Here is a 144179-nt window from a genome sequence, read left to right as displayed (position 1 = left end):
CAACGTGTAAATATATTTACCAATTGATTCGGTAGGACTGTAGCATCCTCCATTTCAACAATCTTCATCTTCTCACGTTTATTGGCGATCTTTTCTATCCATTCTTTTTTTATTGCCAACATCCACAACAACAAATAATTTTTGTCTTTTCCATTTATGAAAACATCTACATACACTTTCATTCCACGAACAATTGAATTTTCAACACTCATAATTACATCTACTACACTTTTAGCAACATCTACCTCTAAGGCAACTTTTGCTTCATTCTTTTCAATTACTCCTTCATTTTTAGCTCTTATTACACTTATTTCCTTATCTGCATTATTTTCTTTCATGCCTTGTAAGAGACATATCCTTGCTGCATACACACTATCTACTTCCTCTTTTCTATTATCTGCAATAAAATTCCTTTCCAATGCATCCATTCTTCATGCAATCATGTTCAATTTTTCACAACAATTCCTTTTCTCCACTTCATCACAAAACTCATCCCAAGCAAAAACTCTTAAGTGTCTTCTTATACTAATGCCCATCCTTCTCATTGTTGTAATCCTTTTCTCTTACTCGCCAATCTTACCTCATGCTTCTTCTCTCCTCTATCGTATGTCTTGGCATAGGCTAACTCATATTAAATATTTGGACTACACACTTGGAACCATTGGTTCTTATGCAAAATTATGGAAAAGAAATACTCTCTCACTCCCACAAAAACTCAAATTACAATACAAATACAATAAACAACTTTTTATTTCTAAATTTATTTATTCAAATACAAAACCCTCTTATAATTATTGGCCTTGAAATGACCACCTTCTCAAATCTACTTTAAGGAAAATACACTTTGCTTCTTCCCTTACACACTCCTCTCCATCCTTACGCTCCAACTCTACTTCACACACTATTCCCTATAGCCCATGAGCTCTCCCATGATCAATTTTCACAAACTCTCAATAGTTTCACTACACAACCCCACATACACACATTTTTTTATGTCACCCCACCATAATACTAGTTGATTCCCTTAAGGCCTTCTTATATAGCATGTTTACACTTTGTTGATACCTCTTCTTGACCATCAACTGTCACCATCCATGTTCTACAATAATTTAAGGTTTTCCTTCTTTTCTTCATGTCCCCTTATCTTCTTTCCACAACTTTGAGGCTTCTTGGCATTTTCCTTAATGTTGGCTTCACGTGGAAATCTTTCTTCTACACTTCTTTTTCCTCCCATAAACCTCTTTCTTTCCTGACTATTTTCTAATTGTTCATAACCAATTCCTTTTAACTTATCATTAATCTTTAATCACTCATATCCTCATGTTGAAGGCAACTATATTAATTTATCCAACTTTTTGCTCATGTGGTGATAGGATCTCTAAGTTTTTGACTTAGTAAAACAAAATTGTAAACAAAACATAACATTGAACAAATTCGACAATAAAAAATAAAATATTGACTGATGCTCCTACATCAAAAACATTCTTGCATTTGCCATTATTGCCATTTACTCCTACTCTCATATTCTCCATGCATACTCATTGTCCTTATTATTTGATGAGTAATTTCCTTCAAATCAAGAGAATTACATAGTACAACAAAATAGAATCTTTTCTATAATGATTAGAAATATATTATAATTAGATTTATATACTTCGATGTTGATTATGGATATATTATTCTCAAACATCTAGAGTTGGTTAATGTGTTGACTTTTCTTACAGTAATTTAATAACTATTATGTTATGTGTAAATTGAAGTTTAAATAATCTTTTATTGCCTTATTGAGGCATGATGTGTACTAATAGTTATTGATTCCAAAACTAATGTATATGGAATAAGGATGATTTCAAACTCAAAAAGGAGGTTTCACTAATCTAGCGAAACATTGGAATTACAAAACCCTTCAAAGGTCAACCTACCAAGTGACATAGGAGCATTCCAATTGCACTACAAAGGGCAGAAAAGAGGTAGATATTTCATGGAATGAAAGTACCATCTTTGATGAGTTGTAAACATTGGGATCCATTAAACTATTCATTCCAACCCTTAACATTGAGTATATTCCACATACTAACTCACTTCCTTCACTAATGCCTACTAGGTCTCCTAGACCAAAATTAGACTTTGGCATACAAAAAAATGGCAATGAACACATGGTGAGACCTTTATCAGACACTTATCATGGATTATGATGATATATGATACTCCCACATAAGACTTCTGTAGAATTTTAGGGCCAAAGGTATGACTGTCCCAATTTTAAGCCTCTAATTAGGTCACTTTTACAAGTGAGGTGTCTCAAAACCACACACACTTGCACAAATCCACTTTGTAAGGAATGGAAATATGAAAAATGAACTGATTTCATAGGTTTTAGCATCTCCTTGGCTTTTTTTGTCACCAAACTTTAAAATCTTTACCATACCTATGCTCCACGACCTAACACATGGTTATGTTAGGCATTCAATGCCTCAAAAGTGCATCAAAAATTGAACCCTACAAAAATGGACAAAAACCCATCTGGAGGACTCCCTTATCTACTATTCCCCAAGATTTGGCCTTCTGGTTCCAAGGGAATGGCAAGTTATTCACATTTTTCAGTCCAAACCCTTACAACTAAGGTTTCAAAACAAATTTAAGAAAAAGCCCACCAAATGCACAAATCTCAGTGAAATCTCACAACATTGGTCTTAAATGAAATTTAATTCATGAATATTTATAATAAACTCTATCTCACATCTTAATTCATCCATACAAGAAAGTTATGAATGCTACAACAAGACTATTACTAGAAAATTTTGGAAATGACAGTCATTAAAATGACCATAACTCCCTCAAATATTAACCAAATTTGATGCCACAAAATTAAAAAGAAATTTATTTCAATGAAAATTCATTTCCAATAATTTTAAGACCACCATTAATCTGTACAATCATGTGGGAAGAAAAAGTGAAAGAAAAAAATCAATTCAGATTACATGAAATTATGATGCTTTTTGATTGTTTTCTTCTTCAATATTCATCAAATCCTCCCAACCAACCTTGGGTGGCATGTAAAAAGAGTTTTTATACCCATATAAGTGTGTAACAACCACCAAAAACTAAAAAATGACTTTTCCAACCATGTTTCAAAAAGTTGCTCCAAAGTTGTCATGGCAACAATGGCATGAGTTTACAAATTTTATATTTTATAATATATAGACCCCAACCTTTCCAAATTGGGTTCCAATACATAAAAATAGCCTAAAATGTCCTTATTTACATTAGATAACATAAAACAAACAAAAATCTCAAACTTTGATCCTTTAGACCAAACCTAGGTCCCTAGGGTGCTCCAAAGAAACTCAAGTCCCTTGAGTAAGGACATGCAATTTTTTTTTTTTTTATCTTCTTATCTAATATCCAAATGATTATTTCACCTAGTGTACCCTTCCAATGAACAAGGTAATAAAAATATGCATCATCTCTTGAACTTGCACCAACATTCTACTTCATCTTCACTCTTGGTATGCTCATTCTCTTGCTTAGGTATATGGACTTGCCAAAGGGATATTTCTGCCTCTTCCAACCTGCTTCTCTTAATACATACACTGGGACAAATATAATAATAACTTCATTGATAAAATCAATTTAATTAGTATCAATTCCATACATGAAATCTTTGTTTTGTTTCTCAAATCAACTTGATGCCTCCTGTCACATGACACCGTCTGATGGACTTATCTGAATTCTTTTATTGGAAATATTATCATCAACCTTATCCCCAACATTCCTTTCTATAGGTTCACTACCAACCTCTCTTTTCTCCATAGGACATAGCATTGTCTCATCCATACTTTCATCATATTTCTCCAACTCACTTGGAGTCTTCTCAAACACTCTACCTTTGGCCTTCTCTTGGAATTTCTCTATCAACATCACATATTTTGTTACTAAGGGACACAAAACTACCCTGACCATGATCTCAACTTTCTTTACAAGCCCATCTTGCCTTCCCATAGGCAACTCACTCTTTCTTTATCCTCTTTCTCGTCTACATTGCTTCATTCTGCAACAATGTTCTCTTGGCATCTTCAATCCTTAAAGTGGATACAACCTCTATCTCCTCTTCATCCTCTACTTTCACAAATTCTTTCTTACCACACATAAGCAGCCTTGCTGCTTCACTTTGTGCTTTTTCAATTTCCATCAATGGCATCAATGTAGAAAAAACCCCATCATTCTCAATTTGATATGTATTTTATCTTCCATCATACAAGGCATACCTTTCATATTTCCATGGTATTCTTAACAACAAATGACATGCACTCATAGGTACTACATCACATAGAAGCCTATCTCTATAGCCACCAATCTAAAACTCGACAAAACTTGCTCCTTAACCAAAAGAGAATGTTCACCATTCAACCAAGAAACATATTAAGGACTCGCATGAGGTAACCTTTCCAAATCTAATTTGACAACCATCTCTTGTGATACCATATTATCCAAACTATGAGAATCTAACATTACATTACATACCTTGCCATTACAATTGCATCTGGTTCTGAAAATTACCTTCCTTTGCAACATCTCCTTCTCTTTTGTCATGTTATTCTTTCAACTTCCAACATCGTATGCAAACTTTAGTCTATCTCCTCCAATAGATCTACTCCCTAAGATTTGATATCACTTTGATGTAGAAGGAATAATGATGATTTCAAACTCAGAAAGGAGGTTTCACAAATCTAGTAAAACATTAGAATTACAAAATCCTTCAATGGTCAACCTACTGGATGACATAGGAGCATTCCCATTGCACTAAAAAGGGAAGAAAAAGGCTAGAAAAGGGGAATATATTTCATGGTGTGAAACTACTATCTTTTACAAGTTCTAAATAGTAGGAACCATTAAACTATTCATTCCAACTCTTAACATTGAGTATTTTCCACATACTAGCTCACTTCCTTCACTAATGACTACTAGGTCTCCTAGATCAAAATTAGACTTTGGCATACAAAAAATTGGTCATGAACACATGATGAGACCTTTATCAGACACTCATCATAAATTATGATGATAGATAAGAGTCCCACATAAGGTTTCTTTAGAATTTTAGGGCCAAATTTATGTCTATCTCAGTTTTAGGCCTCCAATTAGGCCACTTTTACAAGGGAGGTGTCTCAAAAACCAAACACTTGCATAACTCCAATTTGGAAGGAAAATATTGGCATATCACAAATGAACTGATTTCACAAGTTTTAGCATCTCCTTGGCTTGTTTGGGCACAAAAATTTAAAATTTTCACCATACATATGCTCCACAACCTAACACATGGGGATGATAGGCATTCAATGCCTAAAAATGCATCAAAACTTGAACCCTATAAAAATGGACAAAAATCCATCTGGAGGACTCCCTTATCTACCATTCCCCAATATTTGGCCTTCTGGTTCCAAGGGAGTTGCTAGTTATTCACATTTTTCAGTCCAAACCCTTACAACTAGGGTTTCAAAATAGATTTCGGAAAAATTCCCACCAAATGCACAAATCCTGGTGAATCTCACAAAATTAGTCTTGAATAAAAGGTGATTCACAAGGATTTCTAATTAACTATGTCTCACATCTTAATTCATCTATGAATATTGCAACGGGACTATTACTAGAAAAATCTAGAAATGATAGTCATTAAAATGACCATAACCCCCTCATATATTAACCGAATTTGATGCCACTAAATCAAAAAATAAAGGTAATTCAATTCAAAATCATGTCCAATCAGTTTCAGGCCACTATTAATCCTTAGAAGCATGTGGGAAACAAAAGAGCAGAAAAAAACCAATTTAGATTGCAAGAAATTGGGTTGCTTTATTGATTGTTTTCTTCTTCAGACTTCCTCAAATCCTGCAAACTAACCTTGGGTGGAATATACCAAGAGTATTTATACCCATCTAAGTGGTTTACAACCACCAAAAACCAAAAGCTAACTTTTCCAACCATGTTTCAAAAAGTTGCTCCAAAGTTGCAAAGTTGTCATGTCAACAATGGCAACATTTTATAATATATAGACCCCAAACTTTCCAAATTGGGTCCCAACACATAAAAAAGGCCTCAAATGGCCTTATATACATGAGATAACACTAAAAAAACAAAAATCTAAAATTTTGACCCTTTAGACCAAACCTAGGTCCCAAGGGTGCTCTTGCACCGAAAACTTAATAGGAATTCATGTAACGCAATTGAGAAATAATTACTCTATAGGGTTATCCTCATATATGAGTGCTTGGTTGGTTTTTCACTATTATACTATATAGTAGTTAAATATATAAATAATCATACTTGTGTGATAGATAAGATTGTTTAAACAGTATTGTACACATGTTATCACATTCTAAAACTAAATAGGACTCTATGTTATAAACTATGTGGTATCGTCATTGGAGTACCAAAAATTACATGATATCCTTCATAATTGAATATAAGAGTTTTGAGATACTCACATCAAATTAGGATTAGTGCTAATAGGAGGTCATTATGAAACCTGGATGTCCTTATTGGAGGTTCATCAATATTTTTTTAGTTGAGATGAATTCTTGCTGAAATTTGGTTATGGGAATCTCAAAGGATGTTCCTTGAGAAATATTTTCAGGAGAAATATGGGTTACTTTAATCTATTTGGAAGTATGTAGATAGGGAATCCTAGGACAAAGCATGCCAATGTGATGTCAAGTCCATAGGGGGATTGTCCAGGGGAGGCATAATTACAAGCATTAGAGTTGTTCCTAAGTGGTTTGACCTTCCCTCTTCAGTAGGCTTTAGATGAGGCCCATATATATTATTGAGTTATGGAAGATTTAAAAAATATAATAAATTATTTAATACATAATTTTCTTTTGAATAATGTGTTAGGTCCCGGAGACAACTAAGAGGGGGGGGGGGTGAATCAGTTGTCAAATGAATTTAAAGCAAGAACAACTTAACCAACTTAATGCTTAATATCGATAAACTAGTTAAGTAAGCCAGTAGATAGTTCTAACAGTTAATTGCTATACCGGTAAGGATTAGTGCATGAAACATAAACACAAAGTCATCCACAACACATAACACCAATATTTGTATGTGGAAACCCTGTAAGGGGAAAAACCACGGTGGGAAACCTTACCCACAAGCAGATGATACTATTGCAAATAGTAAGTATACATAAATGGGGTCTGCACATGCAAAAAGGCCAACAACCTAGAGCTCACTGCTCAATCACAAAATGGGAGTGACACTGACTACAGTTGGATGGTTAAATATGATAAGGATGTACTGCACAAAATAGCATCTTCATATGCTAGATTCAGTACCAGTGTAATGCTGATATGCTTTCACAAAAACCTAGCTTCACCTTCAAATGATGTCTTCGTGTATATCTCTGCTTAATCTAGCATATACCTTCACACAATCCTTTTTCGCATTCCACACTTGATCTTACAAATAAGATCTTACATTTATACCATAACCTAAGACCAATTTTAGTAGGTCAGCTCTACAAGATATTACAATAAAAATATTTTACAAACAATATAATATCTGATGTAATAACCAATTGAACATGTCGACTTAATGCATTTACAACAATAATTAATCATCTCCATAGCGTGCCATGTTGATCTGGAAAAGATAAACCTGCCGGTGTAATCGTAGACCTATTTGCCGGTAACAACAAATATGCAACTATGAATATAGCAATGATAAAACTCCAGGACAAGATGTCCAGACAATGTCTTCAACATTACCAAGTGTTTTCCATATCATTCCAAGTGCCGGTGATCATTATATCTTGCCGGTGTACCATATACCAGTAACTATGCAACAGTTACTTGCTTGCCAGTGAATGTTGCTAGATCTCCAAAGTGCTAGTCTTTTAGTAGGTGTTGACATCAATGACAAACCATACCAACATACCAACATAATGAGCTCAATTATTTGAATGGGTTGAATACCTTATAGTTGGTTTAAGCTTATATATCAAGTAGAGTCCATCTTGTGTTTGATCCAAGTGATTTTTATGTGCTTGTGATATTTAATCCTAGATCTATAGGAATCTCCATTTAGACTCTTAAATTAGTATATTGTGTTATAGTTATCTTAATCTACTATGAATACTATTATACTTGAAGAGACCCACAAGTCTGAAAAATAAACATGTTATGCATTAAAAAATAGTCACTAGGTTGTGTTGATAATCAATATTTGGTAAAGTGCAAGGGATTAGTAGACATTCACTTAATTCATAGAGGTGAAGTTGCCAAGGGCTACCCTAGATATGATACAATAATAGGTAAGAGGGAATCATTAGATGGTGCCAATGGTGCATGCCTAGAGCTACTATTATGTCTTTTAGATTAGATAGCATTGACATAGTTTATAGAGGTGAAGTATTTATAGGGGTTATCTTAAGATTTGTTATGGTAATAGTTGGGCAAGTAGTTACTTAACAATATAGGTAATGATTATTGAAACCAACCATTATTTTAGGAGGATTCATTTAAAACCATATATAGTATGGTTTGTTGAGACCAAAATCTTCCGAGATTATGAAGAAGATACTTGATAATATGACTAAGGTCATCATGTGGTACATTTTGGAAACTACTTGTTTCTAGGTGGACAAACTTGCCACTAGTCACCTATAGGCAAATGAAATTAGAATCCATTAGTATTTATTGGTTCACTACTTGTTGAAATATTTAGGATTGAGGATGAAATTACATTGTAGTATGGGATGCACTAAATCCTCTTCCTAATTATGAAGTGGTATACTTGGATATGTTAGGTTGTGGATGGACCCTCAGTGTAGTATGAGATAAATATAATCCTCTTCTTAGTTTTTGTTAGTGCAAACGATAAGTAAAAATAATTTGACCAACAATTTGGTGAACAATGCACCAACATTTATTTTTTATTTGAGATGCACTATGAAAAGGAGATGGTTAATCATTATGGATGAGCCAATCACTACTATATTGATAATGCCTATGAGCTATTCACTATTATCTTTCTTATTCTTGTAGGAGAAAATAAATAATGTCTTTGTGATGTTTATATAGCCAATCAATATGTATTTGTGGTGTTTCTTGGAGCTACTTACTATGTATGTGATGTATGTTGGAGTTAGTCAGCTTGGATACCTTCGATGTGTACAACATAGTCCCTTGTATATATATGATGCATCCTTAATATAACCCCTATGTGTGTAACTTGTAATATGACCCATGTTAATAAGAGTGTTAATGCAATAACCTGATAAACATAAATTGCAAACATGAAATCATATGTGAATGTTGAATACTTGTAGTCTACCACTCCTTGTAATTGGATCTACAGTTTAATGATGTAGCATGTGGATTTATTGCTTCATAAAAAATTAACCTTATGAATGATAGAAGAAGTTCTTTTTATATGGATCACAACGTTATTTTAATGTTTAGGGCAAAATAAAGTGGTAATAAACAAAAATCAAGACTAGATTATAAATTGTGAAAGCCAATACTAGAAAAGGCAACAATTACAGAAAAAATGGTAGAACGTGTGTTGGGTGCCTAGGTCTCACCAAAATAGAAGGCTCAAGAAGGAAACCTAAGTGTTGGGGTTTGTGATGCTAGATCTGGTTCTAATTTAAGTATTTGATGATAATTAAATTTTAAGATTAGTAATAAAGATTTAATTTAGAATAGGGTCCAAAGACATAAAACTAAAAAGAAACGTACTAAAATATATCTCAAATTAAATGTAAAATTGTAGAGGAATACAATTTACTACATTATAATATGAAATGTTTCTAAAATGTTTTAATAGCACTAATTCTTCTTATTTTTTATGGTTTTCCACATATTCAAAATGACTAAACAAATATAATCAAAATGACTAAACAAATATAACTAATAATAATTGACCTCACTAAAATTAAACCTTAAAATAGACCATTATCTTATGAATAATATTTTCCCAAACATATAACTCGCAAAATGGTCCTCCATTTTAACCACATATTTTTGTTTCAGATAACACCAATGAATTCTTGCTTATCTTTACATAGAAACAAAGGTTTTATACATATGAGGAGTAGGAAAAACGGGCCTCAATATGAATAATATTATCTGAAACCTATGACTCACACAATGTTTCTTTATATAAGCCACATATTCTTGTGACCCCAGATTTCTATATATTAATTATCGTCCTTCAAGAAGTTTTAATGGTTGTTAATGAGCATATGGGGATAATGCTTCAAAGTGTTTGTTGATAATATATTAATAGTAGACATTTTTGGCAGCTATGTTGTCTTTCATTCTAGAATGTATCGTGAATCCTGAAAGTATTCCCTTCGTTCTTCTGTGGTCCATTTAGCATTTAATTCCTTCATTACCATTAATATTTTGTTTAAACGTACAATTAATGTTCATACATGCGTTAAATTTATCCATTACCATCAAATCCGGAGTTAAATTGATTTCAATCCGGACTAAAATTAAGTGGTTTGAAATGAACTTGGTATAAATCTGGCTAAAGTTCCTCACATTCGAGCTGGATCAAACATCGTTTGTGGGGTCCACTAGTAACTATATTCCAGTGAAATTCGGGTCCAGTCTCATTTCGAATTGAATGAAATTTGGTCGACTGTGTACAGATTGTCGTTTTTATCGGCACCTTGAGCAGCGTGTTATTTAAGTAGGTGAATGAGTTCGAGATTCAGCAAGTGTGGTGTTATATTTGGTTCTCAAGATGAGAATGGAGAGATCGGTGCTGAGCATTTTAGTTGGGCTGTGGCTAATCATTAGCGGATGCAGGTAATAATAATTATATTCCAAACTGTACAGCGCGTGCAAACTTCATACCATACGGCATATCTTTTTTCTGCCGCCTAAGTGGTCGTTTTACAGATTTGGCCGCACAGATTTGTTTAGGTTTGGGTATGGATAGTTTAATACTGCTTTTGGTTGCAGCTGATCGTTTGGGGCTCAGTTACCCTCCTCCTCCTTACCTCCAATCTGGATAGTTTAATACTGCTTTTGGTCGCAGCTGATAAATTTCGCATCAGAAGGTAGCGGTTTGCTGGACTCAACTGGGGCGGAGAAGGTCACTTCTCAGTTTTCTTATTTTAGTTTTTTTTTATAGTTTTTACTGATAATTAAAATCATTTTTCAGCCCCAGAAAGTAATGAAAGTTTTGTATGAAATAGAAAATATTGATATAGACCCGGTATAATCTAAGTTCTTCTGTGGCTTAGATGTGTTTATGGTTAAGTCTGTGATTGGAGCTACATTAATCATTTAGGTAGTTGTTTACTGATTGCATGGAGTGTTTCTTAAACTCCTGTGCTGTTCTACAGTTACGAAACACAATAAGTTTCATCGACTGTTCAAGCATTCATGATGTAGTGGGCATTTCATCCAAAGTTGTTCGTACGGTTATTAATGTAAAATTATTTTCTTAGTGGTTTGGATTTGTTTGAATATTTCCCTGGATACCTACTTTAACTGTGAGATGAGAGGAATTTGGTTTAATCTGAACTGGTTGTTTGTGCTTGTGTTTTCCTTGATTGCTCCCTAACAAATTAAGGTAACTAATACGTATTATAACTGTTTTTTCTTGATGGAGATTTAATATTATCTTTAAGGTTTTTTTCTTATTTTATGTAAGATTGTGTGGTTAAATTGATATATATTTTTTTCTAGAGTTAAAAGATATTGGGTATCAATTTTTGAGTCTCTATTGATATTTCTTGAGTCACTATAAAGGATTCAAGGATATCCATTTTATCAAAGTTGTGAGAGGCATAATCTAAGTCTTATCTCTTACATTCATCAATCAATGGTGACACTTTGTAGACTAAGAGTCAAAAATTGAGAGGCAACCATTTCACCAAGGGTACCCAAAGAATTATCCCAAACTTATCTCTTATATTATACCTTGGAGATTTTGATCCTTACTGAATGGTGTGATCAACAAACATACTACCACCTTCACAAATTATTCTCAATCCATTAGTTATAACTAATTATTATAATGTTAAAAGAATTAAAGGAAGAAAAATATATAAATTGTGTATTTTGGGAAACCTTACTTTCTAAAAGATTCTTTTATTAATTTTACTTTACCTTACTTTCTAAAAGATTATTTTATTAATTTTACTTTTAAGTCAAAAATTATATTTTTTAAATAGAAGAATCTATGTATAAAAGTTGGAAATAAACATTTTAGTGATTTTCAGAATTAATTTTGATTGATTCTGAGACTTGTAAAAATTTTAAAGGATAAGGTAAGATAATATTTATGATCATTTTATGAAAATATATATTTATATAAATAAAATAATGTCAAAATTATTATTTTTTAAATGATTTATAAAGATTTTATTAGAAATCAAGTCTTTTAGTGTAGAGTTGTGATGCTAATTGAAATAGATTATAAACCAATAAAAAAATACTAAAAACTTCTTCACAGAAAACAATTATATATCTGTATTGTTGGTAGCAGGTGGCTGCAGATTTAAATTACTTCGTGACTCTGCAGTTGTAAATCTTAGCCACCACTCTATTTCTTTTTCTATCCTACTTTCAATATTGTCAAAGTATTATTATTTTAAAGACATATAAGTCTTTTAGGCAGACACGACTTTCTAAAATATGGTAGTATTAATGAAAAGTTTGATGGTTTTTCGTTATACCATAATTCAAAATCCTGAAGCCTATGCTTAGTTGCTTTCTGTAAGAATCTCTTATCATTTCACTCTTCTATTCTTTCCGGTGATTGTGCCAATGAAAATGAAGTGAATCTTTGCAAAATATTGGTACAGGATTCAACGATTCTAAGTCAGCATGCTGTGGATCTGGATTGTTTAATGCAGAAGTGAGCTGGGGAAACATTAGTCGACCGATTGTGTTTTGCAGCAATATAAGCACACATGTGTTCTGGGATGGATCTCATGGTACTCAAAAGATTTATGAACTGTTTTCAGAGAAGATCTGGAGTGGAAACTCTTCTATTATGTATACAATTAATCTCTCTACGCTGGTCTTGGGAAAAACAAGTCTGATTACTAACAAAGCACAAACCCTGTCCGAGATGTAGTGATTATTGTTATAATAAATCTATTAACTATAAAAGTCTGTTGACACAGACCATTTGACTCCATCCATCTACGCCGATCACCACCACCCATCCATAATAAATTTCAAGCGAACTGTATGCTGCTTGTTATGTAGAATTTAAGATGTATATTTCTATTAACTGAATAAAAAATTCTGTTATCTATGTTCTCCGGCCAGGAGTGGTAAGCTCTGATTTATTTCACTCTGTGCTTTTATGTTTCAGAGCTTTCTAACAGTCTGGGACTGTGATTTGAGTGTGAGGTATGTATGTTATGATTGAGCTGTAGCTTTGTGGTTTGGCTACAAGTTGTATACTGTTAATTGTAGGGCAGGCCTGGAATTTGACAGCCACCCTGCCTGTCATTTGATATTTTTATGGTGGTTTAGTCATTGTAATGTTTTTCATTTTATGTTTTAAGAAAAATATTAAATGTCAATTTTTTTTTTTAATTTGTGAATAATTCAATAGAAATTTTTTTATATTTAAACATTTTTATCAATTTAATCAATATTACATATTAAATATGAAAATATTTTAATTTTTAATAAATCAATGTCAAAATAATTTAGCTATTAATTTAGAGTATATTATTATATATTATTGAAATTAACTAATTATTTTTAGTAGAGATTATAATTTCAAAAATGCCACTAGCAAGTAAAACATACAGTAATCTAAAATGAAAGAGAGACACTCATTTATTTTATTAATTTGAAATTGAGAAATAAAAACAAATGATATCAAAGGTCAAGATGGCAATTTAGGTGAAAATATTCGTGCAAGCCTGTAATGTGTGATCTTTTTCCCAAATAAGCATGTTTGTGCAATATAATACTACAGATATGCCTCAATCTCTTGTATAAGAGAATTTAACTCTTTTTGACTTTGAATTCTTCCATATATGATATACTTCATTCCAATTTATATAATTTGTTTTAGATCTATTTAAAGATAGCCTCATTAATGCATCCATTGTATCCAAAGCTAGCTTTGACTTTCAAACATCTTTAATGATGTTTTGTTTTGAAAAGCCTTTTTCACAATCAACGGTACTTGCATGAATAGTTAGAACAACTTTCCATAACTTCATCATATGAGGATAGCTTCTATGACAATATTTTGTGTTACAAAAGACTCTCCATGCATCTTTCATCTTAAAACCCTCACAACTCGAATGCAATGAGTCAACAATAGAGTTTAACTCTCTTTTGTAGCCATCAATATCAAATATGGATACATTGTTTGAATTAGTTTGTTGTAAATATTGGAGAAGCTTATATAGCTAATGCTCTAAGACATTATCTCAAGTTTAATATTCTAATGAATAGTTAGATGAGCTAAAGAATTTTATTGCATTAAATAGAGGAAGCTCTAGAAATATTTCATTTAAACAATCAATTAGAGATTAGATATAGCCTTCTAGTAAGCATTGACAACTTTGTTGTGTTCCTTCAACACGAGGTTTCATGGAATGCTTCCCTAAATCACCAAACTAAAATCCCTCAATTGGAATAGGGACACATAGCAATTCATGTTTATTAGTGACATCATCTTCTTCTTTGAATTCAATACACCCAAATTGAGAATAAATAAAGAATTCTGAAAGATAAGTAGTACCTTCTGCAAATGTACCTTTTGTAAAAAACCATCTATATAAATTTCCTATTGCATCATCAAGAGCCAAACCAATAACAGTGATGTCAACATTTTCTTTTTGAAAAATCTTAGTCAATTTATTCAGTTCACCCAAAATATCAACAAGCATATGCAAACAAAATTAAACAGAATAAATCCTTCTCTTTTCATATAATGATGAACACTTCTTATCTTTTTTCCACAAAGTTAAGATGGCTGGGATAGGCTTCATAAGCCTTATTATGACTTCTCCTCTAGATAGCCAAGTGATTCATTCAGAACATCAATTTGCATAACTCTAAGTAATTCATTCAGCTCATTATTTCTCTTTGGTGAATTTTGGATCCATGAATGCACTTTATTTGATATTTTTAAACAAATAATAACTTGAGTATCCTTTTAGAAGCATCTGCTACTACTAATTACTCATTATAAGCTATGCAATGGATTGAAATAAGATTTGGAATATTTTGTTTTATAAGAGAAACAAACCCATTTTCATGCCAAACCATTGCAAAAGCACCATCTATTGAGACAACTATTAGTTTTGTTAATAAAAGACCTCTATAATTCATCAATTGATTGATAGTATCATATATGAGTTTCCCATTTCCATCTAACATAGTTATCATTTTCATAAAACTGGATATAGGTTCCCCATGACCCTCTAATATCAAATATGTTGCATAAACAACAAGATGTTGTTCTAAACATTGATTTGTATTTTCATCAATCATTATTGAAAAAAGGGACTTTTTAGGATCTCATCTATTTGAGTTTTCTCATGATATTTTGATATGGAGAAAAGAAACTCATTTGCATCCTTACAACTTGTGTATGTAGAATAGTCTTGATATTTTGGCATATTGGGAGTTCTTCAATCCATGATAAATTTACATATTTTCTTATACTAGATAAAGATAAATCCTCCTCAGAAATATAGCATAGGTTGTTTTCATTGTGGTAATTAGTCTTTCCCTATTGACATCTTCAATCTCTAAAATATGATCCAGAATGGACTTTATCTTTCTTTCTGATACATTAATCCATCTTGTTTGAGCATCTTTATGTATCAGAGATTTTGCATGAGAGAAAATAGCACCATGTCATAAATAAATACATCCATCCCTGACACCCTATGGTCCTGGCATCTTAAATTTGTCACAATAATTGCATTTCATTACTATATTACAATCATGCATAAAATAGTTTAACACACAAATTTTTCTATCCATTGCATTCAAAATTTTATTGTTACTTGTACTTTTTCCTTCCCTTGATTAATATTAAATCCCTCCCCAATTTCATCATTAATGCTATCCCCTTCCCTAGATTGATGTATTTCTTCATTTGAATCATCCTCATAAGAAGACCTAAAATATTCTTCAAAATGCTTATTATGATAATGTTGATTTAGCACTAAATTACCATAAGTTCTAGAATCCTTCTCTCTGGTCCACCTATACATTTCTCCAATGGTAGCTTGTTTCTTTCTCTTTGATGACATATTTTTGAAACACCTAAACAAAAAGAAAATATATTAATTATGTATAAAATATTATTTTATAAAATAATTATATTACAAACCTACAATATTTTGATAAAAACATTCACTTAATCTTTAAATAAACAAAAGATGAATAATCTATTCATATTCTTAATAGATTACAAAAACTATTGGACATAAGCTATATAGAGAAAGACAAGACTTACAAAAATTGCAGATGTAGTATAGAGAAGGGTACCAAAAAGGAAGAATTTTGTTTTAGAGTAAAATAATTTAAGGAAATATGATAATTTAAGAGATCTTCTCACCTGCATCAAAAAGGTACTTACAAAATAAATAACTTCAGCTTCATAGATCATGTATATGCATATGCATATGTATATGTATATGTAAATATGTATATGTATATGTATATGTTTGTATATGTATATGCATGTGTGCGTGCGTGTGTGTGTGTATTCAAACCATTCATAACAACATCACATTAAGTAGATGATCAATATGCCCTACTTCAAAGCTATTGAAAGAGATGGGCACATAATTGATCACTTTATTTTTGTTTGTTCATATAATTAGATAAGATTGAATGGAATAATTAGGGCTAAATATGTAAATTTTGCGGTACTCAACATAAATAGAAATTTTTAGATAAGATATGCAAACTTTGAGTACAAACCTAGAAATAAGAGGCAGAGATACCTGTGTATAAAATTTGATCCTGAAAGTGAACTATGTATGTAGGTGACCTAGTCATCAAGTTGTTAGATATGGACAATAGAAATAGATTCAGGATTAGGATGTCACTCAAAATGTCCAGTCTTTTCTATATTTGCAAAGTCTAGTTCTCTTTATCTCAGTCTATACTCTCTAAATATATATTCCTTCTCTTTTAAATGTGCCACTTTCCTACACAAGAGAAGAAAAGTGGTGTTGGGTTTATAAGGTTTTTTCTAGATCAAACACCAGGTCTAGAATTGACCCTTTAATGAAAATAGATAAAAAGAAAGCTATGAAGTAAAGTGTTGCATCCACAATATTATACTTGAAGCTTGATGTTGTTTTTATTCATAATGATAATGGTTTTGATGATGATGATGCAATGCTCATTGAATATAACCCACAAATGTTGATGCGATAGCATGACAAGGGACAAAAGACTCAATCATAAAAATACACTTGCATGATGATTAATGAAACTTGCTCCTCCATAATGCTTTAGTTTGAAGAATTTTTCCAATAATACTTGCTCTAGGAGCTGATTGGATTATTGTGGGATGCTTGTGGATAAAAATGAATTAGTAAATATGATCTTATATAAGGTTCCTAAGGTTTTTCATAAATTAGTCTAACCTCCAACAATCATATTGTTGGCATTTATTGTCATTTATGTCAACCTGTAGTTTGTGTGTTGGTATTGGTAATATGTGTTGTATGATGATTATTTGTATAGGGGGATTATTGGAAGTTGTTGTCATTGATTATGGTAGATGTTTGTTGTTGTTACTGATATTAAGTGCAGATAGATGATGGTTACAAATGCTTTGTGTTTTGGATGTCCACCTTATGTTGGCATTAGGTTGTCATTGATGTCAACCGGTGTGGAATGATTGCCAGTGAATAAGTAGAGGTGACTGGTATGTGCGAGCAAGTAGACAAGACAAAACCGGTATGGTGGATGTTGATTGTGATGAAGAGGCAAAATGTTAAAAATAATCACATCAACACTAGAGGTGAAGCATGTGAAGGCCACTAGCATAAAGGATGGATTTTCTATGCTGAGAGAAATGGTATGTTACTGGTATACTTGAGGTGAAACATCTATCGATAAGAAGGATCACATGTAAGTGAGAAAGAAGGAAAACTAGACAACCAGTTAACAGACTAAATGAAGGTACCGGTATGGTTGATGGAAAGCCAAGTGGATCCACTGAAAGAAGATATGTCGATAGGTTTGAAGAAGAACCAATTAGATCATGCTGGTAAGGTATGTTGAACCGATAGTGAGTCTTGGTCGGTGAAGGATGCCAAACCAACTCACTTGTCTGAGCAAAGGTGGATGTTGACAAGGATGACAAGTGGTGAGCATGCAGAGGTCAGTGAGATGTCATGTTGATGTGGTACTTGGTAAGTAGGTTGAAATTTATGGTGAACCTAAAAATAATGGGTTAATGGCAGAACATTGCGGCTTGAGGGATCTGATCTGGAGTAGGGGTGAGAACCTTGGAGAAGAGATATGCGAATTGAAGACTGGAGATGATGATGCTGGATGCAAGATTGGAGAGGTGTGTGAGCTCTAGCAATATTAGAGATAATCAGTTTGTGAGATTCTGAGGAAGTGTCAAAGAGTGGAGATAGTAGAGTATCGGTAAGAGATCTTTACTGGTAGAGTTGGATTAACTGGTGATCTGTTAAGAGACTTAAAAGTCAGGATAACCTGTAGAGGATGAATCATCTTAGAAGCATCCAAGAGTAGCACAGTGGAGTGTGAGGAGTGAATCAGAGAAGGAGAAGAGAAGGTCGTGTGTAACTGGAATGAGATTAAGAAGTGGTGAATCTTTTGTGATAGCCCCGGTAAACCAGTGCAGTAACTGATAGACAAAAGTTTAATCAAGTATTTCAAAACTCATTTGCAACAAGGTGTTTTCATTGTATTGACTTAGTATCTCTTTGTATTTCACCAAGTTGGTGCTTGGTGCAGGGGCTGGTGCTCCTTTGGTTGGTGCCCTAAAGCTTTGTAATCCTTTGTTTCACCGTGAGGATGGATTGGAGTAGTAGTCTCCAACAAAATTTCTCACCGAGGTTTTTCCCATCTTGGGTTTTTCTCGTATATCTCGTGTTGTGGGTTGTGTATTTGTGTTTACTTTTTAATATCTTCTCTTGGTTGACTGGTTTATTTGCATAGAGATTAGGTTGTTAACCGATCCTTAGAGCTTTGTTTAAAAGTATAAGATTTCTTAGGAACATTGTTCTCAACAATTGGTATCAGAGCCCTAGGTTCCCGATTGGTCAAATCTTTCTCTAGCTTGGGTAGATTCTGGTCTAAGAACACAGTGGCAAGAAATAAGTCTGCCTCCTCCAAACTGCCTATGTTTGATGGATCTAACTATGCCTTTTGGAGAAGAAGAATGGATACCTGTGTTTCCTCTCTTGGTTTTGATGTGCAGATGTTTGTCAAGAATGGATATACTATTCCTAATGCTCCTCCTACTGATCTGGATGCTAAGAGAGAGTATGACAACAATTCTAAAGCCAAGTATGTCATTCTAAGTGGGTTGTCAGATAATGAATTTGTTAAGGTCATGCATTTCTCATCCGCAAAGGATACTTGGGATAAATTATAGAGATTTTTTGAAGGAGATGCCAAAGTCAAGGAAGCCAAACTGCAATCTCTAAGAGGTCAACTTGAAGGCTTGAAGATGAGAGAAGAAGAAAATATTACAAACTACCTTCACAAGGTAGATGAAACTGTAAATGCTATCAGAAGGTTAGGAGAAGATGTAGCAGATGCAATTGTTGTAAAAAGGGTTCTTAGATCACTCACTTCTAAATATGACAAAAGGTCTTTGTTATTGAAGAAGCCAAGGATCTGAAAAAATCATCAATGGATGAGTTATTTGGCTCCTTAACTACATATGAAATGAAGACAAAAGGTGAAGGAACCTCTAAGAGAGAAGCTACATTCAACTCGATCAAGAAAGGTAAAGAAGATGTACATCAAGAATCTAGTGAGGACTCTGATGCAGAAGTGACAAACTTTGTGAGGAAGCTCAAGAGAGGATCTGGTAAGTACAAGGGAAAACTACCTCTAAAATTCTTTAACTGTGGCAAGATAGGAAATTTTGCCTCAAAATACCCCTATGGTGAGATTGATGAAGAAGAGCTACAAATAACCAATAATTCTTTGAGAAGGAATCAAGAAAAGAAGGTTTACCAGCAAGGAAGAAGATGCTACTGGAAAAAGAAAATCCTATACACCATTGAGGATGATGCCACAGATGAAGAGAGTGCATCAAAGGATGATTTCTATGAGGGAGAAAGAGTATTCAATCTCTTTATGGCTGTAGATGAACTTGAATATGAAGAAGAAGAAGATCAAGACATTGAATGTGAGATGGAACTAGAAGGTGAACTCATAACTTCCCTTGAAGAATTAAGAAAAACAAGAAAAGAACTAAAAAGGGTTAGGCATGTTGTTGTAGAAGATCAAAAGTAGTTGGATAAATCTATAGGTGAGTCAAAGAAACTAATCTCTAATTTGAAAATCCAACTGGAAGAAGCTAAGAGGGTATGTGAAGTCACATCTAGTGATTTGATAAATATGGAAAAGGAGCATCAAGATCTAGAAGAAGAAATAGTAAACCTCACAAAGGAGCTTGAAAAGAGGAAGGAGGAACTGAAAATAAGAAGCAAGTATGATGGTAGCACCAAAGCCCTAGACAAAATTCTAAGTAAATAGAAACAATCAAAAGACACCAGTGGCTAAGGATTCAAAGAAGGACAATGCTCAAATAACAAGGATACTTCCAGAAAAGAGATTCAATTAACTTCTTCAAGTGATGGTGAAGTGAAGAAAACATTCACTGTAAGCAAGAATACTAGTAAAAAGACATGCAGAATCTGCAAGAAACCATTCTACAAACTGGTATGCTCAATCAACAAACCAGAGGCCACACCCAGCGTACCAAAATGAAAATAAAAGGAGCAAATAATAGGTTGATCAAGAAGGATTCACTAAGGTCAACAACATGAGTGAAAGATCCCCCATGAGACAAATGTTTGCAGGGCCAGGGCAACCTAACCGGTATGTTCCAAACTTTCATGATTATTGTTAGCTGTGTAAAAAGTTTGGTCATAGGAAAGCTAATTGTAGATTGATGAATAATCCCACTGTAAATTATGAAAGTAAAAATTCCTTTAATACACTTCAAAAGATGAATGTCATCTATTATCAATGCAATAGTTTGGGTTATAGGAGCTATGAGTGTAGGAGAAGTCAACCGGTTTCCTACAATAGGTTTTCAAAGTCATCTTTTAATGTGAATGTGATATGTTATAACTGTCATGAGTTTGGAAATTTCACAAGGCATTGTAAGAACATGAAAATTAAATAGAAGAAGAGAGCCCCTGATCAGGAACCGGTAGACAAACTAGAACATAGAAGTGTAGCCGCCAAGAAGAAGGAAACTCAACTAGTTTGGGTCGAGAAAGAAAAAATCAAAGCAGACTCAAGCTTGATTTTGCAGACTACCCTACATGCAGAAAGAAGGAATTTATGGGTAGTGAACAATGGTTACTCAAACCACATGACCAAAGATAAGAAATTTTTTATCAAGCTTGAAGATTGGAATTGTGGTTTAGTGAGGTTCACAGACAACTCCTGAATCGAGATAAAAGGAAAAGGTACTCTAAATATTGATGGAAAATTGAAGGCACATTTTTTATATTATGTAGAAGGCCTAAAGCAAAATTTGCTAAGTGTCAGTCAGATATGTGAAAAAGGATATAAATTCACCTTTGACTCTACTGGTTACAAGATAAGGAAGGATAGTACCGGTCAGGTTGTATCAGAAGGTAAGAGAACAGATGGAAAGGTATACAATCTGAAAGAGTATTTTGAATCCCAATGCATGTTGGGACAAGGGGATGAGAGTTGGTTGTGGCACAAAAGGTTAGGCCACATAAATTTTGATAATCTAGTCAAAGTAAGCAAAAAAGGCTATGTAATACACATATAAGAGATCATCAAACTGGTAAGCACATTTTGTAATGAATGTGTTAAAGGTAAGAAAACTAAGGTGTCATTTCGGACTGAAGAATATAATACCTCAAAATCCTTAGAATTGGTATACACAGATCTATGTGGTCCAACTAGGACAAGAGCTCTTTCTAGTGAGAGATACTTCATGCTCTTCATAGATGACTACTCAAGAATGACATGGGTGACTTTCCTCCATGATAAATCACAAGCTTATGAGAGATTCAAGATCTTCAGGAAGATGGTAGAAAAGGAAAGTGGTTATAGTATAAAATGCCTAAGACTGGGGTGGAAAATTTATATCAAATGAGTTTGAGAACTACTAATAGAAACATGAAATCAGAAGGCAGTACTCAGCTCCAAGGACACCACAACAAAATGGAGTGGTAGAAAGGAAAAACAGGACAATCAAAGAGATGGCTAGGACCATGTTGAATGAGGCAAGCATACTTGATATCTATTGGAAGGAGGCAATTCATACTGTAGTGTACATTCTAAACCAGGTGCATCTAAGAAAAAATTACAATATGACACCCTATGAACTATGGTATGACCAGAAACCATCAGCAAACACTTCAAGGTCTTTGGAAGTAAATGCTTTATCAAAAGAAAAATTCCTAGGGTACTCAACTCAGAGTAAGGCCTACAAATGCTTCAATAAGAGATTGAGAAGAGTCATTGAAAGTGTGAATGTTAGAGTTGATGAAGTTATACACAAAGGAAAACAACCACAAGACTAATGGTTTGATAATACCGGTGATGAAGATAGTGAAGTCCAGACTGATAATGAACCAGAAGATCAGACCAGTATATCCCCCAACTAGTATGTGTAGAAGAATCACTCAAAAAAGCAAATCATAGGAAACAAAAGGATGGCATGCAAACTAGAAGGAGACTAGCTTGAAATAATGAGTAGGTAAAATTGTGCCTCATGACAAAGATGGAGCCAAAAACCTTCAATGAGGCAAGCAACGATAAAAAGTGGATGGCTGTCAGGAAGGAAGAATTGCACTAGATTGAGAAGAACAAACTTGGGAATTAGCCCCTAAACCAATAGAAAAGAACATCATTGGCACCAAATGGGTCTACCAAAACAAGATGAATGAAGAAGGTAAGGTTGTTAGGCATAAAGCTAGGCTTGTGTGGAAAGGTTACTCTCAAGTAGAGGGCATTGATTTTGAAGAAACATTTGCACCGGTTGCTAGACTAGAAGCCATTAAGATGTTTCTAACTTTTTTAGCCTACAAGGGATATAAAGTGTATCAAATGGATGTAAATTCTTCCTTTTAGAATGGAAATTCAGAGGAAGAAGTGTATATGGAGCAACCAGAAGGTTTATTGGTACATGATGATGAAACCTTTGTGTGCTAGTTGAAGAAAGCTCTGTATGGTTTGAAGTAGGCCTCTAGAGCTTGTTATTCTAGGCTAGACAAGTACCTAAAGGAACAAGGACTCAAAAAGGGAACTGCTGACAACAACCTATACACAAAAGTAGATGGAATCCACATGATCATTGTGGTAGTGTATGTAGATGACATCATTTTTGGTGGCAACAAGGATACCCTTTGCAGAAAATTTGTTGATCAAATGCAATCTGAGTTTGAAATGACAATACTTGGTGAGTTGACATACTTCCTTGGTTTTTAGATTTCATAACTTGAATGATATTTATCTCTCGAACCAAGATTGCAAAAGACATGTTGAATAGGTTTCAAATGGAGGGCAACAAACTGGTGAGTACTCCCATGGTAACTAGATTTAAACAGAGAAAAAATGATGAGTCTCTAGTAGTGGATCAGACCCGATATAGATCCATGATCGACATTTTGTTATACCTAACAACATCTAGACTAGATATAGCACAGCCAGTGTGCATGGTGGCCAGGTTTCAAGCAACACCTAAGTAGTCACATATGAATGCAGTTAACCAAATTTTTAGGTACCTGCATGGGACACTCAAATATGGATTATGGTATCCAAAATAAGGAAAATTCACCTTGGAAGCATATACTGATGCTGATTGGGCAGGATGCATTGATGACTTGAAGAGCACAAGTGGAGGTGCATTCTTTCTAGGTGACCGGTTGGTCTCATGGCATAGCAAAAACTAGGATTTAGTCTCCTTATCAATTGCTAAAGAAGAATACATTGTTGCTGCCACATGCTGCTCTCAGGTGCTTTGGATGAAGCAAACCCTCAAGGACATACAAGTGGATATTTATTATCCTATTCCCATCCGATGTGATAACTCAAGTGCCATAAATATATCAAAGAACCTAATGATGCACTCAAGGACAAAGCATATAGCCATCAAGTATCCTTTTCTAATGGAGAAGGTTGAAGGATAGGTGGTCATGATGCAATATTTCCCAATTGGTGAACAAGTGGTAGATATCTTCACCAAGACATTACCGGTAAGCACTTTTGAGTATTTAAGACACAAGTTGGGAGTTGTGTCACTGACATCATATACTTAAGTTAGTTAGGAGATGTATAGTTCAGGGGGATTTTATAGCTATATCTATATCTCTTGAACCACATGATGATCATAGGGAGATCTCATGATTTTATCTCTTGTACTGGTCATGATAACATAAAGGAGATTTGAGAAAAGGGGCGTATACACAGTCAAATTGGTTGAAGATGGATCAAATGTGGAAATTAAACTGGCTAATGCAATACCCTGACCCTTTTCCATTATTGTCAAAGGGGGAGAAATCTATCGGTGTGGAGATCTGATGGTGTGTTGACATCAATGCCAAAGGGGGAGATTGTTGGCATTAGGTTGTCATTGATGTCAACCGGTATGGAATGATCACCCATGAGTAAGAAGAGGTGGCTAATATGTGTCAGCAATTAAATTAGATGAAATCGATATGGTGGATATTGATTGTGATGAAGAGGTAGAAAGTTAAAAGGAATCACATCAACACTCCAGGTGAAGCATGTGTAGGCTAATGACATAAATGATGGATTTTGTATGCTGAGAGAAATAGTATGTTACCGGTATACTTGAAGTGCAACATCTACTGGTAAGCAGGATCACATGCAAGCAAGCAAACAGGACAACTAGTAAATAGACTAAATGAAAGGACTGGTATGGTTGATGGCAAGCCAACTAGATCCACGAAAAGAAGATATGTCGGTAGGTTTGAAGGAGAACCGATTAGGTCATGCAAGTAAGGTATGTTGAACTGGTAGTGAGTCTTGATCAGTGAAGGATGCCAAATCAACTCACCAGTTTGAGCAAAGGTGGATGTCCACCAGGATGACAAGTGGCAAGAATGTAGAGGTCGGTAAGATGTTGTGTCGATGTGGTAGTTGGTAAGTAGGTTGACATTTATGGAGATCCTGCAAATCATGGGTTAATGGAAAAACATTGTAGCTTGAGGAAGACAAAGAGGCAGGATGATCGATCTGAACCTGTAGGGCAATCCAATTTGGTATTCATCTGACAAAGGTATCAACTAAAGCCTTAAATATCTTTGACAAAAGCATGGCTGACAAATAAGAAAGAATATGGTCAACATACTAAGTGCACTCTACTAAAGATAGGGAACGTGTTCTTGAAGGAATAAAATATTACTAGTGCGATTTGATCTGTAGCAGGGGTGTGAATCTTGGAGAAGAGATCTGATCTACCACATATTGGCATTGGTGAAAAACCCTAACACACCACTGTTTTGAATGATGTTTTTGCGATAACCTCCTAGTTTACATATACAAACTAAAGACTAAATATGATGATGTTGGATGCGAGATTGGAGAGGTGTGTGAGCTCAAGAAAGGTAAGAGACAATTAGTTTGTGAGCTAGTGAAGAAGTATCGAAAAGTGGAGATACTAGAGTATCAGTAAGAGATCTTTATCGGTAGAGTTGAATTAACTATTGATATGTTAAGAGACTTTAAAGTCAAGCTAACCGGTAGAGGGTGAATCGGCTTAGAAGCATTCAAGAGTAGTATAGTGGAGTGTGAGGAGTAAATCAGAGAAGGAGAAGAGAAAGTAGTGTGTAACTAGTAGGAGATTAAGTAGGCAGTTGTGAATCTTATGTGAAAGAACCTATAAACCAATGAAGTAACTGACAGACAGAAGTTTAATTAAGTATTTCAAAACTCATTTGCAACAAGATGTTCTTATTGTATTGAATTAGTATCTATTTGTATTTCACGGAGTTGGTGGTTGGTTCTCTTTGGGTTGGTGCCCTAAATCAGCAGGGGTTGGTGCTCCTTGGGTTGGTTCTCTAAAGCTTTGTAATCATTTGTTTCATCATGCGGATGGATTGGAGTAGTATCTCCAGTAACATTTCTCACCGAGGTTTTTCTCATCTTGGGTTTTCCTCATATATCTAGTGTTGTGGGTTGTGCATTTGTGTTTGCTTTTTAATATCTTTTCTTGCTTCACTGGTTTGTTTGCATAGATCTTAGGTTGTTATCTGATCCTCAAAGCTTGGTTTAAAAGTATAAGATTTATTAGGAACCACCGATTCACCCCCCTCTTAGTGGTACATTGTGTTCAACACCTTCTTGGTGTCTAATTCCTGCACTTAGTATGATGTGTCGATGTTAATGATGATGATGATAGTTTGTTTATCCTTTTTGAGATGAGGAATATTTGGATGATGATTAGATGCATGGTGATGAAATAGATATGTTTGTGTTGATCTTGTGTATGATAAAGGATGGCAGTTATGTCTCTTTTTGTTCCTAAGTAAGAAACTGATGTTGTTCAAGATATTATAGTCCCTAAAAGTTTAATGGGGTAAGTTGTTGGAGGAATGTATGTTAAAGAAAATATGAAATAATTATTTCCACTCATTTTCATTTAATTATATGATATTTTAGATTTTAGCATAATGTGTATGCTCTATGAATATTTGACTTCTATCTTTCTATCTCTCTGGTGTTGCATCTCATGTGGTTGGTAATTGCAATTTGTTGGTAGTTTAACTAGCTATTAGGATTGGTCTAAAAAATTCTCCACATTTCTTTTTATTTATTTTTTAGGTGTTGTGATTTAGAGGACATGTTTATAATGTTTATGACATGTCTTAGTTCAAGTTTAGGTGTTGATGCGGTTGACAAGAGTTGATAAGGGTGATCTATTTTCATGACAAAGTCTTCTAGCCCTCTAAAATGAAGTGTTTTATTTTGTAGGTCAGTTGTGTTGTGTTAGTATGTTTGTATCAATCTTGGAAATCTTCTTCATTATAGTAGTGTCAATTGAGAACATATTTGTCAAAGCCTTATGATATCCATCATTATCCTGTAGGGTTTGTTTAAATACATTATGTCCTCATGAATCTAACTTAAAATAATCTTTATCCATTCTTCTTTGTAGCTGAAATTTGAAAAATACTTCCACACATTCAACCCATCATCTAAATATTCTTATATTGTAGTCATGTCTACTTTAATTAACTTATACCAAATATGTTGAAACTTGGAATGAATGATCTCTTTTAGTTTAGCATGAATGTATGCTCTTACATCTTTTCTGTAAACATAGTCAATTGAAACCCTTGACAATGCACCTTCTTTTTCTCTCTCTATTGCCACATATAAATATCGCTTCAATATGGATCATGTCTCTAGCTTAGGATCTATAATAATCATAGTTGCCTTTACACCTCTTCATAGAGATAATAGACAACTTATGGTTTGCAAGAAAAAACACTTCACATGATTTGATCGCACAGACAACCCATTCAAATGCAAGAGAATTGAAGATAGAAAGATCACAAGTGATCAAAATTATTTCAAAATGCTCATTTATTTGTTTAATTCACCTACTTATGGTTTATTAGTCATTAGTACATTTTATTATTACAACACATAAATTTTATAGTCTATTTTGTCACTTTTGACAAAGTTGTGGACCAACAAAACCATTTGGAAACCTCTAGAAACATCTTGAAAACCTGTATGATCATTAAAAAAAATAGCATCCAAACTGCAAGAGGGTCATAAGATCTTTATTTTTCTCTCCCCTACAAGAGAGTGCATACTATCTAGTTACCATAAAAATAATCTACCCCATTAAAGGGTGTGGAATGATCCTCACTCTTTTCCTCCACCTTATCTTATGATTTATTCATGCATTTCATCTTCACCTTCTCCCTTTCTTCATTAATATCAATCTTTTTTACCAAACCAATGGACTTCTCACTGCATACAAACTATTTCTATTACTTTTGATGTTTGACTTGCCCTCAATATCCTTGTGGAAAAAACTATTACATGCATAGAAATCCATTGAATGAATGAATATTTTCACCATATCCTATATTCACATATCCATTTTATACCATCACGCTTCTACACTCATTTTCCTTGTGTCAAAACTTATTGCAAGCATATGATTGACCATTGAGTGACTGAGATTTGATCTAACTTCTACTTTCACTAACTTTATTTCTAAATTTATTGAATGAAAATAGTTTCCATTAAAGTTTGATGAATACCTAGTTTGAGTAGGGGCAATCCTTCTATCAATATTCTTGTTCTAGACTAGAATGAAACCATGTTGATCTTTTTTTGAGTCTTTCAATTGATCCTAGACCTTTTATTTGCTTTTGTATCATTTATTGAAAGTCTTGAAACTTTTGCCATTTTCAAATCCAATTCCACCTTTATCTTTGTTTAGATTATAAGCACTGAGCATCATATAAAGTACTTCACTTCCTCCTTAAAGATTCAAGTCATTCTTAATTTGTCCTTTTGCCTCTTTCATCCCTTTCCTCAACATATATACTTTTTCCTAAAGTTTGATACATTCTCTGGGCTTTTCATGTAGCTTTGTTTCAAGCTCATCAATAGCCTTCCTTCCTTCATCAAATAGTTTTCTCAAATAGGAGATCTTTTCTACAACTTTATTTCACTTGTTTCTCCTTTAATCTAGATCTAATAAAAGAAATCACAATTCTCCATCCTTGTCTACCATAACATCAGTGTCTCATTCATGTCATCTATAGAACTCTCAAGTATCACTCGAAATGTTGATTGAACTAAGACAATCATACTATATTGTTGCCTAATTAAAGAAAATGAAACTATATTTCATTTCAATTGTTTTGTAAAAATCAAAAAATAAATTCAATTATAATAAAAAAGTATAGCATCCATTGATATCTTACTATTTACCAATAATCTCATATTTTGTCATAAGTTGTTATGGTGGGTATCTTATATGTTTTTAACTATGACCATTTTAAAAATATTAAATTTAATTAGATTATCAAAAGTAATTAACGATTAAGAGTATATTATAATTATATGTAGATACTTGGATGTTGATTGAATGGACATACTATTGTCATGCATCTAAATTTGCTTAATGCGTTCACTTTGTTGGCCATTTGGTAGAATTGATTATGTGTTGCATTGATGTTTTGTCATTGAAGCCAACACTAGTTGTTTGGATGCTTTACCAACAACCTTTTGGTTGATCTAGATCTGACATGATCCGGTAGACTCTGGTATAGTTTGGTGATGGAATTGGCTTGTTCATGATAGTCATGCTCATATTCAGTCAGTTATTTTTGGTCTGGTGATCGGATGCTATCCTATTTCCTTACAAGTTTGGTTTCTAGTTCCAGCAAGGGTTTCACTGTGAGAGATTTTGATGAAGATCTTTGAAGTGGTGTTGATGTAACTTCCGATGGAGTTTAAGGATGCTAATGGTGATCATGTTCGAGACTTGGTGGATGGAGATCATTTCTGTAGCATATGGACGTACACTAGGTCCTGATTGATCTAGTTTATGAACTGACTTTAATGAAGCATATGGATTGGACCTCTCGATGTGTTTCTGGGATGTCTTATGTGTTGGATATTATTTTTTTGGTCTAAGGATGACATGTTTTGTAATTATCTAATTGGTTTATTGTCTGTGGCCGACCTAATTGTTTATGGTCGAGGGTTTGTATATATATAGATGTAAGATCTCATTGTAGATCATCATGCTTATGTTAGAGGACATGGTCAAGGGATGTAATGTATGAATAATGTAATATCATTTAGGTAGAGGATTTGATCAATCATTGGAGATCGAATTGGGTTTATGTAAGAGGATTTAATCCTCTAGTATTAAGTTTATCTGGAACTATACTTAGGCATAGGAGATGCTATCTTTTGCAGTTCAACACTTCTCCTAATTGTAGTATGAATTTATATGTAGTCAGTGACACTCCTTTTGTGATGAGCAGTGCACTTTAGGTTGTTTGCCTTCCTACAGGTGCAGGCCCCTCAATTGTAGTTCACAATACTTACTATAAAATTATTATCTAACTATGGGTAGGTTTCCCACTGTGGTTTTACCCTTTATTGGGTTTTCCAGGTACAAATCTTGGTGTCATGTGGATGGTATTTATTCTGTGATTATTGTTTATGTTTAATTGGTTTAACTAATATTTTGGTATTTGGTTTAAGCATTCTGATATTAATGTTTTGAGTTTTGGTATTAAAGTTCTAATTGCTAATGGTTTCGGTAATCTATGAAAACTAATTCATTTCCCCCCCCCTCTTAGTTGTCTTTTGGTTATTTGAACTATCTAATAATTGGTATCAGAGCATTATTCCTCTCTAGAGAAAGCTTAACCACTTGAGGAAGATATTATTGCAACTAGTAGTTCAAGTTCATCCATTTTATCTGGAGCTGTCTTTCAGAGAGATATTCCTAGCCTTGATGGAAAAAAATACACAATATGAAAGATTTAGATGGAGACTCACAAGAGATGTCTTGGCAAGGATACTTGGGAGATCACACACAATGGTGTCAGACCATATAATCCAGTAGTTGGAAGTCCTCCTCTGACAAACCTCAATAAGGAACTTTAGAATGATTGTAGAGCAAGAGAAGCCCTCTTGTGTGCACTTTCTAATCAGCAAAAAATGGGATTAACTGACAAATCATTTGGAAAGGCCATATTGGATAAGTGGGAGACTCTTAATGAAGGTGACCCTACAGTGAAGATTTCTATACTTGATGGTTACCGGGTGAGATACAAAGGCTACTACTATTAATGAGTTGAGAACAATGCCTAATAGATCTGTCAACAAAGATACCTTGGTTGGGAAACTATCTTCTTTTGAGCTTGAAGAATTTGGACCTTCTGGAGCTATGAAGACTGAACCTTCTTTTCATGCATTTACATTGACAACTGGTAAGCAAGATTGGAAAGCTTTATATGTAAAGAAATTGAAAGATATGAAGAGAGAAGATGATGAGTTTGAGGAACTTGAAGCACTCTTTGCTAGAAGAGTACCTAAAGGACCGGTAGGAAGTAAGTATGAAAGAAAAGCACCTTTTAAATGTTTTGCATGTAATAAGATTGGTCATTTTGGATCTAAATGTCCTAAAAGGAATTCAAGATTTGAAGAAAGAGTTAGAAGATCATTTAAGCCTAACCCTGGACATCAGAACAAGTATAAGTATAGGAAAAATAGAGAAATCATGCTACATAGCAGATGAGGAAGGCATTATTGATTGTCATGATGAACCGACATAATATTTTGCTAGTGGTTCTAGTAATGGGAAGGAATGGGTGTTTGTGGCTATCAAGGAAGATGATCCAGCATTGGAAGAGAATGTACTAGAAGAGAAGGAACTTGCTACTAAAATTGAAGACAAGGATGAATGGGTAATTAAGAGCAGTTGTTCACATCATATGACTGCAAATAAAAAGAAGTTTCTATCTTTGTAAGAATTTGATGGTGGTCTAGTTAGATTTGGAGATGACAAAGCATGTATGATCAAAGAAAAGGAACTATAAAATTGGATGGTAAGAACAACACTAACAATATTTATTATGGTGAAGGTTTAAGTAATAATCTTTTGAGTGTAGGACAATTGGTGGATAAGGGATTTCAATTATAGTTCAAGGATGGAAAATGCAAAACCATTAATAGATCAGGTTTGAAGATTGCAACCGGTACATAGCCAAAAGATAACATATTTTATTTGAACTCCAGTGAGAAAACATGTTTGATTACACATATTGATGAGAGTTGGCTATGGCATAAAAGGCTATGTCATGTGAATTTTGATTGCATTGTAAAGATTGGTTCAACTAAGGTAGTTAGGGATATACCTAAGATTATGAAGCCAAATAATCTAGTATGTAAAGAATGTGAAAATGGGAAAATAGGTTAGAACCTCTTTTAGGAGTATACAAGATAAATCAAATGATGTTCTTGATATTATTCGTACTGATTTGTGTGGCCTTGCTAGAGTTAAAAGTTTTCAAGGAGAAAATTTTCATGCTAATCATTGATGATTATTCTAGAATGATGTGGGTTGCTTTTCTAATGGAAAAATCTAAAGCATTTGAAAAGTTTAAAATGTTTAAGGCTAAAGTGGAAACTAAGATAGGATTGAAGATTAAATGTTTAAGGTCAAATCATGGTGGATAATTCACATTAGGTGAGTTTATTAACATTTGTGAGAAGCATGGTATAAGAAGACAATTTTCTGATCCCTGAACACCTCAACAGAATGGAGTTGTGGAAAGGAAGAACATAACTATCTTGGATGCTTCTAGAACAATGATGATGGAAGCTAGTCAACCTCATATCTACTAGAGAGAAGGAGTGAGCACAATAGTTTATACATTCAACAAAGTACATATCAAAGGAGAAACTGGTAAGACACCTTATGAATTATGGTTTGGCAATACAACTACAATTAAGTATTTCAGAATATTTGGTAGTAAATGTTATATCAGGAGAGATGATATCATTTAATGAAGGCATATTTCTTGGTTATTCTAATGAAAGAAAGGCATATAGATGTTATACCAAGAGATTGCATAGAATTGTGGAGAGTTATAATGTCAAAGTAGATGAGCTAAATAGAAGTCAAATCAGAGTTTATGTGAAGGAATTGACGGTGGAAATAATTATATCTGAACTGGTAGCACCTTTGTCGGAATCGAGAGTTAAACCAGTTACTATAGAAGTATCCAAAAATTCTAAAATAACTAAAGATCAAGGAAGATGAACAAAGAGTCAGAGGACTCGTACATATGTGAGATTGAATCATTCATAAGATCAGATCATCAGGGATAAGAGAAATGGAGTGATGACAAGAAAAAGACTGACAACTAATGAGGTATGTTTAATTTCACAAGTTGAACCAGTATCAGTAATTGAGGCATGTAAAGATGAATATTGGTTGAAAGCTATGGAAGAAGAATTAAATCAAATTGTGAAAAATAACACATGGACTCTGGTTCCCCAACCTAAAAAAAAGAATGTTATTGGAACTAAATGGGTTTTTAGAAATAAATTGAATGAGGATGGTCAAGTTATAAGGAATAAGACTAGATTGGTTTGTAGAGGATATTCTCAGAAGGAAGGAATTGATTATGGAGAAACTTTTACACCTGTAGCTAGTATTGAAGCTGTAAGATTATTTCTTACCTATGCTTCTAATAAGAACTACAAGGTTTATCAAATGGATGTTAAATGTGCATTTTTGAATGGGGATCTTGATGAGGAAGTTTATATTGAGCAACCTGATGGTTTTTCACTATCAGATGATACAAATATGGTTTGTAAGTTAAGGAACTCTTTATATGGATTGAAACAAGCACCTAGAGCTTGGTATGCAAGGTTGGATAAACATCTTTTGAAGCTTGGTTTTACTAAGAGAAGTGTTGACAGTAATTTATATTATAAGATAATTGATAATGATATAATAATTATTGAATTATTTGTTGATGACATTATTTTTGGAGGTGAAGATAAGTTGTGCATAGAATTTTTGAATATGGAGAAAGAATTTGAGATGTCTATGATTGGTGAAATGAAATTTTTGTTAGGTTCATAGATTACTTAGACTGATAAAGGTATTTTCATTTGTCAAGCTATGTATGCTAAGGAATTTTTGAAAAAATTTGGTATGGGAGAATCTAAACTGGTAAGTACTCCTGTGGTTACAAGTGAGAAATTGACAAGAAAAGATGTTTCTGCATTGGTAAATCCTACAATATTCAAATCTATGATTGGAGGTCTTCTTTATTTGACTCAGACTAGGCCTAACATTATGAATGTTGTTTGTATTATTCCAGGATTTAGAGTGATCCTAGAGAAAATCATGAGATTGCAGTGAAAAAGATTTCTAGATACTTGCAAGGTACATCACAATATCGTTTGTGATATCCTAAGGAAGATAAATTTACTCTATGTACATATACAAATGTTGATTGGGATAGAGATGTTGATGAATGGAAAAGTAATTCCGGTGAAGCTTTCTTTCTTGGAAAGAAGTTAGTTTCATGGATCAGCAAGAAATAGTCATATACTTCTTTATCTACTACTGAAGCTGAGTATGTTGTTGCTGCTACTAACTGTACAAAGTTTCTATGGATGAAGCAAATGTTGAAGGATATAAAGGTGGATTGTGATGCACTAGTAGTGATTCACTGTGCTAACTCTATTACTATTAATATATAAAAGAATATGGTATTTCATTATAAGACAAAGCACGTATCTATTAAGAATAACTTTTTGAAGGAAAAGGTGGAAGCAAATGAAGTTAGATTGGTTTATATGAACATTAAAGAGAAGATTGAAGATATTTTCACTAAACCTTTTCCCAAGGAATCATTTGAGTACCTGAGAGACAGATTGGGAGTTTCTACCAATCCGGTAGAGACTTAATTGATGTGGTTTGGTATCAGTCCTATATGCATTATCAGAGATACTATTCATTTCGACTCTGATGTGGGGATGCTACTGCTTAGGGGGAGTAGTCAGCTTTGTGATCTAGAGGTTTATGTTTTTTCCTTGATATTTTTGGTAGATTTCTATCATTAATGTCAAAGGAAGAGAGATATTGATGTGGAAAAGTAAAATTAAAAGGGGGAGAGATATTAAAAAGAAAAAGAAAGGAGGAGAGATATTGATAAAGAGAGAGATTTAGAGCTTTACATAGATATTATTTGATAGGGGGAGTTTGGTCTTTGTTTCAGAACCTCATTGCTACATTTGTGAGTGGGAGATTGTTGGTTGTCTTCCTTTGGGGAGATTTGTTTGGCATTTCTTGGTACTTAGATGTTTTTCACATCTAGTGTTGTCATCAATGCCAAAGGGGGAGATTATTGGCCATTTGGTAGAATTGATTGTCTTGCATTGATTTTTTGTTATTGATGCCAACACTAGCTCTTTGGATGCTTTATCGACACCCTTTTGGTCCTGGTAGGTTGAGTGGTTTCTGGTTGATCTAGATCCGACATGATCTCATAGGCTTTGGTATAGTTTGGTGATGAAATTGGCTTGTTCATGATACTCATGCTCATATTCAGTCAGTTGGTTTTGGTCTGGTGATCGGATGATATCCTATTTGCTTAGAAGCTTGGTTTCTAGTTCTAGCAAGGGTTTCATCGGTAGAGATTTTGATGAAGATCTTTGATGAATTACATAAGTGGTGTTGATGCAGTTTCTGATGGAGTTTAAGGATGCTGATGGTGATCATTTTTGAGACTTGGCGGTGGGAGATCATTGCTATAGCTTATGGACCTATACTAGGTCCCGGTTGATCTAGGTTATGGACCAACTTTAATGAAGTGTGTGGATTGGACCTCTCGATGCTTTTTCGGGATGTCTTATGTGTTGGATATTATTTCTTTGGTATAAGGTTGACATGATTTGTAATTATGTAATTAGTTTATTGTCTAGTGGCTGAACTAATTGCTTATGATCGAGGGTTTGTATATATACATGTAAGATCTCATTGTAGATTATCATGGTTATGTTAGAGGTCATGGTTAAGGGATGTAATTTATGAATAATGTAATAGCATTCAAGCAAAGGATTTGGTTGATCATTGGAGATCGAATTGGGTTTATGTAAGAGGATTTAATCCTCTGGTATTGATCTTAACCAAAATTGTACTCAAGCATAGGAGATGCTTTCTTTTGTAGTTCAACACCTCCAGATTGTAGTCAGCGAGACTCCTTTTGTGATGAGCAGTATGCTCTAGGTTGTTGGATTTCTTGCAAGTTTAGGCCCCTCAATTTTAATTCACAATAGTTACTGTAGAAGTATTATCTAACTATGGGTAGGCTTCCCACCGTGGTTTTTTCCTTTACTAGGTTTTCCATGTACAAATCTTGGTGTCATGTGGATGGTATTTATTCTATGATTATTGTTTATTCTTAATTGGTTTAACCGCTATTCTAGTATTTGGTTTAAGCAAACTGGTATTAATATTTTGGGTTTTGGTATTATATTTTTAATTGCTTATGGTTCCAGTAGTCCGTGACAACTGATTCAGCCCCCCTCTCAGCTCTCTTCCAGTTATTTGAACTATCTAATGAGTAATTTAGTAACTACCATGTTATGTCTAAATTGAAGTTTAAATAATCTTGTATTTCCTGATTGATGTATGACATGTTCTAATAAATTTTGATGCCAAAACTTAATATGGTCCTGACACTTGATCATATTAATCAAATACAATTTGAGCCATATTAGGGCTTCATATAGTTGTCACATTGTGAATAGATCTTATAAATATTACTATTGTTAATGTGAGTACATGTATCGTAATTGAGATAATTATTGTATAGATTATCACTGTATCTAAATTCTTGATGAATTTTTCACTAGTATAATATAGTGGTTAAAGATATAAATAATCATACTTGTGTGATAAATAAGATTTAATAAACCATATTGTATGCATGTTATCACATTCTAAACTTAAATAGGACTCTATGGTATAAACTATGTGGTAATATCATTGGAGTACCAAATGTTACATGATATCCTTGATAACTAAATAAAAGAGTTTTGAGATGCTCACATAAAATTAAGATTGGCACCAATAAGAGGTCAATTTGAGACCTAGATGTCGTTATTGGAAGTGTTCCTCAATAATGTTTTAGTAACTAAGAAGAATTCTTACTGAAATATTGTTTATAGGAACCTCTAAGTATGTTCTTTGAGAAACCTTTTAAGGAGGAATATGTGTTACTTTAATCTATTTTGAAGTACATAGACAATACTTGGGCAAAGGATGCCCATGTGACCTCGTCTATAGGGGAATTGTCTAGGGGAGGATACCTACATAGTTTAGAGTTGTTCCTAAGTGGTTTGACCTTTCCTCTTGAGTAGGCTTTGGATGAGGCTAAAATATATATTAGAGAGTTATGAAAGAGTTGAAAAATTAATAATCTTTAATACATAATGTTCTTTTGAATAGTGAGTTAAATAATATGAATGGGTTTATTACCTTATAGTTGGTTTAGGCTTATATATCAAATAGAGGCTATCATATGTTTGATCCAACTAGTTTTTATGTTCTTGTGAAATTTAATCCTAGACCTATAGGAATCTCTGTATAGACACTTAAATTAGTCAATTGTGATACTTATCTTAGTCCAATTTGACTACTAATATTATTATATATGAACAAATCCACAATTGTGAAAAATAAAGATATTGGGCATTAGAAAATAGTCATTGGGTCATGTCAATAATCAATATTGGGAAACTACAAGGGATTAGTATGCATTCACCCAATTCATAGAGGTAAAGTTTCCAAGGGTTATCCTAGATATGATACTATAATAGTTAGGAGGGATTCATTAGATGGTGCCAATGGTGCATTCCTAGATCTACTATTATACCTTTTGGATTAGATAGAATTGACCTAGTTTATGTAGGTAAAGTATTGATAGGAGCTATCTAAGATTTGTTATGGTAATTGTTGAGCAAGTAGTTACTTTATAATATAGGTAATGACAATTGAAACCAATCATTGTTTTAGGATGATTCATTTAAAATCATATATAGCATGACTTGCTAAGGCCAAGTGTTGATGAGATCGTGAAGAAGATACATGATAATATCACTAAGGTAACCATGTTGTATATCTTGAAACTGCTTCTTTCTAGGTGGACAAAATTGTCACTTGTCACCTATAGGAAACTAAAATTAGAATCCATTAGGATTGGTTAGCTCGCTACTTGTTGAAATCTTTAGGATTGAGGATGAAACTATATTGTAGTATGGGATGCACTAAATCCTCTTACTAATTGTGAGTTAGTATACTTGACCCTGTTGGGTTGAGGATGGACCCTTAGTGTAGTAAGAGATAAATAAATTCTCTTCTTAGTTTTTGTTAGTGCAAAAGGTAAGTAAAAAGAATGTGAGCCACAGTTTAGTGTACAATGCACACACATTTATTATTAATTTGGGATGCACTATGGAAAGAACATGATTAATAATTATGGATGAGCTAGTCACTATTATCTTTCTGATGCCTATATGAGCCAGTCACTATTATCTTTTTGATTCATGTATAAGAAAATAAATATTTTCTTTTGTGATGTTTGTAGAGACAATCATTGTGTATTTGTGAAATATGTTGGAGCTACTTACTATGTATGTGATGTATGTTGGAGTTAATGGGTTTGGGTACCTATGATGTGCATAAGATAGTCCCTTGTGTAGATATGATGCATTCTTAATATAGCCCCTATGTGTGTGATTTGTGATATGACCCATTTTAATACAAGTGAATGCAATAACATGGTAGACATAAAATTACAAATATGAAATCATATGTGAATGTTGAATACTTGTAGTCTACCACTCCTTGTAATTGGATCTACTGTTTAATTATGTATCATGTGGATTGTTTGTTTCTTTAAAACTTAACCTTATGAATGATAGAAGAAGTGCTTTATATGTGGATCACAAGGTTATTTTAAAGTTTAGGCCAACATAAAGTGGTCATACACAAAAATCAAGACCATGTTTTAGATTGTGAAATCTAACACTAGAAATTGCAGCAATTTGGAGAAGTTTTGGCAAGACATGTGTGTTGGGTGCCTAGGTCCCACCAAAATAGGGCCTTGATGAGCGAAACTTGAGTGTTGGGGTTTGTGATGCTAGATATGGTCCTAATTTAAGTATATGATGACAATTAAATTGTGGGATTAATAATAAATATTTAATGTATAATAGGGCCCAAATATTTAAAACTAGTAAGAAAAGTACTAATATAGGCTTTCAGTGGAGTGTGAAATCGTAAAGATATACAATTTACTACACTAAATATGAAATGTTTGTAAAACATGTTGATTAATTCTTTTTCTTTTATATGGTTTCGTATATATTCACCAATACACTTTAAAAATAATATAATTTTTAAATTATAATCAAAATAATTTTAAAAAGAAAACAAAAAAATATAACTAATAATAATTGCCCTCATGAAAATTAAACCTTAAAATGGACCATTATCTTATGAATATTATTTTCCCAAACATATAACTCACAGAAGGGTCCTTTATATTAACCACATATTCTTGTGAATTCTTGCTTATGTTTACATGAGAGTGCTGGCATTGACTTTTCTACCTCCATTCTAAAGGATTAGTGTGATTCATAACTTCGAAACAAAGATTTTATATATACGAGGAGGAAAACCGGGCCTCCATATGAATAATATTTTATGAAACATATAACTCACACAATGGTTCTTTATATAAACCACATATTCTTGTGACCTCCAGATTTTTATATATTCCTTATCGTCCTCTAGGAAGTATTACTGGTTGTTAATGAGCACATGGGGATAATGCTTCAGAGTTTATGTTGATAATATATTGATAATAGACATTTTTGGCAGCTGTGCTGTCTTTCATTCCAGGAACGAATGTATCATGAATCCTTAAGTGTCCCCCTCAATCTTCTGTGGTTCATTTAGCATTTAATTTCTTCATTACCATTGCTATTTCATTTACATGTACAATTAATGTCCGTACATGCATTAAACTTATACATCAACCATCAAATGTGTTATTAATTGATTTCAATCGGGACAAAAAAGTAAGTGGTTTGAAATGAATTAGGTATAAATCTGGCCAACGTTCCTCGCATTCGACTTGGATCAAACATCGTTTGTGGTGTCCACTAGCAACTAAATTCCAATGAAATTCGGGTCCAGTCCCATATGAATTGTATGAAATTGTGGTCCACCGTATTAATGCACATACACAAATTTGTCTTTTTTATCTGCACCTTCAGCAGCATGACGTTATTTAAGCAGGAGAATGAGTTAGAGATTCACAAAGTGTGGTGTTATAACTAGTTGTTAAAGAAGAGAATGGAAAGCTCAGTTTTGAGTATTTTAGTTGGGCTATGGCTAGTAACTTGTTTTGGAGCAGCTGAAGAGGAGCCTATTGTGCCAGCCATGTATTTGTTTGGAGACTTGTTAGCGGATGCGGGTAATAATAATTATATTCCAAACTGTACAGCGCGTGCAAACTTCACACCATATGGCATATCATTTTTCCCCTGCTCAACTGGTCGTTTTACAGATGGCCGCACCGCTTTCGACTTTGTTGGTATAATTTCTTGTTACAGAGTTGTATGCTATTCTTCAATCTGTTTTGTTTGGGTTTAGATAGTTTAATACTGCTTTTGGTTGCAGCTGATCGTTTGGGGCTCAGTTATCCTCCTCCTTACCTCCAACCAAATGCGAGGTTTACAAGAGGGATAAATTTCGCATCAGGAAGTAGCGGTTTGCTCGACTCAACTGGGGTCGACAAGGTCTCTTCTCAGTTTTTATTTTCCTTATAGTTTTTACCGATAATCAAAATCATTTTTCAGCCCCAAAAAGTAATGAAAATCGTGCAGGAAATAGATAAATATTGATTTAGACCCTGTATAATAATTGTTTTTCGGTGGCTAAGCTGTGTTTTTGGTTGAAGTCTGGAGCTACATTAATCATTAAGATAATTGTTTAAAGATTGCATGAAGTGTTTCCAAAATTCTTGTGCTGTTCTATAGTTTGGAAACACAGTAAGTTGCATCAACTGTTCAACCATTCATGGTGCAATGGGCATTTCTTCCAAAGTTGTCCTACAGTTATTATTGTAAAATTATTGCGGTTTGGGTTTGTTTGAATCTAGGATTGGATTACCTACTTTAACTGTGAGATGAGAACAGCTTGGTTTAATCTGAAATGGTTTTTTGTACTGTTGTTTTCCTTGATTACTCACTAACAAATTAATGTAAATAATACGCGTTATAACTGTTTTTTCTTCATGGAGATTTAATATTATCTATTAGTTTTTCCTCTTATTTTGTAGAGGAGTGTAGGGTTAAGTTGATATATTTTTGTTTTGGAGTTAAAGATTTAGAGTATCAATTTTTTAGTTTTTGTTGATACCTCTTTATTCAATTTTAAAGGATTTAGGGATATCAATTCCATCAAAATTGTCTGAGGTATGATCCAATCCTTATCTTTAACATTCGTTAAGTCTACAGTGACACCGATTAGACTAAGAGCCAAAAATGGAGGGCTACCCATTCCACCAAAAGCACCCAAAGGATTATCCCAACCTTATCTTTTATATCATACCTTACATATTTTGAACCTTATAGAATGGTGTGGTCAAGAAACATACACCACCCTAATAAATTATTCTCAACCCATAGCTACAACACTTTGATAATTATTATAATGTTAGAGTAATTAAAGCAAGAAAATAATAAATAAATTCTATAGTTTTGTGAAACCTTATGTTCCAAAAGATTCTTTTATTAATTTTATTTTGTAACTCAAAAATTATACTCATTTATTTTTTATTTTTTTTTATTTTGTGGGTATGAGTAGGGGACTTGGCTTGGGCCTTAGGTTTGCTCCCTTCAACTTGCCTCTTCCTAGCCTTAACCTAGCAGTTAGAAAGCCCGAGGTAAGGCAGGTTGGGTGCTAACCTAGATAGGGGACCTGGCTTGGGCCTTAGGTTTTCTCCCTTCAACTCGCCTCTTCCTAGCCTTAACCTAGCAGTTAGTAAGCCCGAGGTAAGGCAGGTTGGGTGCTAGCCTAGATTGTGCTGATACCTCGAGAGTATATAGATATATACATATATTAATTAGAAGAGTCTATATACAAAAGTTGGAGGTAAATATTTTAGTGATTTTAAGAATTAAATTCAATTGATTGATTCTGAAACTTGTAAAGTTTTAATAAGATAAGATGAGATAATATTTTTTATCGTTATCTCTCTCTCTATATATATTCAAAATTAATTTCTTTTTAATGATCATAAAGAATTTACTAGAAATCAAGTTTTTTTGAATGTAGAGTTGCCACATTGAAAAAATGATGTCTGATTGATAGTTTTTAAAAAACATTTCCCCTCAATTTTTAACTCATATTCATACCTTTTTTATTTATACTTCCAAAATAAATAAATTATCAAATCAATAAAAAATTACTAAAAAACTTCTTGACAGGAAACAATTTATATAGCTGTACTGTTGGTAGCAGGTGGTTTCAGATTTATATTAATTCTTGATTCTACAGTTGTGAATCTTACTCATCTCTGCATTGCTCTTTATATTCTTACAATCAATATTGTCAAAGTATTATTATTTTAAAGATTTATAAATCTTTTAAACACGCCACTTTCTAAAATCATGGTTTGTCGTTGTATGTAATCTTCTATAATCTTCCAGAAAGTTATCAGTATGAGCGAACAACTATTTATGTTCGAACAGTATTCTAATAATCTAACAAATTCAGACCCATCTGGAGGTGCCCAAGCGAACCTGAGAAAGTCTTTATTTGGCATTACAGTTGGAGGCAACGACATTGGCTCCTACATAGCAAACACTACAGCTTCAACAGAGTTTGTCACTCTTCTGCTAGCCAAATTTAATCAAACTGTTGTAGTAAGTTTCAAATTTATCAAATTACAAATTTCTTACTATAACATCTTTTCTTTTAGAGAAGAACTAAATCATTACTACTGTTTAACCTGACAGAGGCTTTACAATGGCGGGGCTAGAAAATTCCTTATATTCAACATTCCACCTGTGGGTTGTACTCCTTACACCAAATATACTGGTTACAATATATCACACGGGGAATGTTTGGATGCCGCAAACCAGCTGGCTACAGCATATAACAGTGGTTCCAAGTCACTTGTGACTCTCCTCAATGAAAAACTCGATGGAGTGAGCATCATCCAGCTTAATGCTTATGATCATTTAATGACCATAATTCAAAATCCTCAAGCCTTTGGTAAGTTGCTTTTTGCAAAGAATTTCTTATCTTTTCACTTTTCTATTCTTTTGGATTTAGAGATTGTACCACTGAAAACTGAAGTGGATCTATGCAAAATCTTGGTGTAGGATTCAGCGATTCTAAGTCAGCATGCTGTGGATCTGGATTGTTTAATGCAGAAGTGAGCTGTGGAAAGACTAGTCCACAGAATATGTTTTGCGGCAATATAAGCACACGTGTTCTGGGATGGATCTCATGGTACTCACAAGCTTTATGAACTGTTTTCAGAGAAGATCTGGAGTGGAAACTCTTCTGTTATGTATCCAATTAATCTCTCTATGCTGGTCTTGGGAAAAACAAGTCTGATTACTACAAGTTCTCAAACCCTGTCCGAAGTATAGTTGTTATTGTTAGACTAAATAAATTGATTAGAAAAGTCTCTTGGCATAGACCAGCTGCCCAACGCCGCTTACAGCCGTCTACTATCTTACCACAACCCATCCGTAATAAATTTCGAACGAACTCTATGCTTCTTGTTTTGCAGAATTTATCATATGTATTTCTATAAATTGAATAAAAAACCCTGTTATCTATGTGCTCCAGCCAAGAGCGGTAAGCTCTGGTTTATTTCTCTCTGTGCTTTTATGTTTCAGAGCTTCCTAAACGTCTGGGGATGTGATTTTAGTATCAGCTATGTATGCTATGATTGAGCTGTAGTTTTTGTTTTTCGGCTACAAGTTGTATACTATTAATTGTAGGCTCTACTCGTTAATGCTATGTAACATATGAGCTATGAGGTTGTGTGAACTTGAAGTTTGTGTGAATTGTTAAGTTTTTGCTCTCTGCTGCTATTAGTGCTAATTCAGAGAAAACCCGTGACAGATTTGGCAAGAGTTATCTTGTGCTGGATGTACTCGAATCTCATCGATGATGTTTTCACATTCAACCAAAACGGCTCGCAAACATTGATTCTTAGAGTGCTACTGATCCAGAGCTTTTTTCCAATTTGAGCCAGCACTGGTGATGATCTGTAATTAAGCTTGATTCTTCCATTTAGTCTATCGCAATTCGTATGCATTCCAAGCCAGATCTGCAAGCTCTATCGCTGTCTTGATTGTCGGAAGATAAATTAAAAATCTTACTATCTGTCCGCATAGACCAACTGACTAGCACCGACCCAGCCGTCTCGCGTTGCCTGCAGCCGTCCATGCCATTCACGTTGCAACTGCTCGTCAGAGCATGAAATCTTAGAGCTCAATAATCAATGCAGGTAGATGTCCACAGTGATGAATGCAAAGTGTATAAAGTGTATAGTTAGTCAAAATCATTTGACTGTAGAATTTATGGTCATCTAAATATTATTTGAGTGAAGAGTTTGTGGTCAGTTATAAAGTATTTGAAAAGTTTGTTAGGTTTGTGGATAGCCAAAATCACTTGAGTGTAAAGTTTGTTGTCAGTTTGAAATCACTTCATAAAAATTATTTGAGTGAAGAGTTTGTGGTCAGTTAGAAAGTATTTGAGAAGTTTGTCAGGTTTGTGGTTAACCAAAATCATTTGAATCTGAAGTTTGTAGTCAGTTTGAAATCACTTCAGAATTGTATTGGTTGGGATAAGCTGTAAAAATCCAAAGAAATTTTTGGTAAGAGGAAGACTGTAGGACACAAAAGTCTATTTAGACAAAACTTGTGAAATGCTGTAAATGGATACCTAAGAGGGTTCAGATTAGGACCCATTCGAAAAACAATTAGTACAATTGAATTATGGGGATGTTAGATGTGATAAATTAATTGTTTCACCAAATCTGTTAACAAAGACCACAGCTAACCAAGAGTCGACTTCAGCCACCCATGCCATTCACGTTGGGCTTTCATTCACCTGTCCTCAATTAATATTTCAACTAACTCATATTTATAGTGTACATAGAATTTATTACATATTTGACTATAAATTAGATGAATGAGAATACATTCTCAGAGCTATTTTATGAGTTTCTCCTCTATACCATGTTTCTTTTCATGGTACTAGAGCCTAAGGCTATTTTATGGGTTTCTCCTCTATACCATGTTTCTTTTCATGATACTAGAGCCTACGGTTTATCAATTGCATGATAGGAGTGAAGATTGCATATTACATTGTCTTTAAGTGAAGAAAATTATATAGGTCTAGCTCTTAGGGTATGTCTCCATGCTGCTGCTTAGCTTATTTTGGTTGGCAGCAGCAGCTCAATTTTTTAAGGAGCAATTTATGGAACAGGTGGCCCCATGGATAGTCAAATGGCTGCTTATTTTTATGCAATCTTCTTAAATCATTTTGTAAATGAAATCATTGATAATATTTTTTGCAAATAAAATTCATAAGCAAAATTTTAGGAAAGTAAATAGGAGAGCAAAAAAATATGGTGAAGCCATGTGTCTTTTTTTCAATAAGCAGTGGCTGCTTATTTCTAGCCCCCCCTTTTTTTCAAAGCTTATTTTCAATTTTTAAGCATTTGCTGCTCCACTAAAATAGGAAAAGATTCCAATTTATCCTTTTCCCTTAATTAAAATTTTACATGGGAACACTCGAGCTGCTTAAATTTAAGCAAAAAATGCTCATAAACAGCCACATGGGAACATGGGGTTAGTGTTTGATATGGATTGAGTGTCAACTATGTGTGCTACGATTGAACTGGTGAGCGCTCCAATTAGCTCTAGTTGATGAGTGTTCTCGGTTTTGGCTTTTTGCTAATGTGTTCTGATTTGTTTCTCCGTTTGGTTTTCAGTTCATGTTTAAAGTTTGCGGAGTTTCATTTTGTGTTTCTTTTTACTGGACATTTGGTGATTGCTCAAAGATCCAAGCAGAAGGAAGTTGGATCGTTGTTATTTGCCAGAAGTTTTAGAGAGGAAATAAGCAACCGCAACCTTGAAGGATGTGCCTGAAGATATAGATCGCCCAAATCAAGGCTCGCTGGAAGTTTGAAAGCTACTAATAGGAATTGTGAATCTGTGAAGTTTGCAAGCATAGAAAGGTCGCGGAGAGGTGCCAGTAGTTTGTGGTTTAAGTCTGCTTAAGAGCCAGATCTGATCTCTTTTTTCTCAAAAAATTTCAAAAGATTGTCGTATGTAATGGAGGTTGCCAATAAAGAAGTGTTTAGATCAAAGGGTCCTCCATAGTGTTTAGATGATGGCAATGTCGTTTGTCAAAAGTGGTCGAAAGTCAAATAGATCCCCACAATATTGAGATGTAAAAGGGTATAGTTAATGAATGTGTTTTTTTGGGCAAACGTATTGAGTGCTAGTCACTTTCGTTACAAGATAAAACTGAAGTAGGTATCATGATCAAGTTGTTGTAAGGGATGCATGTTCAGTTGTATTTGAAACTACAAAATGTTTTAATTTAAATATTGATGAGCCATGCATCTAAAAAAGAATTCCTATTGTACTAGTGTGTACAACGGTTCATTACCCATGTGTCTCAATAGATGGATTTCTTTTTATATGGACTTAATAATTAATGCAAATACAAAAGGATAAGTCTATGGTGATAATCAGATATTGTGTGCATTGTAAATTAGTTTCCTCGTCATGATGGTTTGTTGCCAAAAAAAATCATTTGAATGAAGAGTTTATGGTCAGCTTGAAACCATTTGAGTGAAAAGTTTGTGGTCAGCTAGAAACCACTTGAGAAGTTTGTTGGGTTTGAGATTACCCAAAACCACTTGAGTGAAATTTTGTGGTGAACTTGAAACCACTTTAGAAATGTATCGGCTGGGGGTAATCCATAAAAAATCCAAAGTTATTTTGGTGAGGGGGAGCAATTAAGTATTGTAAATGGGTACCTAAGAAGCCTTAGACAAAGACCCATCTTTTTTAGTTTATTGGGAGATATCTTAAAACAATTAGATAATTAATTTATGGGGGATGTCAGTAGATAAATTATCTTACTATTTGTGAAAACCAAATAACTAAATGGGTACCTAAGAAGGCTTTAGACCAAGACCCATCTTTTTTAGTTTATGGAGGGATACCTTAAACCAATTAGATAATTAATTTAGGGGGGATGTTAGTAGATAAATTATCTTACTATTTGTCGAAACCAACTAACTAGCACCGACCCAACCATCTCACATTGCCTGCAGCTATTCATGTCATTCACGTTGCAATTGCTTGCCATAAATATTGCAACTAACCTTATGCTATAGTGAACATTGAATTTACAATGTATTCTCCTATAAAGTGAATGCTAAGAGCTTGAAATCTTAGAGCCCATATTTTGGGTTTCTCCTCTGCAACCATGTTTGTTTCATTAATTGCATGATAATGGGTCAAGCTATTATTTTCTATCATATTGGTTTCTCTTCTTTATTTAAGAGACACAAAATATGATGAAGGTCACACATAACATTATAGTTCTAAGGATCATATTGAGCCACAAGCTCCTTGATCTTAGCATCCTTAGCTGGATTCCAATATCCTCTAATGCATGACTTGGACTGGTGATGCAAACAAGCCTCAAATACTGCAAATTAATCATCACACTCTTTGTGCAATAGAGGAAATAGGCACTCTAGAATAGAGACAAAAAATAATAATAGGCTTTATCCACCTTGAAAATTCTATTATGAATTCTTTATATTTTGAACAAGAAAACATTACATCTCCACATCTCCAAGAAAACCTATCCTTTTCTTATGATTCCATCTCCCATTTTATTTTGTAACAGACTCATTAATTATCTCCTTAATAGAGACTAAACTCCTAAATGGCCTCCTACAAAGAATACTTAGTAACAACAGTCCTAAACATAATCAATTGTTAAATTAACTCCTAAGAAGACTACTAATCTACAATTAAGAAATACTTACATCAACTACCCACAAGAATCTATTACAAATTTGCCACCAAAACCATCAATATTCTTGATGAAAGGTGTGCTCACAAACAAATTTATGAAGAAAGTGGAAGGTAAAATTGTCAACTTTGATAACTTTTCTAGAAGTTAAGAGTTCAATGAAACTCTGTTTAAATATTTGTAAGTCATAACTATTTTAAAAGTTTTTGTTTATTTGATTTATAAGAAGGTTAATATTAAGGTGTGATAATATAATATGTTTGTTTGTCGGACATTCATATTAAGCCTTTGCGTTCTTGTGAAGTTTATTTTTAGTTTTTCTATGACTTCTTTTGAAATATTTAATAATTTGACTAACGTAACATCAGATGGCTCTAATTATGCAAGTTGAAAATGTGAGATACAATTAAATATACAAATGAAAGGTTTATTGGAGCTAACAACATAAGACAAACCTATAGATGAAAGTAAGTATGAAAAATGAAATAAAATGGATATGACTCCACAAGCTTCAATTTTATGCAAAATTAGTCCATGGATTATGCTTCATGTTCAAAATCTGAAAAAAGCAAAGAAAAAATGAAAAAAATTAAAATGATATATTAAAGAAATAGAAAATTAAAAGTGATGGATTATAAAAAGAAATTGACTAATTTGAAGATAAAGGGAGGAAATAGCATGAAAATTGTAATATTATTAAAAATAAATAAATTAGAAATCAACTTTCATTGACGAAGGTGAATAAGAAAACTTTGAAATTACAGATTTTTAAATTAAGATGAGTAGTGTAACTTCATATACACATTAGAGCTAAATAGAGTATCACACAAGAAAAATTGTATAGGTCTTGGTAAAAGTAAGATAATAGGCTGAAAAAATTCACAAAAGAGTCCAACAAGTGTTTTCAATTTTTTTTGGCTAGAAGCGAATGTCAAAAATTACAACTAAAAGAAGTCATATAAAGAGAAAAAAAAAAAAAACAACAACAACAACAACAAATTTAATTAGAAGAAACAAAATTAATCTAATTTATTAGCCTAGTCATGTAACATTGTCTAAATTGTTATACTATTAGTTATCATGTAGATGAAGGGTGTGGTTACACAATCATTAATCACAAACATTTCTTCTTATATAAAATTATTTACAAACCATTAAAGATATCGATAAAGAATTATGTTATGTTAGGATTAAGGTGTCTCAACCTTAGATTCCAAACATGCTTGGAAGTCATAAAATTAGGGGACTAGTGTCATAGGTTGCTATGTTGGAACTATGATAGTTTATTTTATTTACTATGACGGTTACTAGTCTGTTCAAAGAGTCATGAAGAGTAATTATTTGGCAATTTATATTTATGGTGGACTTCTCTATTGACAAGCAGTGTGAGGTAGGTGTTGCATATAGGAAGGTGACCATTATGGATGTGTTACGCATTGTTGCATTGGAAATTTCTATGTACAATATTTCATGGCCTTAGCAAGTTGTTCTTTATGACACCACATACCTCTTTGGTGTTGGAATTGCTTTTGGAAAACATGGTTATTTTCCACTTGTGTTGAGCTCTATAAATGTGTGGCTTCCTTGTGTATTTTGTATTTTCATGTGCTGGATATTATTTAGAATTCTTTGTTGTTGTATATAACCCTAAAGAGAAATGGCTCTTGGAATTCTATTGTAATTCTTAGTGTTGTTGATAATACAATCGAGTCTATCTTTTGGAGTTTGGGTGTTTTTTTTTTCTAAAAGAGTTTTCCCACATGTATCTAGTGTTGTGGTTTTACTTGTTTAAATCTGATTTTATATGTGTTTATCTAATTTTCAATAGTTGAAGAGTTTTTAGGAAATTTATGCATCTTCTTTCCTATTAGATTTAGCATTTAGAAGCGATATTCCACACTTTGGCTTCCTTTCAATTGGTATTAGAGCTTCGCCAATGTTGTTATTGTTCTTGGGGCAACATGTTTATTTTGATAATCTAGTTTTAGTGAGAGTTTTGGAAATTAAGATTTCATAACTTTGTTGCAACTTTGACATGGAAAACACATCTAATAGATAGAGATGGATAAATTTAATGGCAACAATTTTGAGTTGTGTAAAATCAAAATGGAGGACATGCTCATGGATAGAGATCTATGGGTTCTAGTTTCTTTGACAAAACCCCAAAATACACCCTAGGATGGATGGGATAAAATAGATCAAAAATTCCAGGATTTTATAAGACTTTGTCTAGTTGATTAAGTGCTCCTGAATGTCCATGAGAAGAAGAATTCAAATACCATTTGTACAAAAATTGTTGATATTTATCAAGGGAAATCCTTGGTAAATAAGTTATTCCTGAGAAAGAAGTTGTATTCTCTAAGGATGGAGGAAGTAGGATCCATTGCAGATCATATGAATGCATTCAACATGTTAGTTGGTCAACTGAATTTTATTAGTGAGAATGTTGAAGATCATGATAAATTTATGCTTCTACTATGTTCGTTCCTAGACTCATGGGACCACCCTGTGATGGCCATTGGAAGCACAAAAATAACTTTCAAGATGGAAGATGTGGTTGATATGTACTTAGGGGATTTCTTATTTTATGTTTCCATAATTTTCATGGTAACTAGATAGTTCATTTTATTGCACACTTACTTTTACTTTCCTAGGTGTAGTGTGTTAATAAAACAAGGGTAGATGACATAATTTCATGAGTCTACTACCCAACTATTTTTCTAAAATTTGGATTACCTTTTTATTAATTTATTATTTATTTCATGTTTCCTATACATGTAACTAATATTTAATCTTTTTATTTATTCAAGCTGCTATTATATCTCATTATACTATTTTTCTTCTAGAGCATTTATATTTTCTATTGAGAACCATTTATAGACAAATTTTATTCTATTTAATCTCTTATTTTAGTTTTTTACTATGCATATATATGTACATGTGTGTGTGTATAGTTTCTTAGGGGTAAATTCAATCATAAATAACATGATCATATTATAAGAGTGAAACACAACTCTAATCTAATTAGAATTACTCCTAATTGACAATGAAATAATGCTAAATTATTTGAATAATGAAAGAAACTAATTTAAACTCCCTCAATTGATGTAACAATCCTTCCATTGTTCTTCTATGAATTGTGTATGTAGGTGGCTCTTAGGTGTTGTATTGGGAATCCTACATAAGATAGGAAATTTCTTTGAAGATTATAATTTTGTTATTCTAGATTGATTTAAGAAAATGATCTTGCTTATATAGGTTTTCAAGATAGAATGCAAGAGAATTTGAATTGAATTGTTGATTGATAGAAAATTGATTTTGATTAATCAGTGGACTCATCTTGATTGATTTGTTAACTCAATAGATTGAATAGTTAACTAAATTGATTGAGTGGTCAACTAAATAGATTAGGGAGATGACTGAATTGAGTGATTAGTCAGAAAAGGTGATTTTGAGTGAAAAGGGGAGATTCAAGAGTTAACTAAGTTAATTGATTTGATGAAGCAGTCATGATTTTCAACATGTGTGGTAGGATAAATTCAATTTCATGTTATTTGCATTTTTGAATGTTGAAATGCACATGAAATTTACTGAAATTCAGATTTGGTGAAATGTGAATTTGGGAAAATAAAATTAGATGGGATGAGTTGAAATTTGAATTTCAGGATTTGGAGGAATGAATGAATTAATTTAAATAATTTAAATGAAATTATTTAAACATCAGAAATGAGGTTAATTAAATAATAAATATTATTTAATTAAGAATAAATTGTGATTAATTAAATAAATAATATTTAATTAATGTTTGAAAAGGGGGTAGTTTAAGAAGTTATAATAGTAAATAGACTAGGATGGGATGTGTGGGCTTCACAGGAGTAGAGATAGAGCATGTATGCTGTAGCCCTTGAGTGTGGTTTGTTGGCTATGTGCAGGGGGAGGGAAGTTGTGTGTTTCTGTAGGGAGGGGCGACATGTGGTGTAGGGTCATTTGGTGTTGGTGGCGTCACAATGGTGGGGGCTTGAGTGGTGGGTGTCTTGGCACGAGTTTTTGGAGCAATGTTGTGTGGTCTTTGCGGGGAGAGGTGTGATCAAGCTCGGGTTTTGGTCTCAGTGGAATTTGGGTGGAAAGTGTAGCAGTTTTTTTCGAGGAATTAGGATTTCTCTTCCTCTTTTTCTTGGGGGGTGGGTTTTTAGGCTTGACATGGATGACTAATTCTTGAGGGGAAGCCTTAGGAGCTTCTCCTGGCCTAGATTTTTGAGCAGCCTTGAGTTTGCATTCTTCGAATCATGGTGTTAAGACTTATTATTATAATCTCTTTGTTCCTGACTCGGGGGTTGTTGGTGTTGGTGTGTCCAATGGATCTCGAATTTCAAAGTTTAACGGTTGTCTTGAGAGATGCAAAGAGAGGCCAAAACTGGTAATTTCACCTGAGATGATTGGCGAGGATGTTGAATATTTTTCAAAGCATTCCGTTTACTACAAATTTTTGGGGATGAGGGTTTCTCTGCAGTTTCTAGAGAATTGGGCACAAAGGATTTGGGTACTGGAAGGGGCAATGGAGATTATGCTGATGGCAAACAACTACTTCATGGTTACATTCAATTTCAAGGAGGATCATAATAGGATCTTTGAAGGAGGCCCGTATTTTTATAACCAAGTGGAGTTATTCATCAAACCTTGGCATGTAGGATTTAATCCTTTGGAGGAGCTCCAGAATAGGGTCCTAGTGTGGGTTTGTTTACCTCATTTTCTAGTAGAATATTGTCAAGAGGATATGTTACGGATGCTCGCTTCATTGCTTGGGAAGCCAGTTGGATCTTAAATGCAAACTTTGGATAGAAAGGTAATGATTTTTGCTTGTATCTGTATTGAAATTGATGTTAGTAAGCCTTTGCCAGAAACTCTAGATATGTGTACAGGCTCTTATTATTGGGTCTAGCAGTTGGATTATGAGACTTACCCATTTTGGTGCCATCTATGTCATGAGTATGGTCATTTGCAGTGCAAGTGTCCTTGGTCTAAACCGGTTGTGCATCAACCTCAATAGATTTCTCGTAACCTAGATGGGGCTGATAAAGGAAAAGCTTCCATGTCTGATGAGGTTGTGGGTGTTGATGGTTTCGTCCCAGTTAAGACAAAGAATAGGAATCGGGGACAAAAGAGGTCTTTGTAGGAGAGATAGGAGGATGATACCTTTAACATATTTGAAGCCTTGGATGACCTTAGCCAGCAGGAGGTGAATCTGGGGTTGATTCCTTTGGATAAAAGTACATCAGGGTTGGTTCCTGGGTAAAAGTACAAAGCTATGTCACACTTTTATAAAGGAAATGGTCAATGTTGATTCAAATTTTTAAAGTAAATCAATAGAAACTAAAATATATGTTTTGAATTTTGAAATGAGGTAAACTAATAAAATTTGTATTCTTTTTGTCTATTTTATGTTTGTAATTTTAACAAAATTTTAAAAAATTATTTGAATGTAGATTTTTATAAAGTAAACACTATACTTTAGTTGTTGATAAAATGCTGAAATTGAAGTTACACAATCCACCACACTTTAATTAGTAAATTTAATTTTTTTTCATTAATTTTTTTGTGTATATTGATAACTTGAAACTTTAGTGCATGGATATTTTTTTACTATTTTTTATAAATATATATTTTTTAATAAATTTGAAAAGTTGTGTGTGTTGAAATATAACTCTTTCTAATTCTCGCCATCTTTTTTCTTAATTATTTATCCAAATTAGAAAATAATTATATCATCTTGACATAGATTCCTTTCTCTACCGTATCATATTTTTTTCAAATTTTTAAAATAAATTTTAGTATTTTTCCTTGACAAGATAATCAACCTTATAATTTAGTGTTGATGACCTACCTAAAATAAAATATAAAGTATAAAATATAAAAAACTAATTAAAATATTAAAAGATATATATTTTGGAAAATTCACTTATAGATCTATAAAAGGGTATTTTTACATTTCAAAAAAAATATTATTTAGAATAGTAGAAGTTGTTGAAACATCGAGTTTTTTATTTTTTATTTTTTATTTTTTATTTTTTAGTAGTTAGATCCAAAGTGGTATAAAATATATATTTAGTAGACACTTCCAATTGGAAAAGTTGTTGTCCATATATAACTTATCTATAATTAATCTATATAGACCATATATTTGACAAAAATTAATTTTTAGTTAGAATTACTTAAATTCACTTGTGCTGATAAGTTAGCCTGAAATGTGACACAACTTTGTGCTTTTACCCTCCTAATAGTGTGAACAAGGATACTACCCATGTTCAACAGGTGGTTGGGAGTCAACAAATGGAGATGGATCAGCTAGTAGTGACTCAGTTGGGACCCACCTCTGGTGCTGAAGTAAAGTTGGTTGATGGAGATGTTTCTCCTATAGCACAAAAATTGAAATCTGTTGGGGTAAAAAGTAATAAGATCTTACATTTGGGTCTTCATTAAAAACTCATTAAAAAAGGAGTAATAGAGAAGATTTTGAAGGTTGGTAGAAAGGAGGACTTGGATAAGATCAAATTGATGGAGGATAATTTAGTTGAGTAAGGGTGTGTAAAGACTCTAGATTCTCATTTTTTCAATCCCCCGAAATGATTGTGCTATCATGGAATGTGAGGGGCTTGAACAGTGGCCCTAGACAAAAACTTGTTTGAGATTTGATAAGGGGTCATTCTCCTGATGCCCTTTACTTGCAGGAAACTAAATTATATGTGGAAAGTATGTTGGGTCTAGTGTTGAAACTATGGGGAAGAGATGAATGTCAATGTATTGGGGCATTTGGCTCCTCTAGAGGGGTGGACTATCTTTGGAACCCCCTGAGGATTCATCTTATATGGTGGGTTGCTTCTAGATATTGTTTATCTGGGGTTGCCTCTAGTCTAGAGACTGGAGAATATATCTTGTTTACTAACATTTATGCCCCTACTAATCTTTAGGGCAAGCAGAATTTGTGGTCTCGTATTCCTTTTGTGCGAGGGTTGTTCCCTTTTCATCTGTGGATTATGGTGGGTGATTTCAATGGTATCATAGAGTTGGGTGAGAATAAGGGTGGTGTTATGTGATTGGAACCTTCTTCCTTCCTTCTTTGAGATAGTATATCAACCTTGCATCTTGTTGACATTAAGCCTAGTAATGGTCTGTTCACCAGGAATAATAGGAGGGTTGGGGAGTATTGGATTGTGGAGAGGCTAGATTGCTTTCAGGTTTCTACTTTTTGGGTTGGTGGCAGGGTTGTCCACATGTTCTGAGATTATAGATTGGAGAGGTTCGGACCACTGGCCCATAAAATTGGTGTCTTCTTCTACTCGGGTCGCTTGCACTCCATTAAAATTTCATCTTATGTGGTTACAGGATCATTCTTTGCAGGATCATGTTGCCGAGTGGTGGAGGAAAGGGAGGCCAACCTTCGACACTCCTATGTACACTTTTTCCAAGTAGCTGCAATATGTTAAGTTTCAACTTAAACAGTGGAATCGTCAGTGTTTCGGTAATATTTTTCATCCTAAGGTAGATGATTAATTAGAGTTGAATGGCATTACCAGAGAAATAAGAGAGCATGGATTGTCAGAAGCCTTGCTTATGGAGGAAGACATGGTATTCAAGGTTTTAGAGGAGTAGGATCTTAGGGAGGAAATCTACTGGAAACAGAGAGATTGTATTGATTGGCTTCAAGCGGGAGATAAAAATAATGCATTATTCTTGAATTTGGTGAAAGAAAGAAGATATGGGAATTCCGTTCCTATTTTGGTTAATGATAGAGGTGAGAAGTGTTTATCCTTGTAGGAGATTTCTATGGACTCTTTGTAGTATTTCCAATCACTTTTTAGTGAGGATTCTCAGGGGGAATCGAAAGAGGAGAATCAAGTTCTTTCTTGTATTCCTTCTCTCGTTACTAGGGAGATAAATGAGTAGCTTATGGGTCCTATTTTGTTGGAAGAACTTAAGAGGATTTTTTTTCACATGAAGAAGGGGAAAGCCCCTGGACCACATGGGTTTTCAATTGAGTTCTATCAGTATTTCTAGGATATTATCAAATTAGACTTATTGGAGGTGGTCCAAGAGTCCCAGAGGAATAAGAAAATGCTTTGGGCTTTGAATGTGACTTTCATTGCACTCATTCCCAAGAGTGATGGGGCTGACTAGTTAGGCCAGTTCAATCCTATTTCTCTTTGTAATGTGATTTATAAGATCATTTCTAAGTTGATAGTGGAAAGGTTGAAGAATTATCTTGGGGGTGTCATTTCTGAGGAGCAAAGTGGGTTTGTGGACAGTTGTCAAATTTTGGATGGTGTGGTCATTTCTACTAAGACCATTCATTCTATTGCAGCCTCCAAGGAAAAAGCTATGTTTATCAAGATGGATCTAGAAAAGGCTTCTAATAGAGTCCATTTTTCCTTTCTCCAGAATATTCTTAGGGCTTTTGGCTTTGTTGATGAATGGATCCAATGGGTAATGAGTTTTGTTTCTTCTACCTCATTTTTGGTGCTAATTAATGGAGATCATACTAAGTTGCCTAGTGCATCTAGGGGTCTTCGTCAAGGGGACCCTCTCTCCCTATACTTATTTATTCTTTTGGTTGAGGGTCTTGGGAGGTTGATTAAGTATAATGTGGGTATGGGTATTATTCAAGGTTGGAGTTTGGGTAGAAATGTCTCCTCTATCCCATTTACAGTTTGTAGATGATACGGCCCTGATGGGACTAGCTTGGATCAGAGAAGCTATAAATCTACGTAAAGTCTTGGATGTTTATCTTGATGCTTTGGGTCAATTGATCAATGAGGATAAATCTTCCATTCTCTTCTTCAAAACACTTGGAACCATTCAGATGAGGATTGCTCATATCTTGAGATTCTAGTTTAGTTCCCTTCCCTTGACTTACCTGGGCATTCCTATCTATGTTGGTAATCCTCCCAAGGACTCTTGGCAGGGTATTTTGGACAAATTTTGCAAAGAGGTAAGTCAAGATATTCCATGTATTTTGGACCAATTCATCTAGAAAATCAACCACCATTGGATGATTGTCTTGTAGGGGTGCCTCTGATAGTTGGTTTTATATGATCTACCCCTTTACGGCTTTTCTATTAACATATTCCATGTCGAATTCACTTAGTATCATGACCCACTTGGCAATTCTTCTAGTTAATTCTTCTCTATTCAACAAGTATTTGAGTGGATCAAAATGTGTAATGAGGTGGAATTTATGACACAAAATATAGTGTCTTAGCTTTTGAGATGCAAAGATCACTACGAGACATGCTTGTTCTATTGGTGTGTAGTTAATTTCATATCCTATGAGTGTTCTACTAATGTAGTAGATAGCTCTCTCTTTTCCTTTCTCAACATGTTGTGCTAGGAGAGCACCTAAAGAGGAATTTGTTGTGAATATGTACAGGAGCAATGGTTTCCCATGCGCTGGTGGAACCAAAACTGGTGTGAAAAAAAGATATTCTTTCAATGTTTGGAATGCTTCTTGGTATTTTTTGTCCATTTGAATGTGACACCTTTCTTCGAAAGATGTTAAAATTGTTGGCATTTGTCAGCCAATTGTGCAATGAAACATCTTATGGATTGTAGTCTCCCTTGAAAACTTCTTAATTGTTTGAGTGTGGTGGTTGAGGACATGTCTAGTATAGCTTTTACATTTTTTGGATCTATTTATATGTCACGATTTGATACAATGAGCCCCAAGAGTTTACCATATGTTACTCCTAACATACACTTTTTGGGATTGAGATGGACATTGTATTGCTCAAGTTTGTCAAATATTTTAGCTAAGACATCCAGATGTTCATCTCTTGTCATGGATTTAGCTAGTAAATCATCTACATAGTCTTCCATGATTTTGTGTATCATGTCATGAAACAAGGTGGTCATTGCCTTCTGATAAGTAGCACTGACATTTTTAAGGCCAAAAGGTATCACATTCTAGCAATATGTTCCCAAGGACAAGTGAAATTTTTTTTATGTTGATCTTCTGATGCGATCTTGATTTGGTTATAAATATAAAAACCATCCATGAGTGACAACATTTCATGTCCAACTATCAAGTCCACTATCATGTCTATGTTAGGGAGTGGAAAATCATCCTTTGGGAAGGCCTTATTGAGATTCTTGAAGTTGGTGCAGATTCTCATACCTCCAGTATGCTTGGTTACTGGGACTAGATTTTAGATCCATTCTCCATAGTCTACGGGTCTGATGAAACCCACATCTAACAAAAATTTTGTAATACAATTTTGACCAACAGAACTGTATGAGGATGCATCTTCCTGAACTTATTCTTGTATGGTTTTACTCCTATAAGTAATGGAAGATTATGCAAGACTAATTTTTGCGATCTAACACTGGCATATTAGAATAAGACCATGCAAAGTTGATTGTCCTTTGTGTATAAAATTGAATCAACTTTTCTTTTTCCATAGGATCTAGAGATTTTGCTAGGTGTATCTTATGCACTGCATCAATATATTTGATGTTGATCTCTTCAGTTTCTTTGCTAGTAATGTTGATTGTTCTTTGTCTATGGGAAGGTTATCCAATCTATTGTGAACTATACAATCTGCTTCAATTTCATCATCTAAATTGGAAGAGGAGCTTCCTTCTCCATGGTATGTAGTTCTATCTAGATCTATGGTGAATCCAACTTTATGATCATCATAAGGAAGTACATCCCTTGCACCCAAGAATTTAGTTATACCTTCATCATTTTGAAACTAATCTAATTGCGGTTGTATTTCTTTCCCCCAATCGATTAGGTGAGGGTACATGAGACAAAGATCTTTTCCTTCAGTAGGAGGAGGTCTTGTTGAGATCATATAGATTCTGTTGTCAAAAACATACTTGACTGATGGTGGGTCTATTGGTATGTCTCGATATTCAATGTCATCATCCACAATTGGCTGGTTTTCATAAGCTCTAAATGCTAAAAATGTGTTGCAACAGTGTAGAGATAGAAACTCATAATCATGTGAGTCAGTTATACTCTCTCTATATGTTTCTCTATCTGATTCATATTCATAAATTTATTCAATTGGAGAAAGAGGATTATCAGTCATTTTAATGATGACCGGGAGAGTGGCTTGACTTGTAGATTATTCTTCTTTGATAGAGGCCTCATTCAGTGCTTGAATAAGAGATAGGGGTAATACTAAATTACCCTCTCTTGTGGGCGCTATCCTCATTTTTGTTGATGTACTAGTTGGTGATGACGGTGTGGAAGTATTTGATGTTGGTGCAATTCCTGTTTCCATCACTGTATTGGATGTTGGCTAAAAGATTGATTTTATTTCATTGTTTGGTCTTGGTGATTCAAGGCTATGATCTTCACCTGTTACTAGTAAGTTTTGAATAATTGGGGTATTTGGTCCAGCTTTTCTTATTTTTCTTGTCAACCAATGTACCCTAATCCCTAATTTTTTGGATTCTTTGAAGGTAATATGGGCTCTATGATGCCTTGTGCATGTGCTCCCAAGCATGTGGTTCCATCATAACTATGTCGCTGTAACATCTTGAAATCATTACCATATTTTTCTAAGGGGAGTTTGATGTTTGGAGTGTCATTTTGTTCTTTATATAGTCGTCCATTGACATATTCATCTAGAGATTCTTCATTAATCTCTCCCCACCCAATAAATGAACAAGAATAAAAAAAATGGATAATTTATTTCCCTTTATCTTTATTGGTTAGATTTGGCAATGTTCTCTCAAAAGACCTGGGAAACAATTGTCCTACTGACAATGTTCCTAAGCATGAATACTTGCCACACCCTTCACTTTTTATTTGAAGAGGAAGTGTTGTAGGTGTGCAAGATGTTTATTCTGATATTTTTGCAATCTTTAGGGATTCTATTTGCATGTGGAGTGGAGCTTCTTGATTGATGGGTACTTGATTATCTATACTTGCTCTTAGGTAATTTCAATGCTAAAAAGGGTTTGGATCACTATGTATGGTGATCTCAATGCCATTGTAAGGGAGCTTAACACATTGGTGAAAACTTGATGGCACTTTCTGCATAGCATGTATTTGTGGGCATCCTAATAGCATTTTGTACCTCAATTCTCTATCTAAGACTTGGAAGGTGATATTTGTGGTAATTGGTCCTACTTGCAATGAGTAGGTTACTACACCCTTGAGGGGAATAATTCATCATCATAAGCTTTGATATTTATTCTCTTGGTGGGTTCAATATGATGTTCAGAGTAACCTGGAGCTTTTATTAGATGCAAAGTGCATATATTGACTCTGACTCTACCATCTATGAGTACTTTTTGAACCTTCTTTCTATGAAAAAGAGCCTCTAGTGTAGGGAATCATTGTCCATAGGCTTATCCGTAGGTATATCCTGCTCAATGAATGCTACCTTGGAAGCTACCAAATTTCCAACCATGGATTGAAATGTATTCTCATCTATATCTCTAGCAACAACAAATTCTTGTAATCCCTTGTCTAAGACTACCTTATGAGCCGGTGAGATGTGAAGCAACTCAAACCATGAAATTTGAGTTGGAGTCCTTTTCAATTGGTCAGTCGTATTGTAATTGCTTATTGGTAGAGGGGGTTTTGATGGTACCCCTTGCAATGTGACCTTGGATATTTGGGTGATAACAACACAATTGCTGCTTGGATTTATTGTAATTGTGGCCACTATGTCATCTCTTGCACTGATTGCATAATCATATGCAACATTGGTATAATTTACATTGTTATTTTGTGCACTTGAACTAGAAGCTTTCACTTTATAATTCTTAATAAAAGGGTCTTTGATTATGGTGTGGTCTATATTATCTAATCTCTTATCAGCTTCCACACTGATATCCCCTTTATCAATAAGGTCGTGTATCAGGTTCTTGAGTTTCTAGCAGCTTGTTGTTGTGTGGCCTTTGGAACTATGGTATTTCCAAAAATAATTGTCATTCTGCCAAGTAGACTTGAATGGACTAGGTTCATAAGGTCAATCTTCTGGAAAAGTCATGACATTATTTTGTATCAACTTCTTGAGAACTGACTCAATCAGTTTCCCCAATGGTATGAAATTTCTTTTTGGTGCATTGACCCTTAGGGTCTTGGATTGCTTGACTGAGCTACATTGGCATTTACATTATTGTTTTGAGTTTGATCCCTATTAAAATAATCAACTTGTCCTTGAAATGATATCACTGGTTGATCTCTATTAACAACACGGGAATCTACAACCCCATCATTTGTAACATTCTTGTTTTTAGACCAAAATTTTGGATTTTCATTGCTTGTATTTATGGTTGGTCCATTATCCTTGTGATGTTTCAATATTACTTGTTCTAACAATCCCTTCTCACACTTTATGTCTTTTTCTATAATTTCTTCGAAAGTGCTTAAACATTACATTTTCAATGGATATTTTACTTGAGGAACAAGGTTCTCAATAAAAATGTCTACTTACTCAACTTAGGAAATGTGACTAAGACATCTATGGTATATATCTCTCCATCTTTGTAAGAATGTAGCAAATGCTTCACCTTCCTTTTGTCTAGTTGCACACAGATCCATTAGGATAATTGGATTGTCTATGTTGAATGAAAAAATTGTGATGAATAGCTCAACCAACTCACCCATGAAGCAATCTGAGGTGGTAGATGTGAAAAACATTCTAATGCTGTTCCTCCAAGAGTTTTGGGGAATAGGTGCATCAAGTATGTGTCTTCATGGGCCACTTCTATAAATGTTGTGAAGAACTCTCTCACATGATCCTTGGGATCAACTTTCCCCCTATACTCGTTGAATCTTGGAGTCTCAAAATGTGGCGCAAAAGGTGGCATGTATAAATTTCTATCAAAATAATAAGGACGAAGATCGTCCATAGTGTATCTCTTCTTGTCATTAAATGATTATATGTGGGTCATACGCTTTTGGAGATTCTCAACTTGTTGAGCCAAGATCTTTGTCTGGGTCAAAGGTGTAATGACCCTATAAGCATTTCATTAAAAAGGAATAATGTTTGAGTAACTTGGAGCGTCTTGAAATATTGACTGACCATGCAATTGTGTGCCTTGAATTTCACCAGGTAGTGTGAAATATGCAAATTGTGTGTTGACATTTGTTTGACTTGAGCTATTCATTCCTTTTGATCCTTGGTTTAAATTTTGACCAATGTATGTGGATCCCATGGCAATTGACACTGTAGGTTGAGATTTACTTGCATCAATAGTGTTTTGAGCCATGGTTGTTGTAGCTTGGGTTGAAGTATTCAATATGCCTGGCATTGTAATACTTTGTGTGGTTTGAGATGTAAGACTAGTGCTTGAAGATGCAACTGTTGATTGAGCTAAAGTGGTTGTAGTGTGGGTTGTTGTTGCTTGATTTTGTGTCACACTAGGTGCTTGAGCAATATTTTGGGCCAATGTTACCCCCGATGGTAAGATTGTCGAAACGTCAACACTTGGGGGTAGCTTGGCCCTGTTTTGAACTAAAAGTGTGAGATATCAATCTCTATCATTATTGATGAGTACATTCAAAACCATGAGAAGTGTTGGATCTTGTTGGGCTTCCTCCAATTCCTCATGTTATATTATGTTAGATTTCATCTATGGAAGGCATCCTATTATTCTTTGTTGGTAACATCATCGGTCTTCTACCTTATGATTGTTGATTCATGAATAAATCTGTTAGGATAACTGGTGGACAACTGAGAGGGGGGAGTGAATCAGTTTTCAGCAAATTATATCAATGGGTAAAAGCACAAAACTATGTCACGTTTCAGGCTAACTTATCAGCACAAGTGGATTTAAGTTATTCTAACTAAAAATTAATTTTAGTCAAATATATGGTCTATATAGATTCATTATAGCTAAGTTATATATGGGCCACAACTTTTCCAATTGGAACTGTCTACTATATGTATATTTTATACTACTTTTGGTCTAATTACAAAAAAAAAAACTCAATGTTCCAACAACTCCTACTCTTATAAATAATTTTGTTTTTGAAATGTAAAAATACCCTTTTATAGATCTATGTGAATTTTCCAAAATATATATCTTTTAATCTTTAAAAAATTTATATTTTATATTTTATTTTTATTTAAATTAGATCGTCAACACTAAAATATAAGGTTGATTATCTTGTCAAGGAAAAATACTAAAATTTATTAAAAAAAATTGAAAAAATATGATACAGTAGAGAAAAGAATCTATGTCAAGATGATATAATTCTGTTCTAATTTGGATAAATAATTAAGAAAAAAGGTGGTGGGAATTGGAAAGAGTTATAGTTCAGCACACACAACTTTTCAAATTTATTAAAAAATATATATTTATAAAAAATAGTAAAAAATATATCCATGCTCTAAAGTTTCAAGTTATCAATATACAAAAAACAATTCAAGAAAAAAAAAATCATTAAATAAAGTGTGGTGTCTTGTGTAACTTCAATTTCAGCATTTTTTCAACAACTAAATTATAGTGTTTACTTGATAAAAAAATGTATTTAGATTATTTTTTAAATTTGTGTTAAAATTACAAACATAAAATAGACATAAGAATATAAATTTTAGTAGTTTACATCATTTAAAAATTCAAAAAAAATATTTCACTTTCTATTGATTTAATTTAAAAAGTTGACTCAGCATTGACCATTTCCTTTATAAAAGTGTGGCACAACTTTGTACTTTTACCCCAATCAAACCACTTTACAACCTTTAACCGGAGCACATAAACATTAAATACCAGAATAGCAGAAATATATACTGATAAGCAATAAGACTTAAGAATGAAAATAGATAATCAACACAATGCAACCATACCACATAACATCATGATTTGTATGTGGAAAACCTGGTAAAGGGGAAAACCACAGTGGGAAGCCTACCCACAACCAAATGATACTTCTGCAAAAAGTATGTGATACAATGAGGGGCCTACACCTGCAGGAAGGCATACTTCCTAGAGCATACTGCTCATTACAAAAGAGTCTCATTGACTATAGAGAGGTTATAACCACCTCAAAGTAATTGGACAACAATCCAGAAGAATGAACTGCTAGAAATAGCATTACCATGCTTGATTACAATCCTGGTTAAGCTCAATACTAGAGGCCTTTGACCTCTTACATAAACCCAATTTGATCTTCAATGATCAACCAAATCTCTTTCACATATGATATTTCCATTCCCATACCATGATCTACAATGAGATCTTACATCAATTTATACAAAGCCTAAGGCCTAAACCAATTACATTGGCCACCTAAAAGATATTACAATAAGATAATTACATAAATCCATATTACAATGATATTTCATGTCAGCTTCAGACCAAAACAACATTAACCAATCCATAAATCATCCTGGTAACGTGTAGAGAACACATTAACATGATACCGGTCCATAACCTAGATAGGTACCAGACCTAATCTGGGTCCACCACGCCAAAGAAATGTCTCCAACCAGTCGAGGCACGATCAAGGATCACCTTCTACATCCTAAATTCCATCTAGAATCCGCACTAACACCACTTATGCATCCTGTCAAATATTCTCAGTAAAAGCTCTATCAGTAAAACCTTAAACCCTTACCAGTATAGGCTTACTAGAGTGTATGATAGCATTTGATCACCAAGTCAATACCAAATAGCCAAAACATGCTCCAAAAACATGTAACACATAAAACCAAACATACTCCATTGATCCAAACATGTCGGAAGTGTCTAATAGATAGTCCCTTCTATCGGTAACACTAGATCTTCTACCAGTAACGAAAATCTGTCTATTGGTAACCAACCATAACAACTAGTATTGACATCAATCATCAATGAAAAACATAATCAATTCCTCCATATTGCCAACAAAATCTATATTCTAGGTGGGATTAACCAAGGGGTCATTGCTTGGATCCATCTTACCTTTCTGCGATCTTGTTAATGGAATCTATGTATCTCTAAAGTGATCTTGACTCTTTATGACTCACTATGACTTTCTAAAATGAAAATGGTAGATTAAGATGGATGCAAGACTTATGAAATCTATAAATGATGACACTCTACTAAGATCTTTGATGAGGGATTGGATTATTTTCCATTATTTTTTCAACAAAATGTCAAAAAAATTCTTGTTCTCTTTGTTCATTTCTTTTTCTAGTTCCATATCAAGGTGCATAGTTTTTGAATTTTATCATTTAAGACAGCTTCAAACTCTTCATATTGGGGAAGATCAATTCTGACTTCCCAAGCAAGATTATCCAAACCATCAATTATTTCTATTTGATCATTTTCTGGCCCAAGATTGGGTTTTTCAAATGGGAAATCACCATCTCCTTTTAGACCCATGCAAAGGATATGATCTTAAGACTTCTACTAAGTGATGAAGTGAAATGTAGACTATGCAAGGGTTTCCTTTGAAACTAAGATGGTAGATGTGGAATCTAATGCACCCTATTGTGATATGCAAGACCAAGGTGGATCCTAAGATGAACTTAGATGATGATTGAATGATTCATGCATGCAATCTTTGAAAAAGATTGAAGCTATTTCTACGTGAAGTGAGGACTTCTGCAAGGACTTTGTGTAATATGAGGACACTAAATAGACTATGTATGAACTAAATGCCTAGGACCTAAGATCATTGAAAGTACAATTTTCTCCATTTCTTGAATGTTCCCATGTTTGATTTTGATGTTGATGTTGATACTTGGATTTTTCTTTGAGTTTTGAGATTCTTGTTGTTATTTTTTATAGAACTTGGTTGATATTCCACTTTTTAATGTTTGATCATGTAGAAAAGACACAACAACAAAGAAAGAAAACCAATTTGACATGAAGAGAGTACTATTTAAAGGATTTTTTCAAACCCCTATGAATGTTGGAATCTTTTTCAAGATCCCATTTTGCTTTTGATAAAAATTTAGTCATTTGATAACACATCAAGAAGACTCTCCTAAGGTCAAAAGGGCACTAATAGTACCAAAACCCACATCTTGATGCTCCGTTAGCTCAAACAACCTTGTCACACCCTAGGGTGCACTGTCTTTTTTTCTTTGTCTAGAAATTAAACCAAAGGGGATTGCTCCTCAATTGGCTTGTTATTCTAGGAGATATCTGGTCAGTGAGTTGGGGGTAGATTTTTCCCCACCCTTGCACTATGATACTATAAGTTTATGGTTACTAACTCGGATTGGCATCTAATTTCTTAGAGATATTAATCAAGGTTTTGTTTGAGTGGTCATAATCAACAACATTTTTCTCTCTGTTAAGGAGGTCTCCTAGTCTATAGAGGTTATGCTCTACATATTTTCTTGTACCATATAGGAACTGAGGCATGACACCATTATGACAACATGTAACACTCGTTTCTTATAAATTTCATTACAAACACATTTATTTATAGTGGTTTTGATTACTTAGCTTTAGCCATTTCTACTTAGGTCATTCCCTCTCACTTGGCCTTATGAGCTACTTGGGAGGAAGGTCTTCTAAGGGTTTTATCCTAATGTAGAATTGACAGAAAGCATGAAAAAGGTGGGTCTAGATTTTTGGTCACCTAGTTAAGGGGAGATAATATGCCTATCACCTTGAAAATAGATAGAACAAGAGTTCTTTTTATACCTTCATTGTAAAATTGTCTAAATTATTTGGAGATGTTGCTCCAAAAAGGTATGGTGTTCATTTTAACTGACATAGAAATGATGAGATAATTCAGGTTTGTTGTTGTTATTTTTAAAAGCACCAAAATAAAGATTAGCTAAACTAGATCTGACTATCCCTGTAAAAATCCATGAAAAAGTTAGCACATTGTGGGCTCACAAGCCTAATTTGTCCATTGGTTACAGATTTGACTTCATAGTCTATGAGAACATAACATTTTGATGACAGAGAATCAAGAAAATATAGAAAAAAATGCTTTGCTAGCTTCTAACAAATGCAAACTACCTTCTACATAAATGCAAATTATTATGCAGACAAATGCAAATTTTATAAATAGAAGTAAAATATAGAAGATAGAATTTTTAAAGAGGCATAATTTTGATCCATTATTATGTTGCTCATGATCTCAATGTCATCAAATACGTCAAATCTATGTAGGTACTTCTGCACAACACGATAATATCGAGATAGGGCTGCCAGTTCTTCAAGATCTTGGAGTCTCTTCTCTACTCTTATCAGCCTTTGATGAGCTTTCTTATGTCTTTTCTCTTCTTTTCTCTTCCTAGCACTTGAAATTTTGAAGGTTACTCTTCCTACCATAGGGTTAGAGACATTTAATGCTTAAAAATGAAACTTTCCATAATTGAAATAAATTTATGGGTTAGTGGCACAAATGAACGAAAAAGAAGAAGTGACAATCAAAATTGAAATTTTGAACTTTCCCTGCAACTGCAAATTAGTTAAAACAAATGTGAATCAATCTAACTATAAATGTAAATTTCTATGTGAACAATTGTGAATTAGTTAGAACAAATGTGAATTTTTGTGCATACAAATATGTAGCATATTTTTCTGGTTCCATATAGCATCTACAAATCATGAGAAAATGACATCATAAAGTTATTTCATGTCAGGTTCACCATGGTTTATTAGGAATAAATTTAGTCATAAATAACATAATCAGATTATAAAAGTGAATCACAACTCTAATTTAATTAGAAATACTTCTAAATGACAATGAAATAATGCTAAATCAATTGAATAATGAAATAAACTACTTTAAACTCCCTCAATTGATGTAACAAGGCTTCCATTTCTCTTTGTTGAATTGTGGATGTAGGTGGCTCTTAGGTGTTGCATTGGGAATCCTGCATAAGATAGACAATTGCTTTGAAGATTATAATTTTGTGATTCTAGATTGATTTGAGAAAATGATCTTGTTTAGATAGACTTTCAAGATAGATGGGGGGAGAATTTGAACTGAAGTGTTGATTGATAGATAACTAATTTTGATTGATCGACGAACTCATCTTCATTGATTTGTTAACTCAATAAATTGAATAGTTAACTAAATTGATTGAGTAATCAACTAAATAGATTAAGGAGATGACTGAATAGATTAACCAGTTGACTAAGTTGATTGAAAGGATGACTGCATTTACTAATTAGTCAGAAAGGTGATTTGGGGAGAAAAGGGGAGATTGGAGAATTAACAAATTAGTTAACTGATTTGATGAAATAGTCATCATTTTCAACACACACACACACACATATATATATGTATGTATGTATATGTACATATATATATATATATATATATATATATATATATATATATATACATATATGTATATGTATATATATGTACATATATGTATATGTATATGTATATGTATATGTATATATGTGTGTGTGTATGTGTGTGTAAGTTTGTATGTACATACATACATACATATATGTATGTATATGTATGATGTATGTATGTATCTATGTATGCATATATATACATACATACATACATACATACATACATACATACATATACATACATATATGTATATATATGTATGTATGTATGTATGTATGTATGTATGTATGTATGTATGTATATATAAATATGCAGTATATATATACATATTTATACATATATATACATGTATACATGTATATATGTATACATATATATATACATGTATATATGTATATATATACATACACATATACATATATACATATACATACATCTATACATCTATATATTTATATATATCTATACATATATATATACACACATATTTACATATACATATACATATATACATATATATACATCTATACATCTATATGTATATACATACATATACACATACATATGCATATACATATGCATATGTATATGTATATATATGTGTATGTACATATACATATATATACATATACATACACACACACATATGTATATAAATATATATATACATGTACGTATATATATAGATATACATACATACATACATACATACATACATACATACATACATACATATATATACATATACATGTATACATATATATATATATATGTATGTATATATATATATACATGTATGTGTATATATATACATCTATATATATGTGTGTGTGTGTGTGTGTGTGTGTGTATGTGTGTGTATGTATATATATATATATATATATATATATATATTACAAAATAATATCCTTTCAAATTCATGGCACATAGTCACTAGACATTTGTAAAATTAAATAGTAGATAAAAAGTAGAATAATATAAAATGTATTAGAAAAATGGTAACAATAGAATTTATCTTTCTGGCACTCCTACTTGGAACCTAGACAAACCATTATACCGAGCTAAATGTGGTCTACATTGGGCTTAAAATGGTTCTTCATGGAGGATTCAAGAAGGTTTCATTGGAAAGTGATTCACTAAACGCAATCAACTGTTTGAATAAAAATACAACCCTCAGTTGGACGATTACTCAGATAATGCAGGAGTGCTTCGAAATGACTGTGAAACTTGAAGAACTTAAGATCTCACATGCTTTTATGGAGGGCAACATGCCTGCTGACTACGTGGAAAACCTTGTCATTGCTAGGGATGATGAAAAATGGTGGTGGGAAGGGGAATCTTTCCCATTTAATTTATACAAATTGGCATGGAAGGATGCCAAACATATCTCTTTGGTAGAGCATTAATGATGACAACTTTTCACATGTGTAAACTCATTCCTAGAAAAACGTGGTAGTGACCCTTCATATTTTTCCTATGGTTCTAGTTTTTATCGCCTGTTTGAAGCCAGGTTTTAGTGTAAATGCAAAAACTTATGGAGGTAAAAAATCCATGGGGTGAGAGAGGAATAGAATGGAACCATCCTCATGTGAGCTATGGGAGAAAAATGAAGAGGTATGGGGGGAAGTTGTGGATGGTGGTCTGGAACAATATATAAGAGAACTTCATGACCAGAACCACAAGATCACGGAAATGTTTGTTAAAAACTAGAACAAGGGGGTGTTAAGTGTCTATGGTTCTGAATTTAGGATAGATGAACCCTTCAGAGTTGAGATTACTGGGCTAAGTATGGAGGATAGAAATTTCTACAAGGAAAAGAAAAATTTGAAAGACGCCCTTTCAATTTTTTATGACAAAAAGAGTGAGAGAAGCAAAGTTAGGAAGAACCCAGATGGAGGCTACAACCAAAAGGATCTTCTCAAGCTTTGGGGAGAAATGATGGAGTTCATTATGAGGTACATAACCCTTGATGGCCGATATGCTAGTATCTTCATTTATCATTTCACTATTTTGAATCACTTTAGGCATGACAAAAGAATTTCGATGTCGTTTTATTTATAGTATTTTCTGGAGCATTCAAATCATAGCCATGGTGAAAATAAGGAAAATTATATTTTGTATGAGGGGTTAATCCTCCTGATTATGGAGTACTCTAAGGATCATGAGGGTAAACTATCTTTGATTTTGAGAAACACCAAACCCTTACCCAACAAGGATGTGCAAGATGTTTCAGATATGGATTTTGGTGAGGAGGGAGGGATTTCTATGAGCTGGTAAGACACTCATGTTTCAAATGACTTTGAATATAAACCCTCAGAGGATGAGGTCCCCCCATACAAGCCCACCCTTGGTATTAATAGTAGCAGAAAAAGAAGAAATCCACCTAGATGGACAACAAAAAAAATGAAAACCCCTGCCTCTAAATCCCAAAATTTGGGCACGCAAAGTCTTAAAAAGAAAAAGACTAGGAAAAGGGTAGAGACTCAAGAAAAAGGGGAGGATGAAATCAATCTTGATATTCCCCTCATTGTGGACCCCGATGAGCCAAAAAGTGATGATATGGATGTTGGCAAGATCTTGGGTAATTCCTTCTCGAACTAGGAGAAATGTTTTCGCAGGGTCTTTGGTGAAATTAACCTTCTAAAAAAAGGTATCAAGGACATCATAGACTCTTTCACTGAGAATCCTAAACCTAATAAAATTGATAATCTCTTCAAGCTGACCAAAAAAATCACGGAAGATATCAAGGTCATGAAAATAGAGCATGAGGCGAGGATTGACAAGCTGGAGAATGATATTTAGGATTTAAAAGGTAAACTAAAGAGTTTGGTGGAAATAAATAAGGAGGAAATGTATAAAAATGTGGAGGATCTCAAAAGAGTGAATGAGGAAATTGCCACTCAGAAAGCTCATATGAGTAGATTCGACCTATTCTCTGACATCAACTTGGGCAACAAGAACCAGGACATGTAGAATTCCACAAGGCCCTCTACCAGGTGGAGTGTAATAAAATTGAGACCCTAGCAATTTTTTACTATATGAGGGTCCTCACGCATGCAAACTCGAATCCTCTAGCTTGATCGGAGACTGGAGATTGCACGGCTTGCAGAAATAGCTTCTTCCTTGGCCTCTACATCACCCCGACCGCATTTTGTCCTGGAGAAAGGGGTATGAAAGGGGCATGCAACCACTATCCCCCCTTTGACAGGGGCATGAAACCACTATCCCCCCTTGGATAGGGGCGTGACGCCCTTGTCCTCCTAGGACAGGGGCGTGGCACCCCTATCCCTGTCCTATTTTGGGGCCCTTCCTAGAGCATGCATTGTGGGTTGTGCCCTAGGAGGGAAACTCCCCTGATGTCGACTCGTGATGAAATTCAAATCCACAAACATGTATTTAAGGGGGCATTCTCTCTCTCATTTGCATAGGTTGATTAGGTGGAAAATTCACAAGCGGACAAGGATTCAAGAGCATTCAAGCATTCAAGCATTCTTTTCTAGCATTGAGCATTCTCAAGTCTCCCTTCAAGGCTAGGTGTTGCATTCAAGTCAAGGATCAAACCATTGAAGAGGAGATTTATTCCAACATTGAATTCCACATATGAACTTCTATCAACATTACTACTACAACCTCCCTTGAGGTGATCTACAATTCAATCTTTCATTTACATCTACTTGCAAGCACTTTCTTTCATTACTTGGTTAATTCCAAAACTGGGGTTTGACCTAAAGGAAAACCCTCAATCCCAACCCATTTTCTTCTCTTTTCTTTGTGTAGGTTGTAGGTGTACAACTATACTTTTGGATTAGGGATTCATTTGTAGAGGCGAAAAAACCCTTTTTGTTTCATGGATTTTTCAGAGGACCGTGTACATTCCCACCATGATCTAGGCAACTTTTCCTCAAATTCGTAGGGTGACTTCGTCTCGACATTTTTTTGCCAGATCCAAGTACATAGCCTCATACCATATTCTGATCTCAAGTTGTAATCGATTCTTTATCACTTTTACACTACATAATTCAATCAATTTCCTTTCTAAATCAAACAAGGAAAAGGGGGATCATCCTAACATTCTCAATTCATTTAGAATTCAATCTACCATCTTTGTGTGGAGAGATTGAACCTAGTGAATTATCTCATCCCCTTCTTCCTAATGTAATGGTGAAAAGTGCTTGAAGGATAATTAATAGTAAAACCCCCATCTCTCTTTGAGGCAAAGGGGTAGTTTTACTCTTGATCTATCATTCACCATTTTTCCACCATTACACAAGGTACAGGAGCAAAAAACAAGAAAGGGGAAGTTTGAGGTTTATCCAGGTTATCAATAATAGGATGATACAGAAGAATATCGAGCCCTTGAAAGATCTCAGTTAGGTTTATTTTGGCTTGTGTTTTTTTTTTTGTCTGTATGGGGTGTATCCCTTGTTTCTATTGTTGTTTAGTGGTTGTTTAGACTTTGGTTTAACTCAGTTTATTTTTTGATGGATTTGGGTTTCGAGTCCCTATAAAACTCATTTATCTTAATCAAAAACACAATTTATCTTTTTCAAGAATATGCAATATATATTATAATTACAATAATAATAAATGTTTACTATTGTCCTTTGTTCTCTCTTTCTTCACACAAGTTTAATAAAGATTTTCAATATGTACATAACATCATCTAGATCTTTATAGAAAAAATATTTTCCAAATTTATTTATGGGCCTAGATTAGGTATAGTTTTCATGAGATTCAAGCATTTAAAGGTTTAATTTGACAAGTCTCTATTTAGCAATTTATACCTCATGTATTACAATTTTATTAATTTTGTAAATAAATGGATCCATCAAAGGTTGATGTGATATAACTTATGTTACCCAGGCTAGTGTCCTCATAATATGGAATTTTTTCCATCCCTTTATATAGACTATGAGATTTAGGTTCTTTTGAGATGCTAAAAGGTCATTTTTATTTTACTATACCATGCATCCATAAAATTCACTTTGAAGTGGTGTATTTTTTTATACATGGAAGTAGGTACCTTTTGTGTTAATCTATGTGTCAAGTTTTCTATTATAACTATCTACATATTCTAATACAAAATATTAAATATTTATCTAATTAATATTATTCCTAGAAAGAAGAGTGCACTAATTCATGGCATGGATCCAGTGTGATTGAAAAAGTATTCAAATCCTTCTAAAATGGAAAAATGAATTGAAACTCTAATAAACTAGACTCAAACATTGTTCATTTCCTAAAAGAACTAAATAAAAATCCAAGGTCCAAGGATGATTTTGATGATACAATAAATTATTAAACCTATTTAATTATTAAGTTAGGTTAAGCTTTTTTTTTGGGTAATTTATCATATTTTGATTAAAGCATTGAACCAATGAGGCACAAATGAGGGACCTCATCCTTGACATTAACACACCAACAACCAATATTTACGAGCACCTAGTAAGGGCACAAATCCCGCAAGTGCCCAACAACGGACTTGGCACAAGCCTTAACACCTATCAACCATCATTAATGTTTCCCTCTATGGAATTTGAACCTTTGTGGCACCATTAACAGTGCCAATTTTCCATGATCACACTATGAGGTCAACCCTAATTTAGGGTAAGATTTTGATTGGGGTGCTATCTAATTATTCGTTACTCAAATCCTTAGATGATACCTAGAGATTAATGGAGCATTTCATTCCTATTTTATATTATTTTTTTAACTTACAAAAAAGAAAAAATATTTTTAAAACATGTTACATGTTTCAATAGCAGTAATTCTTCTCATCTTTAGTGTTTTCCAATATATTATCCAATACACTTGAAAAATAATATTATTTATAAATCTAATTAAAATGATAAAATAGATTAGATGATCAATGTTGGATGGCTTTGCGTGCATGGGTGGTTGCAGGGTTCGAGTTGGGGCAGTTGAGCCCTAGCTCATCAGTGGAGGATTCTCTATCTATGCATGGTGGGGAAGGCAGTGTAGCATTTGTAGAGGAGGCGGTTTCTTTTGGTGGTGTGATTGGTGTTTGGTGACTGCGTGGTGGTTCGTGGGTGCAGTATTTGTGCAGGGTGCGGTTGGGGCTTGGGTTATCATTAACTTTGTGGGGAGCTTGTGGGGTGAGGGAGATTGGGCACATTTTTTCTTGTGTCAGTGTTTATGAGTAGTAGGTGAGTGGTGCTTGTTAGGGGGAACTTTCCTACCCTCTTTTGTTAGAGGTGTGGTTTTGCTGTCAAGTGCAATGTCTATCGCTAGTGGTGATCCCTCGGGGGTATCACCCGACATGGATTTTTGAGTTGCACTAGGTTCGAAATCTATGTCCCAGGGTACTAAGACCTTCGTTAATAATCTTTTTGTGCAAGATTCGAGTATAAATAATGCGTGTATGTCTAGTGGTTCTTAGATTTTGAAGATTAATGGTTGTCTTGAGAGATGCAAAGACAGGCCAAAATTGGTAATTTTGCCTGAGATGATTGTTGAAGATGTAAAACATTTCTCAAAGCATTTGTTATACTATAAATTTTTGGGGATGAGGGTTTCTCTATAATTTTTGGAGAATTGGGTTCAGAGGACTTGGGCGCCGAAAGGGGAAATGGATGTTATGTTGTTGGAAAACAATTACTTCATGGTCACTTTTAATTGCATGGATGATGGCAATTAGGTCTTTGAGAGAGGCCCTTATTTTTATAACCAGGTGGGGTTGTTCATCAAACCTTGGCATGCGGGATTTCACCCTTCAGAGGAGCTCCTGAATCGAGTCCCAGTGTGGGTTAATTTACCTTGTTTTCCAGTGGAATGTTGTCAGAAGAATGTGTTGTGAATACTAGCTTCATTGCTAGGGAAGCCTGTTGGATCTTCACCACAAACCTTGGGGAGAGAGGTAATGACTTTTGGTCGTATTTGTGTTGAAATTGATCTTAGTAAGCCTTTTCCAGATGCTATAGATATGTGTGTGGTTTCTTATTCTTCGGTCCAACAACTTGATTATGAGACTTTACTATTTTAGTGTCATCTATATCATGAGTATGGTCATTTCCAGTGCAAGTGCCCTAGGTCTAAACTGGTTGAGCATCAGCCACGATAGTCATCCCACAACCTTGATGGGGCTGATAAAGGAAAAGCTTACATGTTTGGTGAGGTTGTAGGTGCAGAGGGTTTCATCCTGGTTAAGACTAAGAATAGGAACTAAGGTCAAAAGAGGTCTTTGCAGGAGAGTTAGAACGATGATTTCTTTAACAGATTTGAAGCCTTGGATTATCTTGGCTAGCAAGAGGTGAATCTAGGGATGATTCCTTTGGATCATAGTGCAACAGGGTTGATTCCTAATAGTGTGAACTTGTATACTACCTAGGTTCTACAGGAGGTTGGGAGTCAATAGATTGAGATGGATCAATAGGTAGTGGCTCAAGAGGGACCCATCTATAGTGCTGAAGTGAACATGGCTGGTGGGGATGTTTCTCCTATAGTACAAAAATTAGACTCTATTAGGGTTAAAAGTAATAAGATCTCTTTACATTTGGGTCTTCTTTAGAAAGACATTAAAAAAGGAGCAATGAAGAAGATTTCAAAGGTTGGTAGGAAAAAGGACTTGGATAAGATCAAATTGATGGGGGAGAATTTGGTTGAGTCAGGGTCAGTAAAGACTTTGGATTCTCATTTTTCTAATCCCATGAAATGATTGTGCTATCATGGAATGTGTGGGGCTTGAACAGTGGCCCTAGACAAAAGATTGTTCAGGAATTGATAATGAGTCATTCTCCTGATGTCCTTTTCTTGTGGGAAACTAAATTATATGTGGAAAGTATGTTGGGTCTGGTGCCAAAGCTATGGGGGAGAGGTGAATGTCAGTGTATTGGGGCATTTGGCTCCTCTAGAGGTGTGGCTTGTCTTTGGAACCCCTTGAGGATTCATCCTATATGGTGGGTTTCTTCCAAATCATCTTTATCTGGGGTTGCCTCTAGTATTGAGACTGGGGAATATATCTTTCTTACTAACATTTATGCCCCCACTAATATTCAGGGTAAGAAAAATTTGTGGTCTCATATTACTTTTATGCGTGGTTTTCTTCCTTTTCATCTGTGGATTATGGTGGGTAATTTCAATGCCATCTTAGAGTTGAGTGACAAGAAGGGTGGTGTGATGTGGTTGGAGTCTTCTTCCTTCCTTCTTCGAGATAGTATATCAATCTTGAATCTTGTTGACATCAAGCCTGGTAATGGTCTGTTCACTTGCAACAATAGGAGGATAGGGGAGTATTAGATTACGAAGAGGCTGGATTGCTTTCAGGTTTCTAGTTTTTGGATTGGTGGGGGATGGTCCACATGCTCTAAGATTTTAGATTGGAGAGGTTCAAACCACTCGCCCATCAAATTGGTCTTCTTCTGCTCAGGTCACTCACACTCCTTTATTCAAATTCCATCTTATGTGGTTGCGAGATTCTTCTTTGTAGGATCATGTTGCAGAGTGGTGGAAGAAAGGGAGGCCACCCTTTGGCACTGCTATGTACACTTTTGCCAAGCAGCTGCAATTTGTTAAGTTTTAGCTTAAATGGTGGAATTGTCAATGTTTTGGTAATATTTTTCATGCTAAGATAGCTGCTCAATTAGAGTTAAATGGCATTACCAGAGAGATAAGAAACCATGGATTGTCAGAAGCCTTACTTAGGGAGGAAGTCAAGGCAGTCAAGAATTTAGAGGAGTGGGAGCTTAGGGAAGAAATCTACTGGAAATAGAGAGCTAGTATTTATTGGCTTCAAGCAAGGGATAAGAATACTACGTTATTTTTCAATTTAGTGAAAGCAAGAAGACATGGAAATTCCATCCCTGTTCTATCTAATGATAGACGTGAGCAGTGTTTATCCTTCCAGGAGATTTATAGGGAGTATATGTAGTATTTCCAATCCCTTTTTAGAGAGGTTTCTCAGGGGGAATAAGAAGAGGAAAATTAGGTTCTTGCTTGTATTCCTTCACTAGTTACTAGGGAGATGAATGAGCATCTTATGGGACCCATTTTGTTTGACAAAATTGAGAGGATTGTTTTCCACATGAAGAAGGGGAAGGCTCCTAGACCGGATGGGTTTCTGATTGAGTTCTATCAAGAATTCTAGGATATTATCAAAATAGACTTATTGGAGGTGGTCCAAGAGTCCCAAAGGAATAGGTAGATGCTTCGAGCTTTGAATGTGACTTTCATTGCGATGATCTCCAAGTGTGATGTGGTTGACCGACTAGGCCAATTGTGCTCTATTTCTCTTTGTAATGTGATTTATACGATTATTTCTAAGCTAATAGCGAAAAGGTTGAAGAATTTGCTTGGAGGTGGCATTTTTCTGAAGAGTAGAGTGGGTTTGTGGAGGGTCATCAAATCTTGGATGGAGTGGTCATTACTAGTGAGACCATTCATTCTATGATAGCTTCCAAGGAAAAAGCTATGTTTATCAAGTTGGACATGGCAAAGGCTTATGGAAGAGTTTGTTGGTCTTTTCTCCAGAAAATTCTTAAGGCCTTTGGTTTTGCTGATGAATGGATCCAATGGGTTATGAGTTGTGTTTCGTTTACCTCATTCTCTGTGCTAATTAATGGAGGTCATATTGAGTTGTTTGGTATGTTTGGGGGTCTTTGTCAGGGTGACCCTCTTTCCCCATATTTATTCATTCTTCTGGTTGATGGTCTTGGGAGATTGATTAAGTATAATGTGGGATTGGGTATTATTCATGGTTGGAGCTAGGGTATTGAGATACCCCCTCAGTTCCATTTGTAGTTTGGGAATGATATGGCCCTGATGGGACTAGCTAGGATGAGAGAAGCTATAAATCTATGTAAAGTTTTAGATGTCTATCTTGCTGCTTTTAGCCAGTTGATCAATGAGGATATATCTTTCATTCTCTTCTTCAATACACCTAGAACTATTCAGTTGAGGATTGCTCATATCTTGAGATTCCAACTCGGTTCTCTTTTTTCGACTTGCCTAGGTATTCTTATCTCTTCTAGTAATCCTCCTAAGGACTCTTGGTAGGGTATTTTGGACAAATTTTGCATGAATGTTGAACATTGGACACACAAATGGTTAGCCTTTGTTGGGTGCATTCAACTAATCCAATTGGTAGTTCATGCTCTTGCAATTTATAGTTGTATGCTCCAAGTAGCCCTAAAGTGGTTTGTGAAGGAATTGGATTCTTTGGCAAAGCAATTCTTATGGGCAGGCAGCCTGTCCTCCTATAAATTGAGTCTTATCAAATGGGACTTGGTGTGCAGCTCGAAATAGTTGGGTGGGCTTGGCTGAAGGCAGTCTACTTTATTTGGGAAGGCTTTGGCAGCAAAATTGTATTGGAGGTGGTATGTTGACCATGATCGAGGTTGGGCTACGATTTTGTCTTACAAGTATATGCAGAAGATCCCAAAGGAGGAAATCCCAAGATATCCGCTTGTGGCAAAAGGCTCTACGATTTGGAGTACTCTCAAGAAAGGGGTTGCACTTATCAAAGAAGGGCTTTTTTGGATTTGTAAGAGGGGGGAACAAGGGCTTTTTTGGTTTGATTATTGGGATGGCTACCCCCTATTATTGATCAGTTTCCTTATTTAGTGAATCTCTGCCAAAGGTTCTTGGAGGCAGGGTGGTCTAGGGTGAGCGACTTTAAGTCTGTTTATAGGTGTGGGCAATTGGAGATCGTGCGGTGGAAGGTTCCTAATGATTGGTCAGTTGTTGGTATGGAGGAAGACTACACTGAGCTTCATGGCATTTTGGCTAGTAGACACTGTAGTTCTCTTAAGGATAGGGATAGACTTGCTTGGTCCCTGAATCCTAAGGGTATTTTTTAATGTTGCCAGTGGGTACCAGGAGGCGTTGTCCAGTAGATTGGAGGGGAGGGAGGTGCACTGGTGGAAATATGTTTGCAACAATTTCTCTTTATTGAAGTGTAACTATTTTTCTTGGACTTTATCTTTGAATAGATGTCTAACCTAGGACAATATTCATAAGCGTGGGTTCCACGGGCCTTCCATCTATGTTTTGTGTGGTAATGGAGAGGAGGATTCCTCACAACTGTTCTTCAGATGCGCTTTCTCGTTGCTAGTCTGGCATTACTAGTGGGGGTGTGGAAGCACCCTTGTGTTCACATGGATTCTTTGGTGGAGTTTTCCAGCAGTTTGGACAAGCTTCCTATTTTGTGCTCTTTTCTTTAGACTGTCTGGCACATTGGGCCCATTTTCATACTTTGGCAGATCTGGCTAGAGAGGAATAGGCAGATCTTTAGGGAAGCCAGACTATTAGTTTAGCAAGGGTGGAATAGAATCATTGGAATGATCTAGTAGATGGTGGAAGCTAAATGTGAGTTAAATTTTCCTCTGGATAGAGGAGAGGTTGATATTGTGAGTAGGTTGGGTTTGCAGGAGATGTCTCTTGTCTTAGCTTGTGTTTGGAGAGGTACAAGTGCTAAGAAGAAGGTTCAAAGGGTGGAAAGATGGTTGCCCCCTCAGGATGAAACCATTAAGATTAACACCAATGACTCCTCTCGGGGTAATCCGAGTCCTGCTGGGAGTGGGTGTGTTGGTAGGGATCGTATGGGGGATGTGGTTTTCTTCTTTTTAGTGCATAAAGGGCATCAGTCTAATAATTTTATGGAGGGATTAGCAATTTTCTATGACCTGGAGCGTGCATATGAGCTGGGGTGGTGTAAGGTTATCTGCGAATCAGATTCGTAGATTATTGTTAATTTGTTGATTGACCAGAAGTTGAGTGGGATTAATTGGTAGCTGGCAGGGATTGTGCACCAGATTTTGCAAATTAGTGCTATGATTGAGAAGGTGTCTTTCATCCACATTCCTCGTGAATGGAATAGAGAAGCTGATTGTTTGGCTAAGTATGCTTCGGAACATGGTGATGAGTGGAAAGTTGAGGGTTGGGAGCATCTTTCCCCTGGTTACTGTCAAGACTTGCATAAGATCTTTGCTGAGGATATGGATAGTTATGAAGCTAGATGATAGCTGGTTGGGTTTGTTGTTCTCTTCTGGAGCTTTGAGGCTCTGGTTTTCTTATGTAATGCTTGTTTCATATTATTAATAAATTTTTTACCCCCTTATTAAAAAAAATGATAAAATAAAATATAATAAAACTATATATGAATAATATTTTCTACGACATATAACTAGTGTTCCACAGGCATTGAGGACGGGGAGATAGGGGGACGAACTTTGGGTACTGGGGACAAACGGAAAAAGTTTCGAGGATGGGTTTCGGAGAGGGGGGACTTGGGCCTAGGGGGAAACGTGTTTCTGTAGAACACTGCATATAACTGACATAAAGAAACATATTCTTGTCTTAAAAAACATCAATAAATTCTTGCTTATCAATGATTTTTATATATTTCTTATTGTCCGTCATGAAATTTTACTGGCTGTTAATGAGAATATGAAGATAATGCTTCAGAGTATATGGTGATAATATGTTGATAATAGACATTTTTGCCAGCTGTGTTGTCTCTTACTCCAGGAATGAATATATCGTGAATCCTGAAGTGTCCCATTCGCTCTTCTGTGGTTCATTGAGCATTTAACTCCAATACAATTCAGGTACATAAATGCAATAAATTAATCCGCTATACATCAGATCTGTATTTCAATGATTTCAATGTCAACAAAAAAAAAGTGGTTTGAAATCGGTTCGGTATAAATCTGGCCACCGCTCCTTGCATTCGATCTGGATCAACCATAATTAAGGGGTCCACTAGCAAGTAAATTCAAATGAAACTTGGGTCCAGTCGCATAAAGAATTTAACGAAATGTTGGTCGACTGAATTAATGCGCATAAGCAAATTGTTTTTTTATCTGCACCTGCAGTAGCATGTTATTTAAGCAGGAGAATGCGTAAGAGACTCAAAAAGTGTGTTGTTAAGATGAGAATGAAGAGCTCAGTTTTGAGTATTTTAGTTGGGTTGTGGCTAATAACTTGTTTTGGAGCAGCTGAAGAGGAGCCTATTGTGCCAGCCATGTATCTGTTTGGAGACTCGTTAGCGGATGCAGGTAATAATAATTACATTCTAAACTGCACTGCACGTGCAAACTTCATACCATATGGCGTCTCCTTTTTCCCCTGCCCAACTGGTCGTTTCACTGATGGCCGTACCGGTTTCGACTTTGTTGGTATGATTTCTTCTTACAGATTTGTATGCTCTTATTGAATCTTTTTTGTTTTTGTGTAGATACTCTAATAGTACAGTTTTTCAGATTATTAATAATATAATGCATTGATTGTGGTTACAGCTGATTACTTGGGGCTCCCTTACCCGCCTCCTTATCTCCAACCAAAGGCAGATTTTGCAAGGGGGGTAAATTTCGCATCAGGAAGCAGCGGTTTGCTCGACTCAACAGGTGCCACACAGGTCTCTGCTCAGTTCTTTTTCTTCTTAAAAAAAACAAATTCATCCGTTGACTAAAATGTATTACAGCCCTTTTTTGCTTAGGCCCTGTATAGTCTAATGTTCTGGTTTGGATTAGCTGATTTTTTTGTTAAAATCTTTCATCAGAGCTGCATTAATCATCTAGTTAATTGTTGGCATACTGTATGAAGCATTTCTTAAATCCCTGTTCTGCCTTTTGGAAAAACAGCAAGTTATTTATGATGTAGCGGGCTTATCTTCCAAAGTTGCTTGTACAAACTAGTATATTAAATTTGTATGCGTAACGATTTGGGTTGGTTTGAATCTTTCGTTGGATGCCTGATTTAACTGAGAGATGAGGAGAAATTGGTTTAATGTGAACTCCTTGATAGCATTTGTGTTTTTCTGCTGTACTCCTTAACAAAGTAATGTATCTTATTATAACTTTATCTTTCTAATAAGTTTAGGTAAGTATAATTTTCATAATTTCAAATGTTCTATTAAAGTTGTTTGGGACTCAATTTTATTCTTTATAGTCTTTAATATTGGTAGTTAGTATAATTAAAGAACATTACATTCATCTCATCAATTGTAGTTGAACTATAACATTTTATTAGTTATTACAACATTAATAGAATACAATAAAGACAAAATACTTAGATTCTATATTTTTGTGAAATCTTTTTTCTATAAATTTTTTTTATTAATTTTATTTAATAATTGAAAACTTATAATTTTCAAAATATATATCTATAAAATTGAAAGTTTTTTTAATTTATAATATATTATTATTAAGAATTAAGTTTTGTTAAGTTGGAGATTTACAAAATTTTAAAGATATAAGATGAGAAAACAGATTTGATCATTTTGATGGAATATAGATCTATATTACAAAATTTAATTATGAAAACTAATTATAATTTCTTTTTAATGATTTATAGAACTTATAGAAATCAAGCTTCTTTGTAAATAAAGCTTGAGATATTTTAAGAAAATCTTATATCTTTAATAATTTATGAAACAATTATTTCTCAATCTTTTAACTCTCATTTAAGCAAATTTTATTTGTGCTCCCAGCACACATTTAGTGAATTGGTTACCTACCCAACTAAGAAAATAAATAAACAATTGATAGAGCTGTATTGTTCACGGCAGGTGGTACCAAATTTATGTTAGCTCGACTCCGCAATTGTTTATCTTATCCTTTCCTGCATTTCTCCATTCTCCTCAATAAACTATTCAACAAAATATTTGCTGGTTTGTCGTTGTACCTAATCTTCCACAACCTTGCAGAAAGTTATCAGTATGAGCCAACAACTATTTCTATTCGAACAGTATTCTCATATTCTGACGAGGTCAAACCCATCTGGAGCTGCCCAAGCGAAGCTGAGAAAGTCTTTATTTGGCATTACAGTTGGAGGCAACGACATTGGCTCCTACATAGCAAACACTACTACTCCAGCAGAGTTTGTCACTCTTCTGCTCGCCAAATTTAATCAATCTGTTGTAGTAAGTTTGAAATCCATCAAATTACAAATTTCTTCTCTTTGGTAGCACAAAAAAAACCATCTTTTCTCTAACAGAAGAACTAAATCGGTACCGTTATGTAACCTGACAGAGGCTTTACAATGGCGGGGCGAGAAAATTCCTTATATTTAACATTCCACCTGTGGGTTGTGCTCCTTATACTAAATATATAGCTTACAATATATCACATGGGGAATGTTTGGATATCGCAAACCAGCTGGCTATGGCATATAACAGTGCTTCCAAGTCACTTGTCACACTCCTCAATGAAATACTTGACGGAGTGATCATCATCCAACTTAATGCTTATGATGAATTAATGAGCATTATTCAAAATCCTAAAGCCTATGGTAAGCTGCTCTCTTTAGAGGATCTCTTATTATATCATTATTTTGTTCTTTTGGATTTAGTGATTGGGCAACTGAAACTGAAATGAATCTATGCAAAATCTTGTTGTAGGATTCAGTGATTCTAAGACGGCATGCTGTGGATCGGGAATGTTTAATGCAGAGGTGAGCTGTGGAAAGACTAATCCGCCGAATTTGTTTTGCAGCAACATAAGCACACATGTGTTCTGGGATGGATCTCATGGCACTCAAAAGCTTTATGAACTGTTTTCACAGCAGATCTGGAGTGGAAACTCTTCTGTTATGTATCCAATTAATCTCTCTACGCTGGTCTTTAGAGAAACTAGTCTAATTACAAACGGTGAAGAAACCCTGTCAGAGATGTAGTTATTGTTGTTAAAATAAATAAGCTAACGCCACCCGGAGCCGTGTGCACCGCTCACCACCGCTCACTTATAATAAATTTCCAACAAATTCTATGCTGCTTGCTATGTAGAATTTATATTCTACTTTTCTATAAATTGAATACAAAAACCTGTTATCTGTGACCTCCAAAAAGCAGCGATAAGCTCTGGTTCATTTCTCTTTGATTTTACGTTTCTTCTCATTATATCAGAATTTTCTAAAAGTGTGGGGTTGTGGATTCGAGTGTCAGCTGCTATGTGATCTATGAGCTGAGTGGTATGGACTGTGATGTTTTGTGAAGTTTGTCTGAGTTGTTATTTTCTTTACTCTGTTGAAATTTGATTTTTGGATTTGATTGTGTCAGATCATATTCCATGATCTATCATTAAGATGATTTTTCTTTTAAGCTTTTTCATATTGATGATGGATCATAGAACATGACCTGAAATGTTGATGAGAAAAATTGTTCATGCAATCAAATCCAGAAACCAAATTTACAATTTTATGCAATTAAGATTTGTCTTATCCAGAAAGTCCACGAATGTCATTGATGACTTTTTCATACTCTCCCAAAGTGGTTCGAAGGCTTTGGTTATCAGAGCGCTACTGATCCAGAACTTCTTTCTAATTTGAGGCAGCGCTGCTGGTGATATGTACTAATTTTGATTCTTCCTTATGGTGGTAATGGAAAATATGTGTATCCTAAACCAGATGTACAAGATCTACTGCTGGACATGGTGATAGGCTATAATTCTCAAGCGGTAACTATTATTTTCTACCGTCAGAGAAGCACGATATGTCCATGGAAAACGTTTCTCTGTAATGAGATTCTAGTTCTGAGGACCATATTGAACCACAATCTCCTTCATCTCGGCATCCTCGGTGGGCCTCTAATTCCCACAAGTTTCGTACTCCTTTGCCACCGGAATCGTCAATCTGGTCGCTCTCCTTGCGGTTGGTGAAATAAGCGTCGTGAAAGTTGTGTTTACGTGTTCATGAAAAAAGTAAACGTGTTATATTCGATCAACATTCTTCCAGTTAAGAGTTAAATGAAACTATATTTCACTTTTGTAAGTCATAAAAATTTCAGAAGTCTTTTCCGTTTATAAAAAGGTTAATATTAAGGCATGACAATATAAAATACCATTGTGTTTGTTGGCATACGCTTCATTTTCAAATCTCTATGTTTGTGCTCTTGTGGAGTTTACTTTTGTTCATATAATATTTTTTTCAAAATCTTTCATATTTTTGTTAATATAAATTTAGATGATTGTAATTATAAAAATTAAAAATGTAAGATACAATTAATTAAAAAAAAACGTAAACGATTTATGGTAGTTAATACAAGAAAAATTATGCATGAAAGTAAGGACGAAAAATGTGACAAAATGGGTATGAATGAATGGGCTACAGTTTTGTAGAAACGTAGTCCATGGATTAGGCCTCATGTTCAAGATCTGAAAATCATAAAAAATATATAAGAAATTTTGCAAACAATGTATGAAAGAACCAACAATTTAAAAGTCTTGGACATTAAAAGACAATTAACAAATTTGAAGATGAAGGTAGAAGATAGAATGAATATTGTAAATTAAAAAAAAATAAAAAATAGAAATCAACTTGCAATTAGGAAGGTTGAATTTGAAACCTCTAGAACATACACATTGGAGCTAAATAGAAAATTTAAAAGTACCATACAAGAATTGTATGGACCATTCATAAATGAAGAGGATAGGCTCTATAAGTTCGTAATTGAGTCTAGCAAGATTTATCAAGAATTTATAACTAGATGCAAATATAAAAAGTAAAATTAAATAAATCATATAAATGCAATGACAAAATCAAGCAAATAACAACAAAAATAATCAAAAGCAAGGAAATCAACCAAAGAATAATCATCAAAGGCATAGCTTTCAAAAGATACAAAAAGATTGAAAAAATCACAAAGATAATTATAAAAGAGAAAAAAACATCACAAGTTATAATTGTAGAGGAGGGTATAAAACTTACCAATGTTTTAGAAAATTACATGTAGGAGGGAAAGAAAATAGTATCAAAGAAGATAATCAATTTTTTCTCAAAAAGAGGGTGATCATAATATATAAATAGCATATTTAGACATTCAAAGAAATTCAAATAACAAATGGCTTATTGGTACAAGATCCAACCACCATATGACTTACCATAAAAACTTCTTCAGTTATTTAAAACAAGTGAAAGATGCAAGGATATTTCTCTGGAATAATAATTTATATGCATTGATGAAATAGATTTAATTTTTGGGAGAGGACATGGTAATAAGAATTACAAGTAACAAATATAAATCATGCATCTATATTAATTAAAAATCTTCTTTGACTAATCCAAATAAGACAAAATAGTTAAAAGGTGGAGCTCTATCCAAATAAATGTCATGTTGAGAATGTTAAGAATGGATTCAATATAGTGACTAGAGGAGTTGAGAGTGATGACATCTACAAATTTTTAGCAAATGTTGATAACATATATTACACTACAATAGGTTCCTCCACAAGTGAGATATGACATCAAAATCATCTAAACTATCAAATATTTTCTATGCTATTACAAATGAATATAGTGGATTGATTCCCTTGGATAAGGATAAACACAAATATTTCTTCTAGATATTAGAAGATCTAAAACAATAGGAACCAACAATGAATGGTAGGAATAATGATAGTGGCAAAGTTAACTTAGTCAAGCTAACACACGCTTAACAAGCAAAAAATGAAAACATTATATGCACAATAAATAGGAAATCATGCATACCCCGTTACCAATGAATAGCTTATTATCAACATATAATACAATGTAAAGGAAAATATCACTATCATATTTATATAAACAAGGTGATTTGATATAGAAGACTCAAATTTTAAACTCAACACATATGTATCAAATTTCAAGTACCACATCTTAGGACCCTATTTGAGGCCATGAAAAGATTTCTTCAATTTACAAACCAATTTTATTTTACCTTTTATCACATAGTGCGTTGGATATGTCATATCAATATCCTCCTCTAAAGTCACCATGAAGGAAAGAAATTCTCACATTCATTTGCTCTACCTCTAAATCATAAGCAATAGGAATACAAAACAAAAATCTAATGATGTCATTTTTTCAATAGGAGAAAATATCTCACAGTAACAAACATGCTCAAACTTATAGGATCCTTTCACAACCAACCTTTCTTTACACTTCTCAATACCTCCATCTAAACTAATATTTCAATTATTGAACATGAATTTACAACCAATACATTTTCATGCTCCAGAGAATGGTACAATATTCCATACATATAATTATTTTTCAAAGCTACTATTCCTTCATCCATAACATTTTTTAATATTGTGCATCATTCAACCTAATGCCTCTTGTACATACCTAGATTCATCCATATTACTATTCAAGGAAAAAACACATCTTCAATCATCATGTGAATACAGTTAAGGTGGTCCTCTATGTCTTGTATATCTTGGAACAAGTTGAGTTGGAGGTTCTTCCTCCACTTCTAAAGATTAAGAGCTTAATGAAATCTCCGCAACTTATTGTTTATCTAGGGGTATTGATCAACTTTACTAGGAGTGCAATGAAATTGAATCATAAATCTTCCTTTTTATTAAATTTTTTAGCTATAATGTAATAGAAGGAGGCTTTGTTCTAAAACTAACACTTCTACTATGTATTACCTTCTATACACTAGGATCCCAAAGCTTTTTCCTTTTTTTGCACCTTAATTATTTCTAATAAATATACACATCAAAGAATTATTCTCCAACATTGTTTTCCTTTCCTTTGGCACGTATGCATATGCCTTGAAACCAAAAACTCTAATATGTATCAAGGAAGGCTTGTGATCCAACCATGCCTCCATAAGAATTATATATAAAAGGGCTAATGTAGGAGACCTATTCATTGGGTAGCAAGAAGTGGCAACAAATTATTCCCAAAAGGTTGGCTCATAGCCAAAGGTTGGGGTTAGTCTCGGCCTACAAAGATTGTGAGATATCTTAGCATCCCCTTTGTAGTTGATTAATCTATTAATAATATGGGGGATTGTTTTAAAAAAAAATTGAAAAGAAGCATGTTAATTGGTAGATTCATCTCGTCTCCCTACGTGGGAGAGCTCAAGTTGTTCAAAAGGTGTCATCCTCTAACACTATATATTAGTCTTCAGCATGGTTGTTTGCTAATGTGCACTTCAATAAGTTAGAAGATATCCTTAGGGGTTTTCTAAAGTCAGATGGAAAACGGAATAAGAAAAGACACTGTGTCTCATGCAATTGGTGTTGTAGCCCAAAATCACAAGGCGGTTTGAGCTCGGCTCAAAGATCTGAAAACACAAGGTATTGATCTTTCTTCTAAATGGATTTATAGGGCATTTCTAGGGAGTGAGCCATGGAAAGTACTAATCACGAATAACATAGCCCTTTCCAAAACTAAGAAAGCCAAATGTTAGTCCAAAATGAATCTTTTTTATGTTGTGTTTAGAGGTTTTGATGTCAAAATCTATGGCTCGATGGTCTTTTCTTCACTATGGAAGGCATGGGTTCAGGTTAGAAATTTGACTTAGAATGGATCTGCTGTAGATAATGTCCCAACCTACTGTGTTATGGACAAATCTTTTTGTTGGGGCTTGGAAAGCAACAATAAGCCTTTGGCCCCGACTCAAGGATGCTTTGCAAAAGCTTGGGCTTCTCTTGTCATAGTCTCGTTTCAGGACATGATGGTTGATGGAAGGGTTTGTTCCTGGGAGCAGGTTATTGATAAATATGGTATTCCTCAGTCACATAAAAGGACATACAATGATCAGAAATGCTACGGGACATAGTTTTCCGAGCAACCTTGTCTACTCCAATCAAACTCTGCAATATATTATATTGGAAGATGGATTTCTATTTCATGATATCATTGTTAAAAATATATATGATATGCTCGCCTAGAATGACTAAAATGTTCAGTGGGTAAAGAAAACCTAGAATAACGATTGGTCATATTTGAAGTGGCTCTCTAATTTTAATTTTCTTTATTATGACAATGCTAAACCAAAGAAAACTTATTTTAGATGGATTTGGCTTCTTAGAAAAGTTGTTATTGGAACGGATTCATTTGATATTGATCTGAATTTTACAAGTTACGATTTGTGTAAAAAGCTAAAATCTATTGAACATCTTTTTTTCAATGTCAATATGCAACTTCTATGTGGTCTTTATTTTTGGCTTTCGTGTCAAATGAGGTACATAAGAGAATAGATTTTGGTCCATTTTTACTTGTGAAATTTTTTGTTTTTTATGGAAGAGGAGGAACAAAGAAATTTTTCAAACTAGAAGGAGACATCTTACTGAGTTTAATACTTTTCTATTAATTTTGTTTTAGGTGGCTACTACAATGGATCTTTCTTCAAGGAGTAATGCTCCTCTACAAATCAGACATACAGGTTGCTCATTTCTTTCCTCATTGGAAAGACAAGTTGAACAACGAGGAACTTGACCTTCTCCATCAACATCTGAAGGAGAGAGGAATAAAAAAATAATCCATTGAAGAGAAGAATCAAAATCCAAATGCTATGAAAGTTATGGGATGGGATCAAACCAATGATCCTAAGATTGAACCCTCTATCGGTGCCTATGACTGTGATACAGTGAAATGAAGCAATAACATAGTTGGGTCATGGGACTAATGACCTCCTAGATAGCTTAGAACATAGGTTGATCAATGTATAATCCGATTTTTTTATCCATTTTGTATAGAACTATTCATTTAGTTTTGTTACTACTGATACTAGTTTTACTTTCTTGATACAGATTGGGGCTCCTACACCTCATAATTTACTTATGGTTTAAACTATCCTCCATATATAAAAAAAAACATGAAAAACCTTTTTTCTATAATATATGTTTTGTGTTCTATTTTTATGCTTGGAAACAATATTAACATCCAAATGGGGTTAGAGGGATGAGTGAGAGTGGAGAATGTAGAACTAGGTTTTCAAGAGGAGGGTATATTGCAAAGTATTTTGATGAGGAAGATGGAGATGGGGAGGCTGATGGAGATGGCCACAACTGTTTGTTCTTATACTATTTTCATGTAGGGTTTCGGTAGTGGATTTTGGGCCTATTATGGTCATTGATGTTGTCCTTTTTTGGGGGTGTGAATTGCATTTGCCTCCTTATTTTTGCACTCTAGGATTTGGCTCTCTTTCTATGTGGGAAGCTTGCTTATGGAGGTACGTTGGACCTGTTTTGGGTTGTGATTTACTACACTAACCTTTTAGTGAAGTGCACTATTTAGGGGTGTTGGGTAGTCTACAAGATTCCTTTTTGGGGGTTTCGCCTACTTCTTACCTTGATATTGGGTCATATTCTTTGTGGGGTCTAATTTGTTGTTGGATTATGAGGCCTCTTATCTATGGTGGTCTTGGTTTGAGTTTTGTTTACAAAACTGTCACACTACTAATTTAGTGTCCCATAAATTGTCATTGTTGCAAATTGATGCTGGCCCACATATCCTTTGTGGGGTCTTCTTTATTGTTGGACTATGATTATGGGGCCTCTTATCTATAGAGTTCCTAGTTTGGGTTTTGTTTACGAGACATTCACATTTCTAATTTAGTGTCCCCTAAATTGTTGTTGTTGCGGATTAGGATTATAGTTAACTAACGAAATTTTTAAAAAAAATCATACAAAAAGAAATATATGAATCTTTGTTAAAAGAATATAATAAGGTTAAAAAGTTCACAAATAAGTCTAAATGTGATATAACTTATATTACCCTTGCTTGTGTCCTCATGTCATGGTCTCTTTCCATCCCTTTATATAAATCATGACTCTTAGGCACTTTTGAGGTGCTAAATGATCATTTTTATTTTCCTATACATTGCATTCCCAAAATTCACTTTGAAGTGTTTCATTTTCTTTTACATGCAAGTAGGTACCTTTATGGCTTAAGCCATGTGTCAAGTTTTATATTAAAACCATCTACATGTTCTAAGAGACAATACTAAATATTTGACTAATTAACATTTGTCTTAGAATCAATAGAGTGCACCAATTGGTCACATAGATCTAGTGGGAATAAGAGAAAATATTCAACCCCTTGTAAAATAATAAAATGAATTTGAACCCCAATAGAGTAGACTCAAGTATTGTTTGCTTCCTCAAAGAACGAAATGAAAAACAAAGCTTCCTTCCAAGATGATTTTGACAACACAATAAATGAATAAACCTATTTAATTGTTAAGATAGTTTAAGATTTATTCGATCAATGTGTTGTTTGATTATTGGTTACTCAAATCCTTTAGATGATAGCAAGGAGATTAATGTAGCATTTGGTCCCCATTCAGTACTTACAATTATCTAGAAGATAATAATAAGGTAATCTATATATTTAGAGGTTGAAGGAGAAATAATTTAGCTTAAATTCTTTATTAATAATAAATAGAAAAGGGTTGTCAAATACAATAATGCATTTGAAAAATCTAAATACATTTATGATATCATTAGTGAGAAACTAATAAAATTGTTTTATAAATTTTTTTAAATAACTTTTATTAATCTATTTTTAGTGTTGCATAAAGAAATTAACCATTACTAATAGTTTTACTTACACACAAACCAAACTATCTATTTGTGAAATATAAAAAGATTGATAACAATAATACAGAAAATGTGAGAATATTTTTAAAACATGTTACGTGTTTTAATAGCGCTAATTCTTCTTATCTTTGATGATTTTTCAAGTATTCTCCAATACAATTGAAAAAATAATATCATTTATAATTCATAATCAAAGTGTTTAAAAAAAAATTAAACAAATAAAATATATATATATATATATATATATATATATGAATAATATTCTCCCAAGCATGTAACTCACACAATGGTTCTTTACAGTAACCACATATACTGGTCTCAAAAAACATCAATGAATTCTTGCTTTTCAACAACTTTTATATATTTCTTATCGTCCTCCATGAAGTGTTACTGGTTGTTAATGAGCATATGAAGATAATGCTTCAGAGTGTAGGCTGATAATATGTTGATAACAGACATTTTTCCCAGTTGTGCTGTCCCTTATTCCAGGAATGAATACATCGTGAATCCTAAAGTGTCCCATTCGCTCTTCTGTGGCCCATTTAGCATTTAATTCCTTCAATACAATTAATGTGCATAAATGCAATAGACTAATCCGTTACATATCAGATCTATATTCAAATGATTTCTATGCCGACAAAAGATAAGTCGTTTGAAATCAATTGAGTATAAATCTGGCCAACGTTCCTCGTATTCAACCTGCATCAAACATATTTGAGGGGTCTACTAGCAGTTAAATTCCAATGGAACTTGGGTCGAGTAGCATAATGAATTTAATCAAATGTTATTCGACTATATTAATGCACATACACAAATTTGTCTCTTTTATCTACACCTGCGGCAGCAAGTTATTTAAGCAGGAGATTCAAAAAGTGTAGTGTTATCCGGTTGTTAAAATGAGAATGGAGAGCTCAGTTTTGAGTATTTTAGTTGGGCTATGGCTAATAACTCGTTTTGGAGCACCTGAAGAGGAGCCAATTGTGCCAGCCATGTATTTGTTTGGAGACTCCTTAGCGCATGCAGGTAACAATAATTATATTCCAAACTGTACAGCGCGTGCAAACTTCATACCATATGGCGTCTCCTTTTTCCCCTACCAAACTGGTCGTTTTACTGATGGCCGTACCGCTTTCGACTTTGTTGGTATGTTTTCTTGTTACAGATTTGTATGCTCTTATTGAATCTGTTTTGTTTTGGTGTAGATACATTAATACAGTTTTTCAGATTAGTAATAACAATAGAATGAATTAATTGTTGTCGCAGCTAATTACTTGGGGCTCCCTTTTCCCCCTCCTTGTCTCCAACCAAAGGCAGATTTTGCAAGAGGGATGAATTTCGCATCGGGAGGTAGCGGTTTGCTCGACTCAACAGCTGCCACACAGGTCTCTGCTTAGTTCTTTTTCTTCTTAAGAAAATAAATTCAAGCGTTGACTAAAATCTATTACAGCCCTTTTTGGTTTAGGCGCTGTATAGTCTAATGTTCTGGCTTGGATTAGTTGAGTTTCTGGTTAAAGTCTTTCATCAGAGCTGCATGAAGCATCTAGAGAATTGTTGGCATATTGTATGAACAATTTCTTAAATCCCTGTTCTGTTCTGCCATTTGGAAAAACAGTAAGTTATTTATGATGTAATGTGCTTCTCTTCCAAAGTTGCTGGTACAACTATTATATTAAATCTCATGTATGCGTAACAATTTGGGTTGGTTTGAATCTTTCGTTGGATGCCTGCTTTAACTGAGAGGTGAGAAATTTGTTTAATCTGAACTCCTTCATAGCATTTGTGTTGTTTCTGCTGTACTCCCTAACAAAGTAATGTATCTTATTATAACTTTTATGATGGAGGATTTTTTATTATTTGAATCTTTGCAGATCATAAGTTTAAATTTTATATTAAAGTTGTTTGGGACCCAATTTCAATCTCATTCTTTATAGTTTTTAATATTGGTAGTTAGTATGATTAGAAAACATTACAATCATCTTTATCAATTGTAGTTGAACTACAACACTTTATTAGTTATTACAACATCAATAAAGTAAAAGAGAGACAAAATACATATGAAATCTTTTTTTCAAAATCTTTTTTTTTAATTAATTTAATTTTATAATTCAAAATTATATTTTTAAAAGTTGATGTCTATTAAATTGAAATATATTTTTTTTTTATAACTATAATTTTATTATGAATTAAGTTTTACTATATTGAAGTTTTACAAAATTAAAATGATATATGGTCATCATGGTGGAATATAGATCTATATTAAAACAATTAATTGTGAAAAAATATTTTTCATAAAAGAACTAAAAATTAATTATCAAAATTAACTCTAATTTCTTTTTACTTTCTCTTTATAAATAAAACTTATGATAATTTAAGAAAACAATTATTTCTCAATCTTTTAACTCTCATTCAAACAAATTTTATTTGTACTCCAACACACATTTAATGAATTGGTTACGTACCCAACTAAGAAAATAAACAATTGATTGGCAGCAGGTGGTACCAGAGTTATATTAATTCTTGACTCGAGAATTGCCCTTAAAAGTTTTCAACAAAAAGTTTGATGGTTTGTCGTTGTACCTAATCTTTTACAACCTTGCAGAAAGTTATTTGTATGAGCCAACAACTATTCCTATTCGAACAGTATTCTCATATTCTGACGAGGTCGAACCCATCTGGAGCTGCCCAAGCAAAGCTGAGAATGTCTTTATTTGGCATTACAGTTGGAGGCAACGACATTGGCAGGATCCTACATAGCAAACACTAGTTTCCAAAAAACTACAACTCCAGCAAAGTTTGTCGCTGTTGTGCTGGCCAGATTTAATCAATCTATTGTAGTAAGTTTGAAATTCATCAATTTACAAACTTCTTCCCTTTGGTAATGCAAAAAAAAACATTTTTCTCTTACAGAAGAACTAAATCCTTGCTACTCTTTAACCTGACAGAGGCTCTACAATGGTGGGGCGAGAAAATTCCTTATATTCAACATTCCACCTGTGGGTTGTGTTCCTTACACCAAATGTATTGCTTATAATATATCACACGGGGAATGCTTGGATATCGCAAACCAACTGGCTGTGGCATATAACAGTGCTTCCAAGTCACTTGTCATACTCCTCAATGAAATACTTGACGGAGTGATCATTATCCAACTTAATGCTTATGATGAATTAATGAACATAATTCAAAATCGTAAAGCCTATGGTAAGCTGCTCTCTTTAGAGGATCTCTTATTATATCATTCTTCTATTCTCTTGGATTTAATGATTGGGCAACTGAAAACTAAAATGAATCTATGCAAAATTCTGGTGCAGGATTTAGCGATTCTAAGTCGGCATGCTGTGGATCGGGATTGTTTAATGCAGAGGTGAGCTGTGGAAAGACTAATCCACCGAATTTGTTTTGCAGCAATATAAGCACACATGTTTTCTGGTATGGATCTCATGGCACTTACAAACAGTGCACAAAACCTGTCAGAGATTCTGATTCTGGATAAATTACGCCGCCTGGAGCCGCCTATAACGCTCATCAGCAGCTATCTATAATAAATTTAAAACAAATTCTATGCTACTTGCTATGTAGAATTTATGATCTCTATAATGAGATTCTAGTTCTGAGGAGCATATTAAATCACAAGCTCCTTCATCTCGGCATCCTCGGTGGGCCTCTAATACCCACAAGTTTGGTACTCCTTTGCCACCGAAATCGTCAATCTCGACGCTCTCCTTGCTGTTGGTGAAATACGCGTCGTGAAAGGTGTGCTTACGTGTTCATACAACTTTTGAAGAAAGTAAACGTGTTATATTCGATCAACATTCTTCGAGTTAAGAGTTTAATGAAACTATATTTCATTTTTGTAAGTCATAAAAATTTCAAAAGTCTGTTCCGTTTATAAAAAGGTTAATATTAAGGCATGACAATATAAAATACCATTGTGTTTGTTGGCATATGCTTCATTTTCAAATCTCTATGTTAGTGCTCGTGTGGAGTTTTTTTTTTTTCATGTAATAGTTTCATCTTTCATATTTTTGGTAATATAAATTTAGATGGTTCTAATTATAAAAATTGAAAATGTAAGATACAATTAATTCAAAAAAAAAAAGATTTATGGAAGTTAATAGAAGAAAAATTATGAATCAAAGTAAGGATGAAAAATGGGGCAAAATGGGTATGAATGAATGGGCTACAGTTTTGTAGAAAAGTAGTCCATGTATTACGTCTCATGTTCAAGATCTGAAAATAATAAAGAAAATATGAGAAATTTTGCAAACAATGTATGAAAGAACCAACAATTGAAAAGTGTTGGACATTAAAAGACAATTAACAAATTTGAAGATGAAGGTAGAAGATAGAATGAATATTGTAAACTAAAAAAAACATAGAAATCAACTTGCAATTAGGAAGGTTGAATATCAAACCTCAAGTATTGTAGATTTTTTAATTGAAAGTCTTCCAAACGAGTATTTTAACTTCATACACACATTGGAACTAAATAAAGAATTTAAAAATACCATACAAGAATTGTATGGACCATTCTTAAATGAAGAGGTTAGGCTCTAAAAGTTCGTAATTGATTCTAGCAAGATTTCTCAAGAATTTATAACTAGATGCAAATATAAAAAATACAGTTAAATAAATCATATAAATGCAATGACAAAATCAAGCGAATCAACACAAAAATAATCAAAAGAAAGGAAATCAACCAAAGAATAATCAACAAAGGCATAGCTTTCAAAAGATACAAAAAGATTGAAGAAATCACAAAGATAATTATAAAAGAGAAAAAACTATCACATGTTATAATTGTAGAGGAGGAGGGTATAAAATTGATCAATGTTTAAAAAAATCACATGTAGGAGGGAAAGAAGATAGTATCAAAAAGACAAACAAATTTTGCTCAAATAGAGGGTGATCATAATATATAAATAGAATATTTAGACACTCAAGGAAATTCAAATAATAGGTGGCTTATTGGTTCAAGATCCAACCACCATATGACTTATTAAATACTTCTTCAATTATTTAAAACAAGTGAAAGGTGTAAGGATATTTCTCTAGGATAATAATTTATATGAATTGATGGAATAGATTTAATTTTAGGGAGAGGACATGATAATAGGAATTACAAGTAACAAATATAAATCATGCATCTATATTAATAAAAAATCTTCTTTGACTAATCCAAATAAGATAAAATAGTCATAAGGTGGAGCTCTATCCAAATAAATGTCTTGTTGAGAATGTTAAGAATGGATTCAATATAGTGACTAGAGGAGTTGAGAGTGATGAAATCTACAAATTTTTAGCAAATGTTGATAACATATATTACTCTACAATAGGTTCCTCCATAAGTGAGATATGACATGAAAGTCATCTAAACTATCAAAGATTTTCTATGTTATTACAAATGAATATAGTGGATTGATTCCCTTGGATAAGGATAAACACAAATGTTTCTTCTCAATATTAGTAGATCTAAAACAATAGGAACCAACAATAAATGGTAGGAATAATCATAGTGGCAAAGTTAACTTAGTCAAGCTAACACATGCTTAACATGCAAGAAATGAAAACATTATATGCACAAGAAATAGGAAATCATGCATACTCCATTACTAATGAATAGCTTATTATCGACATATAATACAATGTATAAGAAAGTATCACTATGATATTTGTATAAACAAGGTGATTTGATATAGAAGACTGAAATTTCAAACTCAACACATATGTATCAAATTTCAAGTACCACATCTTAGGACCCTATTTGAGGCCATGAAAATATTTCTTCAATTTACAAACCAATTTAATTTTACCTTTTACCACATAGTGCTTTGGCTATGTCATATCAATATCGTCCTCTAAAATCAACATGAAGGAAAACAAATTTCACATTAATTTGCTCAACCTCTAAATCATAAGCAATAGCAATAGAAAACAAAAATCCAATGATGTCATTTTTTCAATAGGAGAAAATATCTCACAGTAACAAACATGCTCAAACTTATATGATCCTTTCACAACCAACCTTTCTTTACACTTCTCAATGCCTCCATCTAAACTAATCTTTCAATTATTGAACATGAATTTACAACCAATACATTTTCATGCTCCAGAGAATGGTACAAGATTCCATAAATATAATTATTTTTCAAAGCTGCTATTCCTCCATCCATAACATTTTTTAATATCGTGCATCATTCAAACCTAATGCCTCTTGTACATACCTCGATTCATCCATATTATTATTCAAGGAAAAAATGCATCTCCAATCATCACGTGAATACAATTGGGGTGATCGTCTATGTCTTGTATATCTTGGAACAAGTTGAGTTGGAGGTTCTTCCTCCTCTTCTAAAGATTAAGAGCTTAATGAAATCTCCTCAACTTTTTGTTTATCTAGGGGTCTTGATCAATTTTACTAGGAGTGCAATGAAATTGAATAATAAATCTTCCCTTTTATGAAATATTTTAGTTATAATGTAATAGAAGGAGACTTTGTTTCACTAAAAATAACACTTTTATTAAAGTATTACCTTGTGTACACTAGGATCCCAAAGTTTTTATCTTTTTCACACCATAATTGTATCCAATTAATATACACATCAAAGCATTATTCTCCAACATTGTTTTCCTTTCCTTTGGCACATGTCCATATGCCTCTTAACCAAAAACTCTAATATGTATCAAGGAAGGCTTGTGACACTACCATGCCTCCATAGGAATTATATATAAAAGGGCTAATGTATGAGACCTATTAATTGGGTAGCAAGAAGTGGCAACAACTTCATCACAAAAGTTTGGCTCATGGCCAAAGGTTGGGGATGGTTTGGACTTACCAAGATTGTGAGATATCTTGATATCCCCTTTGTAGTTGATCAATCCCTTAGTAATATGGGGGATTGGTTATCAATTTTTTTGAAAAGAAAAATGTTAAGTGGTAGATTCATCTCCTCTCCCTACATGGGAGAGCTCAAGTTGTTCAAAATGTGTTATCCTCTCACACTATATATCAGTCTTTAGCATGGTTGTTTGCTAATGTGCAATTCAATAAGTTGGAAGATATCCTTATGCATTTAAGGTCATATGGAAAAGGGAATAAGAAAAGACACTTTGTCTCATGGAAGTGATGTTGTAGCCCAAAATCACAATGTGGCCTGGGGCTCAAAGATCTGAAAACACAAGGTATTGCTCTTTCTTCTAAATCGACTTATAGGGATTTTCAAGGGAGTGAGCCATGGAAAGTACTAATCATGAATAGCATAGCCCTTTCCAAACCTAAGAAAGTCAAATATTTGTCCAAAATGAATCTTTTTGATGTTGTCTTTTAAGAGGTTTTGATGTTGAAATCTATGGCTCAGTGGTCTTCTCTTCACAATGGAAGACATGGGTTTAGATTAGAAATTTGATTAAGAATGGTTCTACTATAGGTAAAGTCCCAACCTACCATGTTATGGACAAATCTTTGTGGTGAGGCTTGGAAATCAACAATAAGCCTTTGGCACTAACTCAAGGATGCTCTACAAAAGCTGGGCTTCTCTTGTCATAGTCTCATTTGAGGACATTATGGTTGATAGAGGGTTTTGTTCTTGGAACCAGGTTATTGATAATTATTTTATCCCTCGATCACATAAAAAGACATACAATGATTCAAAATGCTATGGGACATAGTTTTTTGAGCAATCTTATGTACTCCAATCAAATTCTAGAACATATTAAATCGGAAGATGGATCTCTATTTTATGAGATCATTGTAAAAATACATATGATATGCTAGCCCAAAATGATGAAATTGTTTAGTGGGTAAAGAAGACCTAGAATAATGATTGGTCATATTCAAAGTGGTTCTCTAATTTTAATTTTCTTTGGTATGACCATGCTAAACCAAAGAAAACTTATTTTAGATGGATTTTTCTTTTTAGGAAACTTGTTATTGGAAAGGATTCATTTGATATTGGTCCGAATTTAGAAGTTGTGATATGTGTCAAAAACCAGAAACTATTGAACATCTTTTTTTGAATGCCAATATGCAACATCTATGTAGTTTTTTATTTTTGGTTTTCCTGTCAAATGGGGCACAAGCGAGAATTTCGCTTCGATGGAAATTCTTGTAGGTTATGTGGACTATTTTGATGCTTGTATGAATAGATTTTGTTCCATTTTTACTTGTGAAATTTTTTGGTTTTTATGAAAGAGGAGGAACAAAGAAATATTTCAATCTAGAAGGAGACATCTTACTGAGTTTAATAGTAAACTCACTTTTCTATTAATCATGTTTTAGGTGGCTACTACAATGGATATTTTTGAAGAGATATTCATGATCTTTCTTCAAGAAGGAGTACTGCTCCTCTACAAATTAGACATATAGGTTGCACATTTCTTTCCTCATGGGAAAGGCAAGTTGAACAAGGAGGAACTTGATCTACTCCATCAATATGTGAAGGCGAGAGGAATAATAAAATAATCTATTCAAGAGAAGAATCGAAATCCAAATACTATGAAAGGTATTAGATGGGATCAAACCAATGATCGTTAGATTGAGCCCCCTATCAGTGCCTATGACTGGGACACACTGAAATGAAGCAATAGCATAGTTGGATCATGGGACTAATGACCTCCTAGATAGCTTAGTACATAAGTTGATTAATGTATAATCATGGTTTTTTGATCAGTTTTGTATAAAATTGTTCATTTGGTTTTGTTACTACCAATACTAGTTTTATTTTGTTGATAGTGATTGGAGCTCCTACACCTCATAATGTACTCATTGTTTAAACTATCCTCAATGTATTGAAAAAACATGATAATCATTTTTCTATAATATCTATGTTTTGTGTACTATTTTTATATTTGGCAACAATATTAATATCCAAATGGGGTTAGAGGGATGAGTGTGGGGAAGGTAGAGCTAGGGAGGGGGAAATGTTGCAAAGTATTTTGATGAGGAAGATGGTGATGAGGAGGATGATGGAGATCGCCACAATTGTTTGTTCTTATACTATTTTCAAGTAGGGGTTTGTTGGTGGATTTTGGGATTATTATGGTCATTGATGTCCTTTTTTTTGGCATGACTTGTATTTGCCTCCTAATTTCTGCACTCTAAGATTTGGCTCTCTTCCTATGTGGGAAGCTTTCTTATAGAGGTATGTTGGACCTGTTTTGGGTTGTGATTTTCTAGACTGGCCTTTTTGTGAAGTGCCCTATTTAGGGGTGTTAGGGAATCTACAAGATTCCTTTTTTGAGGTTTCTATTGGTAGCGAGCCAGCATCCCTCGTGGGGATTCATGACATGGTTTAACAGCCTCTTGTGGATTCTATAAGTCTAGTGATTATGTCAAGCATTGATAAGTCGATCTTTTGGTACAATGACAACCCAAGCTTGTAACAAGTGGTATTAGAAATTGGTCATAGGTTCAAATCACGCAAGCCGCAGCGAGTGATGCTGGGAGGGGGATTGTTGGCAATGGGCCAGCGTCCCTCATAGGGATTCACGACATGGTTTAACAACCTCTTGTGGATTCTATAAGTCTAGTGGTTATATCAAGCATTGGTAGGTCAATCTTTTTGTGCAACAGCAACCCAAGCTTGTAACAGTTTCACCTACTCCTTAATTTGGTGTTGGCCCATATTGTTTGTGGGGTCTACTTTGTTGTTGGATAATGATTATGGGGCCTCTTATCTATGGTATTCCTAATTTGGGTTTCGTTTACAAAAATTTCACACTGCTAATTAACTATCCCCTAAGTTGTCATTGCTACAAATTGGTGTTGGCCCATATCCTTTGTGGGGTCTTCTTTGTTGTTGGACTATGATTATGTGGCCTCTTACCTACAATCTTCTCAGTTTTGGTTTTGATTTCAATACTTTCACATTTCTAATTCAGTGTCCCCTAAGCTGTTGATGTTGTGAATTTGGGTTGTGGGTTGTCATGCCTTGTGGTTTCTCATCTATGTGATGGTTGGATATGGTGTAGGCTCCTCTACAAAGTTGTTTGTTGGTTGTTTATTTTATAGGAGACTGTTATAGACTTTTCCCTGTTAGTATGTTATCTCTACTACTTTGGAAGCTAGGGCTCTAACACTAGGGATTTTTAGTGATGATAAGATTTTTTGGGGTTTTTCTTTTCATATTATTGTGGAAGATGATGTTCCTGTTAGAGTAAATTCTTCACTAGCAATTGTGGGATGGATTTCAATATATATAGAGGGACCTTGTGAGAAATTAATTACAAAGGGCTCTACCTCCTTTGTCTCTATATATGTGGTGGAACCTAGTCTTCTTTGGTGGATGTTTCTTCTTTCATGGGTCTCTACTTTTCTCCCCACTCTTCTCATCATCTAGTGTGCTCTTCTGAGGTGACTCACTCAGGATATCTGACTGGGGTTTTTTTCCAAGTGGTGGAGGGGACCTCTTCCCCTATGCTCTTCCTTTAGGACTTGTAGTTCCTAGAGGCACTACTTGTTGAACCCAAGGTAGGAGTAAGAGGGGGGATGAAACAATATAAAAAAATCATTGCAGCATATAAACAATTAACCGAAAAAACATATCAACACATGATCACCAAGATTAATACATGAAAAACCCAAACTGGTAAAAACCATGATGAGCACCTACCCACAAGAATATATCCACTATGAATATAAATGATTGCAAAAGGGAGCTCACTTCTCTAGACTTGGACACCAAGGCCAACTTCTCATGGGATAAGATACAAAGAGGATCTGCAAAACCTTAATCTAACTACACTTGGGGCAAGATGCAAAACAATGATTTGAAAAGAAGGTTCTCCTAATCATGAAGTTGTCCTTGAAATTTTCATCAAGCAACCAAAATCAACACACAACAACTCTGATCTCATCTGCCAACAATTCGCCTCATAACTATTTTACATTCTTAATACAACCTGCATATAATTCAAACTTAACTCTTCTTATTTGCTCAAACTTCTTCCAATTTTCACTCTTCACCAGATCATCTAAACTCTCTCACATTCCACACATTAACTCATAACATACATATGCCTTATAAACAAGATAGATCGTCAAAGATTGAACCAAGTCAGCTTGATTCAAAAAAATACTTTCTAAACCAAAAGCACACACACTTATCCACTCCAAGAAAAAGAGAGGACCAAAACACATCGTTCAACAATCAATCCATCGATTTGAAAACACCAAAACATAACCAATGACACATCCACATGCTATGCATCCATAAAACTGATCAATAATAAAAACATACTCTCCAATGCAAATAACTAAAATCTGGATATCCACATGCTATGGTGAGACCCATTTAACATATCAACCATGCTTCCAAAAATCATATCTGGACCTAAGGATAGGTCTAACATAAAATCTCACAACCAGCAACAATTAATGTGGCAACACCTAGAGAATAAAAAGATGTTTTTGAACCACATAACCATCATATGTATGATATTGAAGCTATAACTGAGAAAGATAACAATAATAATCAACACCAACAATAGATTCTACACATAAGAACTTTTGGTACAACCAACCAAACAAATACACCAACACAACAAGATAGGTCTACACTACAAACATTCTAGAACAAATCAAAATAACAAGTTTGACATCAATGAAAACCATAACAACACATCAACACATACTTCCAACAATCTCCTCCTTTGTCATTGATTGCAACACTTGATGATAGCACTTGATAATAACTGCACCTGACAAAGACTCAATCTACAACTAAAACTCAAAAGAAAATAATACTGCTCAATATCTCTCCAAAACTCAATCTCAAAACCTCTTCCAGAAATAACAACTCAATTTCTTGCCAAAATAAAATATCAATCTCTCCCCCTTTGACATCAAGGACAAAGGTCATATCAACACTATAGACCACTGCTCCCCTAAAAGCAACCACATCATCAATCTAGGAATTAAAAATTACACATGAAAACTCCCCATGGAAAGATGCATCACCATAATGCACCTAGCTAGAAGGAGGGGCAATGACCACAAGCTTCTAGTGAAGAAACTCAGGTGTATCCTTCACTAATGCCTTAGTGAAAATATCCACAATCTTCTCTATCATAGAAATGTATTCCAATCACACTTCCTTCTCAGCAACTTTCTCCCTTAAGTAATGATATCTGATTGAAATGTGCTTTGTTCTTGAATGCATAACAAGATTCTTCAAAATGTTTATTGCACTTGTATTGTCACACAAAATAGGAATTGTTTCATCATATGTTACTTTCATATCCTTAAGAGTCTATATCATCCACATCACCTGAGTACAATAGGATGCCATTGCAATAATTTTCTTTTAGCAATAGATAGGCAAACTGATTCTTATTTCTTACTTAACTAGGAAACCAATTTATCTCCTAAAAGGAATGTATTATCGCTAGTACTCTTCTTATCATCAACACTTTTGGCCCAATCTTTATTAGTATAATATTTTAACATGAAATCTCCACCTTTCTTGTACCAAAGTCCAACGTCCATAGTACCCTTCAAATATTTGAAGAATTTTTTCACTGCTTCCTTATGTGTCACTTTTAGATTCACCTAAAATCTAGCTATGAAACAAACAACCTACATGATATCTGGTCTAGACACAATCAAATATAATAATCAACCAATCATTGATCTATATTTCTTTTGTTCAACTTCTACAGACTCATCATCATTTCTCAACTTACATCTAATGGTTAAAAGAGTTGTAACCAGTTTGAAATCATCAAAACCAAAAAAATTTAACATTTATTTCACATACTCTCTTTGGAAAATAAAAATTTCATCTTCTAAGTGACTAACGCGTAGCCCAAGAAAGAAAGACAACTCATCAATCATTGACATCTCAAATTCATTCTGCATATCTTTAGAAAATTATTTACATAGATCATCATTTCCTCTAAATATAATATCATCAACATAAACTATAACAATAAACAACTTATCTCCATCAACCTTGAAATAAATATTGTCTATTATACCTTTCGTGATACTTTATTGAAGTAAATACTTGTCCAATCTTGCATACCAGGCTCTAAGTGCTTGTTTAAGTCCATACAAAGCTTTCTTCAGTTTGCATACCATATTCAAATCTTTTGTCAATTTGAAACCATTTGGTTGTTCAATGTAAACCTCTTATTCTAGATCTCCATTCAAAAAAGATGATTTAACATCCATCTGATAAACTTTAAAGTTCTTGTAAGAAGAAAATGCAAGAAACATGCATATAGCTTCCATCCCTGCTACTCAAGAAAAATTTCCTTTTAAGTCTATACCTTCTACTTGAGAATATCCTTTACCTACCAGTCTTGCTTTATTCCTTTTCACTTTTCCTTGCTCATTAAACTTATTTCTAAATACCCACTTAGTTCCTACTACATTCTTTTGCATTGATCTAGGTACCAACTTCCATGTCTTATTTTTTTTAATCTGATTTAGTTTTTCTTACATTTCCTTTACCCAACTTTTATCTTTTCTTGCTTCCTCATAAGTCTTCAGATCAGTTACTGATAGAAAATACTAATTATCTTGATCTTGAGATTCCACAATCTTCTTGTTTGAACACCTTTTGCTTTGTCTCCAATTATTTGATTGTCTGAATGATGCTTGTGAACATACTTGGCAAGAACTTTCACTAAATCTTCCTCTTATTCTTATTCTTCTTCTTCTCATTCATTTAATTCCTTCTCTTTGTTTTCTTTTGGATAACTTGTCTTCTCTAGAACTGCAATAGCAATCTCAATCTTCTGCTCTAGAAGACATTTGTTCTCTTCTATATTCTTAATGTAGTAAACATTTCCACCTATTCTAACTCCTACAATTCTTTCATCATTATTTTTTTTTCTGGTCACACATCCAGTACCACTAAACAAAACTTCTTACCCTTTTCTACACATTTGACTAACACTTAACAAACTATGTCTTAATCCTTCAACAGTAGAAACGCTTCCAATACCTCAAATAGCTGCACTATCGTCTCCAACAAAATTCACAAATCCTCCATCATATTTCTTGAGATTATTAAACTTGGCTTTATCACCAACCATATGATTTGAACATTTGAAGTCTATAATCTATGTATTCAATTCTATCTTATTATGCAATATAGTCTTAACTAATTTATCTTCTTTCAGTTTCTCCAAAGCATCCTCCTTGTCCTCAATTGCTAGAAACAAAGATTTTTTATTTTAGTCATCATCAATTTCATCTTCAAATGTATGTTCTTCAATAGAGCATAAACATTTCTTCTCTTTTCCGTTGAAATTACCTCTTCAAAACTTGTTCTTCTTCCCATCCTCATCTGATTTCTTATAATGTTCTTTGTAAGTGCAATTAGAAGCATAATGTGCAATTGTACAACAAGAAAAAAATTTCAAAGGTAACTTACTTTTATATTTTCTAGCACCAAGCTACAACCTTCTTACAAAATTTTCTTTAGCTTCATCTTGATCTCCATTGCATTTTGGATCATCAAGTCTTGAAACATTAAATTTTTCTTCTTTCTTTTCTCTTTTCTCTTGCTCCATTTCTAAAATCTCATAGGCTGCTAAGGTTCCAATAAGATGATCAATAGTATACTTACTGAAGTCATTGCTCTCCTAAATAGCACATCTTTATGGCTTGTAGGATTTAGGCAAGTTCAACAAAATCTTATGCACAACATCGTATTCTTCTATTTTTCCACTAGCAACTCTAATGCCGCTAGCAAGATCAGTCACTCTATAAATATAGTTCTGAATTCTCTCATCTTCTAGTATTCTCAAGTACTCATGCTTAATATTCATCAACCTAGCCTTCTTTGTCTTTGGATCACCTTCATATGCCAAACATATCTTATTCCACACAATTTTTTCTTCCTTTAATCCTTTTACTCTTCCAAACATTGAATCACTTATACAGCTGAGAATTATAGCTCCAGCCTTAAAATTAGCTTCCTTCAAATTTATCTCATCTGGAGTCTTAGCACCACCTTGTGGCTCTATATATCCAATCTGAATGATATTCCAAATTCCATTTTGCAAAGTCTCCAAATGTGACTCCATTCTCTCCTTGTAGTATGAAAAAATTGTTCCATCAAAGATAGGAACTTTGTAATACATGTCCTACGCCATACTAGATCTACCTCAAGCGGTTAATCTTACTCAAGAGGAACCATGCTCTGATACCAATTGTTGAACCCAAGATAGGACCAAGTATGGGGGGTGAATCAATCTAAACAAATAATCACTACAACATATCAACGATTAACCAGCAACACATCAACACATGAACACCAAGATTTATATGTGGAAAACCCAAACTAGAAAAAAATCATGGTGAGAACCTACCCATAAGAATATATCCACTATGAATAGAAATGATGACAAAAGGGACCTCACTACTTTGGACTTGCACACCAAGCCTAACTGCTCATGGGAAAAGATAGAAGAGTACTTGAAAAACCTGAAGCTAACTACACTCAAGGTAAGATACAAAACAATGATATGAAAAGAAGGATCTCCTAATCATCAAGTTTTTCTTTAAGTTTGCATCAAGCGGCCAACATCAACACACAACTTTGATCTTATTTGCCAACACTCTGCCTCATAACTCTTCTACAGCCTCAATATAGCTTCTATATCATTTGAACACAACTCTTTTGCTTAGCTCAAACTTCCTCTAATTTATGCTCTTCACCAAACATCTACACTCTCTCATATTCCACACACTAACTCAAAACATTTGCATGCCTTATATACAAGATAGTTCATCAAAGCTTGAACCATGTCAGCTTGAATTAAAAAAATGCCTTCTGAACAAAAAACACACATGCTAATCCACTCCAAGAAAAATTGAGGACCAAAACACATCTTCCAATTATCATTCCATCAATTTGCAAACATCGGAATATGACCAACAACACGTCCACATGCTACACATCCATATAAGTGACCATCGATCAAAATATACTCTCCAATATAAATAACTCAAATCTGGATCTCCACACGCTATGGTGAGACCCATAGCATATCAACCATGATTCCACGAATAATATCCAAACCTAAGGATAGGTCTAACATAGAATCTCACAACCAGCAATGTTTAATGCCACAACACCCAAAGAACACAAAGATGTTTTTGGACCACATAACCATCATATCTATGATACCGAAACTATAAATGATAAAGATAAAAATAATACTCAACACCAGTAACATATTCTAAACCAAGTACTTTTAGAACAACCAACCAAATAACTGCACCAACAACAGAACAAGATAGCTCTACCCTACAGACATTTCAGACCAAACCAAAGCAACAAGTTTGACATCAATGACAACCATAGTAATGCATCAACACATACTTCCAACACTACTAATATAGGACCTATTGAGGTGGTCCATAATGTTTTGTTTGCCAAGTTATGCACTACTCAAAAGTTTAGGGATGCCTTTCAAAACCATGTGGGATTTATTGTGCTAGTCCATTCAATGGTTACTCTACTTAATGCTCTCTTGTTTGGACTAGGCTCTTCTTCCATCATAAGTCTTTTGGGTGTCTCCAAACTATTGTGGTCTCCCTGCTTGCCAAAGTTGCAAGGTGGCCCACTAGTAAAAAATTGTAGGAAGCCTTTCAAAACCTACAAATTTCTATTTGTTCTTTTGGTTGTATTGATCCTAGTGCAAGGGGGTTGAAGATGGTCTAGGGTTCCTTCCTAAACCTATATGTTCTAATTAGGTAGCTTTTTTGTCAAGACCCTTGTTCCTGCTAGTTGGTTGCTCTAAGAAAAAGCCTCCTTTCGAATAAATTTCTATCCTTTTATGGCTTTTTTGGTTTTTGTGGTCTCACTGCTTGTGAGTTCATCCTTTTTGTGTGCCTATGTGACAGTTTTTGCAATGCTTCATCCCTCTCTCAATTTTGTTTAATCCTTTCAAATAAATTTCTTTCGTTTTATGGCTTTTGTGGTCTTGGTGGTCTCACTGCTTATGAGTTCCTCCTTTTTGTGTGCCTATGTGATAGTTTTTGCAATGCTTCATCCCTCTCTCAATTTTGTTTAATCAAAACATCCAAGTGGGTTTTGGAAAAATACGAAAGTATTAGAAATATTATTTACTTATCAAAGATAATCTTCACAGTCTAAAAAATGTGATGAAATATAGATAAAATGATGTTTTTGTGAAGAGAATGATTAACTCAAGGTCCTAGATCTTTTATTCTAAAATTTGTGTGTTAGAGTCATTATCTCACTAGAAGAGGAAATTGTCATCTTATATCTTTTGGATCGAATGATAATTATTTTAATTGCTCTTTAAAAGTTAGTCATGATGTCCTTTTAATGTTGTTTAATGCATTACTTGCATGGCGGTATAATTCCTATGTGGCAAAATTTTGAAAATACGTTTCTTTTAATGTTATTTAAGAGTTTATATTATGGTTACACTAAACAAAATTAAATCTTTTCTTGTGAACCACTACTTAAGTTATAGTTGGCTAAAGCAAATCCAACACTACCTGTCATAAATCTATAGAAAATAAATTAAAGAAGATTTTTTTTTCTGTTCTAATATATTTGACAAGTTGAGAAAGATTATTATAATTGATTGATCTTCAAGGAGGATTCAATTTACATTATAACCTTATGATTTTAAAATTTCAAAGAATTAGATTCTACATAAAGTAATTAAATTGTAATTATACAATTAAATTTATCCCCCTTGTACAAGTTTTAAGAATGTTCAATCATTATAAAACCTTCAAACTTAGTGTTTACAAGTTGGCTTTTAATAATGAGAACGTCACATGATGACAAGGGCATAATGAAATTTTTATAAGTAATGTCTTTATTGCATCTATTTAGCTCAAGTTTCTTGTTGATTTAGTGAGCTTGCTGATTCATTGTTTCTATTGATATTTTGTACAAGCAAATTTAAATTATTTGTTTTTAAGGAATTGGTGTCATCAATTTTCATTCTATGTCAGTTGAACTTGATTAATGCCTAAAATATAAAAGATTTTTTGACTTTAAAATTTGATATCTCTTGAACAATTTTACTTAGATTTTAAAAAATATAAGTATTTTAAGATTATTAGATTTATGATATTTTATGAGATATATAGAAGATACGATCTCTTTAACGATTTAAAACAATCTTTCAAAACAATATATCATCCTCAATATCATCATAGTATATTTAGACTACCTACATACATAAATACATACATACATGACTTTGACGTAACGCTAGTCTGATCTATATCCCGCATACCTAGAGACGAAGTCTTGTTTGAGGTCTTGTTTCATAGGTACTTGATTATTTTAACGTTGCTTAAATGCTATATTTATTTGTACGAATTCGAGCAGATGAATAAAGCACTCCAAGTCATACCAACTACTTTTAGTTGATTAAACTTACATCTACTCTACCGCCTAACCAAGGATGGTCTTCGGCCATTACCTGCCTTCGTAGCTCCACTTACCATGCAGTCAACGTAAAACATTTCTTACCGTTTAAGCTACATGGAATTGAGTTTGTGGATGGATTCGTTAAGAGAAGCTGTTGCAGAAAAGTATAAAGTATTGATAGCTTTTCACTGATAATATTTGGTATGTGACCTTCACTTCACGCCATGTATTTCGGTCCCTTTCAAATAAAAGATAACGTGTGCTAACCAGCGATGATGGCCTCCATTAATCATATGAATGCTTATTCTGAATTTATTTTCCAACCCAATACAGAAAGCAGTGGTACGTTGATGTTGTAAACACTAATTAATAATTCATTATTTGTTGGAGAGACATTTTATGAAAAGCAAATATTTAAATATTTAATATAAGATAATTTTTTGATTGAAATAAGTCATATTATATAGATGTCAAATGTTTGACAATAAAGAGGGGTAAAAATTTATTCAAAACAGAAGGAGAAGTACATCAAAAGAAGGCAAACTGCCCAACCAAGAGAAGACTACAAAGACTTATCATGATCCACAAGCTGATCCAACAAGTGAGACAACTCTGAAGATAGTTGGCCCCTATCCCCAATAGACCAGCCCTCCATAAAGTCAGATTCCCATTTGGCAAGACAATCAGCCACCCCATTCCATTCCCTGTGAATGTGAATGAAAGCGACTGACTCAAAGAAGTTACACAACAAAAGAATTTGTCGAATAATAATCTGAAGCTGCCAACTAACACCATCAAAGGTTTGTTGATTCAACAAAGCTGCTGCTATCTGGGAATCAGATTCAACTACAATTTGTTGTCAGTGAAGAGAACAATAACACTCCACTGCAACCAAAATAACAAGAGCCTCCATATAATTATTTGTGTGAACTCCTTTATAGATAGAAAAAATAGAGTGGACTTGCCCAATGCTATCATGCTCCACAATGCCAATACCAGCATGCCCTGGATTACCCCTAGAAGACCCATCAGTATTAATTTTTGAAAACTCCATGAGGAGGAGGGTTCCAATGATCCACTCTAGAGATCTTCTATAAAGGATGATGACACTAATTTCTCATAATCTACCAAGATGCTTGCATACTAGGAACAAAAGAATCCCCTTGAAGAGGAAACTTAAACCAGTTACATATGTTGAATTCTCCACCACACATGTTGAACAACTAATCTAGCATCTTGAAAAATCTGATGATTCCTCTGCAACCAAATGTGCTAAATAATAAAAGAGGGTCCCAAAGACCAAGAAACTTGGAGAAACGGGGTGCAAATAGAAGCCTAGCATTAGAGGAAGGAATTCCAATGGAAGTATCTTCTGGAGCAATGGGTATGGGAATCCCTATCGGGGTGGACTATGATGTCCCAGCATCTCAAGACCCTTAGACCCCCCTAGATATTTCTTCTGGTTAGAAGGTGCATAATCCAGGTGACTCTAGCATCATATAGGATGGATAGATTCGGGAGGGATAACCAACACCAGATGATCTTGTCTTTGCAAAGTATAGCCATTAACTTTCTTAAGCTTGGCCCCTCACCAATATGAAAGAGAGTTGACTAGTTCGCATACACATCTGAAGAAGGGTCATTATGCCTCCCCACACCAGCAATCACCAGGGATGAAGACATCAGCCTCCCACCTACAACAAACAACAAAAACCCACCCCCAATATCATGCAAAAAGAGCCACCTCCAAACTCCACACAAATCCCAAACATTGAGACCCCACGAAACACCCCGACCAAACCCAACACACCCCAAGCACACCTAAGCCACACCATACAACACAGACAACCCCACACAAAATCATGTCACAACACACATGAGAAGAAAGGAAACACGACTAGGGTGAAGCCCTAGCACGTGCAGTAGCAGACTGGCAAAACCCTCTCTTGTAGCATTGCATTTGATTTCAAATGTTTGATTTTATATGATGTCTTACAATAATTTAAGGTAATATACGTCTAAATTAGAAGTGGCCTTATACTAAACAATCAAATGTAGGAATGCAGTGTATAAAATTGTTAGATAACTTTTCTATTTTACGTGATATATATTTTCAAGAATATTTATTAAATTGTTTTATTGTTTTTGTATATTAAGTATTTTATTTGTTATTATTATGATGAAAGAAATGATGACTCAATGTTGGTGATTTTGATACTCAATATTTTTCACTTATATGGATCTTTTGTTCAAGATAAAATTAAATGCTCAAAAAACTAAGGTAGTGTAGAACCATGCTCCAAGGTTAGACTAAAATAGTGGAGAGAAAATAAGCATGTTGCACTAAAAAGAAGAAAAATCACAAATAGTGAGAAGAAATCCATTCGAGGAAAACAAATGATAAGTAAAAAATATATTAAAATAACAATAATCAAAGAGAAATTAGACAATAAGATAAATTTCAATATTACATATAAGATCTTCCCAAAACCACTACCCACTTAACAGATTCTAAACCATCATTCATAAGTTCATGAATAGTAAGATGACCTTCCTTTCCTTCATTATTGTCATCTTATTGGTGGTTCTATCCATTTACTATTATATAAATAAAATTTTATAATTGAATAAAATTGTCTTGATGTAGTGGGGGGAGAACCACAACATTGAGAGGATGCAAGAAACTACTAAGAAGATAGATACCATTAACTATAGGTGGGAGAATGTAAACAAAATGTTATCCAATTTCTGATTATGATAGAAAAGGGGAACTCATTGCCCAAGAATCATAGAAGAAGGTGTTGGAGTAGCTCTACTAGTATCTTAGTGTATGGACTTGCCATAGATAAATTAAGAATAAGGAAACTTAGCAACCAAGTATAGGGGATTTCTCCTAATCATGTATCACTAGAAAATGCATAGTACCAAAATAATAGAGAAAATTAGGAAATTTAAGCTCCACAAATACTTTTATAAATTGAGTGAAAATAGTTTACTCAGATAAATGTAGGGGATTCAAGAGACCAATATGTCTCCAATTTTTGAATCCTATGAAGATGTGTTAAGAGATATCTATAATGTCTGTCAAGACTCTAGTTGTGAAAAAACATACCAAAATTGCATTTCCAATCCTTTCATGAGGATTTCATGTTGAACATAAAGATTTTATGTAAATGTGGAGTAGACATAACCTCTCTATTTGTTCTATAATATTGTGGTTATCATGGATTATATTAATATTGTATTTATATTGAGGCCAATAGAATTTGAATTAATCTTTGATAAAATATCTTTAAAATGTCTAATACCCTATTGAAATAGTGCAAATGGGTGTCTCAAGGGAATGGCCACCAATGGTTTTATCTTGAAATATAATGATGGGAGACCACTATATATATTGTTGGTTGAAAGATAAACTATTATGAAATCCATCTCCATCACATAAAAGTAGAGTTTTAATAGTTTCTTGTAACTTCTCTAATCTCTTGTTAATAAAAGTTCCAATGATCATAATAGGGGCATAAGAAATTGCAAGGGAATGGACATCAAGTTATTTATGTACAAAATACTATTATAGTGTGCTACAAGAAATATAATTTCACTAAAAACTTTTCTTACTTAATTTTTTGTCACATATTTGTGCAATCCACATGGTGTGTAATAAGACCTATAAAGCCATAATATCTTGGTAAGTAGTAGAGGTCACACACAACATGATAAAAATCCATTATTTTGAGTTGAATTAAATAAAAAATATATCTTAAGAAGAGTTGTAAATGGATACAACACAATTAACCAAACAAGTGGAGACATAAATAATAATAAAATTTTGATTGAGAAGATTAGACAACAAATTAAACGTTAAGAAATTTTATAATTTCTTAGTAGTGTATGAATTTATAGATAAATAATTGAGCAAGCTTAGTTATCTAGGAGAATGATTGTCTATAATATTGTTCTTTTTAATCCATTGAATGTAGAAGATTGAATACAACTAGAAAGTGTCAAGCCTTTGAAAATTGTGCTTAGTATGGTCTACATCTTCAAACAACATTAAAATGATCATCAACAAGTTCTCACTAGTAAGATATTGATAAAGGATTTTAGGAAGTGTTATCTATTTAACCTAGATTATGAGATGATATTTGCAAGAAGATAAGAAAAAAATTCCATAGCTAAAACATAGTAAGGTCTAAAGTAGGAAACCATACTTAAAGGATCTAAGCAATCAAAATTGTTAAAATTAGATGTCACAAATAGTGAGGTGTTTGGATGCTTGGAAAAAGTGAATTTGGACCAACTAGATTAAGTTGGGACAAACGAAATGAATGAAATGCTACCCAACTCTATCACATATCTTCTCAATGTCTATTTTGATGAAGAGACACTGATTGTTTTACTAGCACATTCATTTTGTAATTTTTCTAAATAATAATATCATTACCTAAGATACATTTGTTTTAGATAAATCTTATATATTCAGGTTAGATAATAAGTAAAAATATATGTTTAATTTATATAATTAAACTTATAATGATTATCTTATAAGAAAATTTCAACAAAATAATAAATCTTTAATTACATATCATCTTAAAATCCCTAAATTAACTATAAATTTAATATTATATGTATTAATGATAGAACCAACAACCCTTACCCAGTAATATCCTAAAAAAAACTTTGTATATATCTTAACTTTACATCATATTTTCTTTAAAAAATAAATCACATAAAAAGCCATTACAACCCATTACTTTTATATGTTGGGCAGAAGAGACATTGACAGAAATACAGATTGCTATAGTGAATATCAATGTGAAGAGCACATAATTCAAGCAATCAAACTCATAAAAAACACGAAGGATCATGGATGTCTCATATTTGATGATATACCACAATGCATCAACCACACAACACTTGGTGATAAACAACAAAAGGCAATGAACATAATTATGACACACTATCATAGTAATCAAAATGGGGTGCCTTTTCTCATGATAATTCAAGGAACAATAGGAACATGAAAGTCATATTTGATTGGTTCCATTAGTGAAGCTCTTCAAAATGCAGCAATGCTATGTCGTTCTCCTCTTTTATTACTTGCACCAACAAGAGTTGTTGCCTTCAATAGAGGAGCCTCAACAATTCAGTCAAAATTGAGAATCCTAGTGAAAGAATTTTGTCCATTAGAAGGAACAAGACTCACAAGTTTCCAAGAAGAAATGGCACATATGAAATACATTTTGATTGATGAAATGAGCTTCATTGGTCAAAACATGCTGGAAAATATAGATTCTCAGCTCAGGGAGGCATTCCCACAAAACACAAATAAAATCTTTGCAGGTATGCCAATATTACTATTGATAGCAACTAATTATATAATATTTAATATAACTCATTTGTACAAAATTGATATAATATTAGTACATAATTTGAAAACCTTTTTTACATGTGTTATTAGGTATATCTATGATTTTAGTTGGAGATTTGGGCCAGTTGCCTCTAGTCAGTGATAGATCGGCATATAACAATAATAGATGGGCAAAGTTATTATGAGAGGAATTCAAAATGGTGGTAACTTTAGATAAAATATACAAAGAAGATGGAGAAAATATCCAACAACAAAGATTTCATCAACTTTTGACAAATCTAAGAGATTCAAACCCAATAATTGATGATTGGGAATTGCTTATGATGAGAATCCCTATTAATTTAAATGTTGCAACCAATGAGGAGTTTGAAAATTCCTTCCATTTGTTCTCTACTAATTACAATGTCCATAATCATAACAAGAGAATGTTGTATTCCTTGAGGCATCCTATTGCACGCAGTGTTGCAACAAAGGTAGGAAGTGTTAATGCAATAGAAGATTGTTCAGATGATGAACTTGATCTAGAGCTATTTATTAGCAACAATTCAAGGGTGATGTTGACTTCAAATCTATGGATAGAGGCAGGTCTTGTAAATGGAGCCCTAGGGTGTATTCAAAAGATTGTCTACAAACCAGGAAGTGTTCCACCTGAGCCACCTACATATGTGATGGTTGAATTTGACAATTATTCTAGAATGTCATTTGATCATCATCATCCAAATACAATTCCAATAACAACAATACAAAGAGGAAAGACACTTCAATTACCATTAAGATTGGCATAGGCATTGACAATACACAAATCTCAAGGGTTGACTCTTTCAAAAGCTACAATTGATATAGGACCAAGAGAAAGAACATGATTGACATTTGTTGCAGTATCCCGTGTGAAGTCTCTAGAAGGTCTTAGAATAATGCCACCATTCACATATGACCATTTAAAAAAAATGAAAAATGGCAAACAACTTTCCAAGCAGAACGCTGAAGAAAACAGATTCAGATTTTTAGAAGATAATTTGATGTAATATATTTTTCTTCAAATAAGATTCAATTAGAGATAAATAATTTTTTTCCTAAATGTGTTTTGTGGCAATTGTTCTTTCTTATTTTGTTTGTTAAGAAATGTTGTCCAAAATCTAGAGGAAAAATTAGTTCATAATGGTACAAGTTATTTCATACAATGTTAATGATTTACTATTGTATTTGCAAAATTTTGAACTTTACTATGTTTCTATTATGACTCATTGTTAGTTGCATTAAAAGTCAACATTGGTACAATTTATTTCTTACAATTTTATATCTTATTATATATAGATATGTTTTTCAAAACATGAACTATGTGAACAAATATTTTTGGCTAACAATACTAATTTTCTTTAGCTTTAACTATGTAGAATGTTTTAAATCATAGTGATTTAAAATTAATATTAGATATCAAAATTAATACATTATATGCATAATTTTCTCTTATGTAACTTCTGTAATCATGATTTTTTTGGACTCAAATTTGTTAGTGAAGAGGAGGGATTTGGAGGAGCGTGGTTTGAAGGAACTATCATTGCACTCAGCAATGACAGTCATGACAAGAATACATTCTTTTTTCAATATGAAAAATTCATTACTGAGGGTTCAAATGGGGAGGCACTGCTGGAGGAGGTATATTTGAAAAATATGACACCCATTCCACCATACAAGCAGATGCCCATCGACCTCTCATCTGGCTTTGCAATAGAATCACTTGACATTGATTGTTGGTGGAGGGGTATTATTATGAACAAATTCATATCACCTTTTGATGGGAAGGAGCTCTTTCAGATATACTTTCTTGATACTTGTACTATGAAAGCTTATCCTAAGACTGACCTATGCACTGCTCAAGAGTGGATCAGAGCACAATGGACACAACTACAATGGGACATTCAAGAATTCTTTATGCAAAGATTCCTTAAGAAAATAGGAAGCCAATGGATGAAGAAAATAGATTGGAATTTTTAGAAGAAAATTTGATGTAATATGTTTTTATTAAAATTTCCTTTAATGATTATCAAATAAATCATGAGAGGTTGATGCAAAATGTTTTGTTTGATTTTTCTTTAATGAAAATTGAGTTCATATATTATTTATTTATGTAATGCATCGTGTTCAACTATTATTCAATGCCTATTAAATATTTTAGAAAACTACTGCATTGCTTGATTGCTATTTATTTCAACAAAAAAATGAATATTAGTTAAAAAATATTTTCTTAAAAATACATATCAGTTGTTTTTTTAATTTACACTAAGTGTTTTGGGACGTTACATATGCTATTAGAGCTACCAAGTTTGACACTAAACCTTAGTCTCGCCACTAAAAAAATTAAGTAGAAACTTAACGTAGACTATCCTGCTTCATAGGGTGCAGTTGCGATGAACACATTGGAAGAAAGTTCGAAACCCCTTATGGGTTCACTTTTGGAAACTTTGGCTCGACCATGATTATAGCTGTTGTTCATTTTCCTTAGATATAGAGACAATGGCTGAGGCGATTGATCGTCTTCGAAGAGAAAGACGTGTTTGGAAAACTACTAGCAAAGCAGCATTAAAGGCATCCATTTGGAAGAAAATTGGAAACAAAAATAAAGCTGACATTGAGAAACCACCTGAGAAGGGTCAAACCACTATTGAGCCTATCAGACTCTACAAAATTTTGTAACTATTATGATTGTAGTCAGTTTTGGATTGAGTAATAAAAATTAAAATTTTGGATTGTAAAATCTTTTTTTTAATGAATTATGTTTGAATTTTCTTTAATGCTTATGAAATGTTTTAATAAATTATGTTCAAATTTTCCTCAATTACTATTACATACTTTACTATGACTATTAAGTGTTGGATGGTTTATTTTATGCATATTTTTTATTATTAAAATGTTAATATTTTTTAATATTATTTTGTAACTAGTTATGGATATTTTCATTCTCATAATTCTAAAATACTAACTTCCATTTCATGTTATTTATATTCAACAAATAATCAAAACATGGATGTTTCTAAAATGCATCATCAATTGTTGTTGCAATCCCATATATATCTCTGAATTCAAATGAATTCATTGAGAGCCATATGGACAAATGTGCGAGAACAATTTTGGAGTACTACAACAAAATTGTCAAAGAATATGAAAACATTGCCTTAATGATAGATGATGTTGAAGAATTGGAAATATTGCAAATGGAAGATGTTGCAAAAAAAGTTAAGTTTCCACAATAGCATCAAAATTTCTAGATTCTTTAAAAGAAGTATATCACGATCATTATGAGAACAAGGGTTGGAATACCATCCTCATCATTGAAGAATTTTTTATGTATTTACATCATTACAATGAAGTGTTGTTCATTTAGTTAATTTTTGGCCGATCTTTAATACTTCTTAAATATTGAAGTTTTATGTAGTTGTTAGATAATGACCCAACTAGGCACTATGTGTTGTAGGGAATGTGTAAAAACTAATGGACAATTATTGAGCCTACTAAATTTTGTAACTATTCTGATTGTAATCAATTTTGGATTGAGTAATAAAAAATAAAATTTTGGATTGTAAACACTGTTCCTTAATGAATTATGTTTGAATTCACTTTAATTCCTATGAAATGTTTTAATAAATTATGTTCAAATTTTTCTCAATTACTATTACATACTTTACTATGACTATTAAGTGTTTGATGATTTATTTTATGCATTTTCTCCACTAATAAATTTAATTTTCAAATGATTCAAAAATTGTTGTATTGATAAGGCACATGTATATATTAATAATAATTGTCACAATAGATAAGAATTTCATTTTTAATATTAATTGTTTAATATTTTATAAATCTTTACAATTTTTACACATATTAACTAATGCTAATATCAATCAAATAAATACAATGTTTAACCCTAAACCTCAATATTATTCATAATTAATAATTATAATCTTTAACCCTAAACCTAACTATATATCTAAACCAAAACCTAACCCTAACCCTAATAATAATTCTAACCTTGACCCTAACCCTTTTCTATCCCCAAACCTAATCCTAAACCAAACCCTAACTCTTATAGCTATCATCATGTACTATCTTTGATTGCAATCTTAAGCCTAATCCTAATGATAATTCTAACACTAACCCTAACCCTAATTTTATTTACAAATAATTATAATCACTAAGATTAACCCTAATCGTAAGCCCAACACTAACTTAACTGTAACGCTTGACGTAATTATATCATTAGCCCTAACAATAATTCTAATCTTAATCCTTATACTAACCATAATCGAATCCTAGCCCTAGACTTAACCCTAACCCTAATTGAACTCTAATCTTAACCCTAATCCTGATTGAAATGTACTACTAATTTAACCCTAACCATAATGTAGTTGAATAACAACCCTAATTCTAACCATACTTAAACTCTAGCACTAACTGTAACTGAACCCTTATAATACCCTAACCTTAAAATTAACCTTAACCATAATTACTATATAAACCCTATTTCGAACCTCAACCATAATCCTAAATTAAACTTGATTGTAAATCCAACCTATGCTGGATGTTATCCCCAAAACCTAACTTTATATCTAATTATTAATTATAATCTTTAACCTAACCTTATATCTAATTATTAATTGTATATAACCTTATAATCCTAACTATAACCCTAACCCTAATCATAATTATAACCCTACCTAATTATAATTATAACTCGAACCCTAACCCTAATTCTAACCCTAAACCTAACCCTAAGCCTAATTTTTATTATAATCACTAATTATAATCTTTAAGCATAACACTAATTATAATTATAACCCTAACCCTAACCCTAACCCTAATCCTAACCTTAATTATAATTCTAACCCTGACCCTAACCCTATTCTAGCCCCAACCCTAATCCTAACCCAAACCCTAACTCTTATAGCTATCATCACATACTATCTTTGATTGCAATCTTAACCCTAACCGTAACCCTAATCCTAATTATAATTCTAACCCTAACCCTAATTTTATTTATAATTAATAATTATAGTCTTTAACCTTATCCCTAATTACAATCATTAAGATTAACCCCAATCCTAACCCTTACCCCAATCCTAAGCCTAATCCTAACCATAAACCTGACTATGATATTAGTCCTAACCCTAACTGTAGTTTTCACCTAAAGCCCATCATAATTTTTATTCTATCATGATCATATTCTTATCTATAACTATAGTCCCACCCCTTACCATAATCCTAACCCTACCTCTAACCAAGATTTAAACCTTGACCCTGATATTATACACTTAATAACTATAAAACAATATTTTCAAAATAAGAATATAATAGTATTATACTTATCGAGTGCTATATTAATATAATATTACAAATAAAACTATAAAAAAATATTATAAATAAAAATAATTTAAAATAATAATATAATACATTTAATCAAATTTATATTATGAATATTATTTTCAATAAATTATAAAAATAATATCATAATAATCAAAAGAATATAAATTAATAATAATAGTAGACTATAATATTATTCCACAAATAAATAGAAAATAATAATAATTGCAATAATAATATTACATATTATTGCAACAAACATTAATAATATAATATTATATAATTCTATTTTGATTTTTTTATTGTTTCTCATGTTGAGACTGCTACTAGCTTACATATATCTGATTTTAATCAAATATATATATAAGATAGTCTTAAAATCCCTAAATTAGCTATAAATTTAATATTATATATATTAATGATAGAACCAAAAACTTTGTATATATCTAAACTTTACATCATCTTTCCTTTAAAAGTACAGATCACATAAAAAGCCATTACAACCCATTACTTTTATATATGTATTTAATTTATCTCTTTTTACGCCTCCTACCACCATTGGATCAATCAGGGTTAATTTAGCTCGATTTGAAGAATCATTCACAAACGGGAATATATCTCCATTTACAAAAATAGCGTGCTCCTTAATAAAATTGTACACCTAAACGTTGAATCTTGTGTCAATCTAAGAAATTAAAAAGAAATCCAGTCATATTGGTTAACAAACATACAAGAAACGTCACCCGAATATTGATTTTAAATTGAGAACCAGTAGAGAGTAGCAATTTGGGTGAACAAAACCCTAGGAGACTACTTCTCTTCACTCTTTCTATTCCGTCTAAGCATCGATAATCCTCCTTTTATAAAACCCAATCCACTTTCAATTTTCTCTAATCCCAAATTTCTTCTGTTTACATTCTTACAATTGCAAACTCAGGCGCAATGAAAGGGATTCACCCATCAGTTTTCTTAGTATTGATTGTGGTGGCATCAATAACAGCAGCTGGGAATTATAGAGTTGTAGCTCAAACTCCGGCGGCTTTGTGTATAACTTCTCTAATAACGTTGTCTCCATGCACTGGATATGTTACAAGCAATTCCTCTACCACGCCTCCATCACCCAGCTGTTGCAGTGCTCTCTCTTCTGTAGTGCAGAGCAGCGTAGTGTGTTTGTGCCAGCTGTTCACCTCCAACAATTTTCTGGGCATTTCAATTAATCAAACAAGGGCTCTCGCCCTCCCAAAGGCCTGCAATGTCTCCACCCCACCGCTTAGTCGATGCCAAGGTGATTTAGTTCTAGTAACATATTTGTAGGCAGTTGTCTTCCTCAATATCAGAAATCTATTAGTCTAAATCTGTGTATGCTTCTGGATTCGATTGTGTGAGTTTTTTTGGATCAACGTTTGGAATCACATTTTGTGATCTATCATCAAGATAATAGTAGAGAGCACAAGAATGATAGATCTCCCAAACATTGATGGAAAAAACTGACACAAACAAATCCAGTAGCATATACAAATTTAGCCTCCTACTTAATTATTTAGGTTTTGCTAATGCTTGCTTCTGCATTCTATTTTATTGTATATGCTCAATTGTAATTTCAAGTAATTTTTAAATGTTTGGTTGTTGGAATTGGCTAGGAATTACTGTTAATGCTTCAGCTCCTTCTCCATCTGTTGATGCTCCAGCTCCTCCTCCATCTATTGATGCTCCAGCTCCTTCTCCATCTGAGGGTATGAATAACTTCTTATTTATTTGAGTGGTCTCAAGTCTTATTACAAGCAATTTTCTAAAAGAGTCATTTTGGGGATGATGTAGGAGGTGGAAGTGCTGCTGATGCACCAACGAGTGAGAGTGTTCCATCCCCTTCTCCTTCTATTACACCTTCAACTCCAACTGTTGTGTCTCCCTCAAGTGGTTCACCCTCAGCTATTCCTCCACCGAATTCAAATGGATCAGGGATTAGCCCTAAAGGAAAGAATGATCCAACCACTAATGAAGGAGCACATTTCATTCCATCTATTTTCATAAATGTTTTTGTAATGGTGATTATAGAAAAATTTCTTTTATAAAGATATAGATATTTTGTATTCTATTGGAGAAGTATCATATTGTACTTTCCTAGTTCCTATGAATAACTTTAGTGAAGAAGTTTGAGATCTTGAATGTTTTTAATAAATAGCAGTGACATGTATTTGTCTTAATAAAATGTTTATATGTGCTTCAAATAGGGGAAAATAAAATCTTTTGGTTAATCTAGATTAATTCAATCAAATGTATATTCTTAGGAATCAATAAACATAGATTATATAGTGAAATAGATAACACATATTCAATCGAGAACTATTAGATAATTTGACTTTTTTTCATAAATAGAAATAAACAAGAAGGGTAGATGAATTATCTTTATTTTTAAGTATTTTCACAATGGTGATTATAGCAAAATTTGATTTATAATGATAATCATGTTTGTATTCAAATGGATAAGTAGAATATTCTATTTTCCTAGTGCCTATGAATAATTTTAGTGAAGCTTGATATCTTGGAGATTTTTATTAATTGTAATAGCATGTATTCGTATTAATAAAATATTAATATTCATTTTACTAGGTTTAATTTAGTATAATCCTAAAATATGCATGTCATGAGTATCAGTTAACATAGATTAAATATTAGAATAGTTAGTATACATCTAATTAAGAATTTGTAGACAATTTCACAATTTTTCTATAAATGAAAATGAACAAGAATAATGGATCAATTAGATCTATCAATAGTGATTATAAACAGAAAATACACTAGAATTTAGGTATCTTGGGATAAAAAATTTACTTCACAATTAAATATATGGATATGAATTAGACAATTTTTTTACTTTTCTCTAGAATGACGTTTTCCACCAAAGTCTAAGTCATAGTTGAAATCCTTGTCTATATCAATGAAATCAACCTCAATTAAATTTGAGTACTATCCTATAAGATCCAAAGAAAATTATCTAATATCTCAATTTAAAATGGGGTTAGTAGATTGTTTGTACTTGACAAGATCCCACTATTTCTTGATATTTAAAACTATGCAAGAATGATGAATTGATAACTTTTGACAAAATTATCAAAGAAAACATACAAACACCTCAAAGTTATATTCATCTAGAAATAATAATCGTTACCCTTTTAAAACACCAAATCTAATGGTTTCAATGTTGATTTTCTCTTTTAAATAGTCAAATAAAAATTAACAATCTCCTAATTCAAGGATGATAAAAAATGCAAATTAATATATTTTTTAAAGGAACATGATAATTGATCACATAAACATGTAGATAGTTTCCACTAGGAGGGATACAAGATATAAATAATTCATCTAGATTTTAATATTTAATTAAAACTTGGGTATGCTAATTGTACACCAACGAGAGAACCTTATAACTATGAGCTAGACCCAAGGTTTGATAGATATATAGTAGATAGTAAAACATATAAGCTATATGGGAATTTGTGTATGAATTAACATGGATAATGATAGATAAACCAAATGTATAGAGATTTATGCACATAGTTCATCCTGATATGTCTATAAGCATAAGATAAAATATAGATAAGGAGTGGATGAAGGATGGTTAGATAAGATTTTTTTTCAAAATATTGTATGATTTATCATCCCAAAAAACTATCATGAAATTGAAATAGACACAAAATAAATGAGAAAGGTATCAAGATTCATTTTATATTATTATCTTTTCCCCCAACTTTTAAGAATTATGTAAATACCAAATTAATCATGCACGTATAAGTATGTAGCACTACTAAACATCCATTTATGGTTAAAAAATATTCTCAAATATCAAAGGATGTGCTATATAGGGTCGTAGAATATGATACTGTCAACACATGCCTTATCTACATGTTATTCTATTCATTTCTAGAAAACAAGGGAGAAATAATAATCCATGATAATATTATAACTCAATAGATGAATCAAATCATAGAAGGATAAAAATAATGACCATATACACTCCCTTCAATTCAATATATTTGAAGGGTATTGAGTTGAATTAAAAAAATATCATTATAGATAAATCTATGATAAATATGTTAGCATGTAATCTCATAGAAAATCAATAGAATATAACCATAAGATTCAAATGAATGATGATAAACATCTGATAATATAAATGATACATCATGATTATTCATCTTGGAAAATAAATACATTCAATAAATTATAATACTATTCCCATCATATTTAATAGTGTGGTAACATGAAACAGAATAATGAAAAGACCCAAGTGTTAACTAATACTATTAAAATAAATATTAACAAGTTGAGAAGCCTAGAAAAATTAACAATATCAATGGGGTTACAATGGTTTAATGCTTAATGGCAAGACAAACCCCAAAATATAAAATTATTAAACATAGATGTAGACCTAGATAAGAAAGTGATGAATCTCTAATATGGCAATAGGAAAGTCATAATTTTCATAATATAGGATCAATGCAAAATGATATAACAATATAATCACAATATAAGATTAAGATTTATCATATCATAATATAATATCAAATAAAAATAGTAAATAACAAAACGACCCTAGCACAAAGAATAGATAAATTATTTCTCAACTAGGAAAGGGGTTATATCGACTTCCTTCTAATGTAGACACATATCTTATACAATAGATCAAGTAAGACACAAGGTGATATATAGCATCATATAAAATATTTAAGATAACATGATATAACAACTAAACATAAAATGAGGGGGTTGTCTTAACCCTTGTGCATCTATTTGTTTTAGGTTGCATGTAGTTTCTTAGGCAACTTGTCTCTTTGGCATTTCTACCCTTTCTTTATCTGGTTGGCCTATTGGTTTTCTTTGTCTATTCTTTTTCACAGCTTCATTTTGCTTTTGTTGGAAGCAGTAGAGTCAGATGTGCTGGTTTTTTTGTTGTTGTTTTCATTGTTAATATCTTTGTGTAGCCTACTTTGTTGGGATCTAGATCCTAGTAAAATATTTTGGGTTTCGGGTCCCTTCAAAACCTGTTGAATGGGGTTTTTGGTCCCCTTAAAACTTGTTTTCCCTTATTAAAAAACTAAACATAAAATGAATCTAAATAATATCATTTTATACTTAATATGTTCAAGATACATGGATAGGATAATAATATATAATAGATATACGAAACTAATTAATCATAGAAAAGTATGTTGACAATAGATAGATCAATTAATGTAAGAACATAGGACAATTATCTACAAATATAGATCATTAAATGGGGACTAGTAGGGTAAGTGCATGGAGATATGAGATAGAAATAGAATAAAAAGTTCCAACTCTTTATTAAAATAAACAAAATTATATCTTAATGATTAATTTGAGATGTATAGGAATAATGATTCAAGTGTTTTAAATCAAGTTTTGTAACTACATTATTTATTTTTCAAATGATGTACACTAAGAGGATTTTTTAATTCATTAGTAGTATTTGGTGGAAAGGTAGTTAAGCTTTGTATTTGTTTACTTATTATTATTTAGTTTTAAATTTAATATATGTTCTTTTAGAAACTTTTAAACTATAAACATCATAATGTTATTAAATTAAGAAAATTAATTTTGAGAAAAAATATTTTTCTTTCTTCATTACAAATAAAAAATTAAGCATACAATGTTGAAACATATTTTTTTCCAATTTTACTATTGAGAAAGTAAAGTAACATATGTTTGGTAAAAAAAAAAAAAACATAATCAAAAGTAAGTAAAGTTTAGGCTATTAATATATTCAGATATTAAAAGAAAATAAATATTTTATCAATTCAAATATTAATTCAAACATTTTATAGAGAAATCTACATCAAGGTTTTGGTGTTTCAAAAGTGTGATCATGTTCCTAAAACTAGATGATATCAATGTAAATCAAAATAACTAGAATTGAATATTTCTTATATTAGTCTCTATTGCTTTTCTTACAATGTAAAGGTTCATGCTTGAAACAAAAATATATGCTATTACATTTACAACACTAATATATAAAAAAATACTAAACAAAAATTAAAATAAATGTTCATTTGTATAAAAACTCAAAAACATAAATATTTATTAACTATCTAATAGAAATAAGGCTAAAAGCTAAGAGTTTGAAAAATAAATGTTTTTGTTTGATTTTAATATATTTATGGTTTTGTTAATACCTAAAATATAAATTAATGGTAAACAAGAAATAACATCATAATTTAGTAGATAATTTGTAACACTTAGTAATTTATTTTAACAAAATAAATGAGGTGTCAAAATATCTCCCCTTTTGATAAAGTGGGCTTGACTCCTGCTTTAGAAGGAATTTTGTATGCTAGCGTAAAATTATGAAGGGTTTTCTTCTTATTTTTGTTTGAGGGGATCTCATATGATTTAACTATGATTAAGAAGAATAAAATACCCATCAACATAGAAATCTCAAAAAAAAAAATATATTTGTAATCTAATGTTTTGATTAATAAAAGTGGGATAAGCCCATACCAATACATATCCATGAAGTGACACTTTAATGTTTTATTTTTTGGTAAAAGACAGAATTATAGTACTAACAATAGCATAGAAAAGATGCATCAAGTTGCATAGTTCATCCTATAGACAACTATTACAAGAAACCACTGAAAGTTTCAACTGCATATCAGATGAGTAAGCAGTAAGATGGTTTAAAAACCATATTAACAGTAAGATGTTAAACATCATATTAGCAAAAGTCTATATGTTGCAATATGTACAAATACATATGAAGACAAAAACAAAGGAGGCAATATGTTCCAACTTTAACATATTGTTATAAAAAAAATGAGACTTTTAAACCCAAATATGATAATGTTTAACCATGAGCATGTCCAATAGATGAGGAAGTTTAGACACACTTCAGAAGCTCCCCAATAACAGTTTTAATTGCATCAGTCTGGCTGGGACAAGAGAGCTTGAAAACCTTTAAATCAATTCCTCATCATCCAAACCTTTTCTAGGTGCTACCAACACCCTAAAGTTCTTTAGATAATGGTCCATAGCCAAGAAGAACAATATAGGAATATGGAAAATAACATATATTTGAAAATCCTTTTTACAAATGATAGAAGGCAGAAAGAACAAGCATGTGAAGCATGAAAAAATGAAGATGTTTTTGCATTAGACACTATTTACCTGGTAAGCTCCTCGAAGAAACTGGAAAAGCAAGCTAAGTAACTAGAACTCCCTCGAAAGACGCACCATCTCACATTCAACAAATCTATTTCTAATCCTTATCATCCCATCACTACCAGTTCCACCTAATAATAAGAAAGATAGTTAGCATTATGATCAACCAAGTGAAAATAAATATTTTCATTTACAGGATAGCCATTTGAATAGTGTTGGAATATTGTTTAATAATTCCTCCCACTTGCATAGTTTTATGCTTTTAGTTTTTTCAGCTTTATTTGGGATGATTATGCATAAAAGCTATTTTAGTTTTTAGTTTTAGTTTTTAGCTTTATTCTCAATAATACAAGTTTTCCAAAATCTAGATGTATCTAAAACCTCTATATAATGAGGTAGTTGTAATTCATTATCTATCAGTTAGTCTGATCCTTGATCAGTTGACCAGAAGTCTAATCCTTGATCAATTAATCAATAAGCTCTTGTAATTTCTTCAATCAATATAATAGTTTATTTGTGTTCCAATTTTATATTTCTTTCATTTGGTATCAGAGAAGGTTTGAGAAAGTGACCGTGGGAGGTTGCAGATTTTGAAAAACCAGTCATAGCTGAAGACAAAACAAACAATCATGAGGAAGCCACTAGAGGAGATCAATGAAGATCACAAACCATTTACATGATATTTTTTCTATTATCAAGCCACCCATGTTCAAAGGGTGAAGTTTTATTGAATTCAACAACTTGCAATGTAGAAGCCACCTTCTCCATGAAGTGATTACAATATGGCATAAACTATAAGGTTAAAACCACCTCCAAAAAGATGAAGGCCTTCGTTTATAAGATTTTTGAAGGAGACAAAGAAAACTATCACAAATCATTAAAAATATTGATTTGTATGAAGAAGATCATGGATCTTGTAAATGCTAAAGAATTAGTCAAAGCCACCAACATGAAGTTGTGCAAAGAAGCCCAATCATGGTCTTTGAAGAGGCCATAGTGTTTTGTGTGGAGAGAAGCCTTCTATGAGAGGAGACAAGATCACAAGTTTTGTGAAAGATGGAAAAATTATTTTAAGCCACCGATATGCAATCGTGTGAGGAAGCCAAATCCAAGTCTTAGAAAAGCCTTGAAGGAGTTAAAAGTCAAGAATTTGCAGTCTAAATAGATATTGCCCATGATGGATCATGGTAGGAGTTGAGCCCATTGAACCCCGATGAAGATTCAATTGTTCTTTCTAATAAATCCATTAGTTGTTGAAATTAAGGGGGAGATTGTTGGAATATTGTATAATAATTCCTCCCACTTGCATAGTTTTATGCTTTTAGTTTTTTTAGTTTTATTTGGGATGATTATGCATAAAAGTTATTTTAGTTGTTAGTATTAGTTTTTTGCTTTATTCTCAATAATACAAGTTTTCCAAAATCTAGATGTATCTAAAACCTCTATATAATGAGGTAGTTGTAATTCATTCTCTATCAGTTAGTCCAGTCCTTGATTAGTTGATCAGAAGTCCGATCCTTGATAAGTTGATGAAGAAGCTCTTGTAATTTCTTCAATCAATATAATAGTTTATTTGTGTTCCAATTTTATATTTCTTTCAAATAGTGCATTAAAACACGTTTGCCAACACATATGAAGACCGATGAGAACCTTTGACTATTCATATTCCCTAATATTGTCTATCACATTCTACAGGACAATAACCTAGTCTTCTACTGTAATAAGGAAGCCATTTGAGAGCACCAAGTTTTAACTTAACGCTCTTGAAAGAGGAACTAAAAGTATCCCTGCAAAATAAAATAAACATTAGTATACAAAATTTGTTGATATTGGACATTTTGCTGAACCTTTTCTGAGGCTAAAACTTGTTGAAGATACTGAGGCATAGTGATGTCATCTTCAATAAAAGTGTTTTGAAATTGTCCTTATCTAGTTGCCATGTTTGCAAATTCATCTACAACCTTGTTGGCTTCACTATATATATGATTTATCTAAAAAGAGTTAAAATAGGTGAGCAACCCCATACCTGTTTCATGATTTAATTGAATTTCTAGTTACAAATAGCTAGTTCTCTGCAAGAATTGATTACCAATAGTGAATCACCTTCTATCAGTAAATTCTTAATGTTCATCTCCTTTGCCATTTGCAAACCATATAGTAATGCTTGAGTTTTTGCTTGATTATTTGTTCCTTCAAGTAGTTTGATTGACTTAACCTAAATTATTAAACCCTTGTGATCCCTCAATATAACATCTGCTCTAGAAGATCCTGGATTTCCCTTTGAAGATCCATAAAAATTCAATTTGACCTGATTAGGAGGTAGTGGAAGGCATTTAACTTTATTTTTATCAATCTTTTCTATACTTCCTATATATTGACTTCCTTTAAAAGGCAATGAAATCTTAGACCATGCCTTAAGTTGAGTCGATGCATCCCAATCTGTGAAAATTGATGCAACATTCTTTGTTTTGGAAACATATGCATTTGTTACTTGACATATTTAATTCTCCAAACCTGAAAGTATAGTGTCTAATGAATAAATTGTCTTCCTAGAGATCCTTTTGTTTCCCTCCCACTATATACTCCATAACAGTGTTAAAGGCACAATTCTCCAAATACTTGCAAACAATGAAGATTTGTATAGGACTATCCAAGAAGAAAACATATCCCATAGATTTTTAGGTAATGGTGCCATCCAATGAAGCTTTGTTTTAATATAATCCCAACATGCAGAGGGAAATGGACAATGTATAAAAAGGTGATCAACATCCACGTTAGCAGAATTGCATAAAACACAAGTAAATGGGTTTGGGGATAGCCCCATGTTGACAAGATGATCACTTGTTAGAATTTTATATTTCAATGCAAGACAACTAAAGCATCCAACTTTAGGAAGAATACTTGTAAACCAACAAAAGGATAAAGCTCTTTGAGAAATTAGTTGATCTTGTAGGCTGATTGCAACTTTATATCCAAGTTTAACTGTATAATGCCTTGATTTTGAAGGAGACCAAATAAGCTTATCACTGTCATGATTATAAAAGACTTGACGACTATCTATTGCTTCATTTAATTCTTCTTGGAGCTGGTGAGATAGAAATGGAGCTTGCAACTTTTCCTAATGGACTTTCCTTGTAGATTTATCTATTGACTAGAAATAATCTTTAACCTTTGTGCCTATTATTTGTGTGAAATAGTCTTGAGCCTCAATAAATTGAGCAAATGAGTGTGGGGGGGGGGGGGAACCATTCCAATAATTAGATATGAAAGTAGCCAATTCCCCATTATGAATTTTCCAAGTAAGGTGTGGTAATATTAAACTTCTACAGCTTACAAGGAAGTTCCGCATAACTAACCCTGAAGGAGGATTTTTAATAGTAAAGATCCTAGATGGAGATTTAGAATCTATATTTTTACCTGAAAAATTTTGCACCACCTTACTGAAGGTTTTTCATACAAATTCCAGACCAATTTTGCCACCAATGAGAAATTCCTAGCTATTAGACTATGAACTCCAGCTCCTCCTATTGATTTATTTGAACAAATATTTTTTAAAGAGATCAAACGAATATTTTTTTGTTCCATCCATGTTACCCTTCCAAAGAAAGGGTATGATTATATTTTCAATGATTGATATCACTGATATGGGTGCTTTGAGGACAACCATAAAATAATTCAGTATTGCTGATAAAACTTTTTTCACCATTAGAATCCTACCTAATAAGGAAAGCCATCTACCTTTCTAACTTGCAATTATTTGCTGAATATTATGAATAGCCTTATCCCAATATGAAACTCGTGAAGCACCTGAGAAGAATGGAACACCTAAATATTGAGAAGGTAAATCTGCTTGTTGAAATCCCAAAGTGTCTACAACTGATTTATTAGCACTCTGATCTGAATTAAAGATGTATATTTTTGACTTCCCTAAATTAATTTTTTGATTTGAAGCCAACATGTAAGTATTCAGAATATTATTTAATGTTTTTAGCTTCAGATTCTAAAGCCATGCAAAAAATAATTGTATCTGTAAATTAAGGAATGTGTTACTCAATCTCTCTAAGTGGAATTTTTACCCCTTGCCAAATCCCATCAAAATGAGCCTTTTTTATGGATCTGCTTAATGCCTTAGCCAATATGATAAATAATAGTTGTGACAAAGTGTCTCCTTGTCTAACCCCTTGAGTGGAAGAGAAAAATCCTATTGTTGATCCATTAATTAAAACTAAAAATTTAGCTCCTGAGATACAAGCATAAATTCATCTACCCAATTTTGTTTCCAGACCAAACTTATATAATATATCCATTAAAAAAATCTCAATTTACCCTGTCATATGCCTTCATCGTATCCAACTTAATGATTAAGGCTGGGATTTTGTGAGTAAAAATGCAATGCAATACCTCATGTGCTACAATTGCACCTTCAATTGTCTCCCTACAAGGAAAAAACCCACCTTTCTTTGTCGATATTATTGATGGAATGAGATGTTGCATTCTCATATAAATTGCTTTACTGAAAATTTTGTAGATCGTATTGCACAGAGAAATGGGTTTGAAATCAGAAAAAGGTACTGATGATTGCATTTTTAGAATAAGAGCAATATGAGTAGCATTAAACTAAGAAATAATTATGCCAGACCGATGAGATTCTTCTAAAGCTTTGTGTAAATCAAAACATATGAAATCCCAATATTTCTGGAAAAACAAGGCAGTGTATCCATAGGACCTGGTGCTTTATCTGAAGCCATAAAAAATACAACTTTTTTAAGCTCTTCCATAGAGAAAGGTTTGGTCAAATAGAAATTATCTTCTCGTGAGATCATAGATGGAATAGATTCTAGCAAAAGATTGGGAGCATTTGTGAGTTGATGAGATTTCATAGTGGGTACCAATAAGAGCCTTGAAAGGAAATTAACTGCTTCTTATTTTATATCTTCCTCCCCTGTTAGCTGATTACCTGTAATGCTATCTGAGTTAGAGAATAGAGTATTTTTGTCTTTCTTGATCTGTGTCGATCAATGGAAAATTTTTGTGTTCTGATCATCCTCCTTGAACCAAAGTTCCCAAGACTTTTGTCTCCAATAAATCTCTTCTTTGACCAAAAGCTCCTCCCACTCAGACTGAAGTAATCGTTATTGATTAAAAGTTGTTGAATCCATTCCATTTTGAATAATGTGCTCATTGATGTCATGTAATTGTTTAGATACAATTTCCTTTTGAGCAAAAGATATTTTTTAAAATGTTAACATTCCAATCCTTGATATGTTTCTTGATAAATCTCATCTTTTGGTAAAATCGGAACTGAAAGGTTCCATCCACTCTTGGAGCTTGATGCCACCATGTTTGCAATAGAGGTAAAAAATATTGATGCCTAAACTACATAGCATGAAACTTAAAAGAAGTCTTTGAGGCTGATTTATGTTGAACGCACTGGAAAGAGGGACTTATTGGAAAGTGATCAGATTCTGACCATGGCAAAATGTCAAATTGAACTTCAAAATTTTCTGAAATCCATAGAGCAGATGTCAAGAAACGATATAGGTGAACAACAATTTGAAAATGATCTTGGCGTTTGTTTGTTCAAGTAAATGAACCCTTTGACGGGATAATATCAATAAATGCATTATCTTGAACAAAAGCCTTAAAATCCTCCATTACTTTGACAGTTGGTATAATTCCTCCTTTTTTCTCTGAGGGTGCCATAATAGCATTAAAATCACTAGCAAGGATCACCTTGTGAAGTTCATAAAACTCTAGGAAAGATTGAATTTCCTCCCAAACTTTTTTCTTGCCCTGAGTAGAATTGGGAGCATATACATTAATTAGTATGATTTGCTTATCAAATTGAACAACTTTGAATGCCTGCCAGTTTTGATAATCGTCTAGCTGGTGCACGAAGGCAGAAGACAACTTTCGTAAAGCAAGCAATCCCTCAGAAGCACCATTAGAAACTATATGAAAATCTTCCCATCATGCCCATTTTGAAAAAAAATGAATTATACGTGTCTACAGATAGCTTCGTTTCCTGGAGGAGGACAATACCCACCCCATAAGCATCGAATTGATGCCTGATAAGGGCTCTTTTGTCGGGGGCATTGCGTCCCCCGACATTCCAAGACAAAAAAATTATGTGGATTTCGGAGAGCTAAGGGCTCCTCTCAATCTCTTTTTAATACTATCATTCAAAGTTAATTGCCTACCAGAAACAATTTCTTCTTGTGTGATAAAAGCAAGATTTTTCCTTCCTCTTTTATTTGGATGTTTTTATGGGATTAAAGAGGGAGACTGTGAAATAGCAAGAGAAGTATTGAATTTAAAATCCTTCTCATCTTCTACTAGCACCTGTGAACTAGGAGAAGTCGATGTAACCACAGAAATTCCCAAGGAAATCTGAGGAAGCTCCACCTCTGAATGATCTAACATGAATAGAGAGGACTCCCCTGCTACTTCTGCTTCCAACTGTGGATTTTGAACAAAAATTTCTATAGCTGGAAGTACAACATTCTCATCCATTTGTGAACTATGTAGTGAAATGACTACTTCTAACTGTGAGCTGTATGTTGGAAATTCTATCTCAGTTTAAGACAATGTAGAAGATTTGAGATCGAGACCCTTTGTTTCAAATAAATTTTGAGAAGTTGGTAAGTCCAGAAATAATAGAGAAGAAATATTAAAAGCAACCCAAGTCAATTTGGAAGCAATTGACTTAACTTGAATCTTTGAGGGTTTAAATTCTGATACATACAAATGAAGAACCAAACTGTTTGAGATAGCAGCAAGACTTGGCAAAGAATCTGAAGATAAAAAATTGACAGAGTACTGAAGTTTATGATTCAAACACTGTCCTCTCACTGGGAGACCAAAATATGTTTTTGTAAACAGTGGCATATCAGAAACCAATTTTGAAGACGATCCCGATTCTCATATGGAAACTATTCCTGGATCTGAACAAACAACTATTTCTTTTCCTTTATCCTAAAAAATTCGTATCGTAGTTATTGGCTGTTCCAATTGAAAATCCTTTAGTGTATCCTTATGTTCTTCCATTTTACAGTGTTTCCAACATGCCCAGAAAGATGACAAGTTTGACAGACATTTCGATGTCCCTCGATAAAAACATTTTGCAACCAGGAACCAGATGATGATTTAATCATAACATGTTTTGGAAGTAGGTTATCCATATTTAATAGCACACAAACCCTAACAGGAAGATGAGGATGGCTCAAAAAATACATATCATGTTTCAAAAAGATCCCTATCTGGTTTGCCAAAATCTTAACAATATTGGGCTCCCTATATTCCAGACTGAGAGACCGCATTTGCACCGAGAAAGGGAACAAAAAGATGTGAGACTGACAGTGATTAAAATTAGGAGACCATGATTGCATGTATAACCCTGACCCTCTAAAAAACCAGGTCTTGATTCTAAAAATATCTACTTTGGCCTGTTTGGAAGTGAAAAAAACAATGAAAATCCTGAGTCTTTATCAATTTAAACTACCTGATTCGCTCCATGCTAATGTTCAAAAACCCAAGATTGCAACTCTGATATTGAAGGAGAAAATCGCCAAAACTTACAAATAAGGGCAGAATTTTTGAGCTCTTGGATTTGTGCTGAAAGCAGATCATCAGACAGAAAAACCTCAGGAACCCCATGCTTCGGATATTGAAATTCATTATTTCAAACCTGAGCTGAAGACTTTGACAAGAGCTGAACCCGATCTGGAACTTTTCGAAGCGGAGTACACATTGATCAGACATCTTCATTCTCTACTTCTCCAAATGAGCAGAATATAGGACATGATCAAATGGAATATTATTAGGGAAAGATTTGTTAAGTGGGATGTTGTTGGGAGAGGACAATATGTCATTTGACGGCTGAAGCTATTCTGGTTCCAAAACAGATCTTTCGTACAGCATGATAGCGACGTGTTAGTTAATCACAGCCGTTTATTGCAAAATTGATGGTGTAAAACATGCGACTAACATACGTGTTAGTCAATCCATACTGCCATTTTGGAGCCAGAATAGACACGTCCAACAAACATGTCCTATTTTCGAGAAAGATTTCCTAAAGAATAAATTTAGTTATTTAAATTAAAAAAATTCAAATGGGAAAGAAAAGGGTGTAGAAAGAGGGAATACAAGTTATCTAGGTGTTCTATGATGAATAGCTAGACATTTTAACTCATTTGAGGATTTTTCTAAACTCTGTGGGGTGCATACCATGTGACTGAAGATATTCATGTAAATTTTCAAGCTAACTCTAGCCTAGAAGAAGGCATGAACATCTATGATTCAAGATGATAATTTAGATATAGTCATCGCTCCTTCATGATTAATTTTGGAGCGATCCAAAATGTTCAATCATGTTCAATCCTTAGATCTTACAATTTTTATTCCTAGAATTTATTTTTTTCATAAAAACACTAATGTTGTGCCACAAAAATATTCAAAAAGCTTAAACATTAAAATAATAGATAGCAAAACACATAATCAATATATTGTTAAAATATCTATAGATATTTAATTTTGTATTAAATATGCCAAGTCTATAAAGATATAGAAATACAATCATATTTATATAAAAAATTTAAAAATTCAATGGAAATCACCACTACCCACTACAATCATACTAGTCCCCGTATTGAGATTAAAATTTCACCTTTATTGGTTAAGATTTTATCTTTTAGTATCTAATAACATTCATAATCTTTTGTGTTATATGCAATGAATCGCCATCCTGTATCTATGTATCTAATTATTTGAGAAATTTTAATAACCATTTCTCCACATCTTACTAAGCCATTTTTATCATAAATAATTCATAAGTGGTGCTAATGAAAGAAACAATTGGTACAAATCTCGTACCAATTCACTCCTATGATCATTATTGAAATAGAGTTATGAGGTTTCTAGTGCTCTTCAAGCCATAGATTAATGAGATGGATAGGCTACCTCCACAACAACTGTCAAAGTAAACCTTCCTACTTTTTGGCACAATCCATCATGATATTTGGAGGAATATAGCCTTCATGATCTTAAGATATTTTGATATTGGAGAGAAGATTATGTACATTCTATTCCATCATTCCTATTTTATATACATATCCCCTATAATTTTTATAAAACCAATTAATCTTTAGATATTCATAGTACATCAAGAGATTGATAGGGGAAGCATACCATTAGCCATTATAGCTAACTCCGTGCACCCACACATCCTAAACAGTATATCGGATTTAAACAAAAACAATTGTCATTGTATGCAACTTAACATCTTATAGCTATTTTTATGGCTTTTGGGTAGTAATGACACGTGTTGTGGTATTCGTTATGCACCCAAGGGTAAAAAAATACACATTTCAAAGTGTTTCATGATACCTACTTAAATATCCCCCATTAACCATGCACTTAAAATTACTAATAGTTATGCACAAATGAGCCAGTAGTTGTACACAAATGCCCCAATAGTCATGTACAAATGCGCCAATTATGGAGTGAAAATTTTAAAAAACGAGTGGCTATTCGTTCATGGGAAATTTTTTAATCGAATTTAAATTATCACTTTTGGGTAAGTGCACAAAGATGGTGTGCAAAAAGGGGGGTATAAGTGGACACTTTTTTTTTTTTTTCTAAAACCAGGTGAATCTAAACTTGGAGGTGAAAGTTGAAAGTCATCCACTCAAGATATGAAGATAATCAAACAACAAATATTATATTACTTTGAATCTAGTTTCCAAACTACTAAACTTTTTGAAAATTGGATAAGATTAAGGGGGTCAAATCTTTCGTGCACGAAAAAACATACCCTCATTTGTTTTTAAAAACATAACATAGTGTCTGATGTGCACATAAAAAATGTCATAGTTAGATTTAGTATTTTGACAAATCCTTTGGCGGAAAGATAGTTAAGAGTGAGCACTAGAAGATGTGTATTGTTTTGTAATTTTTTGTTGAGTGTTTTTATTTTTATGATTTTTCCAATCGAGCACATCGTGAAAATCAAGTACCTGTTTGTGCGTGAAGCATAACTTGCACCAAAACAATCGAAAATACAATTTTTTTTAATAAAAATTGTAAAGAATCAAGTGCACTACAATAATATATATATATATTTTTAAATTTGGATAAGTATATCAAAAGGTATTTAAAAAATGGTACATGTATGTCTCTGAGAACTATGGAGACACTGGTAAAAGAAATTCAATAATAATATGTTATTGTTGTTCAAATTTTAAAAAAAAATATATGGTTAGAAAGCTCAAAAGATGGGTGAAAATATGGTGGCAATTTTAAAAATACCCACTTGATGAAGTGTAAACCTAATGATGACAAAGTCGAGAAACCTTGTTGATAAAACAAAACATGTCAAAAGGGAGGGAAATGGAGGGAAATCAAACTTCTAACCTACAACTTTGTCATCCAGGCTTCTTCCTGTGTTTAAAATGTGGGTGTGTGCATACATATATGTATATGTATAATATGTAAAATATGATATTTCATGTATATGTGTGTGTGTGTGTGTGTGTTTGTGTGTGTGTGTGTGTATACACATACATATATATATACACACACACATACATATATACATATATACATATATATACATACATACATATATATATATATATATATATAAAGTGTATATACAAATAATATATATTATTTGTTATATGAGAATATATAATATATTAAATGTATATATACACACACATGTGTGTATGTGTGTGTATCGCCTTTTGATATTTTATGTGTATTATATGTGTAGTCACATTAATTTGTCCACTTAATTAAAAGAATATTTACTATTTATTTGATTATTTAACCACTGGCCATCAGTTAATTAGATTAGTATTTAATTAATTCATCTTTAACCTCTTCTTCTATTAACTAAATAAATTATCCAATTTATTTAAATTAATTCATTAAACCACATCCCCAATCAATTAAATGAATAAAACATATTTATTTAATCTAACCCCTTTCCTCTTTTAAATAAATAAATAAATATTTATTTAAATCACTAAACAAACACCCCCCCCTCAGACAAATGCAAGTTGCACAAATTTAGTTGAAACAAAGCAAATTATTTTAATTAAAATTCTATTTCCCCTCACCCACCAAACCCACTAGACTCTTCTAACCCATTCTAGATTCTTCTAAATCATTCCTAATTAGCCCAATCCCATCCCCTAATTATTGTCACATTCCTAAGCCACTTGGGGTCACTTCTCAAAGCCTCAAAGTCATTGTAAAGCATTTAAAGCTTTATGTCTTCAACAAGTTAACCCCTAAAGTCTTGCAAACTCTTAATGGTCATTACACAACCATTTATGAGTCTTACATAATCATTAATGGTTAACTCAACTTACCCACATGGCTAGAGACTTTCCCTCTAACTCAACCCCCATTTAACTCACGTGTCTCCTCAAACATTTATTGTTTTGACCATGGTTATCCTCACTAACTCTTGCACAAGAGTTTATCCATTGGATAAAAGCATTATTCATTAGATAAAGGCTTTATTCACTCAACTCAACCTAAACCTTAACTCCTAAGGTAACCCTCATGTCATCTCAAGCATTTAATACTTTTTCCATCTCCTCTCAAGCCATCTCATATTGACATTTGTCATTTTGGAATTGGGTTGAAACCCCTCACATGGATCACAAACCCATCAGTTCTGGCCCTTACGAAGATTACTCAATCTTGGCCATCCATTACTCTATTTTTCTAATAAATAGAGCCCATTCCTTCACAATCCAGATCCAGAAATCTTGTATGCATCTAACCTATAGTCGATTTGAGAGAGCATTTAGGAACATAATTTACTTTTGTTAAAATTAACATTAGTTAATTAAATAATCTCTCATTTCAGCTTTGTTTACACTTGCATTTCTATAAACAATCTTTTCATTCTTGAATGTCCATAAAAAGACATCCATAATAGTGCAAAAAGCTACTGAGAGCTACACTCATTTGGAACTTGCAGAGGAGAGGAACAAGGGAGGAGCAACTATGAACGTTTTGGTCAGCATTTGGAGGAGTCTAATGTATGTATTTTGTCTTTGTATGATTTCCATTTCATATTTAATATCTCTCTTGATATGATTGCTTAGGATAGTCTTTCGTTTATGATTTTCTGACACTAACACTAACGTTTGTTTGTTTCTTGTGTTGTGTGTCTCCCTAACATCATTTTTGCAGAGTATCATTTGGTGAACTCGACATGAATTGAACACACAACCTTCTAATCAAATTTTTGAAACTACTAATTTTTTTTATTGTTGAAAGTGACATACTGGTTGCGCTTTAGCACTTTTGAACATGCTTTAGCACCTTTGAAAGTTGGTGGTTTAGCACTATTATTCACCAGAATAGTGCTATTGTCCTTATTATAGCACTACTGTCTGGAAATTAGCACTATTGTACCTAGTTTTAGCACTTTTGCACTCTCGGTTTAATAAAATTTTATTCTATTCAACAGAGTCTTTTAGTGCCTTTGTTCATATTTTAGCGTAGTTATCTTTATTTTAGCGCTTCTCTTAGTAATATAGCGCTTTTGTGTTAAATAGTGCTTATGTTTTCACATAGAGGAGCACTATTGTAACAAAGAGTTGTGAAAATTTTATTGTAACAAAAAAATCGAAAAACATTTAGCCTTGTAGAAGCCTACCAAAAATTCTTTTTTTATTGACTATTTTCTTTTTGTGCAGGTTTTTGACTGACCCCATTGTAGGATTTTAAGAATTAGATTAGGAAGTGTAAATTATTTTTTTACTAACTTTGTCTTTAAAGTTGGAATAAAATGAATTCATTTTCTCTTTTAAAAAAAATCAACTTCACATTTCATTTCGGGTTCTAAAATGAATCACATCTTTTAAAGTTTGGGCTTAAAAGAAACCTCATTGTGCAAAGTAAAAAGAACAACAAACTCAAAACCCAATAATTTTTTTTTTTCTTGCAAGTTAGTAACCATTTCATTTTGGGTTTAAAACAAGACAAACAAAGCATTTCATTGTTCTTGCAAAAAGGTTAAAATACACAATCAACACTTCATTTTTGCAAAGGTGAAAATAACACTCAACTTATCAAAAATTTTGTTACAAATCGATTTCCCTTAAAGAAAAAACATGCTTCAATTCAGTTGACCACGATTTCAATTTCATAGATTAAACAAACATTTTTCCTTGAAGCTAAAAAGAACACCATGATTGTTGGAGCAACATCTCCAAATAGATTTTAGATCATATTGCTATAAATCAGTTAAAAAGAACAAGTGTTTTCAGTGATTGACATGCTTATGCAAAGTTTTTTGAGTGGTCCTACTTCTAACACACACTATCCTCTCCCTTGGCTCTTGTGGTCCTAGGTGCAAGAGAAAAGTGTTAGTAACGCTCAAAATTTTATCTTTTTAAGAGATGTCTGCTAAGAGACACATCACTCTTGGGAACAACCTCGCGTGGTAAATCCTTTGAGCCGCTATAGAAATCAAGTGAGAGCGAAAGTTGTAGCCTTGGGTATAGGTGTTCCTATAGTGTAACTTGCTGAAAGGACATATGGGCCCCACCACAAGTAACAAGGCTCTTAAGTGAGTCACTGCAGATTGAACTTATGTCCAAAAACATCGAACATTACTAGACACCTTTTTATATAAAATCCCACCCATTCTATTGATTGAGGATATTTGTGATAAATTCAGTGCAAGAGCATAGATGGTTTTGCTCCCAAGATACTCACCATACATATTTCCTTGAGTAGAAACAAGGCTTTTTGAAAAGCTACTTGTAGCTTGATAAAAGTGGTGACTCCCCCATCATAGGGATCATCTATCTATTATAATTGCACAAGACTTAGTATATCACAACCTTACCTACCATGGCAAGATTCATAAGGTATGTAGTACCAAATTCAAAGAAATATCAAGATGTGGGATGAAATTATCGAAATTGGCCATTGACCTTAGGGATAAAGTATGTTTGAAGTATCTTCATTTTGTGTCAGACTAGTGATAATCTAAGCCTACTTCAGGCTTTTGGGAAAACATATCAAAAAAATTTGAAAAGGGGTCAAAAAGTTCAAAGATTGGGTTGATTTAGACCTACACCTATTTGTGCCTTTTGAGGCAACATTATTGTGCTTATGTGCTTGCTCTGTTTTCTTGTCAAAGAAATTCCAAACAATTCAAACCAAGTACTTCGTGCAACAAATCTACACATCAAACATTTGACAAACAAATCTGAAACAACATAACAGTTTATATGACCATCACTCACATTTTGAGAAAACAAACTCTTCATCAAAAGACCAAATTGATAGGGTTCACCTAGCTTTCTCACACTTCACCTAGTTGGTCTTGTTCAATTTCACCAACCTCACCTGGTCTATCTATGCTCCAAGACCTCCAAGCCCTTCCCAATTCCTACTAGGACTTGCTCCTTACCAATCTCAAGGTGTTTGCAACAAGTGTTTAACTAGGAACCCTACCATTTCAAAGTGTTTCACATGTGCTCAATCTTGCTATTTTGACAACAACTTGTAAATTTCACCCCCATACTGTTGTGAGTCATTGCAGAGGTGAGGAGGTTACATTCATCATGGAATGAATTCAATTTGGCCCATTTGTGGTTTTTCTTTCATTATCTTCCTTACCGATTGCAGCAATTTGCCTAGAAATAGGGCTACAAAGATGAGCCCCTATTAGGCCTCCAAACACCGATTTTCAAGGGTTTTGAGGGAATCGGTCCAAAATACCTTCCAACAAGGCTTTTTTTAATTTAAAAACTCACCCAAACCTAATATGTTTTGTTGTTTTTAGCCACCCAACTCGCCCTACAGAGCCCTAACCCAAAAATGAGGGTTTGCTAGGGTTTCTAGGCCTTTAATTGGCAGTGACTGCTCAAGTTTGTGAAATAGGAATCAAAATGATTTGTCAAAGTTTCTCCTTGTTACTGCAACTCTGTATGGACCTCTTGAATCATCCCAAATGGTTTTGATAAGGTTTGGTATTCACCCCTACACTCTTTCATCAATTTTCACCTTGTTTTTCCTAGCTAGGTTGCAAAAGAACTCGCCTAGGGAAAGGTGGCAAAATTAGAAAAATCCATTTTTATAACTCCTCCCTATATATTTAAAATTTAAATTGGGTTGCCTTCCATGTCCCAACAGGCCGTGATGATTGCACGGTGGGATTTTATGGGGCAACCATTTTTACACAATTTGTTATTTAGAAGCCAAAACTGGTTGTTTGGAAATGAAACAATGAAATTACTAACACACCCTATCTAAAAATCATGAAAAGAAACAAATAGTACTGGAACACACCAAATAACTACAATCCAAAAATGGATCAATAGATTCAATCCATTTGTGCTCACAATTTATGCAAAATTAGACAAAAAACAGTGATAACAGTCTGAAAAATGAGTAGTTTCAGATTGTTAATCATACAAATCAAAATTTTAACCTTGGTAACCATGAAATAGGAGGTTTAAATAGTCTTCCCCATGTGTGGAGGCATCCTAGGACAATGGGATAACCCTAACTCCATCGCTAAGCACTTTAGGACCAAAGTTGTCATGACAACTTTTACAACTTTCCACTTTTTGTCTTTTCAACCTAAGCAACCTATTAAAAATCATTACCCATGACTTTTGAAACATTCCTAAGACTATTCTAAACCTCTCTAATTCTCTTACCAAGTTATGCCTCTTTTGACCAACAAGAAGGCCATTTACCTACTCAAACTACCACTTACTCACAAAGTGCAAACCTAGGAAGAAAACTAACTCAACTAGGCCTACACTTGACTCAAAAAAAACTTTACTCACACACCTTGGACCCTCCTAGAGGAACCTAACTTGGTTAAGGTCAGTACAAGACAAAATTATGGAAGGACTATGAGCCTAAGTCCTAGGTGCTCCTACACCATTCTCCCAAATAAAAGAAAATTAAGTCACCTCTTTGGGGATCAGATTTTAATCAATGTGTAATTTCTTGAAATCTATCTCAAGCACCCACACAGCCTCAGTATCATCCATACCGTACCACTTGATTAGGTGCTCCCAATAAATTTGGTGCCTTATCTTTTTAGCGACCCTTGAACTCAACACCTTTTCAGCCTTTGGATTTGGTTTTGCTGGTACTTGAAGGTTATTTACATCATCTGATACCTCTGAGTGACTGCAATCTGAACCTTTAATTGGCCCTTTATAAGCAACAAAGTCTGCTATGTTAAAAACCAGTGACAGTCCCATGTCACTTGGTAGGTCCACCTTGTGTGCATTTTCTCCATACTTGGCTAGGATGGCACATGGACCCAACCTTCTCATCTGGAACCTATTAGGAACTCCTTGCTATAGCCTTTCTTTGTTAAGGTGCACCATGACAAGATCCCCTACTTGGAATTGTAGGTTCTTCCTTCTCTCATCAACCTTTTGTTTGATCTTACTTGTGTTCTCCATCAATACTTGCTTGACTGATTCATGTACCTCTTTCATTGACTGGGCAAAATCCTCAGCAATTCCACT

General features: G+C 33.4%; 4 protein-coding genes across 4 annotated transcripts; all 4 read left to right on the top strand.

Moving 5' to 3' along the window:
* The first annotated feature begins 40092 nt into the window (after positions 1-40092).
* LOC131045073 (GDSL esterase/lipase At2g23540) lies at positions 40093-43734 on the top strand. Its single transcript, XM_057978590.2, has 5 exons — positions 40093-40378; positions 40465-40583; positions 42498-42713; positions 42807-43065; positions 43176-43734. Exons 1-5 carry the CDS (start codon positions 40138-40140, stop codon positions 43322-43324), a joined length of 984 nt encoding a protein of 327 aa, XP_057834573.2. The 5' UTR covers positions 40093-40137; the 3' UTR covers positions 43325-43734.
* A 37179-nt stretch (positions 43735-80913) lies between these two features.
* Positions 80914-83935, top strand: LOC131045061 (GDSL esterase/lipase 6). The gene is made up of 5 exons (XM_057978576.2): positions 80914-81237; positions 81358-81476; positions 82767-82982; positions 83092-83350; positions 83460-83935. The coding sequence occupies exons 1-5, from the start codon at positions 80958-80960 to the stop codon at positions 83732-83734; spliced, it is 1149 nt and encodes a 382-aa protein (XP_057834559.2). The 5' UTR covers positions 80914-80957; the 3' UTR covers positions 83735-83935.
* Positions 83936-92273: 8338 nt separating this feature from the next.
* On the top strand, positions 92274-94864 carry LOC131045067 (GDSL esterase/lipase 6-like). The gene is made up of 5 exons (XM_057978584.2): positions 92274-92514; positions 92635-92753; positions 94092-94205; positions 94314-94572; positions 94683-94864. Exons 1-5 carry the CDS (start codon positions 92274-92276, stop codon positions 94862-94864), a joined length of 915 nt encoding a protein of 304 aa, XP_057834567.2.
* A 26438-nt stretch (positions 94865-121302) lies between these two features.
* LOC131045077 (non-specific lipid transfer protein GPI-anchored 5) lies at positions 121303-122632 on the top strand. The gene is made up of 3 exons (XM_057978593.2): positions 121303-121756; positions 122112-122204; positions 122290-122632. Exons 1-3 carry the CDS (start codon positions 121414-121416, stop codon positions 122541-122543), a joined length of 690 nt encoding a protein of 229 aa, XP_057834576.2. The 5' UTR covers positions 121303-121413; the 3' UTR covers positions 122544-122632.
* Positions 122633-144179: the final 21547 nt, after the last annotated feature.

Source organism: Cryptomeria japonica, chromosome 7 (assembly GCF_030272615.1).
Source record: "Cryptomeria japonica chromosome 7, Sugi_1.0, whole genome shotgun sequence".
Lineage (NCBI taxonomy): Eukaryota > Viridiplantae > Streptophyta > Pinopsida > Cupressales > Cupressaceae > Cryptomeria > Cryptomeria japonica.
Note: the sequence above shows the minus strand (reverse complement) of the source record. Positions and strands in the feature narration are given on the sequence as shown.

What these genes read in the sequence shown, in the direction of transcription:
- LOC131045077 (XM_057978593.2), top strand. Translation starts at nt 121,414, where the DNA reads ATGAAAGGGATTCACCCATCAGTTTTCTTAGTATTGATTGTGGTGGCA. An exon ending in ACCGCTTAGTCGATGCCAAG is followed by an intron (nt 121,757 to 122,111) that starts GTGATTTAGTTC and finishes GGAATTGGCTAG; the next exon opens with GAATTACTGTTAATGCTTCA. An exon ending in AGCTCCTTCTCCATCTGAGG is followed by an intron (nt 122,205 to 122,289) that starts GTATGAATAACT and finishes GGGATGATGTAG; the next exon opens with GAGGTGGAAGTGCTGCTGAT.
- LOC131045073 (XM_057978590.2), top strand. Translation starts at nt 40,138, where the DNA reads ATGGAAAGCTCAGTTTTGAGTATTTTAGTTGGGCTATGGCTAGTAACT. An exon ending in ACTCAACTGGGGTCGACAAG is followed by an intron (nt 40,584 to 42,497) that starts GTCTCTTCTCAG and finishes ATAATCTTCCAG; the next exon opens with AAAGTTATCAGTATGAGCGA. An exon ending in AATTTAATCAAACTGTTGTA is followed by an intron (nt 42,714 to 42,806) that starts GTAAGTTTCAAA and finishes TTAACCTGACAG; the next exon opens with AGGCTTTACAATGGCGGGGC.
- LOC131045067 (XM_057978584.2), top strand. Translation starts at nt 92,274, where the DNA reads ATGGAGAGCTCAGTTTTGAGTATTTTAGTTGGGCTATGGCTAATAACT. An exon ending in TACCGCTTTCGACTTTGTTG is followed by an intron (nt 92,515 to 92,634) that starts GTATGTTTTCTT and finishes TTGTTGTCGCAG; the next exon opens with CTAATTACTTGGGGCTCCCT. An exon ending in ACTCAACAGCTGCCACACAG is followed by an intron (nt 92,754 to 94,091) that starts GTCTCTGCTTAG and finishes TTGGCATTACAG; the next exon opens with TTGGAGGCAACGACATTGGC.
- LOC131045061 (XM_057978576.2), top strand. Translation starts at nt 80,958, where the DNA reads ATGCGTAAGAGACTCAAAAAGTGTGTTGTTAAGATGAGAATGAAGAGC. An exon ending in ACTCAACAGGTGCCACACAG is followed by an intron (nt 81,477 to 82,766) that starts GTCTCTGCTCAG and finishes ACAACCTTGCAG; the next exon opens with AAAGTTATCAGTATGAGCCA. An exon ending in AATTTAATCAATCTGTTGTA is followed by an intron (nt 82,983 to 83,091) that starts GTAAGTTTGAAA and finishes GTAACCTGACAG; the next exon opens with AGGCTTTACAATGGCGGGGC.